This window comes from Equus caballus, chromosome 2 (genome assembly GCF_041296265.1).
Source record: "Equus caballus isolate H_3958 breed thoroughbred chromosome 2, TB-T2T, whole genome shotgun sequence".
Taxonomy (NCBI): domain Eukaryota; kingdom Metazoa; phylum Chordata; class Mammalia; order Perissodactyla; family Equidae; genus Equus; species Equus caballus.
Window position 1 is genome coordinate 36,487,496 of NC_091685.1, and position 121,896 is coordinate 36,609,391.

At 51.3% G+C, this 121,896-nt stretch overlaps 2 protein-coding genes and 3 long non-coding RNA genes across 5 annotated transcripts; 4 read left to right on the top strand and 1 right to left on the bottom strand.

The window, feature by feature from the left end:
- The first annotated feature begins 33,702 nt into the window (after window positions 1–33,702).
- Window positions 33,703–74,610, top strand: PADI2 (peptidyl arginine deiminase 2). Its single transcript, NM_001163822.2, has 16 exons — window positions 33,703–33,794; window positions 46,068–46,251; window positions 47,215–47,287; window positions 53,652–53,713; window positions 55,901–56,018; window positions 56,440–56,565; window positions 61,622–61,800; window positions 62,683–62,786; window positions 63,553–63,664; window positions 64,214–64,321; window positions 67,068–67,219; window positions 69,073–69,217; window positions 69,971–70,064; window positions 71,786–71,871; window positions 73,599–73,727; window positions 74,377–74,610. Exons 1-16 carry the CDS (start codon window positions 33,703–33,705, stop codon window positions 74,608–74,610), a joined length of 1,998 nt encoding a protein of 665 aa, NP_001157294.2.
- LOC138920953 (uncharacterized) lies at window positions 40,470–41,712 on the top strand. The gene is made up of 2 exons (XR_011433046.1): window positions 40,470–40,630; window positions 41,163–41,712. It is a non-coding gene; the product is annotated as an uncharacterized lncRNA (long non-coding RNA).
- A 14,234-nt stretch (window positions 74,611–88,844) lies between the features above and the next one.
- On the top strand, window positions 88,845–121,619 carry SDHB (succinate dehydrogenase complex iron sulfur subunit B). Its single transcript, NM_001163823.2, has 8 exons — window positions 88,845–88,923; window positions 99,809–99,936; window positions 111,433–111,518; window positions 113,454–113,590; window positions 114,184–114,300; window positions 117,080–117,181; window positions 118,448–118,570; window positions 121,390–121,619. The coding sequence occupies exons 1-8, from the start codon at window positions 88,852–88,854 to the stop codon at window positions 121,465–121,467; spliced, it is 843 nt and encodes a 280-aa protein (NP_001157295.1). The 5' UTR covers window positions 88,845–88,851; the 3' UTR covers window positions 121,468–121,619.
- On the top strand, window positions 89,795–96,903 carry LOC138920954 (uncharacterized). The gene is made up of 2 exons (XR_011433051.1): window positions 89,795–89,918; window positions 94,867–96,903. It is a non-coding gene; the product is annotated as an uncharacterized lncRNA (long non-coding RNA).
- On the bottom strand, window positions 101,437–101,757 carry LOC138920955 (uncharacterized). Its single transcript, XR_011433058.1, has 2 exons — window positions 101,572–101,757; window positions 101,437–101,474 (listed from the first exon to the last, which is right to left on the bottom strand). It is a non-coding gene; the product is annotated as an uncharacterized lncRNA (long non-coding RNA).
- Window positions 121,620–121,896: the final 277 nt, after the last annotated feature.

Here is a 121,896-nt window from a genome sequence, read left to right on the forward strand (position 1 = left end):
ATGACGTCATGTGTGTCAAGGGCATAGCAGAGTCTGGCAGGCAGCGCTATCTAAGTGTCAGATGTATCATTATTGACCAACATCGACTACATGCTGGGTGTTTCACTTAAAACATCACATTTCATCCTCATCACAACATTGTAGCAAGGTTACCATTGGAGGGACTGACTTGGAGTGCGTTTTAGGTTCCCTGGGAAGCAGACTCTGAGAGGGAGATTTGCACGAAGGGGTTAATTGGGAGCCGCTCTCAGGATCATCACCTGTAGGGCGAGGGGGTAGGGAGGCTGGCTGGGTGGAGGGAGAAGCTGGGCTGCAACAGAGGCTTCAGGCGACCCCTCCTGTTGGAATGTCCTGGAGCTGCCCTGTCCTTCAGAGATGTCCTACAGCGAGGCGGGGGTGGGACTTCGCACCCCACATTGGCAAGTCACTGGATATGGGCTGCCCGGGGAAAAGGGCACAGCCTTGGGGGAGGAAGCCCCCTTTGGCTAAGGGTCATCCCCGGAGAGGGCTTCATCTGAGAGCGGTCAGCCGCCAACAGTCCCCAAAGCTGGCGCACATGCGCTTTGGGGATTTTTTTTTTTTACGATGGGGAAGCATCTGAACAGCACCCAGCAGCATCCACCACAGAGAGTTTAACTGACTTGCTCTAAGTTTCCCAGTTCAAAAGTGGCAAATTCAGAATTTAAACTCAGGTCAGAGGCTCATTCTTCGTTCTCTATCACACTGCCTCCCATCAGACAGGGAAGGGAAAAAACACACAAAGATGGAACAGCAGTACAGGGCAAGACGATTTCACTGACTGTGAAAGTAGAAAAAGGAACACTGAAAACCACTCACTCAACTGCTAGACACCCCTCCCTCAGATCCATTCTCTCAGTAGACGCATGGCTGCCCATCTAAAGACTCCATTTCCCAGCATCCCTTGCAGATTCTGTGACCATGTGACCAGAAGATGTCCAAGTCACGTGAGAGGAAGTGATGAGCACAACTTTGGATTGTGCCCTTAAAAAAAAGAAAAAAAGAAACCGGCCCGCCCTTTCCCCCTTCTCCTTTCTCACTAGATAGAATTCAGATGTGAGGGAGGGACCTAGGGCAGCCAGATTAGATTGTGAGGCGGGAGCCAAGTACTGAGAAGGATGGAGCAACAAGATGGAAGGAGCCTGGAACCCAACATGTCCGTCAGCTCCTACATCACTCCTAGACTGCACACGTTCTGCCCATTCTTCTCCTCTCTTGTGAAAGCCACTGCTTTTCTGGCCTTTGTCACAGCAGCCAAGCCTGTGTGCCCACTGATACAAACCATAGTAGCCGCATCAAGAGGGAGCCTATGTTAACGTTTGATGTCTCTCCTTTGACTCTTTTTTCTGTGTGTATCAATATAGTCATGAATACTCATCTATTTATGTAGGTATGTGTATTTGAATATGCAGGGGGTGTGGATTCCCAGGTCACAAACTCAGGTATATAAGAAATACAACTTTATTTTCTGCAACTAAATGGAGTTTCTGTCTCCAGCTCCTTGTTCCCTGCAGGTAGAAACCCAAACTGACCAATGGATGACCTTAGTCATTTCAAATTAATTTCAGCCAATTAGGATTTGTTTGCCTTGAGCAAATCAGGGTGAGTTCCATCAATTTAGGGTTCTTCCTCCCCATCCCTCACCCCATCTTCCTTCCTCAGTAGCATTTAAGTCCCAGTTAATGACCTAAATACAGCATCACAGTATCGCTGACCGGAGCTGGGGCCACGTGGCATTTGGGTAGAATCAGAGGTAGACGTCATGCCGCGTGGCTCGTGACCATCCTGAGCCATCTGCACTCCTGTCTGGTTTCCATCTGTGCTGTCTCGGCTGCCTTGGCCCACTGTCACCTTGTCATGAACCCACAGCAGCACTGCACACCTTCCTTGGAAGTCTCGGCTGCAACCCATCTGAGGTCGGAGAACTTGGGGCGCTGCCTGGCAACCCTCCGTCAACGCTGTTTCCCGAGTTCCAGATTCACGTCCTCTCTGTTCTGGGATCCCCAAACTTCCATGGCCTCATCCCCTGCCTTCTGAGCGCCTCTCAAAGGATCTGTCAGTTTTTCCCTGAGTCTCTCTGCCTTGTTTGGTGGCCCCAGGTCTGCTGCCTTTGGGGCAACGGAGGCCTCGAGTCCAGGCTTGAATGAAGGAGAGTCAGGGGTTGACAGGAAGTGTGTAGGACAAGCTCTCTTTTAAGAGATGCTGCCTACTCCTTGACCCCAACTCCTGCTGGCACTGAGGACACAATCGTGGAAAACATGGTCCCCAGCAAGCGTGAGTTGAAAAGTGATGAGAAAAGCCGAACTCTGAATGTGAAGATGTTTGAGGGATATCTTAACCAATTCATTTATCTTCCACTTAACACTTTACTTATATTTTCCTTTTAATATATGCATGACTGACATGATAAACAAGGTTGCCTAAAAGACTTCTTTCAATAAGAATAAAATAAAAATCCTAAGTGATGAGGAAGCATTGCGACCTACTTTAATTGGTGGCCTCTTTTCTTTATTTAGAGTAAATAAAATATTGGTGTCAGACAATTGACAGAAATCTTAGCTTTTATGTATTTTGGTCACTTCTCATATTCTCCCCATTTTGAAGATGAGGAAACTGAGGCCCAGAGGGGATGCCAATGGCATGTGGCTAGTAAACGGGGGAGCTGGGACTTGAACAGGGGCAGTGTGCCCCCTAACCATGCGGCCATTCTGCCTCTATGGGGCGTCCTTCTCTTTCCTTTGTCCAGTTTCGTCCGCACGGTCTCATTGTTGTTCACAAACATCTCACAAAGAAGACAAGGACGGAGACAAGGATTGCCCCTATTTTACAGTAAAGGAAACTGAGGCCAATTGGAGAAAGGCGACTTGGCCTAGAGACCCAGCTAGGGAACAGTGGAGCCAGGTCTCGACCCAGTCTTCTCTGGGGAGGGCCCCGACCCTGCCAGCAATACTCCCAACACTCGCAGACTGTCCCCGACACAGACACACACACACATCACAGATGCCCAAATGTGCCTATGCACCCAGACATGCGTGCACGCAGAGCAGAATTGGCCTGACCTCTTTCCCGTGGCTTCATCCCAGAACCCAAAAACCATCACCCAGCTCCCGTGTTCTGCCACCCTTTCCGGGCAGGAGTGCGAGGCTGCCGGCAGGGAAAGTGGAACCGCAAAGCCGTGATTAATTCTCCACCCTAATTACCAGCGGTAATTTGGGGAAGGCCTGTCCGCTCCTGGAGCCAGGAAGAGCAACATCAAACGCGGCTCCTAGGTGTTCCAGAAGGAAGTCTGGCTCCTTAACCAGGAGGCGGCTACTGTGCAGGGAGGCGAGAGGCGTGGGTCACAGCAGAGAGAGCTGGAGGCTCCGGGTTCAAGTTCCTGCTCCACCATGTGTGGCCTGGGAACGTCACTACCCACCCCTGAGTGGGTGGAAAGGCCCCTCTGGTGTTCGCATCTTCTAATAATAATAACAACAACTTCTATACCTGGAAAACTCTGGGCCCTTTGTGTCAGGTATCGAGCCTGTCTTGCCCGTCATTAGATCCCCAGCCCAAGGCCCAGCACACAGTAGGTGCTTCAGAAGTGATTGCTGAATTGATGGCATCCCTCTTTCTACTTACACAAAATTTACAAACTTCCTCTCATTTCATTTCTGGATGCTCACGGCAGTATCTGCCTTTTATAGATGAGGAAACGAGCTCAGAGAGGCTGAGACAAAGCACGGGCTTGTGACATTAACCTCTACGTGCTACTTCTCCCTGGCTTTGTCCTTTTTGACTGTCATTTTCTCTTCTCCCTCACTTCTTCTTCATTTGAACCGCCCCCCGACACACACACACATAGAAGTCATGGTGTCCGTAGGTACAAACGTGCCCGTTGCTCAGATTGTCACACGTTGCAAAGCTGTGTGTCCTTACAAAGGGGACATGACGATGACTAGAAGGGTGATGCCACAGACTCCTCAGTACCCATTCTCCCTTCCCAAGAGGACCCTGAATTTGCCAACCTGGCGCTTTGGGAGGAACTCACCCCACCCTCAGCTTCAGAGGCAGGTGCCAATTGACTTAAGCCAATTAGCATGGCCTACCCTCTGGCCAAGGTTATTGATTGGAAGATGGACAGATGACTCAAGGCAGGTTAATTGGGACCCCATTTCAGAACTTTTTTTGAGCCAACAGGAAACTTTCTCTTTTCTACTGCATTTGAATCTAGAAACACAGAGTCCCCCCAAATTTTTGAGCTATCTTAGAAGCAAAAGGGAAGAGTCTGACTGAGAATGGAGCTAAGGTTGAGGCCACAGAATTGGGCATATATGAGCTGCTGGATCAAGCCTTACCTGAAAGTTAGCCTACCTCTGGCTTTTCAGTACAGTGAGCCAAAAAAAATCTCCTTTATTAGCTGAGTTGGGTTTTGTACAACTTGTAGCTGCTGAAAAGTATCCTAACAAATATAAACAGTTTCAACAATAAACACAGCGACTTTTACAGGCTCTCAAGACCCCACTTGTTATTAAGGTACATTGTAGGAGGGCAGGAAGGGGGCACAGCTACTCATCCATCAGCTCCAACCAAATGCAAATCTAGGTGAGGCTCCAGAGGCTGCCGGATAAGCCTGGAAGCTGAGCTAACACGCCCACAGCAGAGGACGCAGGCCGGGGCCAGCCCGTCCTCCCCAATTCCATCAGAGAGGAGCCACTTCTCTCCCAAATAAGTTCTTGTCTCTCGGCCAGCCTTGGTGGAAAGACCCACTTTCCGTGGGCAGCAGTGACACTCGGGCGAACCAACTCCTCCATCCCATCTGCGGCATCTCTGTCGCCAGCTAATCGTATCTGCAGACCACGTTCATACCGGGACATCCTAGTGTATAAATTACTTATCAACTCAGGAGGCTCCTGAAACCTCCGAGTACACCTCCCCCGTCAACAGAAGGCAGAACCAGAGCAACAGGGCGCAGTGAGAGAGGTCCCTGGGATTTGGGTTCAAGTGCCGGCTCTCTGTGACTTTGAGCAGATCACTTAACCCCTCTGTGCTAGGCAAAAGAATGGCCCCCCCAAATACATCCATGCCCTAATCCCCGCACCTGTGAACACAGCAAAAGCTGGTCTGCAGGTATGATTAAAGCTAAGAGATTATCCCGGATTAGCTGGGTGGGCCCAATCTAATCAGGTGATCCCTTAAGCATGGAGAGCCTTTCCCAGCTGTGGTCAGAGAGATGCAGCCTCCCCGGCTTTGAAGTCGGAGGAGGGAAGCTGTGAGCCATCGAACATGGCCGGCCTCTAGAAGGTGGAAAAGGCAAGAAAAGGGATTCTCCCTAAGAGCCGCCTGTAAGGAATGCAGCCCTGTGGAGCCCTGGGAGGCTCGCGTGGGAATTCCGAACTCCAGAACTCCACTGTTTGGCCACTAATTCTGTGGTCATTTGTTACGGTAGTCACGGGAAAGGAATGCAGACACCGAGCCTCAGTTTCCTCATTTGGAAATAAGTGACACAGCACCGCTCTCCGTGGAATCCTATGAGAACTAGAGGTTGAGGGCTCAGCCCCAAAACCCCGAAGTCCAGGGTTCCGATCCAGACTTACATGGGGGCCTCGCTCCTCTCCAGCCAGGCGGGGAAGGGGCTCAGCCTGTCCCCCACCTCGGCGAGGCATCTTGGCCTGGCGCCACCCACACCCTTTTAGGCATTTGATCTTGAGCCACCTCACCTGGCCGGGTCAAATCTGTGAGGATTAACGGAGAGTGTCGGGAGGGGCCGGAAGAGACAGGGGCAAGGCCCAGGCGCTGGCCCAGGTGCCAGGTGCAGCTCGAGTGCTGGCGGAGAGAGACGAGCGCTCAGAGGCTCAGCTCAGGGGGCGCCCTAGGCTTCTGACTGTGGGATTCCCAGAAAGGCAGCGAACGGCTCTGAGCTTCAGTCACCCCATCCGGAAAATGGGGAAGCAGAGTTGCAGAATCAGCCAGTTGCTAGCCAGCTCCGGTTCCCGAGCAGCCTCCTTTTCTCTCTCCCTCCCTCCGTCTTCCTCCTTTCCCCTCCTATCCTACCCCATGGCTGATACTTTCTCCAGGGAGCAAGCGAAGGAGAACCTTTGACCCCACCTCAACCCAGATCCAGGTTAGAGTCCCTTTTTCCCAGTTCCCTCACTGACCCTTCTCCCCGGAGACTTAATGAAGAGGAGAGAGTGTCACACAGTGGAGCAGAAAGACAAAGCCAAACCCCAGGTCGGCCCCCAGCAGTTGTGGGAACTTGAACCAATGACTTCATCTCTCTGAGCCGCCACTTCCTCCTGCCCTCCTCACTCACAGAGCTGTTCCCAGAGCGCTAAATGAATAACCGTGTAAAATGTTTAGCAAGGACTACAAACATAGTAAGTACTTAATAAAAGGTATTAAATTCCCTTTAAACGCCCCACGCACACACACACACACACACACACACACACACACACAGACACACACAGCAAGGGCAGGTCAGCCCGATCAGATTGCACGAATGCTTAGTAATGACCTATTATGTGTGAGGGAAATTGGAGGACACACGCGCTTTCCCTGTTGGGGGACCTGGCCCCAGGCAGGAAGGAGGGAGGGGATTCACAGCCCAGAGGCGCGGGGGGCTAGTGCCAGAGCCGTCTTCTGGGGGCCTGAAGAGGCGACAAAGGCTCCTTCTCTTACTCCGAACCAGGCACAGTTCAGTTTTTTATTTTTAAGCTGTTTAATCCTTGTTAACAGCTCTCCATACAGTACGCTATTACTATCCCCACTTTGTAGAGGAGGAAAGCGCATCCCGGAGGAACCTGCCCGAACTCAGCAGCGGGGGAGGCAGAGCGGGGTCCGCGGCAGGTCCCGGTGCTCCTCGGGCCGGCGCGCGCGAGCCTCCTGGGATCTTGTTAAAACGCAGTCTGGCTCAGCAGGTCCGGTTGGGGCTGCAGCGGCTGCGTTTCTAACAAGCTCCCTGGAGACGCCGGTGCTGCTGGTCCGCGGACCGCACTTGGAGCTTCAGGCTGTATATGGCCTCTTAATATGTGCTCTCTATTGTTATGATTAAGAATGTGCTTTGCCACGGTCCGGGAAGGAAACTGGAGCTTGGAGAGCCGAACTTGTCAAGGTCACGGAGCAGGCAAGCAGCAAATGTGGGATTTGAACCCAGGGCCCATGATCGCGCCAGGACTCCAAGCTGCCAGGAAACGGAAGGGAGCCTGGGACCACCCGCAAACAGGGGCTTCCCTTGGGGCCGCAAGATTCGCTTTGGGAAGCACAGACGCGCGCGTGGCGCAAGGCTGTGCCCGGGGGCTGCGCGGAGGGGCCGCCGCACGCCCCCAGCCGGTTCTTGCAGGGCCGGGGCACATCCGGGCGCCAACTTGCAGACGCGGGGATGCGGCGCCATCGGCCAGTGGGCTCCGGCGTTTCTTCCGCGCCCCGGCGGCGAGGCGGGGTGAGACCCGGCCTGTGATTGGAGGAGGGCGCCGTCCTGGGAGCTCGGGCGCCCGGGGCGGTGGCTCGGGCTGCGAACGAGCCGCTTAGTCACTGACGCGCTCGCTGTCCGCCCTAATCCCGGGCTAATTCCTCGCTAAACCCTTGCTGTGAAGTCCCTCCCGGGCCATCGCGGGTCAGGGCCCGGCCGGGCGCGGCTCTCTCGCCCCGCTCACGCCACGCAGTGCACCATTTCCCACCCCAAACCCAGCAACAGCCAACCCCTCTCCGCAGGCCGGGGCGGGAAGGGCCCCCGCAGTTCTTCCGGTCCAGGCCGACATCCCCGAGTCACAGATGGGAAAACGGAGGCCCGGCAGGAAGGAACTTGCCCAGGGCCGGCAGGGCTGGACTTGCCCGTGGAAGCCCTGATCACCGATTGTTATCGACCTTCCCATCTAGACTAAACTGGTGCCCTGGCGCCTAGGCCAAGCCCTGGCACACGGTAGGTGTGGAGTGACCCTAGGCCTTTGGGGTCATCCCAGATCCCCACGTTGAACTGTTGATAAGACAAGACTGCAGCCTGAAGACCTAGTGGGAGAAGTAAGGGGATGGAATATTCCGGAAGGTGCAGAATAGACCAGTAAAATGTGCCTATTTGCTAGAAATGTGGGCACCACTACAATTTGCCTGTTTTTCTTTTTTTTAAATGGAAAACTTTTCAGTGTCAAGCACTGGGGGTGGCAGTTTGCTTGCATATTTCATTTAATCCTTTTAGCTAGAGATTATGTTACCCTTGCTTTACAGATGACTTAACTAAATGGAATCAGAGAGGTTAGGTCACTTGCCCAAGATCACACAGCTAGAAAGAGGTAGAGCTGAGATTTGAACCCTGGTCTGTGCTTTTTTTTCCAGCTGAACGGAACTAAAAGTCTGTCGGGAGATTTCAGACTTGTAGCTCCGCTGTGATATGCAATATTTTTGGATGGATCTTTCTGAAAAGGGCAAAGTCAGCTCTCCTGCAGCCTGGTGCCTTCGTCTGTTCCCAGCCCCTCTGCCCAGGTGGGCCCGCAGCTGCCAGGAGGAGGCAGCACTCTGAGCCCCCAGCCTCCTCTGGGGGCTGTTCCTTTGCAGAAAATCTCCCAGGAAACGTGCAAGAGTTCCTGCACCAAACAGCCACTTGTCAAATTTTAGTAGAAAGAACACAGGGGGCCGGCCAGTGGCGTAGTGGTTAAGTTGGCGCACTCCACTTGGGTGGCCCGAGGTTTACCAGTTTGGATCCTGGGTGTGGACCTAGCACCTCTGGTCAAGCCACACTGTGGCAGCATCCCACACAGAAGAACTAGAAGGACGTACAACTAGGATGTACAAATATGTGCTGGGGCTTTGGGGAGGAAAACAAAGAGAGAAAGATGGGCAACAGATGTTAGCTCAGGGCCAATCTTCCTCACCAAAAACCCTTAAGAAAAACAGATATTTAGGGGCCCGCCCCATGGCCGAGTGGTTAAGTTCGCACACTCCGCTTTGGCAGCCCAGGATTCGGATCCTGGCCATGGACATGGCACCGCTCATTAGGCCATGCCGAGGTGGTGTCCCACATGCTACAACTAGAAGGACTTACAACTAAAATATACAACTATGTACTGGGGGGATTTGGGGAGAAAAAAGCAGGAAAAATATATTGAAAAAGAAAGAACACGAAACTGAGACTCCAGAAAACTGGGCTATTAGTCTCACGAGAGCCAGTTCCACAGACTTTTCCTGACACTGACAGATACCGTCCTATGACTGGGGCTAGAACAACGAATGAGACACTTCTGTTCTCTGCTCCTCCATCTCCCCATCTGTAAAATGAGAGCATTTGACTAGGTCAGAGATGGCAAAATACGCAGCACGCAGGCCCCTTCTCTCCCTTCCAGCACTTGTGGCAGACATTGCTAATGGATCACAGCACACTTTCCTGCTGGAACACATCTCAGCCTCGCATGCATGACTCTGAGCACCGAGGACAGAGGTGCCAGGGCAGGTGGCACATTCGGCCCTCCCTGGACTGAGGTACTCGGGCTCCACCCAGCTCTGCCATTCAGCTCAGTGTCTTCCAGTTCCCAAGAGTCTGAAGCCCTGTGGTTTCTCTGCTCCGGGAAGGGGTCCTCCCCCGTGATGGGTGAAACCGCAGAGAGCCACAGGGCAGGGCCGCCTTCTGCCTCTGCGGTGAGAGGAAGGAGACTTGGCAAGCCCCCAAAGCCCCCCTCCCCCAGGCAGCGCCTCTCAAAGGGCTGCCCACCAGCTGTCCGCATGGAGGCTCAGCACTCGCGCAGCCGTGCATCAGCCTCCTCCCCACCATGACCACATTGGCTCAGGCCAGAGTTGGGAAAGGAAAGAAATGATGGAAGAGTTGGAGTCAGCCCGAGAAGAATCCCACAGAATTGTGGTTTTCCCATAGCCATCGTGTTTTCGCATACCTCCAAGCCTTTGCACACACAGTTCCCTCTCCTGTGACTGCCCTGCCCCCTTGTCTATCTGACGAACTCCTATTCATTCCTTCAAACCCTATTCAGATGTCACCTCCTTTGGGAAGCGTTCCTTACCATCCCTCTAGGCAGTCACTCACTTCTTCTTGGGTACAATGTCTGTGTTTTGTGCACACATTTATTTCTCATAGGCACTATACTGGTTTGCATACTCTCTCTCCCTGGACTGTAAACTCCTCGAAGGCAGAACAGTGTCTTATTCCATTATGGCCTTGGCACAGAGAGGGAACTCACTAAATGTTTGTGGACCTATTGATCCAACCCCAAACCGTACCACTGGAAACGTTTGAAACAGCCCAAGCTGATGAGCCAGGGACAAACATCATTATCCCCAATTTGCAAGTGACTCAGCTTAGACAGAAAGACATGCCAGAAAGTCACCTGTTTGTGCCACCAGCTAAGTCAGGGCCAGGATCTGGGTGTCCAAGCTCCCCAGCATTCCGAGGAAAGGAAGTGGTCCCTCCCTTTGATGCTGCATATGACTTGACCAACCCTGAGTGTCCATTAGTGGTTTTTCACTGTTTATATTGTGAAGCTGGAGCAGTTAATCCAAGTGGTCAGAGCTAGGTTCTCATGCTACTACAGTCAAAAGTTGGCACCATTTTTTTCAGCGTTTCAAGAAATCAAAAAACGAAATGCTAATATCCTTAATAAACAAAGAGCTCTTGCAAATAAATAAGAGTAATAACTCAGTAGAAAAACAGGTAAAAGTCATCAAGAGGCAAACCATATAATTTAAAGTCAATTCAACAATTATTCATTGAGCAACTAGGGCATGCCAGGTACTGTTCTGGACATGGGAGGTGCATGGTGAGCAAGACAAGGTCCCTGCTCTCATGAAATGACTTAACGAAGGGAGGCAGGCGATAACGAACAAACAGGCAAACAAACATACACATCTCATATGGCAGGCAGTGATGAGTACTACTCAGCGAAGTGAAACTAGGGTGCTAGGATAGAGGTGACAGAACAACTCTAGGGGGGGTGGTCACGGAAAGTGTCTCGAGAAGGTACTGATATTTGAATGAGAAGAACAGGCCAGCCATGCGGTGGTCCGGGCAAAAGGCGCTCCAGTGGGAATGAGCTCGAATGTTCAAGAAGCCAAAAGAAAGCCAGTGAGGCTTGAGAGAAGTGGGCAAGGAGAAACTGCAGAGGACGCGCCGGAACATTCAGGGCTTTGTAAGCCAGGAGAGAGCTGAGATGCGAGTGCAGCGGGAAGCCATTGGAAACTTTTAAGCAGGAGAGTGACATTTTCCGGCTGCATTCTTAAAAGATCATTTTGGCTGCTGTGTGGAGAGTGGACAAAAGTGGGGCCAGAGCAGAAGCAGAGTCGGGTTAGGAGGCACCTGCGTTGGTCCAGGGAGAATCGACGAGGACTTGGAATGAGGCACGAGGAGGGGGCGGGGTGAGGACTCCAGACGTTCTGGGAGCAATTGACAGATTTGCTCATAACAGACTGGGTTTGGGGAGGAGGGAAAAAGGAGTCAAAGACACTGGCCGTATTTTGCCTTGAACTCTGGTAAACGGTGGTTCTTTCTCTTGGCTGGGACAACGGCAGAAGGAAGATGGGGTAGGAGCTGCTCTGGACAGAAGCTTTGAAATAACAGTAACAGCTCACGTTTGCTGAGCTTCTGCTCTGCGCTGTGTGCTTTACAGCAGGGGCTCGGTCTCGGCGCTATTGACACGTGGGCGTGTGCACAGGGAAGGATGTTTAGCAGCATCCCTGGCATCTACCCGCAAGCTGGACAATTGAAAACGCCTGCAGACATGCCAAATGGTCCCTGTGGAAAATCGCTCCTGGTTGAGAACACTGCTCTATGTGGATTCTCTCCTCTGATCCACACCAGCACCCTGCGAGTTGGTCCTGTTATCATCCCCATTTTACAGATGAGGAAACTGAGGCCCAGAGTAGTTAAGTCACTTACCCAAAGTCCTGAGTTCTTTTTTGGCCAAGTTGGGCCTGAGTGCCCATTGACCCGCCCTGGAGAGATACCGAGCAGACGGGTGCAGGGATGTGGCTGGGGTTCAGGGGGGCAGTTAGGGTGAAGAGAGAGCCTGCGATTGGCGGCCGTTGGTGTCTTGATGGGATTCACGCCGCGGGACTGGAGGTCACCTAAGGAGAAGGTAACGCCCGTCACTTCTTTTGGAGGACTTCCTTCCTCCTACTACGGCTGCTCTCTCTTGCATCACCAGTTTCTCTCCCTTTTCTGAATTAACCCAGAAGCCAACACAAGAAGTGTCGCCCTCCCTTGGTCCCACCTTGCCCTCCAGCTCCTGCCCCATTTCTCGGTACCCTTTCATAACAACATTCCTGAAAGAGTTAGTATGGTCTGTCTCCTCAGAAAGTCACCTCCCGTTCTCCCCTCCACCCACTGTAATTAGGCCTCCAGCCAAACACACCCCTAAGACGGTGGCCTCCATGCCACCAAACCCAGGGCTTACTCCCCTGTCCTCATCCCACTAGCCCTCTCCGCAGCATTGGACACGATTGGCCTCCTTGCTCAAAGCACTTCCTTTCCTCGGCATCCTCAGCTGCTCGGCTCCTCCTCCGAATGCTGCAGGGAACAGCTTCTTGTTCCGGGCCCCCTGCGCTTCCCTGTTTACACAGAAGAAACGATATAGCTCCCAGTCCACAAAGAAAAATGTGCTCGGCCCCATTTACAACAAAAGAAATGCAAAAAAAAACCCAAATGAGATATATTTTTAATGTATCACAATGTCAAAGATTCAAAGGATCAATAACACTCAGCGTTAGTGCAGAGATGGAGAAAGGCATTTTCATTCACTGTTGGCGAGAAGGATAAACGGTACCGTCTTTTTTGGAAGGCAGTTTCTCAACATCTATTGCTACATAAAATAGAATAGAATGATCATTCCTATACTTTGTCCTAAACGTTTTTTACTGACATAATTTCAGACTTACAGAAAAGTTGCAAGAAGAAAACAAAGAACCCCCAGATGCCCTCCGTCTGGATTCCTCAAATAGCAAAATTTTACTACATTAGTGCTCTCTCTCTACATATATTTATATATATTTATTTATACTTTATATATATTTATATATTATATATTTTATATATATTTTTTCCCCAAACCACTTAGTAGTAAGTTGCAGGCATGATGTCCTTTTACCATCAACACTTAAGTCTGTATTTCCTAAAAGTGTGGAATTCTCTTAAATAACCACCGTGTAATTATCAAAATCAAGACATTAACACGGACACAATGCTATGATCTAATCCACAGGTCTTTGGGATTTCACCAGCTGTCAAAGTAATGTCTGTTTCAGCAAAAGAGAATTCAAGATCACGGGTTGCATCTAGTCATCGTGTCTGTGTCGTTTCCTTTAATCCGGAACAGTTCCTCAGACTTGCTTTGTGTTTCCTGCCACTCCCATTTTTGACGTTTTTTTCATAGAACGTCCTTGGTTCGGGTCTGTCTGATGCTCCCTTAGGTTTAGACTCGGGCGCCGTGTTTTGGCATCAGCACTTTCTGCTTCTTTTCCCTCTGCCTGGGAGGCTGGTTTCCTGGCTTTCCAGCTGCTTCCTTCTCCTCCGACTTTGAGGTTTCATTTCAAACATCGCCTCCCCCGAGGAGCCTTCCGGGGCCACCCTATGTCAATAGATCTCTTCTATTTTCTGTATGACGGCATCCTGATTATTTCCTTCCCAGCACTTCTAGGAGCCTGTAATTATTTTATTTATACATTCGTTTGCTTGTTTATCATCTCTCTCTGTATAAAGCAAGTGCCATCTGAACAATGACCTCGCTGACCTGCTCTTTGCTTTCATCCCACAGCCTAACACGGCCTGGCATACAGTAGGTGCTCAGTAAATGTTTGCTGACCAAATAAATAGTGATAGTGAATAAAAGCAAGTTGCAGAATAAAATATATCAGTGTGGTCCCATTTTTTTTGGAAAAATCCATATGATTATACATATATTAGGGACGCCCTAGAAAGATTCACATAAAACGGCTAAAAGTGGTTATTTCTAGGGGGAAGGATTTTGGGGGAGAGTGAGCTTTCATTTTTTTAATTTATGTAGTTCTGTATAAATTGTTTGATTTTTTTTTTTTTACAACAAATGTATTATCTTTGTAATAATAATCTTTCAAATGTCCAATGTAATCAGTTTTTGTTTCTTAGGCTAAAAGGACTCACCCCCTCTGGGAAGCATTCCCCAACCAGTCCTCCCTCCTCCGGCCCCTCCCTGGGAGCAGGCGGTGCCGTGCTGGGCACAAGCTGTGCATCCTCAAGGCCAGGGGCTCCGACCCCCGCTCCTGGGCTCTTTTCTGCTCCACTCTCCGCAGACACTGTGGCTGAATGAGCAGGACTCTGGATCTGGGGCCAACGTGTCAGACCCCCTCCTCGGAACATTTTGGAGCTCCAGACTGCACGCACCATCCCTCTGCCAGCGGCACCCTTCTCTATCATCTGCCCAGCAAACTCCTACTTGCCCTTCAGGACGCAGTTCAAACACGACCCCCTCTGGGAAGCCATCCCGAGCTCCCAACTGTTGCTCCTTCCTTGGCACCCCTTCCCTGCTCGAGCAGACACTGAGTTGAAACCTGTGTCAGTGTCCCCTGCGGGAGCTCCTTGAAGCCAGAACCGGCCCCTATTTACCTCTGAATCCCAGGGTCCAGCACAATGGGGGGGTCTTCTGCCGGGGGCCGTGAAACTGTAACAGGTGGTAGATGAGCTTAAAGGAGGGGAAGATCTCTGGTCCTTCACGGGGTCCACACAACAGCCAGCATGGTCCCCAGCACACAGTAGGTGCTTCCCCAGGGCTCAGCCTGGCGCCCAGCAGATAGCAGGTCCTCAGTAAGTGTTATCAACTGAAGGAACAAGTGCGTTTTGATAAGGATAAATACCTGTATCTTCAAAGGGAGAGGAAGTCAGCTGAGAAAGCAGGCTTGAAATCCTCCACAACTCAAGAGCAGGCGAAGTTCCCTTGGGAGGAAGCCTGTCCCCTCCTCCCTTCCCAGGGAGGTCTGCCCCCGTTTCATCCGTGTCTCTCTTAGAAAGGCAGTTTGCCATGGGCCCTAAGCATCTCCATGCCTTCTTGCTGGATGTGCCCAAAGTGCGAGTCCTGACAGCTCTCCGCCCAGGCCCTTTCTCAGGGTTGCAGCTGCAGCAAGCAACTGGGAGGGATGAGGTCACGTCCACCCTTGGGACAAAGAGCAGCTCGCTTCTGCCTGCTATGAAAGCAGGGGACCCTTCAAATTCAGTGTTTCTCCACTGACAGGTGTGCCTCTCACACTTCCTCTTGGGCCCCTTCTTGCAGCCCTCCCGCCCAGTGCGTCTCCACCTGAACTGCTCGTCCCACGACCCATCTCTCCCCTCCCTTCATCCACCAGCTCTCATTGGGAAGGATCCAAGAAAATCATTCACTCTTAGGTATCCAGCTCTGATAACACTTTCAGAGTAACCTAGCCCTGGAGTTGTTGACACAGCAAAGGCAAGCCAACCCACTTAATCCACTGTCCCCCGAGCTGTCAAAAATGCCACTAGTGGCACCCCGGATGCTTTTAGGTAGTACAGCATGAAATAGCGTTGAATCCCCCTGGAGCAAATTATTCCTTTTAGAGTTCTCTGTCATTCCTTGTGACGACCTCAAAGAGGAAGCCTCAGGTTGGTGTTAGTCTGGTCTTCAACACACGCAGATCTATCTCCCTCTCTGACGAAGACAGATCAGGCCTTGGCTCTCGGAGCCCCTGTTGGGCTAATGTCCCTGGCTTGACTTTCCTAAAAATGATTCCACTTTCCTTGTATGTATTTTACAGGAATCCACTGAGGGCAGGTGGCGTGGTTTCCATTTATAGCAGTGATATAAACTTTCCTTCTTAAATAACCTGAAGTCTAAGAAGTGAGTTCACTTAAAGACAAATTATGAAGCAAATAACAATTCAAGGAAATGCGGACATGGCAAAAGTCGGACCGCTGGCAAGCGTGGCGGAATTTCAGGTCCACGGCGATGTGGAAGGAGCTCTTTGGGCAGTGGCCCCTCCGGCCCCCTCCAGTCTGTCCCACCCCAGCCCTTAAGCGTATTCAGACCCACCTGGCACCTGCTGGTCTCTGAGTGTCCATCTTCACCTCCACGAATGAGGTTCTCGGCTTGAACAATGAAGACCGGGCCGCCACGGTGAACGTCCTCTCGGACCCTGTTTCACCGTGAGGCAACTGGCCTTGGAAGTGACTGGCTCCGATGAGGGGCGTCTGTGAGCCTCTGGCCCCCACAGCCGAGAGTGTCAGTGGTGGCGGGGCTCCTCTTTGGGACACAGCCCTGAAACCCTGTCCTGCCCCTGAGTTCCTCCCCCAGGGAGCCGACCTGGGCCACAGCCATCCAGCCAGCTGTTTAGAGCGCCAGGAGGTCCTCTCCTCCAGGAGAGATGTCAGACAACGTGGCATCCAAGGGCCTGAATTCTCCCCTGCTCACGTGGACGCAGACAACGCACCTAGAACAGACAGACTGAAAACCAACTCACCAAACGATCAATTCTCCAAGGGAGCCATTAACCAAATCATGGAGAAATTTGATATTTTAGACCAGGGGTGGGCAAACTACAGCTCACCACCAAATCCAGCCCACCGCTTCTTTTTCTACAGCTCACAGGCTGCAAATAGTTGTAACATTTTTAAATGGCTGGGGGAGAATTGGAAGAAGAATATTCCAGGACCCGTGAAAATTCAATGAAATTGAGTTTCCCTGTCAATAAAGTTCCACTGGAACAGAACCACACGCACTTTCGAGGTGCGGTCCATGGCACTTTCGCGCTACACGGCAGGGTCGCGTAGTTACAACAGAGCCTCACTGCTCGCATCACTTCGCGTGGCTGCTCAGCGCACGACAAGTCATGGTGGCACAGCTGTAAGGTGACCGCATGCATATCACCATAGTGTGGTCTTTTTTTTATTATTATTCGTGCGTATCCATCATGTTGAAACCAGAAAAGTGGCCTCCAAATGCTGCACTTTTTTCTATTGTGGTAAAATACACAAAACATAAGATTTACCATCTTAACCATTTTTTCTTTTGAAATAGCTCTGACATTCTTTTCTTCTTCTTTTTTTTTTAATGCTTTTTGGTGAGGAAGATTGGCCCTGAGCGAACATCTGGTACCAATCTTCCTCTTTTTTTTTTCTTTTTTCTCCCCAAAGCCCCAGCAAAGACTTGTGTATCCTAGTTGTAAGTCATTCCAGTTCTTGTCTGTGGGACACCACCACAGCATGGCTTGATGAGCGGTGCATAGGTCTGCACCCAGGATCCGAACCAGTGAACCCTGGGCCACTGAAGCAGAGCGTGCTAACTTAACCACTTGGCCGCAGGGCTGGCCCCTTAACCGTTTTTAAAGTGAACGTTTAGTGGCATTAAACACATTCACATTTTTGTGCAACAATCACCCCTGTCGTCTCCAGAACTCTTCATTTTGCAAAACTGAAACTCTGCCCCCGTTAAACAACTCCCCATTCCCCTTGCCCAGCCCCTGGCCACACCATTCCACTTTCTGTCTCTTTGAATTTGACTGGTCTACGTACCTCATATAGGTGGAAACATACAATATTTGTTTTTTTGTGACTGGCTTATTTCACTTAATATCCTTGAGGTTCACCCTTGTTGTAGCATGTGTCAGAATTTCCCTCCTTTTCAACCTGAATAATATTCCATTGTATGTATATACCACATTTTGTTTATCCATTCATTCGTTGATGGTCAAATGTCACACTTTTAAGGTACAGTGGAGTGTGTATTATTTTGTTATCAAATTAGATGGTAAAGCATTGTGCTTATTATGCAATGACACTATATCCACGCTATATAATACAGTATACATCCTGGTCCACAGTATCTAAAATATTTACTATCTGGCCATCTATGGAAAAGGTTGGCTGACCCCCACTTTTCGTTTATCCTGGCTTCGCAGCAGCTGTGGGCTGGATTGCAAGTCTGACTTCATTGCATGCCAATGTTGGCATGGTTCCCGTTCCAAATATGAGCTCAAATGTTCCACTTTTTATTGGCAGCTTTGTGCAGGCTTCCCACACATGCACTTGATCCTTTCCTCTGAACTGTGCCAACTCCAGCCCTGCACCTGGCCAGGACCACCCTCAGCCAGCCCTGTCCTTTCTTGCCCAAACATTCAGTCATTCTGCAAATATTTCCTGATTCCTCTTGCTACCCAGCCCTAGGAAGGGGACACTGGAGGAGAGGGCCATGTATCCACCAGACCCACCCCTGCCTTCCCCGCCCACATGCTTAGCGTCTTCTTGAAATTAATCATAGAATCTGAAAATTACAAAGGCTCCTCAGCACCTGTGAACTTAGCACCTCCTCCAAGCTTTTAAGCTCTTGGGCTACCAGAAGTTTCGAATGACAGAAATGTAAGAGCTTAGATCATTAAAATGTTAAGATTAGGGAAAATTAGGGTGCTAAACTGTTAAAAATAAAAACATTAAAATGAGAAAATGGTGGACTCGTGTAACCTGGGTACGTTAAAACCTCAGATTCTTAGGACAATGGAATATCAGAGTGTTCTGGGTGGAAGGGACCTTCCAGACGGTCAGGAATCCACTTCTTACCCGGGACGTGAATCCTTCTGGACCCCCAGCAGCCTTCCTCTCCCTGCCTGACTTCAGTCCCACGGTCTCATTGCCCGGTCACGCTGTGCACTTCCACCCACCCCTCCCCGGCTCCCTGAAGACCCCCAGAGCTGTTCGTGTCTTCAAGCCGCGATCACATGGTCTCCTCTGCCCTGTTCATCCTTCCCGTCTCTTCTCACCTCCTCACCTCTCCCTGTTGACAGGCTAACCACGCGTCAAGGGTCTCCCCAAATGCCACCTCCTCCAGGATGTACCCCTTCAATTCCCTGGGCAGAGGTCACAGCCCCACTCTCTCCTCAGGTTCCCCTCAAGCCTAGAAGTCACTAATTCTCAGAGCCTCAGTCTCAACATCTGCAAAATGGGAAGAATAAAAGCAGCCCCTCTGGAAGGGTTGTTGTGGGAATGAAACGAGAGAAGCCGGAAAACATTAGCCCAGTGCCCGTCATAAGACACGACCTGCAGATCCTGGTTGGAGGGTTGGTTCTCTGGCTCCAGGGCCTTGGCTGAGTTCACTGCGCACATGGCCTCCGAGGGCAAACCCAGGACCAACTGAACACGGGGCTGAACCTGAGCCCAGGGAGAAGGGGAGTGTGCGCCTGGCAGGGAGGTGCCATCCCGGAAGACTCCCTGAAAGAAGATGGATTGCCCGTGCCAGGAACCACTTAGATGATGGTGGAAGATGAGGGTCACGTGTTGGGTGAGGCTGGCACCAATTCCACCCCAGCCGCGAAGTGAATGACGGGTTAGAGGGAGGGGCTGGGGTAGGAATGAGGGAGTCAGTCATCTCACTGGGGAGAGGTTAAGATTTTGGCTCCGAGAGAAGCCACCCCAGCAGACAGGGAAAGGAATGGTGCATTTATTGGGCACTGAGTGTGTACCTGGTGCTGTGCCAGACACTTGACTTGGGCTGGTTGGGTGCTCACCAAGGCCCAGCATTGAGACTGAAAGTATAACAGAAAGCCAGGTGTACCTGGGTCCACATCCCATCTCTGCTACTCCATGGCTGTGTGACATTGGGTCACGTCCCCTCTCTGAGCCCCATCTCCTCATCTCTAACACAGGGACAATAGTATTAGGCTAAGCCACATAAATTTGTCAACATTGGACTATTTTAGACCTATAAAGATGACGGTTTCACGCGGTACCACCTAAAATCTAACCTGGAAGGTTACTGGGAGAATTAAATAAATTAATCCACCTGATTTTCTTGGCCCAGTGTCTGGCATATAGTAAGTGCTCAACAAACAGTGGCTCGTCTTATTTGATTGTCCTCCTTGTCCTCATGTAACAGATGAAAACACTGAGGCGCAGAGAGGTTAAGTAAGTTGTCCAAGCCCACCCAGCTGGCAGGCAGCAGAGCAAAGACTCAAACACGCTCCCTCTGGAGTGGGTGGGACAGGGAGCAATGCCCAAGTCTGTGCAGCTCAGACCTTCTTTCTACATCTGCCAGCTGGCTCCTGGGGGCCAGGACCGATGCTACTATGTTCCACTAACCATCTATTGGATTCTCCAACCTCTCGGGTCCCTCCCTGCAGAGGCCTGAATCACCATCAGACCGCAGCCCGGCAGATGCCCTGGGAGAGCATGGGACATGGTGTGTGTGGGTGGGGGGGCGGGGGGGTGGGAGGCACAGGAGATCCTGGCAGGCAGTGAAGGGATGACGGGAGAGTGGGGTCACAGTCAGAGCTGGCTACAAGCTTTTCCATGCTCAGCTTCCTTTCCCGACGCAAAGAACATGAACCTGCTGTGCATGGGATACTGGGGGAGCGAGGGTGTGCACGTGGGTGGGTGGTGGTGGGTGTGTCCACTCGTGTGTGCAAATGAGTGTAGCCCTCATACGTGAGCCCATGTGCATGAGAACGGTGAGAGAGATGCATGTTTCCTGTGTGTGTCTGCATGTGGCTGTCGGGTAGGTAGGGAGCACGGGGCTACAACGGGCACATGCGCAGAGCATCTGGAGCGCAGCTTCTGGAGCAGAAGGCCTGGGTCTGAGCCCGGAGCCTGCCACTTGCTAGTTCTGTGCCCTTGGGCAAGGCACCGTCCAACAAAACCCAGCAAATCCAGACTTCATAAGGAGAGACTTTAATCAAAAGGATTATGGGGGGAAGGGACTATCAAAATGGGGGTGGGAGCCATGAACTGGGGGAACGCTCTGACCGCACATTCTGCAAGTATCTCGGGAGTTGGGCACAAAGGGGTTGTCTTTTCCAGAGAGGGGTCAACACCAGGAGAACGGCTGTGGGAATGTGACCGGCTCTTAGTTTTAGTATCAGCCCTGACATCGGTTCCCCTACAGTGACCCCAACACGTATGAGGTTAAAACTAAAAGCACACACTCCCGGTTTTCTGGGTCTTTAGTAAATATTTGTTTCTTTAGCCTCTGACTCCCTGAGCTTCACAACCTAATAGAAGTTACAGATTGTTCAAGTCCAGGTGGGCTCAGGCTGGGCTGCCACTAAAGTCATGGCTGATCCCACACCTTGAGGTCCCTTTACAGACAAACTAACATCCAGAGAATATCAGGAAACCGAAGCTTCTCAGGCCCAACTCCTCGGCTTCCTGACATCAGAGTCCACCTTCCTCCGTGGAGACACACAGCCAAGGATGCTCATCTGAGAAAGCCTTTGTCTCCTCTGCTGGAAGCAGCCCCAGACACAGGCCGAGGGGAAAATGCTGACCAAGAAGGCCACGGCCCCCCTCCCCTGCCTAAAACCCTAAATGAAAACCCCTACCTGTTTCTTAACAGAGAGCTGGCAGTTCTTGAGGCACCAGCCCTTGCTGTGCTCCCTCCGCCTGGCAAAGTAAAGCCTTTCCTTTTCCACTCAAGGCTCTGTCCTCGATATTTGGATTGACATCAGGATCAGAGATCGAACTTTTGGTCACAGGAAGAGGGGATGAAGGGTGAGGATGTAGGGCAGATGAGAGGAGCTCTGGCCGAGGCAGCCTGTTTCGGGGGTCTGTCTGCTGGCGCGGGCTGAGGGGTCTGAAGCCCAGGGACCAGGAGGGAGGAGAGAGGCTGCCCATTGGTTAACAAGCATTTTGTTCTGAGTGATCAGTGGGGACCAGCAGTTCAGGGAAGGGAAGTCTGGAGGGTCTGCGTCTGGCCTCATCACGGGGGCCCAGAGGACATGCTCGGGTCTCACTGAGTCACGTGGGTGGGGGAGGGGCTGTGCAGTCAGCCGTTTTCCGAACCCACAGATGGGGGCTCCACATTCACCACACTCATCACTGAACCTCTCCGTGCCTCAGTTTCCTCTTCAGTAATGTGAGGGGAATAGTGATACCCACACCGTATGCTGGTTAGAGCGTTCCCTGAGTTCACACCTGTAAAGAGCCTGAGCGGTGCCTGGATGAAGCGGGTGCCCGATAGTCACTCTTGCTGTCGTGTGGGGACAGGCCTCTGACCTTACCCTCCTTAAACGGTTGTTAGTGCTTCTAAGCCCTGAGCCAGGCACTGGGGACACAGATGAATTGAGGTCCCTGAACGCCAGGGGCTCACTGCCAGGGAGGGGGCCAACTCCCCAGCCCCTCGCTGCCATTCAGGGTGCGGCACGGCCTCCGAGGGGGTGCTGGGTCCCGGGGGGCACAGGGAGGCTCCGGGGGAGCTGACCCAGGCGGGTTCAAAGGCTTGAGGCAGGATGGGTTGTTGTGACAACTCTGTGTGGGAGTGAAAGAGTGACAGGGATTATGTGTGTGTGCGTGTGTGAGTGAGGGCAGCTCCACACAGCCAGCCCCACCGGGGACCCCAGGGCCCCATCTCAGAGCCCACGACGGCCTGTGAGGGTCCCCCGCCTGGCCCAGGAGACAGCGCACCCTGCAGGCCACGTGTGTGACCCCTGTTTTCCTCTCAGGCACCCAGAGTGGGCACTGGGAAGGTTACAAGCAGGACTGGAGGGTGGCTCAGCTGCTCCTCGGGTCTGGGGCTGCGCCCGGCTCTGTTCGGGGTGGCCATGTCACGGCCTCACGATGGTGGAGCAGATGGAGTGTCAGGACTCACAGGGACCTCAGGGGCTCCTGGGCCAGAGTCCCCCACAGGTCCCAGCCATGAGGAACAGCAGGAAACCCCGATGCCCCCAGCCCCAAATTCCACCACAAGATGCTGGAACAACCCAGCTCAAGAAATTCGTCCAGGATGCCTCTCTGTGGGGTCAAACCCAGCCATGGCCCAGGCGGCCCCGAGAAGAAAACTTGGGGTTGAACTCAGCCTGGGGGGCTCATTCAGATTTCTTAAGAGATCACTAGGGGCAATCCCTTAGAAAAGGGAGGTCCAGCCGGAGCCAGAAATGCCCCAGAGCTGTGGGCACAGTCACCAGAGGTAGCCAGCTCCTCAGTCACGCCCCCGAGGTGGAGAACCCTTCTTGGGAAAAGCCAGGACCTGCAGCCCTCACTCACCGGTTGGTCCTGGCTCTGCCCAGCAGCCAACCTGAACAGATGCCTCTCTCAGTTCCTTCCTTCCTTCCTTCCTCCCACACCTACCGTGAGCTGGGCCCTGTGCTGGGCACCAGGAACACAGCAGGGAACAGAACAGGGGACTGAACCCTCACAGGCTCGTGGGGGTGGGGTGCAGGACAGGCAATTAGCAACATAAAGAAGTAGGGCTGCCAGGTAAACTACAGGACACCCAGTTAAAATTTGAATTTTAGATAAACAACAAATAATTTTCTATGTCTCAAGCAATATTCGCAACCTGAGATCATTATTCATTGTTCATCTGAAATTCAAATGTGACCAGATGCCCTGTATTTCTATTTGCCTCCATAAGACGTTTCCAGCCAGTGACAAATAATCTGGGGAAAATAAACTGGGGGTGATTTGTGTGATAGAGAATGCTGGCGCCGGGGGCAGGGCATCCTACTTTAGCCAGGGTGGTCCGAGAAGCCGGGACCTGAATGAGGGGGAGACCCCAGCCCAGGCTCAACGCCCACCCCTACCCTCCACCGCCACCGCCAACCCCACCCCACCCTGATTTCTTCAGCTGCATCCTAGTTTCTTAATCTGCAACGCATTGTTGCTATAAAAACCTTAGACTTGCCCCCAGGAGCCAGACAAAAGCAAAGATTCAGTCGGGTGTCATTTAAATGTCTATGACAGGGTGGGCCCCACAAGAAGTCTTTGAACAGAGTTCAGAATAGGGTCAAGCAGTAAATCCATCAGTTAAACCCAAACCCAAACCCTTAGTCTGAAACCTGACTTGAGAAATAGGGAACACACAGGGTGAGCCCACCAGAGCCGGGCTCCGTGACCACGCCCCTTTTGGGGGCTGGGAAGTCAAGTGATTATAAACAGGACTCGTATCCCATCAAGGTCATGGGCAGAGACGTTGCCTGAGCGAGCCCACATCTCTTTAGCTTGATGAGAATTGAGTAAATAAAGACCTCAGAGAATGAAACATAGAGTAGTTCCACATTTGTGTTGAGAAGTAATGGGTGCATGTTTGGGACGGGAGGTATTGGTATTAAGAGAATATGCTCTATGGGGATAACAGACCAGCCTGAAGGCTCTAATTTAAAATGCACAAAAAAATCATTGATTAATTTAGACTCGTGATTTTTAAGTTGAAATCTTACTAAGTTTATCAACGGTGATGGAATAAAGGAAAAGCAACAAGGAAAGTTAATATATATTGAGGTATATTAGGAAGACATTTTGGTTTAAAACTGATATGGCCTGACTTTGTTTTTCCGGAAAGGACTGACATGGCCCGTTGAGCATGCATGCATTGTATGTCTGCCTTAAACATGTACAGTATCCCCAAGCAGAGGGATGAGCGCCCTCCCACCACACCAGCATTTCCTTAAAGATAAGCATTCCTTCCCAGAAACCGGGCTCAGACTGACCTGCTGTGTACATGTCGTGACTACGTACCTGCTGCGCACAGCAAAACACCTTGTGATTGTAGTAAAAAGAAAAAAAGTATTCCTGGCATGTTTGATGTATGTTCCTTGTCCCAAAGCGATATATAACCACGCCGTACAGCTCGCTTCTCCGGAGCGCTTCCTACCTTGGTGGGGGTGCACTCCAGGGCTACTAAGTCCTCAGAATTGGCTCATATGACACACACACCCCATTTTTTATCTGTAGATTGATTATTGGTTACTTGCATTCACAACAGTATTAGAATAGTTGTGAAATTTAAATTCACCATATTTATAAACATACATTATTGGATTTCTAAGAACTATTTAAGTGTTTGAGAAAGTTTTCTTTGTCATTACAGCAAGTGAATTATTTACAAAAGAAGCAATGTATTAAATTTATAAATGCAGTTTAAAATGTTTAAATATGTTGAATGAACCAAGATTGTAAACAAACATTTATCTAACATCACTTAAAAATTATTTGAAAGGTGTTATATTCATAAAGGAAGATTTTTACACTGAGCCCAAAAGCTGAAGTAGGGTTGTAGAATTTATAACTATAATAAATTGACTCAATTTTTGAAAATTGAAGGAGACTGAATCATCTCTTCTAGGCAGAAAAGCCACCCTCAAGAGCACTAAACTCACATTGACTCTCATAGCTGTGGAAATTAAAATTGGGTCACCCATGCCCACTTTCCCAGTGACTTGAGGTCCCCCTGGGTCGCTGGACTATCCAGAGGGACTGGGCATCCTCGGGCAAGGCCCTGGGTCTCTGGACAGTCATGTGACCTTCTCCAGACAGACCAGCCTGTTGGGCAGCCTCTTGACTTTGACCCTCATGGGTTCTGCCTGTCTCAGGATCCTGCCCGCCAGTAACAACCACCACCATTTTCTGAGCACCTACTATGTGCCAGGGCCTCTACGTGCTTTATCGCACTTCATTCTTACAACAATCATGTGAAGAATGTACTTTCATCGCCTGCATTTTACAGGTGGGATAAACAGAAAGTAAAGACACAGAGGGGGTAATCCATACTAGGATTCAAATCCAAGCCCACCCAGCTACTGGGCTCTCCTGCTGTGTCATCTCAACTCCTCCCTAAAAAATGGGACCCAGCTAGTTAGCAGAGCCAGCCCCTTCTTTCTTCCTTCTTTGAGCTCGAAGCAGCTGAGCATTCCTTGTGTCAGTGGCACCTCCTGCTGGAAGCTGGGCATGTGGCACAGCCGTGCGCAGCCACTCAGAAAGGAGCCCACCTGAGGTTTCTGCCTCAGGGGAGGGAGAGAAAGGGCTCCAAGCTCCAGGATTCCTGGGACCCGCCCCCAGAAAGTTCTTTAACCTCCACTTTGCCTCTCTCCAAGTTCAGCCTCACTGCCCCATCGGGGCCCTCACCACCTGTCACCTAGAGCACAGCCTCCCACCTGCTCTCAGGAACACCCTCACTGGCAACCAGGATTCTAACTTCCATATGGCTTCCTACCACCCAAAGAATCCAGCCAGAAGGCTCTCTGGCCTGGCACTCAAGGCCTCCACGGCTTAGCCCCTGACTGTTTGCTTTGCCCAGTCCCAGAAATATCCCCCCACCATTTACCCCAAGCACTCCGTGAGCCTCCACATTCCCCTCCCTTGGCTGAGCTCTGCCTCTTGCCAGGAATTCTCCTCCCCGACCTCTGCTCAGCCAACTCCTACCTGTTCTTCAAAGGGGAGCCCAAAGTCCACCTCTTCCATGAAGCCTTCCCTTCTTTCCTTAGCTTGAATTAACTTTTCCCTCCTCTGTTGAAGCAGAGGCTGTGCATACCAGTCAGACTTCCAACAGCATCTGTGTCTCTTCGTGAAGGCTCTCTGCCACATGCCACGGACCAGGAGTGCTGGAGACTTACCCCAGCCCCCACCCAGGTGCAGCCCTCCCCCATGATTCAGCTGGAGGGTGGAGGACGAATGCCCCAGCTCCCTCGCCCCTTGCTGGGATAACTGAGTGCATGCTCATGCTCCACACTGCCTCCCAGAGACCCCTGGGGTCAAGCTGCAGTAAATAACTTGATACCACTCTTCTCACTGACTCCCTAAGCTTTGTTGGCTCCATTCCTCAGTCCCCTACTGGTGTTTCCTGGGACAGCCTCTCGCTGAATTCTTGTTGCAGGAGCTGCTCCCAGGGGAGCCCACATAAGCCTGTGCGTTCCCTCCACGGTACTCCGGTGGTGCGCTGGTCAGCAGAGGCCTTGGGGGATGACCATTAAAACCCCAGGTAAGATGAACGGAGCGCCTTCTACATGCCCGGTCCTTTTTATGTATTATCTCTTTAAACTGCATGACAATGTGGGAAGTCGGTGCTGTGGTTACCCCATTTCCCAGATGAGAAAACCAACGCTCAAGTCAAATGACTTGTCCAAGGTCTCATAAGCCTGCAAGTGTCAGGGCTAGGGTTTAGATCCAATGGGACTGATTCTAGAGACAGAGGATATCACCACCTCGCGGGATGTAGCAGGACTAATCATAGCACCTGCCTCCCGGGTACTGTAAACGACTCAGAAGTGTTCTTACAAAAGGCTGTGTGTGTGTGTGTGTGTGTGCACACCTGCACATGCGTGTCACCCACCTAGATCGCTCGTAAGGATGGACTGTGTCTGATGGACCTGCGCCCCTCCTCCTGCCCAGCCCAACGCCTGGCACACGCTCGGTGATTATTTATTAAGCACTCGTTAGGATGAAGCAACAACCCAGCCTCCCAGGACCAAGGCACTAAGGCAACAGGACAGCACAGAGGATGAGGCCCAAAGGACCTGGCTCTGCTACCTGCAGGCTGTGTGTCCTTGGGCAGGCACAGCCCCTCTCTGGGCCTCACTCCCCCTTCTTGGGGCCTCAGTGACCTCTCAGTCCAGAGAGAGGGTCCCACTCTAAGGGACCTGACCTCATGCAAATGGAGTCCCTGAACCCTGACCTCTACCATCTTGGGGAGAAGAGGTCCCAAAAGCTAAAGGAAGGTGCTGAGTGAGGTTGGACGAGACGGGAGGCATCCTTGCTCTCTCAGGATCTGCCCGCCAGTACCTCTCCAGCGAGAAAACCCTTTCTCTGCTTCTAAAATGGGGATCTGGCGCCACCTTGTGGTCACCACCTCTTCCATCGTCCACCACGTTGTCTCCTCCTCGTTTATCTTCTGGCCCTTGACCCCACCGATGCCCTCCGGGAACTCCAGAGCAATTCCACTCTCTGCACCAAATATTTACCTGCTATGCCCAGGCACCGAGGCTCAACCCAGGGGAGACAGCCACGCACAAGGCGGCCACAGTCCCTACCTAACAGCTGAGAACACTCTGGACCAGCACTTCCAAAAGAAATATAAGGCAAGCCGCAAAGGCACTCCTCATACGCAATTTTAAATTTTCAAGTAGCCACATTTTTTTTAATTAAAATAGACAGGTGAAGCTAATTTTAATAATATATTTTAATTGAACCCAATGTATCCAAAATATTATCGTTTCAACCTTTAGTCAATTTTTTTGGTGAGGAAGATTTGCCCTGAGCTAATATCCATGCCAGTCTTCCTCTATTTTGTATGTGGGTCACCGCCACAGCGTGGCTTGACAAGTGGTGTAGGTCCACCCCTGGGATCCGAACCCCCAAACCCTGGGCCGCCAAAGCAGAGCATGTGAACTTAACCACTCAGCCATGGGGTTGGCCCTGCAATTTTTAAAATTACCTTCTTTTTTGCATACTCAGTCTTCAAAATCTGTGTGTGCATCTTAATTTAGACGAGCAAGTGCTCAGTGGCTCCTGTGACCCTGGCTGCCTAGCCTGTTGGACGGCAGGACAGACAGACGGTCAGCTCGCTCTGACCCCCTGGCAGCCCTTCGGAGGCGCATTGGGCCCGTTACATCTCCAGGATTCACTTTGTTGCTTTGCCTTAGGGGCATGGATGGGCTAAGAATCGAAGTTGTGCCCTCCTGCAGAGCTGGGTTTGAATCTCAGTGACCAGGGGTAGGACACCCCAGGCAACTCATTTTACCCTTTGACGTGTAAAAGGAGGGTAATAAAAGCACTTACCTCTGGGGTTGTGGCAAGGAGGCCTCGCAGGAAGTAAAGGCTCCGTAGATAGTGACTTAATGAATCGAAGGCTTAGTCCACTTTTTGGCACTGTGATGGTTAATTTTATGTGTCAACTTGTCCAGGCTATGGCACCCGGTTGTTTAGTCAAACACCAGACTAGTGTTGCCATGAACATCTTTTTTAGATGTGACTAACATTTAAATTAGCAAACTTTGAGTAAAGCGGATAGCCCTCCAGACTGTGGGTGGGCCTCATCCAATCAGTTGAAGGCCTTAAGAGCAAAGATTGAGGTTTCCTGAAGAAGAAGCAATTTGGCTTCAAGATTACAACATGGAAACTCTGCCTGAGCTTCCATCCTGCAGATTTCAGACTCAAGATTGCAACGTCAACTCTTTCCGACTTTCTAGTTGGCCCACACAATCACATGAAGCAATTCCTTGAAATCTCCCTCTCTCTCTCTATCCATTTCCAGAGGTGATGGAAGCCCTGGAGGGCTTTGGAAGGTGAGCAGACAGCAGGACACAGCATCCTCGTTCTGAATACCTGTGGTTAAAGGTTGGATAACTTTGCTCAAGCCACCACATGAATGCAACATCCCACACTTTCCCGCCATGAAGTGAAACGTCTTGCGGGACTGAGGGCTGAGGTGGAGGTGGAATTAATGCCCCAGCCCCAGAGCCCCTCCATCACCAGCTGACCAGAGACCCCTCTGTGGGGGTGGGATCAGAGGGCGGGCTTGGCTGGAGGAAAGGGAATGTGAGGGAGCAAGGAAAGGCCAGGGTGTAGGCAGCTGCTCTCGAGGGCGGCTGCTGGGGTGCCGGGGTTGCAGAGTCAGAGGGTGGGGAGGTCCCGGCACAGAGGAGCTGCCTTGGGAACGGATGGCCTGGGCCCCCATCACCTCCGCACCCTGGCCTCCTGTCAGAATACCCATTGAATTCGGCTCCCCATGGCAGCCGTGTGATTTTCCTAAAGCACGCCTCGGTCATTGCCACCTTTCGAGGTCCTTCCGAGGCTTTCCTGTGACCTTAGGATAAAGCCAAAAGTCCTTCGCACGACTTACAAGGCCCTATGTGACATGGCCATGGCTGGGCCAGCTCCTCCCACTTCTCTTCATCCCTGGCCGGATGGACTCACCAGGCCCCCACATATGCACTTCCCTCTGCCAGAACACCCTTCTCCCATCCCCTTCCCCATGTCCAGCTCACCCTCGGGTCACACCTCAGACACCCGACTCCCTTCCTTCCTTCTACATGGCAGCCCTGCTCCCCTCCTCTGAGCCCCCAGGCCCTGGCTCAGCGGCCCCTCTAGAACTTCTGTGCAGGAGGTCCTCAGACACAGCCATCTGCTTGGGTGGCTCTAGGGGACCTCATGGTGCTCCTGCCCTCCCCCTCCCAAGAATGGCCACAATTGTGCTGTGGCTGCTTGTTTCCACGGCTCAGACCGCCTGGTGTGTGGTACAGCCTGGCACACAGTGGCGCTCACTAAAGACCGGCCACTCGCCGCCCTGGGTTCTTCCCTTTGCTGTCTGACTGGGTCACCTTGTACCAACCACTTCCCCTCTCTGAGCCTCCTTGGCTAATTGGAACCTTATTTTGATTTGCAAGCTCTGAAGTTCTGGACAATGAAGGGGATGATTATGCCCCCTAGGAAGGCACACTTACGACACATCGTAGAGGGTTTTCAAAGTGTGTTATGAAATAGCAGGTACAGTCAGAAACTTGTTTTTACAAAAACTCAAAATAACTACAGTCATGCACCTCTTCACAATATGGATATGTTCTGAGACGTGCGTCATTCGGTGATTTTTGTCGCGAACATCACAGAGTGTTCTTACACAATTCTAGATGCTCTCGCCAACTACACACCTGGGATTTGTGGTACTGATCTCATGGGACCACCATTGTATTTGCGGTCCCTTGTTGACTGAAACGTCATTATGCAGCGCATGACTGTGTACCTGTGTAGGAAATAACTACCGTCTACCGGGACTGGCATCTGTGCCGGGCCCTGGTATGCCAAGCATTTTACTGTGCGTCATTGCATTCCTCCTTACAACCCCATGGGCTGGGTACCCCTGGATCCCCCATACAGAGGAAGAGGCTGAGGCCCAGAGAGGCACCCAGCTAGTGAGGGGCAGAGCGGGACTCCACCCCAGGTTTGCCAAGTCCAAAGGCCATGCGGGCTTCCCCACCAGGCCGGTTGGTGCCTCTGTCTAGTGGAGGATAATAATAGCTCCCATCTCATGGGGTTGTTGGGAGGATTACATGAGCTAAGAGCTGCGAAGCCCTTAAAACGTCTCCTGGCACAGCCTCCGGGCCCAGTAAGCACTGTCACCCACAGCTGCAGGGGACAGCCTCTGGGCAGGCCCTGCGAGAGCATGCTCAGAAATGTTAACAGTGGTCTTCTCTGGTCCCAGGCTCACGGGGTGATCATGTTTTTTTAATCTTTTTTACAATGATCAGGTATTACTTATGCATTTCTTTCCTTTTAAATTCTTGCCTGTATGATGCCCTCAGCAAGCTGTCAGTCTCCTCAAGGCAGGCCCATGAGATGTCTGAGTCACTCACTGGGCTCCCCCAAGGCCTAGCACAGAGACCCCCAGTAAATGATCATCGTGGGGAACAGCTCCGAGGAGTCCCTCCCAGCCCAGGTTCTCTGGCCACATGCCTAGCAGGAGCCAGAGTTGGGCTGTGAGGTGCCATCAGTGCCTGGAACTGGCCTGAGCTGATCCTGCCCTTGGCTGGCATTCCCTAAAAGACACAATGAGATGGCTCTTCCGGGCCCCAGGGGAGCCGTGGGAGCAGCCGTGGTGCATGAGACCTCCGGCCCGGAATCCACCAACAGCTGTGACCACTTCAGCTATTTTAAACCCTCGGGCACCCGGAGGCCCTGTCACACCAACCTGGCGCTGTGGCCCAGCATCACAGGCCCCGATCCAGGGGCAGGAGCCCCGAGCGTGGGTCAGCGGGTCTGGGTGGGATTTTTTAAGGAGACGAGTTTCAATTTCTTGAGCGCTCGCCTTGTGCCAGACACTCGTGCTAGTGCTTTGCACACATGGTCTCACTTAATGTCATCCTCCCATCTATGCTGAGAGGTCAGCGCGTTGACGGACAAGGACGGTGAGGCTCCGAATGGCAGGGTGAATTGTCCAAGGCTCCACGAAGTCAGGTTTCCTGGTCTCCCAGTTAAGAGACCACATTCCTCCTCTGCTCTTACGCACTTGACCGTGTCACCCCATGACCGTACCAGTTTCTATCCTGGCTCTGCCACTCTTGGGAGCTATGAGACGGGGGGCAAATTCTTCAACCTTTCTGCAGCTCACTTTCGTCATCTGTGAAATGGTGGGGTTACTGGGAGGGTGTAGTGACCTCATTCTAATACATGAAAGGGCCGCTGGAGCAGCACCTGGCACGCAGAGAGAAGGCAGGAAGGGCCTGCGGTTAGTCCTTCTGTCCTGACAATCACTGCCTTCTGCCTGACGTCACCCCTGCCCTGCTCCTGCTGTGACCTGCCCCGGCCGGCCGCAGTGGGGGTGCAGGCTTCCTCCCCCCACTCTGGGCCCCAGTTTCCCCGGGGGTGAAATGAGGGTGTCGTGCTCTCGGATCCCCAGGAAAGTGGGAACCGTGGCATATGCCCGGTATCTGCCACATAGTAGGGGCTCAAAATTCACTCCAGTAGGGGCCACCCAGAGCCCACCACGGGGGTCTCACAGTCAGCTCCAAGCTGGACAAGTTTTTTTCTTCTTTGGCAGGTGGCCAGCCTCAAGCTGTCTCCCGATTGCATGATGCACTCAGCGGCCACCAGGGGCCCATCACAAGTTACCAGCATCTCCCTGGGTCGGTGCACCCCTGGGGGCAGATGACCCCTGCGCAACTCAGGCCTTTCCCCTTCCACCCTACATTCCTCGAAGATCCCGGCTACCCAGGGGCGGCTGGGTTCTTCACTCTCTCCTAATTTGGGCCCCTCGAGGAGGCCACTGGGGCCAGCGGGCGGGGTGTGTCTCAGCTCTGGGCACTTGTCAACCTTGACCCTCTTATTCAGGTGCAACCCCTGCCAGGGCTCCCATCCCCCAGAAGCCCTATCCCCTCTCAAACATGCACCCCTCCAGCCTGCCCTGGCCTTCCTATAACCTCCACCCACTCACCCGCCACTTCCTGTCCTGTCTACCAAGGACCACTTACTCCTACAAGGCTGGATTATCTGAACAGGCCCTGCCTTGGTTTCAGAGCTGGCGGGGTCTGGGGTGGGGTGGGGGCTGGTGCGGGCCCTCACTGGATGTCGTCCTACACCTCAGCCTCCACACACACAAGCTGACCTCTGCAGTGACAGCCTCCTTTGCCCAGCCGCCCAGGCCAGAACTGGGGCCCCTCCTTGTCTCTCCACTGGAACATCAATATTTGAGTCCACAAACACTGGTCAGACCAATCCTCTCCTCTCCAGCTCTCTCAGGCAGCCCCAGCTGGGTCTTCATCAACCCTCCCCAGGGACACCTCCATCTGGGGCAGCCAGAAGGGCCCATTTTGCTTCCACACCTGACCACTCCTCGCTGAGGAAGCTATGCCAAGGCTCCCATCACCCATCCACCCATGCCTCGGCTTAGCATTCTGGCCCTGTAGGCTGCTGGGCTCCCCCTGCCACCCCTCTCCCCATTTTCCCTCTAGTGATACTGATCTGATTGTTGGCGGGCGGAGGGGGATGTCAGGCTGTGTCTGGCTTCCTGGCTTTGCTCAAGCGGCTCCCTCTCCTCCCTTCCCCTAAGTTTGCAAAAACCTCCTTTAAGAAGGCTCAGGTCCCGGACCCCAGGCTGGGTTAGGGCACCCACTTCCTCTGGGCTCCAACCACCTCCGGTCGTCGGCCCTATGGCAGCTCCACGTGTGCATTATTTGCCCCGCAAGACTGGGGGCGCCTGGAGGGGAGACTGGCCCTGTGTCCTGGCGCCTGGCAGCTAGGAGCCCACTGAAAGTATGTTGAATGAATGGAGCAAACCAAGCTTGCAAGGGAGAAATTGGCAACTGCCGACCTCACCCGGACCACAGTGGGGCGGGGAAGAGTGTGGAGGGCGTGGCCACGCTTGACGGACGGGCCCGCAGCCCACTGCGAGAGGAGATGGGCGGGCAGTCCCCGCCCACCGATTGCAGGATAAGTCAGAGCGCCGGCCCCGGCGGTCAGGGGCTGCTGGAGCAGACTCACCTGCGACAGGTGCTCCCGGCGGACCTCGACGAGCGCGGACGGGCGCGGGGCCGGGCGCTGCGGGGAAGATGCTGCACGAGCGGACGGTGCGGCTGCAGTACGGAAGCCGCGTGGAGGCCGTGTACGTGCTGGGCACCTACCTCTGGACCGATGTCTACAGGTGAGCGGGGCCACCGCGCCGGGCCGAGTCCCCCCTCTCACCCCTGCTCAGCCCGAGATCTCGGCCCCAGAAATCCCGAGACCCTCTCGGGACTCGGGAACGCGGACAGCCTTCCTCCAGCTCGGGTTGCCCCTCATCCCGAGCCCGCCGCGCCCAGAAGTCTTAAGAACCTCACCCAGAAACCTGACAGCCCCCAGAGCTTGTGCCAGCCTCCCCGAAATCCTGACGCTCTCCCACACACCCTGACACAGCCCCGGCTCCATCACTACCCCTTTCCAGCTTCCCTCCCCTGCGCCTCCCTCTTCCCACCGCCTGAGCCTCGCCAGCCCCTCTCCCAGGGCGCCTCAGCACCGCCCCAGCTTCCCCGCTATCCGCTCCGCTTTCACTTCTCCGCTTTCCCCTCAGCACCTCCCTTCTCCTCCCTCTTGCCCTCCCCTCAAAGCCTCCTGGCTCAGCACCCACCTCAGCCCAGCCCCTTGCCCCACTCCCAGATCAGCTGAGCTTCCTCCAGGATGTGCTGGGGGCTGGGGCAGGGCCAGAGGGGAGCTGGCCCGAGCAGAACCTGGCCCTAGGGGTTGCTCAGGCTCGGATTTCACCCTGTGGGGGCTGCTGGTGGTTGCCTGTCCCCAGGCACTGGCCATGAGCTCCACGTCCCCAAATGCTTTCCCCTGACTTCACCCTGGCGTCAGGAAGGGACCTTGTTCCAGCCAGCTGAGTGTGCGGGGGTGGGGTCTTTGTCAGAAGGGTGCCCCAGATCCAGGACCCTGTCCCCTCCTCCTCTTCTCCAGTCCACAAACTTTGGTGGGGTGCAGGATTTCTATGACAGCAGGATGTGGCGTGGGGAAATTGAGGTGAGGGCCCCACCACTACTCCCAGCCCCCAGGAAGCAGCCGAGTCTGGTGACCCATCTCCCTGTGGTGTGTGTGGCGGCCACGTGAAGGTGCAGCTGGTGTGAATGAAGGCATGGAGGGTGCAGGGCAGGATGAGCGCCCTCTCTTCCCAGCATTCGAAATGTCCCCGTGGCTGGGGTGGGAGGGTCAGTGCTGAGAGGAGGGAGCATGCAGAACTCTTAGGTGGGACCCTGTGCTGATAACCTCCAGTGGGTCCCCTAACCTCTCTGTGCCTTGAGCTGAGCTGGAGGTGCCAATGTGGCTTAGTGCTCCCAAATCATTCTGTCATCTGAAGGGCCCTGCCTCCCCCAGGACCCCACCAAATCCCATCCCTCTGTCTTCCTACACACCCTCCCCAGCCCACCTTTCTACACACAGTCCCCAGCCTAGTCTCTCTGCCACCTCCAGTGGCCCTGGCAATCCCGTCCAGCCAGTCTCCTGCCACATCCTCAGCAGGCCCTGGCTGTGCTGATGCCATCAAGCCCCAGCCTCCTTCCCCCAAGGGCAAAGGGCCCGTGCAGACCAGGGCCCCTCTCCCCTCATCTGCCCCTGGCCTCAGTTGTCCACATGGAAACCCCAGGGGTGATTTCTGAGGATCATAACACAGCAGTGGAGTGTGGTCCAGGCCTCAGTGACCTGGGAGGGTGCCCCTCCCTTCCCCACCCCCAGTCCTAAACTGGGCCAAGAAGTGGGCTGGGAGCCAGGGCACTCAGGTCTCCAGGCTTCAGCTGTCACCATAGCCGCCTGTTTGTTCACATGGGCACAGCCTGAAAGGCTGGCACGGTGGCTCCAGCTGGTGGGGGGGAGTAAGGAAGGGGGCCATGCTCAGGCCCCCTGCCCTCCCTCTGTCCCGGCAGAGAGAGGCCCTGCGAGAGCGGGGGCAGGGAGTGGGGACTCTTCCTCCCTCTGGCAGGGACCGGAGATGTGACAGTCCCCTTGGTCCTCTCTCAAGAAACCAGCCACAGCCACAACGACCCACAGCCACCACCTGCACTTCACTTAAGACTCTCCCCCAACAAGAGAGGCAGCCCGGTCTAGACCAGCACCGTGCAACAGAGGGAGAATGCAAGCCGCAGAGAGAGCCTCACGTGGAACCTTTCATTTCCTAGTAGCCACATTTTTTTTTAAGTTAAACAGGTGAAATTAATTTTAATGATATATTTCATTTAACCCAATCTATCCAAAATATTATTTCAATATGTAATCAATCTAAAAATTACTTTTTTTTAAAGATTGGCACCTGAGCTAACATCTGTTGCCAGTCTTCTTTTTTTTTCCTTCTTCTTCTTCTCCCCAAAACCCCCCGGGACATAGTTGTATATTCTAGTTGTAGGTCCTTCTGGTTGTGCTATGTGGGACCCCACCTCAGTGTGGCCTGATGAGCAGTGCTAGGTCCGTGCCTGGGATCCGAACCGGCGAAACCCTGGGCCACCAAAGCCGAGCATGCGAACTTAACCACTCAGCCGTGGGGCCAGCCCCAGTATAAAAGTTATTAATGAGACAATTTATGTTTTCTTGTTCATTCTCCTTGAAATTCAATGTGTATTTTATGCTTACGGCACATCTCAGTGTGGCCAAGTGCATTTCAGGTGCTCAATAGCCACAGGTAGCTGCTGGCCACTGTCCTGAACAGCACAGGTCTAGAGCAGAGGTTCTTAACCTGGCACTGTCGCATTTGGGGCCAGATAATTGTTATAGGAGCTGTCCCGTACATTGTAGGGTATTGAGCAGCATCTGTGGCTTCTAACCCCTGGATGCCAGTAGCAACCCCCCAATTGTGACAACCAGAAATATCTCTGGACAATGCCAGCAGTCCCCTGGCAGGAAGACAAAATCACCTCCAGTTGAGAACCGCTGCTCTAGTGGAAGAAAGCCTCTTCTGGAACTAAGGAGGCTGGGCTGTTGCTGCTCTTGTCACTCCTGATATCTGTAGTGGTGAGAGCTGCTGTCAGTATGAACAACAGCCGGAGATATTGGTGAGCTCTTATGGACCAAATGCGTTATCTCCTCTCTCCTCCCCACAGACCTTGGAGGTCATGCTGGGGTCATCCTGTTTTGTCGATGAGAGAAGTGAGGCTCAGAGAGGTAAAGCCATTTGCCCGATGTCACACAGGACTCAGGTGCAGGTCTGTCTGACTCAGAACTCATGCTCTTAACCTTCACTCCATCCTGTGTGACCCTAAAATGATGAGGTTCAAATGGATGACCCTCTCAGCCTGTGTCCCTTCCACCCTCCATCCGGGCCACGAGCCCACTGCCCCTGGAGACTTCACTCACCCACATTCGACCTTCCACTTCCCACTGAGTCCTTCCAAACCCCAACACGGGTCCTGACTCAAGCCCCTCGAGCTCCTCCTTGAGGAGACCCCAAGGGACAAGGCCTGGTGGACTCTGTGCCCAGTCAGTTAGGGAAGGGTGTCTTGACCCCTCATTCCTAAGCCATGAGGTGAGGTGAGTGAACAGGCCTCAACACCCGGCCAGCCCCCTTCCCAAGGGCTCTGGGCCCCCTTTCCTGAGATACACACACACAGCTTCCTTCTCCTCCAGACACACAGCGGGGGTCTTGCCTGCCCCGTTCCTCAGCAGACCCTGTGGTCCACCCCCCCTCGCAGCACAACCGGCCCTGTGGGGATGGATGGCCTGGCCCAGCCGTGTTCTGAGTGCTCATCTCCAGCAGGCTGAGTAGATGCACAGGAGGAAGGAAGTAGGATTTTTTTTCTGGAGATTTATTTTCTAGTAGTTGGTCAAGATACTCGCTGTTTCCTTCAACGACTCCCAAATGCACTTGTCTTAGGTGTGGCACACGTCTGCCTTGTCCACACAATCTCCCCCATGGTCCCTTTAGCTGGCAGCCACTTCTTCGCTGGGGCTGGCTTGGGGCCCCATCCGATTGTGGCTTGAAGTTGGAGAGAGGGCTGGAGTGAGTGGCATGCCCAGGTCACTCTCACGCTCCCCACCCACCTGTGGTGAGGGATGTTCTCCCTGCACTGGAGCCAGGGACGCCCCTGAGTCTGGAGGGGGTGGAGAAGGAGCCTTGGAGTAAAGTAGTAGAGGGGTCGTACGCCCAGCTCTCCCACTGACCCATAAACCAGGCCCTGGAGTCAGCTTCTCCCGTCCCTCCTCACTTTACGCCTCTGTCCAGAGAGCTGGGAGTTCTCGACTGGGCAGGTGTCTGCTTCTCCCTGGTGGAGAGAGGTGAGGATCCGTATCCTGAGGTCTGCAGGAGCTTCGGGGCACAGGTGATGTTAACAGTTGTCTCTTGCCTCTGCTGAGCAGTCTCCTGGTTACATCCGACCTCATGATGAACCACGAGGCGGGAGGTGGGGGTGATCCCCTGCCCCCTTCCCCGGGGTACACCAAGGCAGAAGCTGACCAGCCATTTTCCCGGCAGGCCCTTGCCCATCACCCTCTGGCAGAAGATGGCGGGGGGGGGGCGACCAGTGCAGGGGTTCCTAGACGTCAGCACAGTGAAATGCTAGGAAAACAGAGAAGACTGCAGATGTGCATCCTGCCCTGGGAAGAGCCTGGAGAATCTGAATTCATCCCCATCTCACGCCCTCCATTCTCTTCTCTTGGTTGGTGTGAGGGTTTTAGAAAGTATCCTTAGCACAAAGGCCAGGGAGGATCTGTGATCCAGTTTGAAGTGATGGGGACTTGGGGCGCCGTGATCTCCCCTTCTCATAGAGTGCCGGGCGCCGCCTCCCACGTCCCATCTCCTGCCGACTCCCCCACACGCACTCCCCCTGGTGCATTGGCTTTGTGGATGCTGTTAGCCCCTGAAGGCACCTAGCTCATTCCCACTGCAGGCCTCTGCAAGCCTGACATTTCATCCCTTAGGTCTCAGCTCAAATGTCACCTCCTCCAGGCAGCTTTCTTGACCACGCTCATTTCGTGGTGCCCTGCCCTGAGCCCCAAGCCCTCTCTACCTCGTTACTGTTTTTCGTTCTTTGCAAATCTTGTTATTTACCGAACATTACTGTCTACCATTTACTGAACACTTTTCCGTACCAAACAGGCTTCTTAGCCCCTTGCATGCTCATCTCACTTGTATTTAATAGTTTACATGTGTCTAAACTTGATAACAATTTTATGAGTTGGGTACTGTTATTGACCCCCTTTTACTGTTGGGGAAACTGAGGTAAGGGATGTTTGTCCAGGATGACACAGCTGGGAAATGGCGAGGGGCAGAGCGCAGGCCCCTACCCGCGCTCTCCTTCTGCGATCTTGTTTTCGGTGTGTCCTGCTCCACGCTCCCGGCTTTCCTTGTTCCCATGCCCTCCCACCCTCCAGTCACTGAAGGGCTCCTTGGTTGAGTGAGTGAATGAATGGAGTGGCCAGTGATGCATGTGGACTGGCGTATCGTTGGGCTGAGCTCTCCACCCCAGCCTCAAGGAGCAGGCACTGTTGGATGGGCTGGTGGAAGGTCAAGGGCTTGTGGCCGAGCTTGGCCAGAGCAGCATTTGCTCCTGAGAGAATGAAGGGAGGAGGAATTCAGGCTGCGTCAGGTGGACCCATAAACCAGAACAGCATCCAATGCCCTCAACCCTACATGGGAGACCCTGCCAGGAGCTGCTCCAGAGCTCTGGTTTCAAGCTGGTTCCTGGGGGATGGGAGGGTTCTGGAAGGGACCTGGCCCCCGTGTGTCGAGCCCACTGCCCCCTGCACAGCTGGGGTCCGTGGGGCCTCCCCTTCCTGCTCTCTGGCCATGAGTCGGGAGGGGAGCACAGTAGCAGGCTCGCCCCGGTGCCCGGCCCACAGGATAGGCACACCTACTCAGCTCTAGAGGAGGCGGTTTTCGGAGGCAGCTCTGTCCTACCCAGCTGTGCCCGACCCCGTGCCCAGGTGCTTTGATAGCTTAAGCCTGCTTATCTCGGTCTCTCACCCAGGAGTCCAGGGCAGGAAGCCAGCCTTTGCGTCTCCTCTCTGGGCCTCTGACCCCAACCTGAAAAATAAGTAGGGGGCTCAAAAGGTTCCTAAGGGCTTCTCATGTGGTGCTCTCCTGAGCTGGGCCTGACACTGCCCCGCCCCCACCAGCCGTCCCAACCTGGAGGACCTTCATGGGGGACTATGACTTACGGATCCTCTCCCAGGAAGGGAGCAGCCAGGCCCAGAGCCCGGAGGGCTTAGCTCGCACTCTGCCATCACCGTCCCTGAGACAGAGCAAGTGCTCCCTCCATGGGCCTCAGCGTGCTTGTCTGTAAAATGGGATGACATTAATACAGGCTTCCTGGGGCTGTCGAAAGGATGGACTGAGATCATGTGGGCCAAGGGCTTGGAACAAGGCCCGGCATATAATAAATACTCAGTTCGTAGTTATCGTGAATAGGTATTGGGTTTACTATAATATTGTTAAAACAAATAATAAGGAGACACAGCCTCAGAGAGATGATAATGCTCATGGGAGAGAAACGTTGAACAACATTCATTAAGTGTTGTTTGAGGCACCAGCAAAGGGAGGGAGAGATGAGTCCTGGCTGATGAGATTAGGGAGGACTTCCTGGAGGAGGTGGCAACCAAGCTGGATCCTGAAGGGTGGATAAGAGTTCACAGTGTGACCAAGACATGCCACACAGGGGCAAAGGTACATGGCAGGAAAGTTGGGACACACGGGGGGCAGAAAGGGCGTAGTTTCCGTGGCCTGATGTGTAAGGCTAGAGAGTTGATGAGCTCAAATGAGGGCTTTGAATGCCAGGCTCAGATGATGCACTTGCTTCTGTAGGCAGTGGGGAGTCTCTGAGGGTGTCTGGGGAGGGAGCGACGATAGATTAGGTTGTTTTTTCCCTAGGGAGAGGCCCTGGGGCAGCTGGAGGCACCAGTGCCTAGTGAGAGAGACTGCTGAGGTACCAGGTGGAGGAGTCTGGCTGAAGACAGACGTCACGATTTGCCTTCGCTCGATCCCTGTCCAGGGCAGCTACCCGCTCGGGGCTCCAGCCACCACCATGCCAGGTGTGAGGCCTTGCCTGCCTGCCCTGGTCCCTCTCCTTGTGGGTGCTCGCCATGGGGTGCATGCCAGGCTGGCACCCACGTCCCCCCCCCACCTCAGACTTCTGCAAAGACCCGAGGGCAGGATGTCGCGCCCAGTCTGCCAGGAGCCGGGGTCACTGTGGGAGTGAGCCCCGGCTGGTGTTAACAAGGCTCAGGGCTGGTGGATTAGTTCAGAGAGCCAGGTGCCAGCTGGGAGCAGGCACACCACGCCCTTGAGTCTGGGGCTGAGTGAGTCGCCCCAGCCCTGAGAGGCCAAGCTGGTGACACTGCCCACCGAATGAGTGAAGACCAGAAATGCCGAGTGGCTCCCCAGAGGCCATCCAGCATTTGTGGGGCTGGGCACAATTTTGTGATGTTAAGTGGCAAAACGCAGAATTCCCTTGGGTTGGGCTCAGTAAACATCCGTCTTCTGTATCTGACACTGCTTTCCAGTCTTGCTCTAAGTTCCTTTGTGTGGCACCCACCGACCAGCCATTTCTCTCCGTTTCCACAGCCAGCACCTGGTCCCAGACCGCCGTCATCCTGGACAGCTGCAGTCACCTTCTTGCAGGTCCCCACTCCCATTATTGCTGTCCTGAAATCTGTTCCCCACCCTGCACCCTGGGTGATATGTCACAGCGCAAAAATGACCATGCCATCCCCTGCTTGGAAGCCTCCACTGCTCTCAGGAGAAAGGCCAGCCCCTCACCGTCGTCTAGATCCTCTCCTCCCGACACTCTCCCTCCCCCTTGCTCGCAAACTGCAGCCGCACTGACCTCCTCCAGTTTCTTGAGCATGCTGGGCTAACGTCCACCTCGGGCCACCACGCAAACCGTCCTGGCTGCTTGGAAACGCCTGCTCCTCCTCCCCTCCTCGCTCTGCCCAATTCAGTGCTTCCCAAACTGTGGCCCCTGGACCGGCAGCAGCTGCACTGCCTGGGAGCCTGTTAGCAACACAGATTTTCATTCCACGATGTGTATCAAATCCTCATGCTGTGCACTTTGAATGTATGCAATTATTTTTGTCAATTTTTCCTCAATAAAGTTGGAGGGAAAAGAAAGAAATTCAGTTTCTCAGGCCCGGGCCCAGCTGAATGAGAAGCTCGGGGGTGGACCAACCACCTGAGTTTTGATGGGTCCTCCAGGGGATGCTGGTGCACACTCAAATTTAAGAACCACGGTCAGATTAATTCACATCTGTCCTTTAGAGTGTAAAGTTTAGACCTTAGCTCAAATGCCACTTCCTCCAGGAAGCCTTCCTTGACTCCCAGATCAGGGCCCCATGGCACCTCATACCTCTTCTTTCTAGCAATGATCACAGCTGTAGTCTCACGATTGACTGTGCAATCCAACTGTGCAATCTCTTCCACTGGAATACATCTCCAGGGGCCTAGGGAACATGGTGTCTTTTTTGCCAATCTACCCCATACCCTAGAACTGTGCCTGGCTCGTAGAGAGTGCTCCATAAATACGTGTTGAGTGCATGAATAAGCCCATAAGCAAGCCCTCCTCTTCCAGCCCTTCCTGCAGCAAACATTTATATTTACCATGTGCCTATACAGGCCAGGTGCCGAAACGAAGAGAGGACAGTCCCTACCTTCAAGGAGACAACTGCCCCAAGGGAAAGTCAGCACAGGGACAAATCGACTGAGTTGGGTCTTAGTAGGGATGGACAGTTGCCAGGCAGAGAAGTCAGGGAAAAGTATGAGAGGTAGAAGGAACAGCATGTGCAAAATGCATGGTGAGATGGAACGATGCAGGAGTTGAGAGGCTAGAAAGTCAAGTTGAGATGCAGTGGCTAAGTGCCTCTGGGTGGACTCCAGGCTAAGGCGTTTGGGTTTCACCATATGGATAGCCACTGAGGAGCCCCTGAAGGTTTTCAAGCAGACAAGTGATCTGACTTCTTTAAAAAAAAGAAAAAATCACTCTGGTAATACAGTTTGGGAAACCAAGAAGGGTGGGTTCCCTCATTCATTTATTCCCCAAGTGTGTATTGAGTATGGCCATGTCCTGAGTGCTGGGATACAGTGGTGGGCAGAGCAGACGTGGTCCCGGGAACTGGCAGCCCGTCCTTCCGCCCACTCTATCTCTGGCCTCTTTCTCATAAGCAGGAGCTCATGACCACCACCAACACCCCCACTCTCTTTCCCTCAATACCGTCCTGGGCCCCTCCCCACAGCCTCCGGGGATGACAGAGGTACTAGCAGAGGCTCTCGGGTTTCTTAGGGAGATTCTGAGAGCTTCGTCCTGGGGAGGGAGGCAGCCAGCAGGATCTGCAGGGGACAATGGACGCCTTTGTTGCTTCTGCCAGGGCCGCTCCAAGAATAGCTGTTTGCTCAGCTCAGAGCAGGGCTGATGGGAGGGTGGTGGGAGGGTGCGGGGCTCTGTAGCTCTGATGTCGGCTGAATGTTAGCCACCCACCCCGCCCCAGCCTCTGGGCTCTGGGGCCTCCTCCAGTGTCTCACTGGTCCAGAGGAATGAAGGTGGCGGGAAGCATCGCTTACAGCATCGATTGTCAGAGTCGGGTCCTAAACCCGACGCACCCTTTGAAAATTGTAAAGCATTTTTTTCTAAATAGAATTGTGTGCAGAAACCCAATATATGAAATCAGATGAAATGACAGTTTCATCTGATTTCTGGCTACAAAGGGGAGCAGGGACCCAGCAGAGAGATCCCCAGCTTTTCAGTGCCTCCTCTCCACCCCTCGGCCCGGGGTCTGCCCCCTCTGCACTCTCTGAACTCCACTCTGACGTGGTCCCATCCTCTCATTTGTCACTTGATGAAGCTGGGAGAGAAGCACCTTGCTCAAGGTCACCCAGCAGGTTGATGGTCAAAGCTGAGACTTTCACTAGCAGGATGTTTCCCAGACCTGAGCCCACGATTGCCCAGACTCATGTGATTTTTACCAAAACCGTATTCGACCTGTAATACTATTAACGTTTTTCTTTAAATCAACTCACATTTTTCTTATAACTTTATTTTAACTGGAGATCTTATATCATTACCATAAACGGCAAGCCCTTATCAATTGCCATAAAAAGAGAACACATGAATAAATACGTAAATCATCCACGTGCCACCTAAAAGCATCTTACGCGCGTACCCACACCTCCCTTTGGGAAATGCTGCCTGGCGCTTCTAAAAGGCTCCCTTTTGTCCTGCTCAGCTCCACCCTCGAGGCTGGGAGTGCCCAGCCCTGTGCTTGGCTCTGCGGGAGGAGGGGTGGAAGAGGCAAGAACCTGCCCTCCGGGGCTTAAGGTACAGAGGAGTCTGGGCACCCCAAGCAGCACCACGAGACAAAATGAGCCCCTGCCCCATGAGGGATGAGAGAGGGGGTCTGTGGGACAGGAGCGGTGGGCGGTCATCCTGTGTCTTTGTAGGTCAGCACATGGGCACTCAGAAGGTACAGGGTGCACACTTAAGACCCCCTCAGCGAGTCAGTGGCAAAATTGGGGTGGAATCCCCATCTTTTGCACATGTACCCCCAATCCTGGGGTTTTTTTAGATGCACTTCTAATGATGGATGTGGACAGTGGCAGCAGGCTGTGACCAACAAGTGTCCAGGCACAGATCAGCCCCGTGTCCCCATGATAGGCTGAGGACTTTAGAAGGCAACAGACAGATAAGAAACACAGTGGCCCTGGAGTTCTTTTTCAAGCTCCTTTCCAAGCACCAGGCATGGGCTGCCAGACCTGTGTCCACTCTCTCCCGCCAGTGCCCGAGACCAGTGTTGTTTGCCAGCAGCCCCCGCAGTCTGTGGCCTGGGTCAGAGAGAGCATGCCTGGCGGCCTCTACAGACTCGCACTCATGGCCTTGGCCACCCCAGGGCTCTGACTCCCAGACTGCACTGCTGAACATCTTAGACTGGTGCTTCCCAAAATGTAGCCCCTGGACCGGCAGCAGCAACAGCTCCTGGAACCGTGGTAGAAATGCACATTCTCAGGCCCCACTCCAGCCCTCCTGAATCTGAACTCCGAGGAGGGGCCCGGCCATCTGTGTAGATGAGCCTTCCAGGTGTTGCTGCTGCTGCTGCTGACCTTTGGGAGCCGCTGCTCTCCTTCAACCCTGGCCACTGTTTGCATCTCCAGCTGCCCCCACTGCGCCTCAGTCCTGCCAGCCTCTCCAGGGATGCGAATCACAAATCTGTACCCTTAAAAAAAAAATCTGAAGATTTAAACACACTCCCTGATGATTCTGATACCCACTGTAGTGGAGAAGCTTCTGGAACCCAGGAGCACCCGACACTTGTAGCTATGTCTTAGTCTCAAATCCCATGAGAGTCCAACCTAGATCCTCTGAGCTGTCTTTGGCCTTTGGGAACCTTCAGACCGGGGGCTGGACTTGTAAAAGCTGTCAGGCCTGGGCTCCTTGCCCCCCGTCTCTCTGTCCTTCCTGTTACCCGCCTGAAGCCGGTGTCTTAGGCAGCTCCAGCTGCTGTAACAGAATACCATAGGCTGGGTGGTTTAAAAGCAGACATTTCTTTCTCTCACTTCTGGAGGCTGGAAGTCTGAGGTCAGGGAGCCGGATGCTTGGGTTCTGGGGAGAGTCTCTTCCCGGCCTGCAGCCAGCCGCCCTGTCGCCGTGTGCGCACGTGGCCTCCCTCCCTGCATGGAGAGAGATTTCCCTCTCTCTTCCTCTCCTTGGAAGGCGACCATTCCTATCAGATTAGGACCTCGCTCTCATGACTTCCTTACTTATCTCCTCAAAGCCTCATCTTCAAATACCGTCCCAGCGGACGTTAGGGCTCCAATAGGTGAATTTGGGGGACACAGACACTCAATCCAGAGCAACGAGATCAAACCAGTTCATTTCCTGCCCTGAGATCTTGGTGGTTTCTCAAGAATTCCAAAAGTATTTCCCTTTCAATAGAAAACCACTCCGGAACCCCAGGAATGACCCTCAGAGGGAGGAATTCCAAGCCCTGAATGTTGTGGCAGGAAGGAGGTGTCTTTACGACAAAGCCAGCCCACCCCTTCTCCTTGAGGACCCAGGTTCCAGCCTCCATCCCTGTGACACCCAGCGCTTGGGCCCTGCCGCTGGCCTCCAGCTCTGATATGGACGGGCCTGAGAGACAGGGTTCCAGGCCCAGTGCCACCTTCAGAGCAAATTCATTGCTCCATCTGGGCCTCAGATCCCCACAGACAGACAGACAGACAGGAAGACAGGCAGGCAGGTACCAAAAAAAAAAAAGAATTCAGATCCCCAGGCCCCACCCTTGAACATTCTAACTCAGTTGGTACACGATTGCCCAAGCAAACTGTATTTTTAACAAGTACCTCTGTGCTACGAGGCGATTGCAGTATAGCTGGGTCCTTCAGGGTCCCCCAGACGACCTGGGAGGGCCCTGGCAGCCTTGCCCTTCCAGGATCTCCTCACCCGCCCCAGGGACCCCCGTGACCGACTCTCCTCTCTCCCTACAGCGCAGCCCCAGCCGGGGCCCAGACCTTCAGCCTGAAGCACTCGGCGCGCGTGCGGGTGGAGGTGGTGCGTGACGGGCAGGCCGAGGAAGTGGTCACCAACGGTAAACAGCGCTGGCCTCTCTCACCCACCACCACGCTGCGGCTCACCATGAGCCAGGCGAGCACCGAGGCCAGCAGCGACAAGGTACCATGGCCGGGGACGTCCGCCTCCGAGGGCTGCGGGAACCGGGGTCACGCTGGAATCCAGCCAGGCTAGAGCAGCGCTGTCTGATAGAAACAGAATGTGGGCCACGCGTGTCATCGTCAGTTGTGTAGGAGTCACATTAAAAGAGCAAAAAGAAGCAGGTGGATTTAATTTCAATAATTTATTATCATTTCGACATATCAATATAAAAAAATGTTAACAAGATAGCGTACGTTCTTATTTCATACCGAGTCTAAATCTGGTGTCCGTTTCACAGTTACAGTGCATCTCAGTTTGGACTTGCCACATTTCAAGTGCTCAAAAGCCACCTGTGGCTGGTGGCTACCATATGAGTCAGCTCAGCATTAGCCCATGAAATAATGGCTTCATGGAAGCTTAAAACTGTGGGCTGCTGAATGATGGAGTATTCAAATGATCGAAGTTACAGCCACAAATGTCCTTGGTCTCACTGTGTATAGATGGGGTGCTGGGCACCCAAGCAACACAGTGATTTGCCCGAGTGGGGCGGCCGAGACCAGACTTACTTCTCTGGGTTCTCTGACTAGGAATTTCCCCATGTGCCCCATGGCAGTGACGGCACTGAGCATTATCCAAAGAAAACTACTTCAGACCTGCCCCCTGGCTCCTTAGCGGGTCTCGGCATACACCATGGCAGATGTGAGGGCCCCCCGCAGGCAGCAGAATGCACGGGGTGGGGCACACGTAGGTGGTCGGCACCCTGGATGCAGTCTGAGAAGAGGGGAGTCCCCTATCTAGTTGAATAATCTGGGAGAAGCAGCCTGCCAACCCAGGAGTGCTTCCTGGAGGAGAGGGTTTGGATGTTTGGAGAGAGTTGGCTTACAGCCTGAGGTATGAGGCAGGGAGGGTGGTCCCCTCAGATTTCCCTGCTCGTGATCTGTGTTCTCTGCTCTTCTCTCCCTCCCAATGCGCCTCACCACCAAGGTCACCGTCAACTACTATGACGAGGAGGAGAATACCCCCGTCGACCAGGCCGGGCTCTTCCTCACGGCCATTGGTGAGTTGGCGTGCCAGTGGCCTGGGTGCCTCTGTTCCCCAGGGCCTGGCATTGCTGCCCTTCTCGGTGGCACTTGGGCTGTTTTCAATGCTGCAGCCCTGGCACTCGAGCTACCTCTAAATAATGCAGGCCTGGGGAGGGAGGCCACACGTGCCCAGGCCCTTCTGTCCTGGGGAGGGATGTCCTGCAGGAGGAGACGTGCCCCGTTCTTCCAGCAACCCAGCCCAGCATCAGCATCCCCATCCTAGGCTCTGTGGGCCACAGACAAGAAAGGGCAAAGTCTGCTTCTCCCCTGCAGCCTGGAGAAGAGTCTGCCTCTCCTAGTGAGAGAAAGGGCCTGTCTACAAAGCCTGCTTGCCCTCCCTAGACCCAGCCGTGGGGGCACAGAGATGCAGCCTGGATCCTTAATGTGCCTGGTCCAAGCTCTTCATTTGACTCATGAGGACAGTGAAGCCCAGAGAGGTTAGGGAACTCATTCAGAGTCACACAGCCACTCCGTGGCAGTGAGTTCAGAACTCAGGAAAGAACCCCTCCCAGGTTCTTTCCATCTGCACCACATTCCCCTGTCCTGGGTACCAGGGCACGTGGGATGCAGTGTTTTGAACCTTCCGTGACTCCACTCTTCTGCAATTGAGGTATTACTTTTACACGTTTTTTAAATCTTTAATCATATACTATTTAAGCGAGGAGGACATGTCAGAGGGCCCTTTTGTCCATCCAGCCTTAATTTCGCGTTGGCAGAGTTGCCACATGGCGGGGGAGAGAAGTACCAGTTATTGAGGGTCAATGATGGGCTGATGCTTTAGGAACGACAGCGGCGTCTCCCACGTGTTCAGCACCTCGTCCGTGTCCAGGACTGTGCTGCGTGCTTCGAGGAGGAGGAACACCTGACAATTATTGAGCACCTACGGTGTACCTGGCTCCAATACTGGATGTTTACTGTCGTGACCTCAATCTGCTCCTGCAAACTACGCTGAGGATGGATACTATGAATGGCTCCATTTTACAGATGAGAAAACCAAAGCTCATAAAAAGTAAAACAAATGAAAACTTGAGACCACACTCCCGGAAGTGGTCTGTGGGACCCCAAGTCACTTCAGTTATCTCATTCTCCAGGGGTCTCAGATCTCCCCCCAAAAAACAGCCAGTTCCCAAGTCAGCACCTCCTTCTCCAGCTCTGTGCTTTTAGCCCCAAAATAGGCTCGACAGCAGCGCTCTTTGCCTCATAGCTGTCTCCCCAGTGGGCTCGGTTGCTGGTCACCCTGTCCGTCTCTCTGCGCTGAGGGGAGGCCCAGCCTGGGGTGGGGTCCTCAGACAACCTCGGGGGGCCTTGGGAGATGGAAACCAAAGCCCCAGAGTTGCAGCTGGGAGCTGGCACGTGTGTGACCCTCACATGCGCACAGAGTCTCCAAGTTGTCTCAGATGACCATCCCTGAGGAAACCTAATCCCACAGGGACAGGGACACCTGAGGACATAAGCAGGAAGGGCAGTGCCAGCGGCCTGTCAGATGAGGGTGATCTCAGAGGGCTGACCACACCGTTGCTGAGGCGTCCACCAAGGCTAGGCGGACTTAAGATAGACAGCAAAATAGTGCACACGAGGAGGCAGGACCGGACCGCTCCTCTCCGCCACAAGACCGTAAAGCTGGGCTCAGCGGAAGCCTCAGAGGAGCTGCAGGGCCGAGACCCCAGAAGTACCCCGTACGCCCATCGTGAAGGACCAGGCTCATCCTTCGGAGGTTCTGAGGCTGTGCTTTCGCTGAACGATTATTTATTTAACTGCCAAGAGGCCCAGCCGTTTAGGTTCCGTGGGCCAGCAAAATGTCCCCTGCCGAAAAAAAAAAAATAATAAGCCTGACAATTCTGATGCTTGGTCAAAAAGAAAAGACATTAATAAAATAATTTGCCATCAATTATCACCATCATTTTAACATCTGAAAAGTAGGCAGGGCATAATCTCAATAAAAGACAGTCAACTACACTGCAGAAGTAAAGCTTTATAAAAACTCACCCCACTGAACTTATGTTTCCTGTTCCATCAGGGACCCTGGTGAAAATCTGGTTTCCCTCGGGACCCATGGGTCCGTCTGACCCCTCCAGGTCTTACCTTCCCTTAGGCATCTAACCTAGGAGGCCTGGAGCCCCAAGTCCTGAGGGATCAGTGAGGGGCAGCACCTCTGAGGCAGGCAGACCGTCAACATCCCGACACGGCAGGGCTACCCCCAAGGACGTGTCCGAGTCCATCTGGCCCTGGTTCTGTCCTGAGCCCCCGCCGAGCAGAAAGAGCCCTGGCTTCAGAGCAAACAGAAATAAGGCGAAGTTCTGGCTCTGTCCCCTCCAGCCACATTGTGACCATTGACCTTCTGAGCCTCAGTTTCCTCATCTGCAAAATGGAGTTCACAGTGCAGTCTTGCACGTGCTGACATGGATTTCACAGGACGGGGCATGCAAAGAGCCTGGTGTGGGGTGGGTGCTCTCTTTTCTTTCCTCCCTTCCTCTTGGACAGTCTCATTTTCTCTCTGCCTGGGTGAAGTTGAAGAACCTTATTGTCTTCCTCCTGGGATTTGGGAACACATCCACGGTGCCCTTGCCCAGATCAGGCCCTGGATCTTCATCCCAGTCCTGCCAAGGACTTGCCATGTGACCTTGACAAGTAGCCCACCCTGTCTAGACCTTGCTTTCTTTTTTGAGGGAGATTAGCCCTGAGCTAACATCTGCGGCCAATCTTCCTCTTTTTGCTGAGGAAGACTGGCCCTGAGCTAACATCTGTATCCATCTTCCTCTACTGTATATGTGGGATGCCTGTCACAGCGTGGCTTGCCAAGTGGTATGTAGGTCCACACCTGGGATCCGAACCAGCAAGCCCCGGGCCACCGAAGCGGAACGTGCGAACTTAACAACTGCGCCACGAGGCCAGCCTCTAGACCTCACTTTTTCCCAGCTATAAAATGAGAGTTTTGAGCTCATGGATCCCTGGGGCCTTCAAGACGCTAATTAGGGCTGATTTGCAAAGCCCTCCCGTTAAGGGGGAAAGTGGGAGGAAGGAATAGTTTCACCCTCTGCTGTGGATCTGGCAACGGGAGCGGTACACACACAGAGCTTTGAGAATTTCTTGAATCAACCTAAGGACCTCATTCCTTGAACCCCCTCCCCAGAGCCTAGGATAATTGCCCTAGTTGGCTGTCGGGGGAGAGTCCTTCCTCCCCACCGCACCCTAAGCTGCCCGGTTGGGCAAGAAGGCCAGGCCCCCTGCCCTTGTCCATAGCCAGCCAAACTCCTTGTGCCTCTGTGTCAAAGCTGAGCCTTCAGTGTCTAGAGTCTCAGGCAGACTGCTTTGAACCCAATCCCAGTGACATTTCCCGTTAACCTGCCCCACACCCAAGGCGCCACCTGACACCTTGGGGCTATTCCGGGAGCTAAGTAAGAGCAGAGCCTCTGGGAAAATGTCGTCTGGAGCCCAGAGGCCCTGAAACAGATGTCCTCCTGCTCCTCCCCAGGAAGGCAGGGCCTCCCAGGAGGGCGAAGCTTGGGGCAGGTCACGCCAGCCCTGTTCTCCATCCCTACAGGATCATCCTGTTGGGATCTAGTCAGATGAGACGCTGGGGGAAGCTTTGAAGGGGAGAAGTCCTCCAGGGATGGCTTGGAGCTTGAGGGGGTTTCCGAGGGAGGGTGGCGAGGAGAGGAGGTCGTTTGAGTTGACTGTGACGATGAGTGATGGTCATAAGAGAGGAGCGTGAAACGCATGGAAGGTTGGGAGGTGGGTGATCAGGGAGCCCAGTTAAGTAAGGCCCAATTGCATGACGGGAGGTCAGTGAAACTTACCTGAATTTTACACATCAAGAAAGAGCAATAGGCATGTTATTTAGGATTAGGGAGATTGCTTCTGGCAGGTGAGGGCAAGGGCTTGAAGGGGAGGCGTGTTTTTCCTTAAAAACTGTTTTTGATCCTATTTGATTTTTTGTGCATGCTATGTGCAAATATCACATTGATAAAATTTTTAAATTTAAGAAATTCGTAACGAAGTAAAGCACAATAAAGTGCTTCCTAATCCCTCTCCTGTGACCCCCTGCTTCCCTGGACATGCCACAGGAGCCGTGACGTGGTGCCACCTTGCAGCCTAGAGACAAAGGCCACAGGGCTGCCAGGATGGGCATGTGGCCAGCTCCTCCGAGAATGACTTTCAGGGTAGCAAGTGTGGGTCTTGGAAGGCGGGTTTGGCTTTTGGAAACAGCCCAAGAGGGAGGTCAGCCTGGGTCAGTCAAGGGCAGGGGTCTGGAGTCAGAGGGAGGGTGATGCCCACGCCCAGCTCTGCACTCTCTGGGGACTTCATGGTCACTTCCCTGCTAAGCGCCTTGGTTTCCCCATCTGTCGGTGGGGCCGGCTGGGTGGGTGGTGACTCCTCCCTCCTGGCATGATTGAAGGGAGAACATGCATGCTCTGCAGCTGGCAAAGTGGACCAGAACCAGGAGAGATTGTTATCTTGAAAAGCAAAGAGAGTGGCTCCTAAGGAGGCTGGGTCTGCAGCTGGTTCCCAGGGAGGAGCTTCAGGAAGCTGGAAACTTCGTGGAGGTCTGGAGGCCAAAACCAATATTGTTCCTCCGTCTGAGCCTTCAGCCTCTTTAACAGCAGCTGGTGGTTCCGCCTTCGCCACTTTTCCCTAGAATCCTTATCCTGCACCAGCCTCCCAGATTTTCAGCCCAATTTCCTGACAGGTGGCATCTCTGAGTCTGGGTTTGCTTACCTATAAAATGGGAACAACAATGTTGATCTCATAGGACTGGGTACTCCTTGCAAGCAGGCACTGTCCCCAGTGGCCCGCCACGAGGTCCCTGTGCCCAGCACGGTGCCTAGAACCCAGTAAATGCTCGACAGAGATTGGCTGGGTGAATGGGATCAGTGGGAGGCGTTTCCATCATTACGCGCTACAGCACCTAGCTGACAGCAGGGCTGCAGGGGCTGGGACGCTGGAGTGCTGCCTCTCCCAAGGCCAGGCGCCCTTACAGCTTCTTCCTCCTGCCTCCTTCCAGACCCAGAAAAACCTCATTCAGGGTTGGGAGGGAATTGGGCTGTGGGCAGAGGGAAGACTTGAATGTAATCCCCAGTCTCAGAGTGAGCTGCCCAGGGAAGGGTGACACCAGGGCCCTTCCTGTGCCAGGACCCTCCTCCCTACCTGGTCCAGGGAGAGCCGTGCCTACCCAGGGGACTGACCAGGAATGCCTTCATTCCCACCCAGCTCCCACCTTGGTCCAAGTCATGCTCAGCATGAGGCGGAGCCCACCCGGCCGTTCAGGGGCCTGGGCCCAGCTCACCTCATTCTATGGGACATTCCCATCACCTTCCCAACAATTCCCCTGCCCCACCCTGTTAGTTTCTAACTCAGGGGCAGTTTTGCTCTCAGGGATGTTACTGGCATCCAGGGGGTTGAGACCAGGGATGCTGCTAAATATCCTACAGTGCACAGGACGGCCTCACAACAAACAAGTATCCGGCTCAAATGTCAGTAGTGCCTATTTGTGCAATTAGTACAACTCCTCTAACTGGAAAGGGCCCCAGTTTGCAGGTAAAGAAACTGGGGCTCAGAGAGGCTGTCTAACCTGCCCAAAGTCACACAGCTTGTAAGCAGAGAACCAAAACTGGCTGATGCTAAATCTTGGCTTCGTTTCACTGCCCCACACAGTTGCCATGAAGGCTGTCCCCACAGCAGGCCTAGGGGTACTGAAGGTCCCTTCCCCAAGAGGATAAGCAGGGACCCTGCCCTGGATCCTCTGTGTGGTGTCCTGGCCCCTCAGTACCCTTGGATCGAGAAGGTTTGGAGACTCAGTTTCCTGCCCTAAGTAAACCCTCAGTCCTTGGAGGTGGGATCTGGACCGCTAGGAGTTCTGGAAGAGAGATACACACAAATGCACCCGGCACGCACGCCCAGCACAGACTGGGAAAGGCGCTTAGGGAATCCTATGAAAGTTTTCCCACTATGGACTTCGAATCAGACCCTGGGCAGTGTGCGCCCCAGTTCTGCTGACACCAGCTGTGTGGCCCTGGGCACGTGACTTGGCCTCTCTGAACTGAGGCTCCCGGATCGGTATAGTGAGCCTCATCCCGCCCAGAATTGACTGAGGAACAGTGAGGAGGCAGGAGACCCCTGACCTCCCTGACAGCTCCTCTCCCATCTGCACCTGCCTGCTCGTGTCCTCCACTGGGGTGCTGAGGCGGGGGGCTGGACAAGATGACCTCAGCAAGGCCCTCTGCCTCGAGGGACCAAGCGAATGGGTGAGCTGCACCCGAATCGCACAGGTCAGGTCGTCCTCCTGTCCCTGCCCCACCCTAGCCGGCAGGTTCAGCGACTCACCCGTGTGTCTGTCCCCAGAGATCTCCCTGGATGTGGATGCGGACCGGGACGGTGTGGTGGAGAAGAACAACCCGAATAAGGTACCTAGCTACCAGGGCAGACAGCCCCGAGCAGGGGGCTTCGGGGGCAGAGCCCCAGGCTGGATCTGCAAGCAGCCATGGTGCTCCCAGCAAGCAGAGACCACTCTCATCTACAGATAGGAGGCTGAGGCCGGAGACAGGCCCCCAGACACACAGCACACCGAGGACAGAGCAGAGGAGCCACGCTCCTTGCGGGAACAGCCGTGGCGCAGCCTGCCGGGTCTCCCCATCCACCCCCGTTTGTAGAGTTCTTGGGAAGAACAAACATCCTGCCACGGAGGAAGTGCTGCCAAAGCATTTGCTCTTATTATTTTGCCCTTTTTTTTTTTAAATTTTAAAACCGAGTCAGGGAGACCATCAGAAGTAGAAGGTTGCAGTAACCCTCTCGGTTCAAGGCGTGTTATCTTTAATGGTGCGTGCATGGTTCATTCATTCATTCATTCACTTTTATCCTGCATTCCCTACTCCGGTTCTGCTCCCCCACAATGGACCATTCAAATGGTTTAATGTGTCTCTTTCTGGTCTTGCGATTCTTGCCAAACACGCGGTGTGGCCGGTACGCATGGCTTTTTCACTGTGCAGAGAGCATTGCGTTCTCCCTCTCATTCTGTTTCATACTTTTCCCTCGACCTGGTTTTTAAGCTCCATTGGTTTTGCTCTGTGTACGTCCAGGCTGTTGCTTCTATTTTCCATTTCCTGCCCTTCTATATCACTTCAATCTTTGCTGTGGGCATATGTTACTTTTATAATAACAATCTAAAGCCTGGTTTAAATTACATGTTGATGGATACTTTAAAAAGTTAAACACAGCCCAGTGAGAAGCCTGGAGCCTAGCAGCCGGCCCCAGCCTCTCTCCGCGTCACCGGGGGGGCCTCAGGCCTATTGGGGAGCCCCTTCTCAGGCTCCTCAGTGGGGCTCTGCCCCAGCCCTGCTTCCCCTAGGCAGCTGGCTGCAAGCAGAAGCTGAGTCAGCCCCGCACATATGTTCTCTGTGTTCCTGGCCAAGCCACGTAACAATAGCCTCCATGGAGGCCTCTGAGACGTCCGCCCTCCCCTGAGGAGCTCTGCAGCCTTGGCAAAGTCACACAGTCCCTGTGGGCCTGAACTTGCCCAGACTTTCTCCCTCTGGGCCAGTGAAGTTGCATATTCTCTTCCTTCATCCCATAAATATTTGTTGAGCATCTCCTGGGGATACAGGCCCTGGGGATGCAGAAAGAACCAGAAAAATGCAGCTCCTGCCCTCAGGGAGCCCACAGTCCTGTGGGGGGACCCATGTTACATAAAGAATGACATGGGTGGCTGTTTCATTACAATTATCCTAAGTCTGCCCCAAAAAGAACGTGCACAGTGCTGTAAGTGTAAGCCTAGGGAAGCTGCTCTGGTCTGGAGAATCAGAGAGGCCTCGGGGAAGAAGGGGCCGGAAGGAGGAGGGGAGTCGGCCAGGTAAAGGGAGGCAGGAAGCCTTCAGGCAGTGGGACCAGCACAGGCGAGGGCCTGAGAGCTCGGAGTCTCTGGGGAGCAGAAAGTTGGCCAGTGTGGGGGGAGCAGAGTGAGCGAGGGGGATGGGAGGGGCAGGTGGAGAGGTGGGCAGGTCGCATGGGGCCTTGCAGGCCACAGTGAGGACTTGGGCTTTATCCTAAGTCAACTGGAGCCCCTGACGGGGCTTAAAACAGGAAAGCAACGTGATCTGGTTGGAGTCGTTCTAACGTTGCTCTGGCTGCAATGTAGAAAACGGATCCCTTGCAGATCCATTTGGAGCACTCAGAGCATGTCTGATAACAGCTGGGTGTCTGTCCATCGGGCGTCCCACCCCGCACCCCTCTGGAGACTTGAGAGCCTGTCGGAGAATGACTGCCTGCTCGTGGCTCTGGCCACCCTCCATCCCCCTGCCCCCACCCGCCTCCAGGCGCAGGCACGCCGGGCAAGAGAATGCCCGGTCAGCCTTCCTGTCTGTCTCTCTGCCACCGTCCCCCTCCTGAGCTTGCCTTGGGTGCTTCCACTGACCCTCTGCAGGCATCAGACGTGGGACTCATGTTTGCCAGGTCACAGCTGCCACTATGGCTGGTGGCTGCTCTTTATTCTCGTCCTGGGGCTGTCTCTCTGGTGGCCTGTGGCATCTGCACTGGGGCTGGGAGTAACTGCCAAAAGGTGGGGAAGAGGGCTTTGACCTCTCTCCTTGCCAACGCAGGCATCCTGGACCTGGGGCCCTGAGGGCCAGGGGGCCATCCTGCTGGTGAACTGTGACCGCGACACGCCCTGGTTGCCCAAGGAGGACTGCCACGACCAGAAGGCCTACAGCAAGGAAGGTGCCAGCAGGACCGCACCGGGGCTGGGGGCGGGGAGCAGCAATGGAAACACTCCGGCTAAGTCCTGGGCCGGGCTGAGGGGGCGGCAGGAGTGACCCTGGGTCTCCTGGGAATGGTGGACTCAAATATCCACTCTTGCTAAAAACAGAAGACGAAACTATTAATATGGTTCAGTTGGAGCCATGTTTTTTCAGAAGTGACACGTACATGGAAAAAGGACTGGAAGGAAATTCCCAAAAGGTTATAGGAAGTCAGTTTTGGTGTCGGAGTTGACAACCGGTTTTTATGCTTTTCTAAGGTTTCCATAATACAGGTGTGTGGGGTTTTCTTTGCCTTGATTATAAAAGTCACAGGCATTTGTAAGCCCACATGCCAGCCACGAGTCTCTTAATTCTAACCTCCTCGTGCCTCCGCCCCGCAGACCTCAAGGACATGTCCCAGATGATCCTGAGGACCAAAGGCCCGGAGCACCTCCCCGCCGGATACGAGATAGTTCTCTACATTTCCATGTCGGACTCGGACAAAGTGGGCGTGTTCTACGTGGAGAGTGAGTGAGCCCAGCCCAGCCCTTCCTTCTCGCGGCTCTGACCCAACCAGCACTCACTGGGCTCCCCCGCTGGGCCCGGCTCTCCCGCTAATGCTCCCTTGGCAGGTGCAGGCGTAGGTGCCTGCACGGGGCCAGGACTGGCCTCTTAGTAACCGGACCGCCGTTGTCCTGGGACGTCAAGAGGCCCCAGCATAGATCTCTCCTCCCTCAAAGGAGTGGGTAGTGATGTGGGTTTCTGCAGAACCCGGAGGCCCTTCTTCCCCATGAACCAGGGCAGGAGAGCTTTTGAGGTCCGTCTTTCTGGAGTCATGTCGCCTTCCTGATCCCTGAGGCAGGTAGCCCCCGCCCCAGGTGTTTTCTGCCCGTCTCAGACATTCTGGAGCTGAGAGCTGCGCCCTGGCGGTGCTGTGGGCATCCTCGAGGAGGTGACGCCTTGCTCCTCTCGATGTGACGGGGCATCCTGGCCCCACTGCATGAAAAGTGCTTCCACCAGGGCGCTAGTCCTCGCAGCCACCTGCTCTGTCTCATTCTTCCTGTCAATGCATGCTGAGCCCCCAGTGCCCCGTGCTGTCCCCAGCACTGGGGTCCCCACAGTGAGCTCTCACACCCTGCCCCCCAGGGGGGCGACGGTCTCGGAGGGAGACCTAGTAAGAAGCAAATTAGAGGAAATGACACAGGCCGAGTACTGGACAATGGCAGGGGTAGAGGCGACACACCACTGCCTGGCTGTCCCCAAAGGCCTCTCTGAGCAGGTGACGTCTGAGCTGAGACCCAAACCAACAATGAGAAGGAACCAGGCATGCATGAGCTCAGGGAAGAGAGTTCTAGGCAGAGGGAACAGCACGTACAAAGCACGGAGGAGGGACCCAGCTTGGAGTATTGGAGGAGCAGAAGGAAGACAAGAGCAGGGAGACGAGTTGGAGTCAAGGTCAGCGAACGGGGCCGGGGCCAGGGCGTGCAGAGACGGCTTGGATTTTATTCCCAGTACGGTGGAAAGCCACTAGAGGGTTTTAAGCAAGGGACTGTCAAGGTCTGATTTATGTATTAGGAGTAACAGCTCTCTCAGCAGAACTGTTAGCTTTGCAATTTGCTGTGGAGCAGGGTGGGGCTCCCCCAGATGCCCAGCTGTCTGGGGGGCCCATCTCTGGCCGAGCTCCAGGGCCACCTCTGGACAGCCCATGAAAACCAGGCCAGTCGCCCTGAGGAGCCAGCCACAGGGGCCCCAGACCCTCACCTAGGGAGCTGTTTAGCCAGGACAGCAGTGAACCGCTGCCACTCGAAGCCTGTCCTCCTTCTGATCCACCCTGGACTTGGGCGGTGACCTCAGGCAGGTTGGAATGTCCCCAGAGTTGGGCTGGTTCCGCTGCCCCAGGGGGCCAGAGGTGTGATATTTACCCCAGCCAGGCCAGGGGTGCCCCAGAGGGCAGGGCTGCTAGGCAGGCCCTCCACCTGAGCTTCCCGACCATGGCTGCAAATTGTGACACACAATGTGTGGCCAATAGTGATGCCTGGACATTATCTAGAGGGTTCTTTGGTTGCTGGGAGTGGATTGAGATCTGGCCCCGTAATCGCATCCCTCCCCATCACTTGCTGTGGGTCCTGAGCAGATAAGAAACAGAGGAACCACACTGCAAGCGCTTTGAAAGCGGTCCGCAGGCTGGCTTATCTGGGCAGCATCCTGCCGGGTCGGGGGAGGGTGGCATGTCACTGACACAGCGATGACCCCAGAGTAGCCAGTTTCCCAGCAAATATGGCATCCTGGGTGAACGTTCTGCACAACACGACAGAACAGCATGAAAAATAATCGACCTGGGGCACAGTTTCCTTTTCTTCCTTTTCTTCTATGCAAATATTTTGAGGTTTTGTCAAAATCCAAGTACACCTGTGGATAAGAATGTGTCATGTTACACGAATGTCATATGTCACCTGTGTCCCCCAAGGGCAGGGGACTGGGCTGGGGGCCAAGGGACCCCGAGAAGGAGCTCTGGAGCCCAGGAGGTTCAAATCCTGGATCTGGACAGGTCCACCCACCAGCCCGTTCCTTGGGTTCCTCACCTGTGATGAGACGTGGGGACAACGGGATGCCTGACTGTCCCCTCGGTGATGGGGATTAAATGAGGAACACGTGCCGGGCACTCAGCACAGTAGCCAGCCTGTGGAACGCTCACCATGGATGGCACTTGTTGCTTTTGTTGGGATGATTATGATGATTCTTAATTATAATCATTGAAGTGACGGAAGTCCCCAGTGCTATTAGGAAGATCCAGGTGTCTGTGCTCCAGCCTCAGATTCTGCCTCAGGACCACAAAGTTGAGGCCTGATCTCTTCCTACAAGGATACAGTGACCAGCTTGTCCCAGTTTTCCCATGGCTTTCCCGGCTTTAGCACTGAAAATCCCTCATCCCAGGAAACCCCTCGGTCCCCAGCAAAACAGGACGGTTGGTCACCCTTTCGTGGAGTCTCCTTGGGAGATGGAATGGCAACACAGTGACCAGAAGGGTTATGCCAAACCAGACCACGTGCCGGCCGTCAGGGCCAATGCCTGGGTCTAAGGAGAGGGCAGGGTGGCTGCCGGGCCCAGCCTGAGGCACGTGAGCCACCCAATAGAGGGGCATTGTTGGTTCCCACGAGGAGAGCCGGCACGCCTGCACCGAACTGGGGACGGGGACAGAGGGAGGAGGCTCCTCCGGACAGTGGCTGGATTGTTCCCACCAAGGAATCAATCTGCCTGGAGCTGGCTCAAGCCCCTAGAAAGAGAGACACATGTAAACTGCGGGCCACAAGAGGGAGGAAACTGCAGGCAGGTGGATAAGAACGTGTCCTTCTACCTGATCAGCTCCCCTGGCCAGAGCCCTCTCCTCCCCAGGCCCTGGTGGGCCCTCCCGGCTGCCCGGAGCCCTGGGAAAGCTTTGGAGCGTTCTGCAAAGACAGGTGGGCGTCTAGGTCCTGAGCATCAGTTCAAGTGCAGCCTGGGGCGTGTGGGCGTGGGAGGCCCTGAGCGCCTGGGGGAGAATTTTTAATTACACAGATCCATTTGGAGGTACTCAGTGATGGGGACACAGGGAGCACGCTGTCGTTTCTGAGTGAGAAGGACCTCACCTTGCTCATCGGGCTGTGATGAGTTCCTTGGGACATCCAGCGTCTGAGTCTGTGCGCCCCATTTCTTGGGCCCACCCCAGGGAAGGCGGGGTGAGGTGTTATTTCTTTGCCTTCTGTTCATAAGCCATTCAATGAAAAGGTCATGCGTTTTCCAGTAAGGGGTCCTGACTCATTCAAGGGCTCTCGTAAGAGTAATACCAACAGGTCCCAGCTGTTCCTGATGGTTACCCATGGTTACCGAGTTTATACTAAGTTATGGATGCTGCCGTTTTATCTCGCAATGACACTGTGACATAATATTATTATCCCCCATTTAACAGATGAGTAAACTGAGGCTCAGGGAGGTTAAGTGAATTTCCTGACATTTCATAGTTTATAAAGCCAGAGCAGTGTTTGAACCCAGGTCTCTCTGACTCTGGAAGTCGTAACGACAAAGGTAACCCCCCTCACTGAGATATATAACCAGAGTCTAGTTGAGTTCATTGTCCTACATGAGGAGCCATCCTGAGCCTGGGCTTCCGTGGTTCCTCCATTCATTTTGCAAGTTTTAATCAAGCCCCCTATTTGTGCCAGGACTGTTCTGGTCGTATGTTCTAACCCTGAGCAACTGGTCACTAACCATCACTGTTGTTGTAGACAATAGTTCTGCGCTGAGCCTGACTCTGCCCTTCCCACTCGGCAGGGCGTAAAGCAACTCCTTCTGGACTGCATAGGGTCCTACCTCGATCGATGGCTTTGCCAATGCAAGCATCTTGCTGCTCACTGCAGCCCGCCTCCCTGCCCAGGGGCCTCTCCATGGCCACCCTCCTCCGCTCAAACGCTTCCCGCCCTGCAGCCTCTCCCTCACCCCAGTAAGCTCACCTTGTGGCTCTGTTATGACACTTCCCACATCTGCGCTGTCTTACCATCGGCGGAGCACTGCTCCCGGACAGACAGAGATGCTGCCTCTTGACCATCTCTGTCTCCCCCAAAGGTCTTCGCCCCTGCTGGCCACAGAGTAGTAATTCAATACGTGTGCTCTGAATTGGCCTGAAAATTCTCTTACAGGGAGTGGCGTGGGAGCCATTGGTCCATCCGGTAGATTCATTAAACACGACCACGTGCCGGGCCAGCACTGGGCCCATCTGGGCCTGTCTCTGCCCCCACGAAGGTGACAGGCTCTTGGGGCCAACAGCTAAACACTGAGATCACACCGTTTACAAAGGCTGTGATGGTGGAGAACGGGCCCCTGGCTTGGTCTCTGAGGCATCCGGGAACGATGCCCAGAAGTGACAAAACCAACGCCTGAAAGAAGAAGGGAGACGACTGTCCCCAGCAGAGGGAACAGCTCTGTGAAGAGCTGGGAGGCTTCAGTGGGGCAGGAGCGCTGGAGACCCGCCTTTCCTCCCAGCTCGAAAACGTCCAGCCAGAAATCCAAGTGTGGGTCTGACGCCAACATGGCTTCCATCAGACGGAGGGGAATTTTTGGTACAAGTGGGCATATTGATATTTTATCTATATAAAGTGGAGGGGGCTTGGGGTTCAGATTAGACACGAATTTGAGTCCCAGTTCGGTCACTTACTGGCTGTTTGACCGGGGACAAAGCATTTCTCCCTTCTGAGACTCGGTTTCCTCATGCATAAAACTGGAACAATAATATCGTCCCCCGACATCACTAGCTGCTCAGTCAGCACCACCTGTTATCATTTCATGTCTGTGGTTCCCGGGCGAGTTAGCTCCTCTTATCGATGAGGAAGCCAGAAGCCCAAGAGGTGGTCTGGTTCAGGGTCCCACGGCTAGTGCACAGCGGTACTGGGACGATGACCAAGCCACGGCCCTGCTGGGGGCATTTTCTGCTTCTGCTTTTCTGTGTCTGGAGGCCAGCTTACTCTGCTGTCTCGTCCCCATCAGTGACCCGGCCCCACTGACCTCCTCCTGGTGGGGGTGGGGCCCTCACGCTGGTCCTTCTCCCACCAGACCCGTTTTTCGGCCAGCGTTACATCCACATCCTGGGCCGGCGGAAGCTCTACCACGTGGTCAAGTACACGGGCGGCTCCGCGGAGCTGCTGTTCTTCGTGGAAGGCCTGCGATTCCCCGACGAGGGCTTCTCCGGCCTGGTCAACATCCACGTCAGCCTGCTGGAGTATATGGCCGAGGTGAGAGCCCCAGGCCTCCACCACGGGGGGCTGCCCCAGGGGCCGAGGCGGGGCTCCTTCCGGAGGGCAACTCCAGGCCCCCCCCTCACAGCACCGAGGGGGCCCCAGGCTTGGAGACCTAGATGCCCCCCACCACCCACACTGAGAAGGGTGAGGCTGGGCCTGGCTGAGATTTCCGAGAATGGGCTCTGGTGTCGGACGGCACAGGTTCAAGCACATGAGACTGGGCGAGTGGGTTTACTCCCTGTGCCCTGTTTCTCCACCTGTAAACAGAAATGACAAAGCTCCTGCTTCCCAGGGTGGCTGTGAACATCAAGACATTCACAAAGCACCTTCAGGTCCCTGGGAAGAGGACCAGGCAGGAGGGGCGGAGCTAACAGGCCAGGGTGGGGAGGGGCCTCTCCTGCTCCTGCCGGTGCCTGGAGCAGCCTGGCCATCAGGGGCTCTCAGACCGGCCCCTCCAGCGGGCACCACAGAGACTCAAAAGGCCCAGCCATCATGGGCTGATTTTAAGAAGAGAGCTTGGACGGGGCAGGACCAGACAGTGGTGAAGAGTGGGGGCTCAGAGGCCAGACCACCTGGGTTTAATCCCGGCCCTGCCAGGTGCCCTTGGATGGCTCCATAACAGCTCTGTGACTCAGAGGTCTGTGACAAAATTTCCCCATCTGTAAAACAAGGATTATAATAGCATCTACCCCCCGGGGTTGTTGTGAGGTGGAAATGAATTGACGCATGTCAAAAAAATAGTTACCTCGGGGCCTGGCATACAGTCAGTGCTCAATAAGTGTCCCGTTGTTGTCAGTTTCATGCACTTTGGGAGACAGGCGTGAAAAACACCCTGACAAGACTTTCTGATCCCCTGTCCTTCTCTCCCATGCCCAGGGGATTCCGCTGACACCCATCTTCACGGACACCGTGCTGTTCCGGATTGCTCCATGGATCATGACCCCCAACATCCTGCCTCCCGTGTCAGTGTTTGTGTGCTGGTAAGCGGTGGCCGTGGTGCAGAGGCAGTGTGGCAGAATGGCCAAGAGCTGGGGCTTCAGGGGCAAACAGACCTGAGTTCGGATCCCGGCTCTGTCACTCACCAGCTGTGTGACTTTGAGCAACTCACTTGGCCTCTCTGTGCCTCCGTTTCTCTGAAATGCTGACATCACGGAGTCACTGTGAGGACTAAATGAGATGAAACAGGCAAAGTATTAATCCAAAGTCCTGGCACCGAGTGTGGGCTCTAAAAATAATAGCTACCGTTTCTGTTCTCATTCTTGGCCCATACCGTGTAGCTGGTATGGGCCTCCTAAGCAACGCATAGTCAGCTCATCTCATTCATTCAGCAGTTTTTTATCGAGCACCTGTTATGTGCTAGACAGCCACAGCGAGACGAGAAGAAGTGCCTGCAGGTGGATGCTGGCCGCACCGGAAGGGATCCTTGAGGTCCCGGGCCCGTCCCCTGCCTCCATGCTAGGCAGGACTCCTCTTTGGAAATCTGGGGAGTCAGAGATGTAATGTTGGGGGGCAGGTGGGGGTGAGAGTTCCCCTCCTCGTTCTATTTGTTCATGACCTTGGCAAACACCACGTGGGTGGCTGAGTTTGCTTGGCCCTTGGCTCCAGTGGCCTTTGCAAAGGTGTCTGTGAGCACAGATGTGGCCTCCTCTGCCAGGCACAGCCAGCTGCTGTCACCACCTCAGTAGGCTGGCCCTCGTCCCTCCTCACCCTTCCTCCTGGCCATCCCCTCTTCCCCAAACTTCTCAGCATGAAGGACAATTACCTGTTCCTCAAAGAGGTGAAGAACCTGGTTGAGAAAACCAACTGTGAACTGAAGGTTTGCTTCCAGTACATGAACCGAGGCGACCGCTGGATCCAGGTGAGGACCCCGGGGCTGGGCAGGACGCGGCCAGGGGGCAGGCAGGAAGAGCTGGCTTGACGTCAGTATCCTGGCCGCCAGCAGCTCCGCGGATGGGAATCCTGCTGTCGCATCACCTGTGCTCTTGGGCACAGAGGCACGGCTGTAGCAAGCCGTTCCTGCAGGATTACTTCTTGTAGGACAAAAGACTGTAAAACAACCTAGCTGTCCATCCGTGGGGGACTAGGTAACCACGTTGAGGGCTCAGCCCCACCGTGGAGTACTATACAGCAGCTAAAAAGAATGAAGCCAACCTATAAATACAGAATGCGCTTCAAGTTAAGGTGTTACCTGCAGGAAATGCACACGGGATGTTACCCATTAGGTTTTTAAAAATGGGGTGGATATGAGCGCAGCTGCGCTTGGGATGTGCAGAGACTCTGTGTGGAAGGATGTGTGAGAAACCACGGCCGTTGCTTGCTCATGGGAAGGGGAATTGAGGAGGCCGGCTGGTATCCCCTGGGGTCCCTGGGCTCCTCTGATGGCTGGCTGTCCTTGGTGTCCTCACAGGATGAAATTGAGTTTGGCTACATCGAGGCCCCCCATAAAGGCTTCCCCGTGGTGCTGGACTCCCCCCGAGATGGAAACCTGAAGGACTTCCCAGTGAAGCAACTCCTGGTGAGATGCTGAGGGCCACCCTGGGGCGGGGCTGGGGGCACGATGCTGGGGACTCCCAACGTGCCAGAGTGGTCTGGAGACCTTGGGCCCCCTCGACAAATAAGTCTGCTGCCGGGGCCTCCGTCTTCTCATCTGCTCAGTGGGTCAGGTGGGATGGTGACCTCTAAGGTCCTTTTCTGCTCTGATAACGGACGTTTTTCCAAAACATGGATAGTTTTCTCGTGGGAAATGGAACTGTGGGAGACAGAGGCAGGGCGGGGGCCTGGTTCCTGCCGCTGCTCCACCTCCAACTTGCAGCAAAGTAAGTTTCAAAGAGGAAATTATAGTTAAGCAATTGTCAAAAATCTGGGTTCCAGCTTCAAGGGTCATTAAAGCTGAGTTTCAGTTCATGGGGTTTTCTTTTTCTTTTCTTTTTTGAGGAAGATTAGCCCTGAGCTAACATCGGCTGCCAATCCTCCTCTTTTTGCTGAGGAAGACTGGCCCTGAGCTAACATCCGTGCCCATCTTCCTCTACTTTATACGTGGGACACCTGCCACAGCATGGCTTGCCAAGCGGTGCCATGTCTGCACCCGGGATCCAAACCAGCGAACCCCAGGCCACTGAAGCGGAACGTGCGCACTTAACCGCTGTACCACTGGGCTGGCCTTGTGGGGTTTTCTTAACGCAATCGGAACCCCATGCCAATCCTAGAGGCCATTACCACTCCCCTTTCATGCCCTCAACAGCCGGCTGAGTGAGGGCAGAAGGGAAATTAATCTCTTGCCCTCACCTTCCACCTTGAACTGGCCAGCAAGGCTCGGACAGAGCGAGAAGCAGAGACGGGGGTAGTTTGGGCTTTCCCCAGGTCACACGCAGGGCAGCCTCTCATAAGACGTCAGGGCCGCCCGGAGGCTCCCTGCCAGGTTCAGACCTGCTTCTTGAGAACATTCAAGAACCTAGTCCCCTCATCACAGGGAGATGGCAGAGCCAGCAATGTGAGCGCAAAGCTCTGGAATGTTCCACTGACCTGGCCCTGAGTCCCGGTTCCACCCCTTAGCAGCAGTGTGACCTTGGGCAAGCAACTTACCTCCTCAAGCCTCAGTTTCCTCATCTGTAAAACGGGCATAGAAACGGTACCCACCTCCCAGGACTCTTGTGAGGATGGAGGGCCTGATATAAGGCACCTGTGCTGCACTGATGCCATGACCACCACCAGCTGTTGTTGCGGTTTTCCGTCCCCAGCCCTGGACACTACCCTCAGGGAGGACTGTCCCCTTCCTCCAACACTGTGACCGGCCACCAGCAGCGGTTGCCAGAGGCATGAGACCCGAGGCCTCCCAGACTCTGCTCGCTCTCTGCCCGGACCACCGTCCGCCTGCAGAGTTCCGGGCTGGCCTGGTTTCAAGGCACCGAGCTGCGTTGTCCCTGGAGGCCGGGGCCAAGCCCGTCTGGGTGCTGTGCCTGCTTGCCTGGGGGATGCCGTAAAGCCCTAGCTGCCCCAGCCTCCAGCAAATCGCACCTTGCCATCTGGGGTTCCCAGGCGAGAAAGCAGTAAGCTGCAGAGTCCACCCCACCGGGCACGGGTGTCCCCTGAGCCTCACAGCTAGGCCAGGACAAACCACGTCTTCCCACTCCACGGCTTTGTTAACAAGGATTTTTGTCAGGCAAGCTTAGTTCCAGCCACAAGGCAAGCTCCCACGCCAGCCCCCACTTTTTTGCCAAAAGATCGTGAAAGAAAGAATCTTAAAATTCAGGGGGTCACTGGGGTTTTATCATCTGCCAACTCCAGTCTGTTGGAGCTCTGTGCTAAGAAAGATTCTGGAGCTACATCTGGGATCAGTGAACGATACGGCTGATTGAGAATGGGTTGGGGTGGCATTTTGTCCCTATCTGCCTGTACTGGTCAGCTTCCTCTAGATAAGGCTGTGGTAACAAACAACCCCCGGATGTCAATGGCTGACAACAGCAAAGGTCTATGTCTCGCTTGCGCTCTCTGTTGACTGCTGGTTGGTTTTCTGCAGCTCTACTTTCTCATGCCTTCATTCTAGCGCCCAGGCTGCAGGGGCAACCCCGGCTGGGAAATGCCATTCTCCTCGCCCAGGGGAAGAGACAGAGAGGGGGCAGGCACACACAGTGGCTCCTGTGGCTTCTGCTCTGAACTGGCATGTGTCACTTCTGCTCACGTTTCATTGGCCAAAGCAAGTCACATGACCAAGTCTGACATGGGTGGGGGCGTATATTCCTTCCACAGGGAGATGCCAGAAGTCACACAGCAATGGCTCCGGGTGCAAAATCCTCTTACTGGGAAGGGGGGTGACAAGTCTCCGGGAACAATGATACAGTCTGCTGCTTGCCTCACGTCACCTAATCCAACACCTCTTTTACAGATGGGGAAACTGAGGGTCCGAGAAATTAAGAGATGAGCAGGGACATGGCACAAAGTGAGGACTAATCCTGAGATCACCAATATCACTCTGTGTTTGAGGCACAGGCAGAGACCCAGGGGTGCACACACACACTCATACATGCTCATATTCTCCTATTCACGCCCACCCTCCCACCAAGGTGCTCATGAACTTGGCCCCCCTGTGCCAGACCCCTGGTCTTCGGTGGGAATAAGACGACCATGGAGGACCCCTCCAGGGGCTAAGTGCCTGCAGTACCAGACCGGAGGTGGTGAAAGAGTGGGCATCAGAGGGTGGCTGGGTTGGTGCTGAGGACTCCTGGCTGCAGGAGACTAATGACGGGTGTGTGCCCCCTGCCCAGGGCCCAGATTTCGGCTATGTGACCCGGGAGCCCCTCTTTGAGACTGTCACCAGCCTTGATTCTTTTGGGAACCTGGAGGTCAGTCCCCCAGTGACCGTGAACGGCAAGAGATACCCCCTGGGCCGGATCCTCATCGGGAGCAGCTTTCCTCTGTAAGAGAAGCCCGGGTGTGGCTGGGGACGGTGGGGCAGGGAGGTTACTGTTTATCTTGAAGTGGCCTGGGTTACTCATACATGGAACGATTAGCTGGGAAAGGTAACCGCTCCCACAACTCTCTGATAAGATACAGACACTCTTGGAAAGCAAACCAAGTTAGTCTTTACATCTTAGTATGAATTAGGGTCTAATATAAAACTAAGTAAATAACTATCTTCCCAAAATGGGGGGGGGGGGTGTTATATAATGAGATTATACACCAGGTTGGGAAGGGATGAAGGAGTCCAGAGAAGAAATACTGAAAGAAGATGAGCGGGAGCACACTGACAAATCCTCACGGTGCCCATACATGAAGAGGCCTGAGAAGACATGGCCTTGCCCCAGAGGCATACGTCCCTGCTCCCTGGCCTGTCCACAACACCCTCACTCTCTCCCCAGGTGACCCACCAATCAATGGAAAGGTAGATTCTTCCTTAGTTAGGGCAGTCCTGGAGAGAGAGTGAGTACTGTGGGTCCTCACTTCACAAAAGGGCTGCCAGGAACCTGCATGTATGGGATCAGCCAGGATTTGGGCCCCAAGTCCCTGTGAGCCACATGAGATGCTCTGCCTTCTAGGAGGAGGCCATTGGCACAGGCAGTGTGACCGTTTGCTCACCCTCCCGCCTTCTCCCTCCACTCAACAGTCGCCCATCCATTCAGCAGGTACTTCCCAGGCACCAGCCAAGTGCCAAGCCCCATGTCGGGCATAGGGTTCCTGACATGAAGTCCAGCCCCTGCCTTCAAGGAGGTGGTGGAGATCACAGACATGAAACATGGGGGCATACGGCAATAGAAAGAGTGACAGGGGCCAGGGGATCCCAAGGAGGGAACCCCCTTGGGAGTTCGGGAGGGCTTCTTAGAGATGAATCTTTATGGGGGGCCTTCTCTGAGTCAGGCATTGTTCTAGGCTCTGGGGACACAAGGTCCCGGCTCTCGGGGAGTTTCCAGTTAGGGGTAGGGCGAGTACAGAAAGTAAACATGGAAGCGAGCAAGTAAATACAGTACTTCCGGGCGTCGAGTGCAATGGAGAGGATGAATAGTGTTCCCTGATGGGGAGCGAGGGGCCGGGGCACGTTCGCTTCGGTGGCTCTGAGGAAGTGACTGTGGAATTGAGGCTTGGATGACGACGAGGAGGCAGCCATGGGAAGATCAGAGGGGAAGAGCATTCCAAATAGAGGGAACAGCAAGGGCAGAGCCTTGGGGTGGTAACAGGTTTAGTCCGTGGCTGGTGCAAACAGAACAGGGAAGAAGGGAGGAGGTGAGGGAGGAAGGCCAGGCAGTGGTCAGACCAGAGAGGAATTTGTTGGCCACTGTAAGGACCTTGGGTTCTATTCTAAGGGTAATGAAATTGATGACCTCAGGGGGTCTAGAAGTTAGGAAGGGCTTCCTGGAGGAGGTGTCACTTGAACCGATTAAAGATTAGTTGAGTAGAAGTTAACACAGCAAAGAAGCACATGGCCAAGGGCAGATTTTGGAACCACGCTTGTGCCTTAGCCCCCTCCAGCCGTCCAGGCAGGACCCCTGAGCACAGAAGCTGGCCTCCTCACACCTGCTGGCACCCTTAGGGGCTGGATCTGGGCTCTGTGCCCTGCACACAGGCCGTGGCTGCAGCTAACACCTCGCTCTTTGCCCTTGGGCTCAGACGCCTTCCTGCCTGTGCCAGGGTCTCTGGGCGCTGCAGCTCTGTCTGTGACTTCTCCGCCGATGCCACCTGGGTTCAGGCTACACTGCAGAGGCCGCAGGCCCTCTGGAGAGGCGGGCATGGTGGACAGCCTTCTGAAAAGCTGCCTCCTCCCCAATCCTGCCGCAGGTCCGGCGGTCGGAGGATGACCAAGGTGGTGCGGGACTTCCTGCAGGCCCAGCAGGTGCAGGCGCCCGTGGAGCTCTACTCCGACTGGCTGACCGTGGGCCACGTGGACGAGTTCATGACCTTCGTCCCCATCCCGGAGACAAAGGTGAGCGGACCCAGACACTGGAGTGAGTAGGGTAGTGAAGAACCCAGGTACTGCCGGCTTTCCCAGCAGAAGGTAGACCTAGAGGAAGTAGACCACATCGAGGAAGAAGGAAGTAGGCTGAAGCTGGTTGGTATGTGGTCGCTGTGGCACAAAAATTTTTAACCTAATACATCCAAAATATTAGCATTTCGACATGTAATCAATATAAAAATTATTACCGAGAGATTTTACATTCTTTTTTTCATACTATGTCTTCAAAATCTGGTGTGTATTTGACTCTTACGGCACACCTCAATTCAGACTAGCCACAATTCAAGGGTCTGATGGTCACATGGGGCTGGTGGCTACTGTATTGGCCATAACACTCTGGAGAGAACTGGACGTGGGCCGAGGGCTCTGGAAAGAGGTTCTTTCGTTTTCTGAAATGAGAGGGATGGTCGCAACTTCATACCCTGGAAATTTTGTGCAAATGGCCTGGCCCCTTGGCAACTTGGAGAAGCTCTTCCGCTCTGTCCATGGGCACCTTGGCCTCGGCTTTGGGCGGCATTGCTGAGGGGGAGGAATTTCTGTAGCTGGAGGGGTGAGAAATATTCTCTGAAACAAAGAGGCCCTGCCAGGCAGCCTTTGCCACTCAGTGTGGGGAGACTTGAGACGGTTTGCAGACAGGGCGCTGGGTCCTCAGGGCAGGGGTCCCTCCTGCTCCTTGGCCAGCTCCCCTCTGCTGACATTGTCCCTCTGGATGGTCTCTTGCAGCAATTCCTGATGCTCATGGCCAGCACCTCGGCCTGCTACAAGCTCTTCCGAGAGAAGCAGAGAGAGGGCTATGGGGAGTCCATCATGTTCAAAGGTGAGTGCCCACCGGGCCTTGGCAGGAGTGGGGACCTGAGCCCCCAGAGAGACTCTCAGGAGGATGGGGCACCCAGCTCCTCTTCCCTGGGTGTCTGGCCCGCTCCGGGTGGGAAGCAGCCCTGGCCTCTCGTGACCCTCGCAATGGTCAGCTGGACCATCAAGCTGCCCACTGCTTCTTATTGTTGTCAACAGTGCCAGGTACTTTTTCAGGACCTCATGCATCCTATAAATAGCACCAGTCCCAGAGGAGAGTTAATGGTTCAAAACTGATGGGTGATCTGCCTTCAAGGAACTTGTGATTTAGAAAGGAGATAGAGGAAAATACACATAATGCCGTTTAGGGACAGGAAGAAAAGGGGGAGTCGACAGACACAATATACAGTCAGACAGCGTCACTCCCAGTCCCACCGTGAGAAATCATCTGCTAATTTAGATGCCCATGTAATCGGGGCCGATGTGGACTGGGCTGAGGTTTGCTCGTCAATTAATCATGGAAAGAGGGACAGCCAATCAGGTGGAGACAGTGAGCCCGGTTGGAGAGGCCGTGACAATTTCTTATGTTTTTCTCACATTGTTTTTTTGTCACTTTTCAGATTAGTATCTCCAGTCTAGCTCCCTCCCAAAGCCTGCGTTCCTCAGGCTGGTTGATGCATACGTTACCGCCGTCTGTCCCCAAAGGCGGCATCCTCTATAGTGACTGGTGTCTGGGACAGACAGGACCAACTGAAGACCACCGTCCTTTTTTAGTTCCCCACTGATGGGAAAATTTTTCTTGGATTGGCAGGTCTGAGTCTTGACTTCTGGAGGCTTCTTTCTATATTAAAGATACCCCCAAAGCTGCCCCTAGGATATAGGAGCCATTATCTTTGTACACATAGGTCCAAGTGGTGGTGTGGGGACAGCTCGGGTCCAGGGTGTGGCAGCCCCAATCTCTTTACCGCTGACAAGCTACAAGACTGGGAAGCACAATGGACCAGGAGCAGGCTCTTCCCAGATCAGGCAAAAAAGAGCACTTAATAGTGTAGACTCTGGAATCAGACTGTCTGGTCTGCATATAGGCTCCGCCACTAGCTGTGAGACCCTGGGCAAGTCTTGTAACTTCTCTGTGCCTCAGTTTCCTCATCTTCGGTGCTAGCAGCTGCCTCATAGAAATGTGGGGAAGATTGCTGAGGTAAGCCATGCAAGACATCTGGAAGAGTGCCTGCCACGTGGTGGGTGCTCGAGGAGCCTTAGGTCTTACTGACCAGCCCAGAAGCCACGTGGGCCGTCACGATGGACTAGGAGGCAGATGCAGACGCGGACAGGGCAGGGCCCAGCATGATGCAGGTCTGGAAAACCGGAAGGACGACACCTCTGGGCATCCTGCTTCTGCCACGCTCACACTGGTCAGCTGCTCGTCCTTAGAAGCAGGCTCCAGGTGGGAGACCCAGGTGGCTCCTTGTGCCACCCCCACCCCGCGGCCAGAGAGAGAGCAAGGCAGTTACCACCCCTTGCCTGGCCCGGGCGATGTGGCCAACTCTGGAGAAAGGAGTGTGTGCTGCCTTCCCCAGGCGGAGGGGGCCTGGTTTCCTCCGGGGTCGTCCTCCTGTGTCCCAGCCTTTCGCCAGCTCCATCTCCCTCATTCCAGCAGTTAGCCCAGAAGCTGGGGGGCCTTGGCAAAAGGGAACACCCAGGCTGGTACCTAGAGCTAGACGGTCCCCTGTCCTCTGACCCCCACAGGCTTGGGCGGGATGAGCAGCAAGCGCATCACCATCAACAAGATTTTGTCCAGTGAGAGCCTCGTGCAGGAGAACCAGTACTTCCAGGTGAGGGCGGGCAGGGCCCGCCAGTGCTGGGGGCTGGGGCAGAGGGCCCCTGGGAGGGACGAGGCTGGGCTCGACGGCACCTCTCACATCCTCTGGGCTTCCGTGGGGAATGGCCAGGGGTTCAGGGTGCATGACAGAGGGAAGGGTCTCAACGAGCATTTGGTCCAGCCTCCCCGTGTTACTCATGTGCTAACGCTGGAGGGTAGAAGAGATGACGATGGCAGGGGATGTGCAGGTCAGCAGAGGCTAGAAGCAGACAGGGGACCTGGGAAGGGAGGCGTATCAGGCAATGCTAAAGTGCCAACAGCTCTGTAAGGCTAGAGGCCATAAATTTTGGGGGAGACACACCCCTTTCAAATAAGACAAATGCTACAGACCTGTTCTCCAGAAAAACGCATATGTGAAGATATGTCCTGAATTTTTATTAGTTTTGGGGGATCAGAGATCTCTGGAGTTTTCTATCTATGGATGGATTCCCACCTTCTGAGTCTCTAAATCTCAAAGGTTGTATCCACAAGTAGAAACTAGTCAACAGGATCATATTTATTTTAATTAAATCTCTCTTTATTTGCATGGACATATATAAAAGGATCAAGTTTAAAAAAAAGAACCCAGAAAACTCAAAGCAAACCAATTGAAACAAAAAGGCATGATTGGCTCATATAAGTGGAAAGTCCAGCAGTGGTGTGGATTTCAGGCACAGGTTGATCAAGGCACTAGCTCCATTGCTCTATACTTCTTGGCCTTTGCAGGTGCCCTCAGAGTAGGAGCATAGCTGCAGCAGTTCAAGGCCTTGTATCCCCCCAGAATGCAATCCACTGAGAGAGGATTTATATGCCCCAACAATTGAACAGAAGCCTTGCATTTCACTCTGATTGGGCCAACCTAAACCAATCACTCTGGCCAGGGGAGTTCCATACACTGATTAGCCTAATCCCAGGTTGCTGCCCATCCCTGAACCAAGCACTGGGGCAAGGAGGTGGGGGCAGGAGTCCACTCATTAGCTCTCTCTGGGAGGTGGAGATGTGGGCGACCCAGCCCAACAATGCACTGCTACCTTGCAGGGGGCGGCGGGGAGTGGCTGCTGGAGGAGCGACTGCAAGGTGTCCCGAAGTCCACAGAACGTCTTAGTGGCTATTTGAACATTGACTTTATCATAACTGTCCCCCTCCATGGTCACTGGTTGGCATCAGGTAGATCTGAGGTCAAATCATGGCCCCCCACTTTCGCCAGTAGGACCTTGGGCAGCTCACTATGGACTTGTGTCTTCAGCTCCCGCATCTCTAAGGAGGGGATGATAGTGGTGTCCACCTCAAGGGGCTGACGCTCAAATAAGTAACATAGAGCAGCACACTTAGGGCCCTTGTACGTATTCGCTCTCATGATTACTATTGGGATCCTTGTCACCGTCACTCTCAGCTCACGGGGCTGCCCAGGGTTCAGGGAGATACCGTGCAGCACATGCTCAGCACAGGTTCTGGCTCACAGAACGTGCTCAGTAGGTGACGACCGCTAGTGTTATTTCTGCAGGCTTCTCTCTCGTCCTGCTACTGCTGTGACTGAGCGCTGGTGAGGGGGCCCTGGGGGGGACGAGGAGCTCGGTGAGCGCTGGAAGTCCCCCTGGAATCTGGGACCCTGGGTCTCGTGCTGCAGATGGGAGTGGGGTTGACAAAGACGGCAGGGCTGTCCCCTCACTTGCCTGCCCTCCCTCCTTCCCCCTCGCCCAGCGCTGCCTGGACTGGAACCGCGACATCCTCAAGAAGGAGCTCGGGCTGACAGAGCAGGACATCATCGATCTGCCCGCTCTGTTCAAGATGGATGAGAACCGCCAGGCCAGAGCCTTCTTCCCGAATATGGTGAGGCCTTCTGGACCCCAGGCCACATCAAGGCCAATCAGGGGGCAGCCGGATCCAGAAGGACCCCTTGGCTGAGGCTGTCCAGTCGGGAGGCCCAGGTCCCAGTCCTGGCTGAGCTGCTGTGTGGCCTCACCCACACACCCCAGGCACTTGCCCTCTCTGGGCCTCATTCCCTCCTAGGGGTGATATGCTTATCCTACTGGGGTCCTGGGGAGTCCTTTACCTTAACAGATAGGAAAGTGCTTTGTGAGTGGAAAAGGCCTTTCGGATGGGAGGGAGTCTCATTGTCACGGAGGAGAGTCTCCTGGGAAGGAAGAGGAGGTTAGAACACACACATAGACACATATATACGCACACGTACATGCATGTGCACACAAACACACATGCACATGCATACACTGATGCATACATGTATAGCCACATACACGTGCGTGTACATACCCATACAGACAGAAGCGAATTGCCTGGTTTTCCACTCCAGCTCTGCCCCCTCCGTGCCTCAGTTTGCTCACCTGTAAAGAGGGGATAATCACAATCCTGCTTCTTAGGGTTGTTGGGAGGGCTCGCTGAGCCTGGACCGGGGCCGGGCATGTGGTGGGTGCTCACTAAATGGAGCTGTTGCCCCTCCCGCCACCCCGGCCCGTCACAGGTGAACATGATCGTGCTCGACAAGGACCTGGGCATCCCCAAGCCGTTCGGGCCGCAGGTGGAGGAGGAGTGCTGCCTGGAGACGCACGTGCGCTCCCTGCTGGAGCCCCTGGGCTTCTGCTGCACCTTCGTCGACGACATTTCCGCCTACCACAAGTTCCTGGGCGAGGTCCACTGCGGCACCAACGTCCGCAGGAAGCCCTTCGCCTTCAAGTGGTGGCACATGGTGCCCTGACCCGCCGGGGCCGGCGCTTCCCTCCTCCCCTGCGTTCTCCAGAGCCCTCGTGCCCCCAGAGCTTGCCCCTGCCTGCCGTGGACTGGGTGGCCCCGCCGGGAAACCCTCAGGAGGTGGGGAGGGTCTGAGATAGCTGTGCCTTGCCTCCCTCAGAAGGACCTCGTGTCCTCTGAAGTCCCCCCCCAGCGAGCCTCAACTCTGCCCTTCCTGACGATAGCTGGGCGTTTGGCTGTGTCTGTACAGCCCTGACATGAGATATGAAACAAAACCAAGAGCCGTGTCCGCAAACCATTCTCCAGAGATCCTTAGTCTCTTGTCCAAACTGAAACGAGGGGAGAAGGGAAGGCAGCCCTGGGATCACCGGTTCTCCCGGCAGCCATGCCCCGAAGGTTAAGGTAGAGCGTGTAGAAAGGGACCCTGAGACCCCGGACGTACCTTGAAGTGCCATCACCATTTCAAATTCACCTCCCTTGGGGTATCCAGGTGGCCGCCTCCAGTTATTCATTCCTTACCAGCCTCTCTCAAATCCCTTGGCTTTCTCTCTGCCGTGTAGACCCCATTGGCTAGCCTCCCCACCCCTGAGGGTCCAATCATTTCGCCTGGAAGCAGACGTTATCAGAGCGGCCTTCTCCATTTTGGAGATGCTCCTCCTGCCTCCTCTTTCTCCTGCACGCAGCCTCTCCCACATGCTTGGGAGTTTCTCCCCAGACCAGCATCCTCGTGGCCTCAGAGTTCAGTGTGTAAAGATGCCCCAGGGTCAGCCATGTCCATCTTCTCTTGCCTGGTTCTCGTGCTCTGGCCAGTTCCTGACCTCCCGCCTCTCACGGCCTCGACTCCCTATTCCTCATGCCATCTGTCCAGGCAGCTAGATAAGGGCTTCACCACCAGCCAGGCTCAGACCTTGCCCAGGGTATATCAAAGACCCCTCTTCCCCAGACCTCAGACCCAGCATATAAGGATGCTGGCCCAGCCTCTAGCCCCAACAGCCAGTTCTGCGCCAGCTGCTGGCCTTAGAGACGGATCACTTATCCCATTGAAGTTCAGCATTTGCTGAAGACCCTCTTATTTGGACATAACCAGATTAATTCTCTGGCTCCAGCTGAAAAGACTCAGTTTCAACCAAAAAAAGTTCCTTTAGGGCCAGCTGATGTCAGGAGAATAAGTAAATCATAATTCCTCTTTGAAGTTTAAAAAAGAGCCAATTTATAACTAATGAAAATTTGTCTTCTTGGGAGAACAGGATTTCCTTCTTGGATTATTTCATTCATTCATTCAACAAACATTTGTTGTGTGCCTACTAAATGCCAGGCACAGTGTCAGGCTCTGAGGATACAATGGTTAGTAGCAAATTGGACCTGGTCGCGGCCTCATGGAGCCAGACAGTTCCCAGCATGCAGCCCCCCACTTATACGGCCAGCATCTGCCCTCTCAGTGACCTGCTCTTTAGAAACGCCAGTCCGCTAGATTCAGGAAAGGCCCGGGGCACAGACCTTCCTGCAGGTCACTGTCGCAGTGAAATCGGAGGAGGGGTCTTCTTTAAACAGGCCTCCTTCCCATCCAGCTGGGCCAGGACCACCGGACAGATCAGACCCCAGAGCCTTCAGAAGCTGTTGTCCCCACTCTGGGGACAGTGGCCCTTGCCTTTAGGGGCCAAAGCCCCAGCTCTTCTCTCCAGCCCCCGAGCTGGACACCAAGTGCCTGTCTGAGGGTGTTTATCTGGAGACTTAGAGTTTGTCATGTTTGACTTAGAGTGTGTGTTTGGTTAATGTGGGTTTGGGGTGGCTTTCAGTTTGTTCTAGTCTACCTTAAGGGGAAGTGAGCGCCTCCCGTGTAGAGACAGTGTGTGTTTATAGATTTTTCTAAGGCTCTCCCCATCATGTCGGTAATTTCTGATGCTCCCCCGGGATTCAGACGCCCGTTCCTATCTTGCTTGCCCACCCAGTGTGACTACCCTTGGTGTGGACGCGCCCCCTCCCCCCGGCCCGTGGACTCATTGCTCTCCCCACCCCTGACTTTCCATAAATATAGGCCTAGAATACACTTCTGTGTTGCAAAACTCAGCTCAGTTCCTGTTTCAATCTTTATTTTTAAATACTTTATGTAAGAGGGCAGGGGGTGTCACGAAGATGGCAAGAAGCGGGGCACAGTTGCGACTTTCTGGACAAAAGGCTGTGATGGGGATAAAAAGACGTTTGGGGAAGAGCCTGATTAAACAGCAATAAAATAAACGGTCAGAGGGGCAGTCACCAGACTGTTAGTGTGATGTTCATTGCTGCGTCCTAGACACGACCTGGAGGGAAGCAGGCCACACATGGGCCCTCTCTTGGTCCTGCAGCCCCCGCAGAGAGTGAGAGACACACTCTCAGCAAGGGTGTCTCAAGGGTTTGGAACCCCCCACACTCAATGGATGTGTATTACATGGCACCACCCAAGGTCAAAACCAACACCCACAATAAAGTCTATGTTTTACTGGGGTGGGGGGGGGAGTGTCCCAGAAGCAGACCTGCAATGAGCATTTGAGAACAAGTGATCTATTAAGGAAGTGCCTCCAGGAGAAACCAGGAAGGGAGTGGAAGGAGCAGGACGGGGAAGGGGAAAAAGCCACAGGGGAATTTGACTCAGGGGTAGCCTCAGCCTGGCCCTGGAGCTCTGGAGCCGAAGTGGCAGCTCCGAGTTGTCTCATCTGGAGGCGGAGTCGCTGGCACTGGGGGCCTTGGCTCTCCAAATGGGCGAGGGGGCACCAGTAGCCCACAGGCAATCGCCTAAAGAGGGTCACAGCTGCCCTTATTAGCAGCAAAGGAGCTGGGGCATGAGCTCACAGGACCAGAAGAGCTTCCGGCAGGGTGCCAACAGGGCCACTGTTCCGGGTAACACCATGTTCTTATAATATGGAATTGTTACATGAGGGTACTTGTGATTTGACCTAAAACTCCTTACACTATAGCCATGGTCTGACAGCATCTTTGTGAACACACTCTTGAGGCCCTAAAATGGAGCCACCTGGTTGACGGCTGAGCCAAGAAGCCACTTCAGAGCTCTTTGAGATGCACCTAGGGCTTCTCAGCCCTCAACCCCATCTTGGGCTTCTGGACTCATGTTTTGGTGAAACCATTTTAAGGGGCCACTGCAAAACGAAAATCGCTAGTTCTCTTACTCTGAGACCTAATCCAGGGGTCCACGCTAAGTCACGCTTCCCTTTTATACCCAACTAACGTGGCCAGAGCCACAGCAAAGCCAGTCTTCAATGGGGCTTCCTGACCCCCCTGTTTCTGAGCCTTCCCAAGGGATGCCGGTGTGTTAAATCCATCCTGGTGGTGGTTTCGCATCTTGGCCACACACCCACCCCGGGATTGCTGAAGGTCACCCTGAGACATCTAGAACGGCACTATCCATCGGAAATATAATGCAAGCCACAAAAGTAATTTTAAATTTCCTGGAAGCCACCTTTTAAAAAGTGAAAAAACAGGTGAAGTTAATTTTTAATGATATGTTTTCTTTAACCCAATATATCCAAATTGTCATCATTTCAACATGAAATCAAATTTTTTAAATATTAATGAAATATTTTACATTCTCTTTTTTTTATAGTAAGTCTTTGGAAGCTGATGTCTATTTTATACTTATATCACCTCTCTATTCAGACTGGCCACATTTTAAGTGTTCAGTAGCCACAAGTGGCTGCCATATTGGAAGGCATATGTCTAGAATCTTCTTTGCCAGGCTGAGCCCCAGTTATAGAAATAGGCATATTACTTAAATCCCTAGCTGGTCTGACTGCAGTGGCTAACAGAAGTTTATCATAAGGGCCAGCCCCGGTGGCCTAGTGGTTAAGTTCAGCGCCCTCTGCTTCAGCAGCCCGGGTTCAGTTCCCTGGTATGGACCTACACCACTCATCTCTCAGTGGCCATGCTGTGACAGCAACCCACATACAAAAAATAGAGGAAGATTGGCAACAGATGTTAGCTCAGGGCAAATCTTCGTTAGCCAAAAAAAAAAAAAAAAAAAGTTTATTATTATAATACCAAAAAGAGAAGCATAAAATAGACACCAGCCATCCCTGGCCCTAGGACGCAGAGTCTTGCCCCTCCAGAATCTCCTCTTGCCTGAGTGTGGCTGCTGCCATGGTACGGGGACTGGCCTCTCTCTCAGCAAGGGGGGTGCCTTTGGCCAGGTCCCCTCTGCTGACTGTCAAGATGGGAACCCCCACCAGCCCCTCGGAAAGGGAAAACATAACCCCCTCCCCTCCGGTCTCCTCCCCTTCACTGTTCCTGGGAGACACCTCGATTCTGAATTTTAATGTAAGATGTTGTCTTGGGGTCCCAGGGGAGGGGAGCTGAGGTCCCTCAGTATCCCAGCCCCTTCATTCCAGATGGGATCTTTATGGCACAGCCAAAAGCCTGTGGAAGGGGGGTCCTCCCCCCAAACACAGGGGCAGGCCGGGATGAATTCTGCCTACCCGGCAGGACTTCTCCAGGATCCTCACCCACGTGGCATCAGGTCCAGGGGGCTGACGACAATGTTATTGGTAACTAAATATAGTGAGTGACACCAAATGAGAGCATGTGAAATCTCTTCTCCAGCTGGACAACCCAGAAAAAGGACATGCCTGGGCGGAAAGCTCAGCTCTGCAGCCTGCTCTCAAGTCTGACCGACTAAGAAACCTGCTGCTTCATTCGTGCTTTTCACCTCCCTATCCCTCACCGGCCCCCCGCCCCCCACCCCGGCCCTCCTACCAGCCGGGCTCCTGTCCAGCCCTGACCACTGAGAAAGCAAAAGGCTGATCTCGGGCTAGTCTCGAAGCAAACTTCCAGTTTCAGCCCCTCACGCTCCGCAGGCCAACTTTATCACAGTCGTGCGTTTACCCAAGATGACTCTTTAAGAACAGTCTCTCACCGGCATTCCAGGGCCCTATTCACATGCTACTGTCGATGCAAATAATCTATAATCCATCTAAAAATCAAAAGCGGCATGAGTTTACTATGCGACCCAGCTTTGAGAACTATAGCCCGGAAGTGACCCTCACCAAGGAAGGATGTTCTCTGAAGAAATGGGCTGTCCAGACTGGTTCTATACCGTCTCGGAACCAGGAACACATGTCACATATGACAGGAATATCTCTTTACTGCAGTCACGAGATGCTTTGCTGGCGCAGTAGGTCAGTGGTCACAAGGGGAACACAGCAGTTGGGTAATTAATCCTTAGTTTCTGGGAAGACACACTTATTCTTAAAGAAATGCCGAAATGGGAGGAGACGGCATCCCTATCTTTAAGGACATCATTCTTTGCTTTGGGATGTTGTAAATGTTTAAAGCAGGTGTACAATGCATGCCCAACAGGCCACGTCAGAACTTTCTAGAAAAACGAGTTCAGTCTGAATTAGTTTTAAACCAAATGGCTTCCTCATATATTCTGATATATCCTATTACTTCTTATTTGCTCATCACTACTGATGTGTTGAAGAGATATGTTCAACCTTTGACAGGAATGTTTCGTCTTCCTCCTGATGGCAGCTCCCAGCACATAGTCAGTGCTCGGCAAATATGTTTTGAATGAAAGAATGATTCTTCTGTTCAGCTAGGCAGTGGAGGCAGAAATATTAGCCCCACCAGATGTGAGGGAAGAATAGCCACCTTTTCTTAAACACTGATTATATGCCAGGCATCTGCCAGGTTGAACTATACGAGATGCCATTCTGAAGATCAAAATGGTCAGATAGAGACGATTTTGTATGGTTCGACCTGATATTTTACATTCATCCTCTTATTCTCTCAACGAAGCTGCGAGGTTATTATCCCCACTTTATAGACGAGGAAACTGAGGTTCAGAGAGGAAGTAACTTGCTCAAGGTCACACAGCAGGAAGTAGCAGAACCAGGATTCACAGCCGGGTGGTCTGACTCCAGAGCCCACCAGCTGAAGCCCTGCTCTTGACTACTTCATCTAGAAACTACTTCCCAACCCAAGTTCAATGAGTCATCATTCTTTTATTCATAAATGTTGCCATTGCGCCAGTCATTTTTTAGCATACTAGATGTCCTGTTAGACTCTTACAAGAAAACCCCTCTGGCCCTGTGGCATAGTGGTTGACTTTGGTGCTCTCCGCTTCTGCGGCCTGAGTTCATGGGTTCGGATCCCGAGAGCTGACCTACACCACTGGTCAGCCACGCTGTGGCAGCGACCCACATGCCAAGTGGAGGAAGTTGGTACAGATGTGAGCTCAGGGCAAATCTTCCTCAGCAAAAAAGAAAAGAAAAAAGAAAGCCCCACTACCTGCAAGCAAGATGTCTGGAGATTCTAGGATTCCTATATAAGCCCTTCAAAGGCAGCACAGCCCAGAATGAAATGACCTCTACATAACACAGCATGTGCTCTCTAGACTTCAGCTCAGAGTTAGAGGGCATCTCTAAATCATGAAAAGCACATTATATTCATTCATCCACCCCTTCATTCTTTTTTTCCATTAACATTTATGATTGGCTTCTACTGTGTGTAAAACTAGAGTGATCAGATAATTTTTCATCTAAACCAGAGTGAAAGAGGGCATTACCGATAATTCCACCAGGATAACGAGTGAAAATTGGAACCATGCTGGACAAACCAGGATGTCTGTCCTCCCTGGAAAACCCTACGCCTGAGACCCAGCCTCATCCTTCAAGGAGCTGACACTGAGACAGGGGGACAGACAGGCGAGCACAGGGGCAGACTGAGGCAGGAGGCACTGGATAAATATCTGCTGAACGGGGGAAGGAATAAGGTACAAAAAGCTGTGGAATCGTGCATGCATACAGACACACACACACAGTTATTTCCAGCCGGGAGGGTGACCAAGGGGGGCCTTGGTGTGCATTTGGGCTGGGAGGAGTAAGCGTTGAATGACTGTAGGATCGAAAGACTGAGCAGAGAAGGGCTGCCAGGCTGAATGGAGATGCGAAGGGATGTAAGTGTGTGTGGCGTGTTTGAGAGGTGGTGATCAGAGAAAGAGGCCAAGATAGAGACTGAAACACCAAGCCTTGAGCGAAACACCAGGGCTTGAGCGATGGGAGCGCCCTGAAGGTTGGGGGCAGCTGCAGTCACCTCCTGCATCTTAGAAAGAGGACAGGAACTTCTATTTCTTTCTTGCTATTAAGCTAATAGGAAAAACATTTTTAAGAAACTGCCTGAGTAATAATCAGACCACGGTACATCCCTACATTTAAATATTTTCCAGTATATAAGATGAAATAGATCTACGTGTCCTGACATGGAAAGAGCGCCAAGATACAGCACTTGATGTTGGTATTTAAAAAACGAAAAGAGCGTCAAGTGAAGTCACGGATTTCCGAAGTAACACACATATGTAAATACATGCAAAGAAAAAGACCTGGAAGCCATCCCGTGAAACCAACAATAGTAATCACTTCTGGGAAAGAAAGTGTGACCAAGGGGATTTAATCTTTGTCTATGTTGCTCGAAATTTTTACATAGTGAGAATTTAATTACACATACATTTTTAAATAGTTTTTTTAAGCTGCCTAAAACTCTTGGCATCTTATGCTGAAGTCTTCCCATTCTGGTTAGCATAATCTCTTCCCCTTTATAATTCACAGCTCTCTTTTACCTCGTTTCTTCCCCGAGCTGGGCTTCCTGCCACCAGTTTGAGGTTTATAGCTCCTCACAGATACTAAGACATTTTCTCGTCCTCTCTGCAGGTGCCTATGATTCTCTCTCTCCATTTTACATAATAGGAAATTAACGCACAGAGAAGTTAAGTAACCTGTTCAAGGTCACACAGTAAATGGCTGATATAACAGGATTTGAATGCCCGAAGGCCTGCACACTTAACCACTCCACCTCCATGCCTCTCTAGGTCGACTCGCTTTTAACTTTCTGCATCCCTCTGACTAGTTTCGTTTCCAGTGAGCTGATACTTAGCCACGACAAAGGAAAATTTACCACTATCCCTTTTTTACATTTCATGGACATGGCTGTCTCTGATAGAAAGGGGTGCTCAAAATTCAGATTCAGCTGGAAAGGGAGTTTTATCACGTACGTGTTTACAAAGCACACACCCACACACAGCCAGAGGGCCAAAGTAACTGCTAATTTGAGGGTATGCTGGTGATGTGGCAGGCAGATGGGAGTGAGAGAGCAGTTAGCAGGGTGGGTGAGTTCTAATTTTGTGTGCGTGTGTGTGGTGCTATAGAGCCCAGCAACGTGACAGTCCCCAGAGGGCCTTGGGGCCCTTGCTAAGTCCCAGCAGCTGAGCTGACTTCAGCTGTGTGAAATGCACCCCGTCTGGAGTGTGGGTGGCTCGTGACTTTTGCTCCGGGAGTTCCATAGGGGCTGCTCATGAAACTGGAGAAGCCTGTAGCATATGATTGTCTCCATCCCACTCAGAGAGAGTATTTTGAGAAGTCTAATTATATGGTGGGGTTTGGGGGGAAGAGGGTGTAGATAAGCCCTGTCTAAGAGCTGGCTGAAAAGGGCTGTTGGGAGCCCTGGGCAGTTCCGTGAGGCAGGAGCACCCTCTGCAGGTAGACCAGAGTGGCTGCAAGCGCTGCCTTCCCGTGAGCCTTGGGGGCATGCCCACAGCCCAGCCATCTCCCTAAGACGCTGACCTCCTAGCTGTGCGACTTAGGGTGAGTTGTTGACCCTCTCTGAGGCTCAGTTGCCTCAACTATAAATGAAACACAAAAATCCCTGCCTTGTGGATTGCTGTAATCGTTAGATAGAGAGAACGTACCCACAATGCCCTGCGGAGGGCCTGGTCTGCAGGAAGTCCTCCAGAGGTGGCAGCTGCAATCAGCAGCAGCAGCAACAGCCCCGTCATCACTGTCATCAGCATCTTGAACAATAGTGAAGATGACCACCCACCGAGTGCCCTAGCAGAGGGAGGAGGGCTTCTCTGAGAGCAAGCACACGCAGGGTCGGATGGGGCAGGGGCCAGAGGACATCTGGGCCAGGTGGCTGGACAGCAATGTGATTTGCCAACCATGTCTGTTCCAATTCTGAGAAACTGTTTTCACCTCCTCTTCTCCCGAGAGCCCCGAAGTGCCGAATTGCGCTGCTCCCTGGAGGAAAACGCCCCCAGCCAGAGAGCCGGGATATACTTGGAGGAGCCCAGCTATTTGCAAATCTCGCAGTGGCGGCGGGTGGCGGGCCTGCTTGCATCCATCCACAGAAGGGACTCCTTCTGCAGCTGAAGGGAGGGAAGGCGGCTTTGTCTCCTGCCCCGACTCAGCCCCAGCCTCAGGAGGGTCCCCTGCTTTCCCCCTCCTGCCACCCGCTCTCTGTAGGTCGGAGAGCTGGACCACGTGGAGCTCTGCACTGTGATCACCACCAGCCCTTCCTCCTCCATTCCTGCCCATCCAGGCTCCCTCCTTCCTTCACTCTGCTCCCTGAAAAAGCGGCCAACCCCCTGGGTGTATCCCAAAAGTTATTTAATGCTAATAACGCTGGGGAAACAAACAGGGGTTGGCAAGATGAAGATAAGATGGAGAATCAAAAAATAAACAAGGAAGCATAGTTTCTGGTCTTCGCCAGGACAAAAAGGAACCAGGGGACTCGCTTTCAGTTCCCTTGACTGACTCAGTCCTCTGGTTTTTCTTGGAGAATACTGTCTTTACTTAAAATTTTGATATTTGATTCATCATGGATTGCCGGGGGCCGAGGCAGCATTTGATCGGCTGTTTGACAGGGTCCAGCCAATCAAGAAGAGCCGAGGGGTGCAGGGCGCCCCTCCGCAAGAAAATGAAAAGCCGGCCTTCTCCCAAGCTATGCTGAACTTTAAAAACTTGTTTTTCTTCCCTTTGTCTTATACCCCATTTTCCTACTCAGGCTGTAATTTTTCCAGATGGCCACTTTAGAGAAAAGAGCGTGCTCCCCCCGCGGGGTTGGTACTGAGAAAAATATATGGACCACTTGCACGTAGCCTTCAGGATATCGCAAGGGGCTAGTTCCCCCTGACGCACATAGACAGTGGGAGAACTTTCCTCCCTAATGAGGGGTTCGTACTAAAGAGAATATCTGGATCAAAGCAGCTGCCTCCTTCTGGTTGATGTTTTGCTTTTCCTCCAGTTTCCCTGATAAGCATAGACATACTTCTTCCTCTGTAGTTAATTAGAATTTTCCCCCATATATTAGTTATTGAAAAATATATTATTCCCCTGCACGTGTTTGGCAAAACATTATAGAAGTCTTTTCTTAATTGCTGAAGTCGCTTTTGTGCAGGAAAAGATAGTTAACCTCTGCCCCCCTAAAAGTTAACTCTGTTCCCTGTAAGATTATACTTATCAATGAATGCTTTGTGGTTTACTCTGCAAGAACATCTGTACTGCCGTATTTATCCCCTGCTAAAAAAGATATAAAAACGCTGTAAAAACCAGTAAAGACAGACTTGCTTTGTACTTCCTTATCTCTCTGAGAATATTTGTAGAGCTATTTCTGTACTAATCCTGAAAAATATAAAAACGACACTTGTGCACAGTAAAGACAGACTTGATTGCGCCGACTCAAGTCTCACGCCCCCTCCCTCATTGCGCCGACTCCGTCTCTCCCTCAGGAACCTGGACTCTGCTGGAGCTGGACTCCGGCAATGGATTTTTTTGCTTTTTTAAAAAATATAGCATTAAAATATTCTTTCTCTTAATGACTGAGTTTTTTGCCCCTCTTCAGTTCTGTGCACTCACCTTGCCCTGGTCATGACCTGGACATGGAAGCTGCCTGCGTCTGCACTGGGCTCCCTCCTGCCCTAACCCACCCCCACACCCGGTCTCTCTTTTCACCTTCTACAAGGAACAGGGACGGCTCATCCTTCATTTTTAACTACATTAACAACAGTGACTACATCTCTACTATGTGCTGGGTGCCAAGCCATGCACCTTGGAAACAAAAATAAATGTGTTCATTCTTTAAGCATGTGTTGGCCACCTACTGTGTGCTGGTCACTGTGCCAGGCTCTGGGGCACACAACAGCAAGCAAGACAGACATAGTTCTTGACCTCTGGTGTGGGAGGTTCAGAAAATAAACATATTTGTAAAGAATTTAAAAAGAAACTCGCAGGTAGCAATAATTTCGACAAAGAAAATAAAATGAATGGGCCATACCCTGAAAATGCCCACAGTCTGGAAAGACAGACATATAAATGGGTTATTGTTAAGCCAGGTGTTGTGTGCATTGAGGGCAGACGCAGAGCATGTTTTGATGGGGGTGGTCAAGGGGTGACCTCCTAAGGGAGGAGAAAGGAGGAGCTGAATCTTAAATGCTGAGGAATTGGCCATGTGAGAAAGGAGGAAAGGATACTCCGGATCCAAGACATGGAAGAGAGTGAAGGCAGAGAGGCGAGGGACAGAGCAGGTTTTCTCACAGACAGAGGTGAGACGGGAGGGGCCGGTGGGGGGGCCGGCCCTGGAGGCCTTGGAGGCTGTGCTGGGAGCTGGTGGATGACTGGCTGTGGTGCAGGAGGAAAGTCAAGGAGTATGCCAGGTTTCTGGCTGGGAGATTGGGTAGACGGTGGCGCCTAAAAGAGGAGAGCTGTAAACTCCTCCCGTGAGATGTACAATCGGGGCAGGATGAGTTTTAGAGGCCACTGGGACGCCCAGATGGAGATGTTCTGGAGACAGCTGGACTAGGAGAGAGTCAGCCAGAGAGATGAAGAGAGCAACGGCCCACTGGACAAAGGCAAATGAACTTCTGAATTTGGGATAAGAAGGCCCCTGAGTCCCACTGCAGGGATCAATTGGGGTGAGGCAGGGGTTTTCTCAGAGGCAAATAAATTTCCCAGGCAATAAAATCATCTGATATTTCCCCCTAACTCCAACCCCCCTTAGCTCTCTGGCTGGTGGGGGTGGGGGATGCCAGGGGGGAGGGGGGCGGGCACCAGGCACAAGATACCAGTAATATAGTTGATTGTACAAATGATGGTTGGTACAATACAGTGCTTTTTGGATTTAATTTTTAATTCTAGGCTTGATTTCCAACCCTTGGGGAAGAAAGAGCAAGATTCTAGAGCAAGATTCTCATTCAGGATTGCTCAGCTTTCTCATTATCCAAAGACTAAGAAAGTCCATAAAATGGGAATCATTATTGCAACTCAAAAGAGTCATTACGAAGACCAAACAAGGTGTTTACATAAACACATTTGTAAGTGACGAGACTCAGCACAAATATAAAGCGTCCAGCAGACCGTCTGGTGGAAAGCAACACTTCGCACTAGACAAATGGAAACAAACAAAAAACCTCGGGCCTTATCACGAGGACCCCTTGGGAAGATACGTCAGGAGCAGGACCCGAAAATCTCCGAGTCCTTCTGCAGCTGTGCCTTTCTGGAATCCCAAAGTTCACGGCGGAGGTGCAGCCGCCCAGGAATTTATTCCTCCATAACTTTGAGCTCCTCAAATCCCCATGAAGCTCAGGAATGATGTGACTGCAGGGCACGTGGCCCCATTGGCACCGAGAGCCCTTCATAAATCAAGGTCTCACTTCTGCTGGCCTCAGACTGCTTTTTCCAAGGTGACCAGGGTGCAGTAAAAGGGGAGTCACTGATCCAGGAGGGGCACCTGCCTTGGAGATGAAAGAACCCTGAAAACGCCAAGAGGACCGGTTCTCTTGAAACATGTCGTTTGTGGGGAGAGCACAGTCTTCCTTATGTCAGAAGACAATTCGGCCAGGAGGAGTGAGAGGGGAGCAATTGTCTTCCCATGATTTCATCCAATTTGGCCCAGGAGGCCCTTGGAGCAGACTCGGAGGAGCCCTCTTGCAGTGCTGGCTCAGCTCCAGTGGAAAGTCAAGGTGACCTCAGCCCTGTCACCAGTTACCCCCAAAACAGACCCCCCCAAGGCAGCCACTTGAATCACAGGATCAAATCAGCTGGCCCAATGCCCTATGATACAGGCCAGGAAACTATAGGCCGGAGATGGGGGAGGACCTGTCCGAGGTCGCACAGCCTGGAGGAGAAGATTCAAGGTCAGACCCAGGGGTCCAGGTTGTTTCCCGCGGCCTGGCTGCGCCTCCTTTAATGCGGCCACACAGCAGTGCAGCCGGGTTCCAGCCCAGGACTCCAGCAACTTAGCCCCATCCAACCAACTCATCTGGCCACCTTAATTTCCCCAGTAGCATCTAAACGAGCTGTGAGTGTGGAAACCAAAGACTATGAAAAAGGGCCCTTCCCATCTCAAAAACAAGTGGGCAGAGAAGCAGATGCATCGTTCCTGAGAAACACAGGTACCTGCAAAGTTAACCACCTTCCTAAACGCCTGAGGTGGTTGAAGACACCAAGGGACGTGGAGGATGGGGGCCATGGCCTGCCCAAGATAATCCAGCCTCCCCCACCCACCAAGGGAGCCAGGCTCTGAGATGACCCGAGGAGGGGTCTGAAAAAAGCAGCTGAGATGAGTAAAATGGAAGCTTAAACACACACACACACACACACACACAATTCTCTCTCGCAAGACTGTCCTGGGGATTAAGTAAGATGATGGATCATAATGTTTGGCACATAGTAGGTGTTCAGGAAATGATTTTGAGGTTAACTGGCTCACTAAGGCCCCTAGGGCTGGGTTCCCTTGTTACCCCCACTTACAGGACAGAGCCTACCATCCTGCTACTGTCCCGTTACTGCCCACTAGAGGAAGTCCAGTGAGGGCGGTAACCGCGCCCCGTTCGCTTGCTGTAGCCTCCCCGCGCCGGGCACATAGTGGGTGCTCCATACATATTTTGAATGAATGAATGGATGAATGGATGAATGACACATTTGCTTTCAAATCCCCTCCGATTTGCCCGGGACTGAGGGGTTTCTCGGGACGCGGGGCTCTCAGTGCTTGAACCTGAACTGTCTCGAGCAAATCTCGCTGTGACTGACAGAAATGTCTGATTAAAGCCATAAGCGACAGAGTTCAAGGATATGATTGACAAATTTTCAGGAAGAAAGGGGTTAAAATTGGCCCGGGATTCAAACAGGGTGGCTCCGCCCCCCGTGTACTTAGTCCCACCCCCTTTCCTCTCGGACTCCGCCCCCTTCTGGGAAGGTCACCTTAGGACCGCGGGTGGCCAACTGGGCATGCGCCGATCCCTCGCAACTGCGCACGCTCGTGTTGGCTCGCTCCGCCTTCCCTCCGCCCACTCGGGAAGCCGGAAGACACTCGGTGGCTCCTGCGCGGCTAGCGCGGCCGCGGTGGACGCGGGCTCGCCGCCGCGGTGCTCGGTGGGACGCCGGCGGAGAGCGACCTCGGGGTTAAGGGGTGGGGCTCGACGTCAAGAGCCAAGATGGCGGCGGCGGTCGGAGTCTCCTTGAGGCGCAGGTTCCCGGCCACAGCCCTTGGCGGAGCGTGCCTGCAGGTGAGCTCCGGGGCCGGAGGGAGAGGGCAGGCGTGGAAGTCACGGAGACGGCCCGGAGCCGAGGGGGCCGTGGAGGGGGCTGAGGGAACCCGAGGCAAGGCCTCGGCGAGGGGAGCGCCCGCTCCCGCCTGCGCAGTGCTCTGGATTGGTCTGGAGCGTCCCTGTCCGTTATCCTTCTGCGCCTTTCCGCAGCCTGGGAATTGGTCAGGGTGGAGGCGATATTTTAGAGATAAGAAAAAAAAACAGAGGGGACTTGAATTGCCCAAGGTCACGTGGCAAGCGAGTGCCTGACAGGTGGAAGCAGAACTCGAATCCAAACGTCTGGACTGCAAGCCCTTTTTCTGCCACCACTAAACTGTCACTTCTGTGGAAAAGACAGGCGTGCAGGAGTCTGAAGGGTGGGAACTGGGAAGCGGGGTCCCTCCTCCGGGGTGCAAGGGTGAGACTCCGTAAGAGGGGCTGGACCGAGATCGGTAAGGAAAGCGCAGGTGAATTGTTGGGGACAGGGCAGGGGACGGGAGGGATGGAGGGAAATCCTCTCGGCCCCGAAGGATCGGGACCCTTCCCCTGCTCGGGGGCTGCGGGAAAGCCTGGACTCCTTAAAGCAGCGTCGTCCCCTCAGTGTCCCCGTCTGTAAAGGGCGTGTACTGATACCGACCCCACAGAGTGTTGGCATGAATCACAGAGGGCCAGAGCCCGGCGCCGCGCTTGTTTGCATTATTCAGGGTGCACTGCTGGGTTTCCGCACACGCCCTGTGTTGTCAGGAGAGTACACACTTCTGATCTGCATTCTAAGGGGGAACGTCTAAAAGGGGAAGGGAAATTGCCATTGCATACGTAAGGGACTAAGGATTTACAAATCTCTTTCCAGTGTTTCCTCGGGACTCCTCACCAACCCCTGCAAGGTGGGCGAACAGGAATTCTTATCTCCTTTTCAGAGATTTGAAAACTGAGGCCCCAGAAAGAAAATTTTTTACTTGCTCAAGATGTCGTAGGTGAGAACTGGTAGATCCAGGACCTAAACCCTTTTTAACATAATGTGTGAAATCTTCCTAGCGCAGGTCTGGGCCCATGGTAGGTGGAGAAGAAATATTAGTTCCTCTCCCCTTCTTGCACTTAGGTGAGAATCTCTCTCCTTTTCAGTACCTGCTCTGGCTGCGTAACACAGTACACATGGCCTGTTCTCTATAGTCTTTCTGAAAGGGGAATGGGGGGAAGACTGCCTCGGGCTGGCGGCCTCTGAGCATTCCATCGACGATCGTTAATGACCTCGTTTGCCACTTCCTTTTATAGTTGCTGAGCAGGCAGTGAAGTTGTGAGAGCCTCAGCAGTGAGAGTGAGTTCCAAAGCTCGGTCCAGGAGTGAATTGTAGAGGAGGCTGGTTTCATAGGTCAGTGTTGTAAGTCCACGTGAGGCCACTGCACGGCCTCCTGAGGGCAGAGACATTGGAGAGGCCCTCCCACCCACCCCCCTTGTAGAGTCACACCCACAAAAGCTGCCTCCAGAGAGTCAGGGCACAAGCTTGGGGAAGTACCTGTGGGTGACATTCAGGAGCCAAGGACTCTGGGACACGGTGCCATGTCTCTTCTGAATTCCTTTTGTGCATTAGTTTGCACCACTGAACCACAGTTCCGCCTCTAAGTATTTAATATAAGATATTAACTGTTGTTTGTGTTGCCTTATTTCTTCATCTAGACTATGACCTCCTTTAGGGCAAGTTCCGCCTACTTTCAATTGTGTATCTGATTGCAGGAGCCAATCAGAATAATACAAGAACTGATAATGTTGCCAGTATTGAAAAGCAGAAATTATTTTCTGGGCTGTTCTAGAAACTTGACCCTCCAGGTAATCTTATGAGGTAGTTTTTAATACTCCCTACCACTTTACAAAAGAAGAAATAGAATCAGAGAAGTTAAGTAATTTGCCTAAGAACACACAGCCACTAAGAGGTAGTGCTTAGATTTGAAACAGTGCCGCTCACATTTCAGAAACAAGCCTTCACCTTCCATTTTACTCAGGTTTCTACAGACCTCCTTGTCTTCCTTCTCTCCGTTTCGACACCTTTCTCTCCTGCCTCCAGATCTATATCTGCTCTATCTAGCTGCAAGCCTCTTTAAGGAAGCTTTCCTAGAAGAATAACAAGCAGCCTTTAGCATGATCCAGAATTCTCCCTTCTCATCCTCCTCAGTCCAGTTCAGTCCAGTTGTCGATTATCTGGCTCCTTTCCTTAAATTACAAACTATGAAGGTAATCTTTTCCAAGATTTCCTAGAAAGGTACACCCAGCCTTGACTCTTGGAGGCAGAAATGCTTTTGAAGGACCCTCTTCCATCCTGGGTTTGTAGTATAGATTGATGGACAGGCAACAAGAAAAAACCTCAAGTTTTTGCCCACCTGCCTGCTTCTGCCTGTATATTCTCCTTTTCTTCCTGTTTCTGAGGGGAAATTGGTGACACTCCTGCGGCTGCCCCTTCATTCATGCCCTACATCCATCCCATCGCTTATTCAGAGAGAGCTCTCCAGTAGTTCTCTCCTGTCCCCTGAGGTATCAGTTTTTCCTTCTCTATTACACCAGCAGCAGCGGCAGCACACAAGCAGGCTATAATTTCTCCCATCTTAAAAAAAAAGCCATGCCCCGCTACCACTCCGTTTTGCTGCTCATCTTTATGGAAAAACTTCTCAAGAGATGTCTAAACTCACTGTCCAAAATTCATCTCCTGCCATTTTCTCTTGAACCTCCTACAGTCAGGCTTTTCTCCCTCACCACTTCACTGAAATTGCTCGAGGTCACGGTGACCTTGGCTTTGTTAAACCCAGCAGTCATTTCTCAGTTCTCATGATATGTGCTTTTCTCTCTGAAGCATTTGTCACTGTTGTTCACTCCCCCCTCAAGATACGTTTTGCATCTGGCTTCCAGGACATCCAGTCTTCGGATCTTCCTCCTCACACGTTGGGTGTTCTTTCTGTCTCCTCTGCTGACTTCACCTCTTTGCCCCAAGCTCTAAACACTGGGGCTCAGTCCTTAGGCCTCTTTTTTATAGACACTCCCTTGGGCTTTAGACACCACTTACCGGTATATGCTGATAACTCCTAAATTTATGTCTCCAGCCTCGACCTTGCTCCAGATCTCCAGGTTCAGATGGCCACCCAGTTACAGTCTCAAAATCTCCACGTGGGTGTCTAATAATATGTCATAAACTTTGCTTCCCCAGAACCAAAATCCTGACACTCCTCCCGCCACACACTCAACTCCTCCCGTGTCAGTTGATGGCAACTCCATCCTTTATGTGGCTTGGGCCAAAAACTTTGGAGTTATCCTTGTTCTTTGGCTTACTCTCACATCCAGTTTGTGAGCACATCCTGTCAGTTCCCGCTGAAAATATATTCGGAAACCAACCACTTCTCCAGCCACCAGCCAGTTCAGGCCATCATCTCTTAGCTGATCATTGCAGTTACTTCTTAGCTGGTTTTCTTGCGTTCATCTTTGCACCTCGACAGGTGATTCTCACAACAGGAGCCAAAATGATCCTTGCAAAACTTGTCTGACTGACACTCCTCTGCTCAAGACCTTCTGATAGTTTCCCATCATGCTCAGGGTAAAAGCAAAAATCCTTGCAAGGCCCTATGTGATCTGGTCTCCCGTTAACTTCCTGATTTCCTCTCTGTTCCTGTCCTCGTTTACTCCATTCTCAACTGCACTGGCCACCTCATTGTTCCCCACACACGTTCCCACCTCGGGATCTTTGTGCTCAGTGTCGCCTCTGCTCATTTGCTCTTCCCCTAGATATTGTATGGCTTCCTCACTCACCTCCTTCAGGTCTTTGCTCAGCTGTCAGCTTTTCAGTGAAGTCTTCCCTGGCCAACCCAGTTAGAATTGTAGAATTGTGGCCAGGACCCGCCCACCCCCGGACTTATCACCACCTGACATACCATAGATTTTATTTCATTTACTTATTTATTTATTTTGAGGAAGATTAGCCCTGAGCTAACATCTGCCGCCAATCCTCCTGTTTTTGCTGAGGAAGATGGGCCCTGAGCTGACACCCATGCCCATCTTCCTATACTTCATATGTGGTACACCTGCCACAGCATGGCTTGACAAGCCGTGCCTGGGTCTGCACCTGGGATCTGAACCTGCAAACCCCGGGCTGCCAAAGCAGAACGTGTGAACTTAACCACTGCGCCATTGGGCCAGCCCTGTAGATTTTATTTAGGTGTGTCCCCTCCAGTCACTGTGTAAGCTCCATGAGGACTGGAACGTATGTCTGTTTGGCCTTGATCCCCAAGGCCTAGAACAGTCCCTGGAACATAGTAAGGCACTCCATAGTTATTTATTGAACAGACGAGTGAATGAGCACATCTGGGCCAACTACCACCTAAGATCGTGCTGATTGGATGAGTAGAGGAATAACTCCTGTTTTTCCTTGGATCTGTTTGGGAAAAGAAATTATTCTTGTGTGCTGTTCCATTTTGGATTTGCAATTTCACCACTGGTATAGTGGCTGAAAGGTTGGGCTTTGGAGTCAAATGACCTGTGTTTGAATCCCGGCTTTTTTGTTATATGATCTTATTCTTATTTTTTAACTGAGAATAATAAAACTTTCTTTACGAGAATCTTTACGAGAGATCTTGTAAAGGTTAACGGTAATTTAGCGCAACATCTGGCACGCGTAAGGGCTCAGTGAATGTGTTACCAGTATGTTGTGTTCTTATTGTCCCCTAGGATAGCAATCAAGAGAGACAACAAATGACAGTAGAAAATTAAAAGTTTGTTCACTTGTGCACAGGAGAGGCACAAGGGAGTCGGTGTGGAAAGGAAAGGGGCAGGTGACCAGCTCCTTAGGGAGCAGGATTGTGGGGCTTTTATTAGGCAAAGGCTGGGGAGGAGGGCCTTCTCAGGGCATGTAGAGGTGGGGTGGTGCTTGCGCCTGCGCTGTCGTGTAGCATGCTACTACATGCAGTGCATGGATCATTAGCGTGCTAGCTCTCCACCCCGGGTGTGATTTTTACTATGCTAATGGGGCTAGGGTCACCTTCAGTGGACTCCTAGGTGCTATGGTGCATGCGTGAGCCCAGGAGAGTCCACAGGCTGTGGAGTGTGGAACTTGTTGGGCTCTATCTGATTCTCCTAGGTTGCCGATTGGTTAGGGGCCCCATCTGGTTAGGCCAGGGGCCTTGCAGATGGCCCTGTCTCCTTAGGCTAGTTCCTGTCTCCATGAAAGCTGTTATGTTATTACTTCTATGAACACCTACATGACACCTTTTTAGATTTCTCTATTCAGGGGATTTTTTTTTATATCACAGCTACCATAATCCTATGGGTCAACTCTAAACAGTCCTCAAGATGAGCAAATCTCCATCACTTTTAGAGCCACACCCTCTGCTTGTTTTGATCTCACTATCTTCTCTCTTCATTCCTGTTAGCTCCCATTACCCCACCAAGTGTTACATAAAATATATTTTTAGCTCAAAATGAATTTAAATTAGCTGTTTTGAAAAAAAAATTCGATGACACTTTGGGGTACCCCAAAACTAATGTTGGGGTGTTCTTGCCTTATGGTACTCTTGTGGTGCGTCCTTGCCTTGCATTTGCCTCACGTCTCTCATATCAGACTCGCCTAATGATTTCTAGATAAACCTAACGCCTTTGGGAAGATCCGCGTGGTCAGGTCTAGACCTTTGTATCTTGGTAGAGTGGCTGTGAAGCAGATGTTAAGCATGAGGAAGAGGCGTTGAAGGGAGGACCGCTGCGGGTGACCGTGGTCATCCTCGACAGGCCTTTGCAGGAGCGAGACCGAGCGTGATCGAGCTGGATGCCTGTTGCCCACTGACAGTGTCATTAAATGAAGCTTTAGAACCATGGAGTTATAGCTGACAGCCCCAAAGTCCCGGGTTCTGTTTAAAGTCCAAGTGTTACTAATGTTTTGATTTTTTAAATTGGCAGGAGTTACCTTTTTTAAAAGGCGTTTTGCCCCTCTCCCCTTACCGCCTGCTTCAGGCATGGTGACCGCCTGCTCTGGAAACAGTTTGACAACTTCTTAAAGAAACTAAACATGCATCTGCCATACAGCCCAACAGTACACTCCTGGGCCTTTATACCGGAACATGGAGACTTGCGTTCGCACAGAAACCTGCCCACACGTGTTCATTACAACTTTATACAACCCAGACATCCTTTGGTGGGTGATGGCTGACCAAACTGGTGCATCGTACCGTGGACCGCTCCTCAGTGACGAAAGAGACGACTGTTGAGGCTCACGGCACCTTGGCTGAATCTCCAGAGCAGCGTGCCGCGTGAGAAAGGCCAACCCCAAAAGTTACACACAAGACGATTACACTTATGTAACATTCTTGAAATGACAAAATCCTACAAATAGACTAGTGGTTGCTTGGGGTTAAGGGGTGGGGGAGGGGGCGTGAGGGATGTGGGTGTGGCTCTACAAGAGCAACTCGGGATCTGGTGGTGGTGGAAATGCTCTGTACCCTGACTGACGTCAGCTTTAGTGCTCTGGTTGTGATGTCGCACTATGGTTTTGTGTGATGGTACCATTGGAGGAAACTGAGTAAACGGTACATGGAATCTCAGTACTGTTTCTAAAAATGCATGGGATTCTACAATTATTTCAAAATGAAAAGTTAATTTTTTTTAAAAAGCAACAATTCTGGATATGCGCAAGAACATGAATGAATCTCAGAAGCATGATATTGAATGAAAGAAGCTAGACACAGGATGTACTATCTGGTTGCATTTATATGAAATTCTATAAAAGGCAAATCCGTGTGATAGATCAGGTGCAAGGGATAGGGAGAGGGCACTGGTTGTAAAGGAACACTAGAGAACTTTCTGGATGGATGTCTCCTGTCATAATTGTGGCAGTAGTTATACCACTTCATCAAAACTCATCAAATTATACACTTAACATTGGTGGATTTTATTGTAATGAATTACACCTCATTAAATCTGACAGAAACAAAAAAAGGTGAGTGGGGGCACTAAGCCAGCAAAAGCTGCCGGAGCTGGTGTCTTCAGGGACCGTTTCTTTTCACTTCCTCTCGGTTACCACAAGGTGGCTGGCGTTAGCCAAATGTTCCTGTCGTTTTACAAAATGGAGCCCCTAGTGGAAAATGTTCACTTGCAGAAGTGACCTTCCTTTTATTGATGATCTTAGCCAGCCTGGTGATAAGAAAATACAGCTTTCATCTTCACCTTCACTTTCTTTTTTTTTTTTTTTTTTTTAAGATCAGCTCCTGAGCTAACATCTGTTGCCAATCTTCTTTTTTTCCTTCTTCTTCTTCCTCCCAAAGCCCCCAGGACATAGTTGTATATTCTAGCTGTGAGTCCCTCTAGGTGTGCCATGTGGGACGCCGCCTCAGCGTGGCCTGATGAGCAGTGCTAGGGCCGTGCCCGGGATCCAAACCAGCGAAACCCTAGGCCGCCGAAGTGCAGCGCGCTGACTTAACCACTCGGCCTCACGGCCAGCCCCTCATTTTCTTCATATATTTTCTTCTTTAATACTGAGAGCTGATATTTATATTTCCAGCTTCACTCTGTTTTGGGCATTTTTTGCTGCAAGTAGCAAACACCATTGCATTTCTTGTAATTACTCGACTAATCTTCAGAGTTTTTACTTTCCTTACCAGTTTAATTAGCTGGCCCGGAATATAGTCTGAATTTTTCTATATACAAATTGAGGGTTCAACTTAGAATTGCTGTTTGGACTGACAAGGCCCTCCCCTCCCCATCACCGTCGTAGAAGCTCAGCAGGACTTGCTGTGGTCTCCACCTTGTTTCATCCGCCCAGTGGAAAAGGGCCTCAAGGTCTATGGAACGGAGACACTTAGCTATTGACTTAACATTATAAGTACATGTCATATACGGAGGGGTGTTGTTGTTTTATTTGTTAATGGCTTGACGTAGATCGTACTATTCAGCCTTTTAAGGTACATTTAAAATAAAGCACATTTTTACATTCGTCTGCTACTCAGTTTTTGCTCTTGTCTTCAATCTTTCCTAACCCTGGATTAAACTGCTGTGTGCAGAGGCCTGGACCAGGTATGCTGGGAGATGTAAAATAAACCTCTTCTACACCATGATGGTTAATTTTCTGTGTCAACTTGACTGGTCCACAGGTTGCCCAGATAGTTAGTCAAAAATTATTCTGGGTGTTTCTGTGAGGGTGTTTTTGGATGAGTTTAACATTTAAATTAATAGACTGAGTAATGCAGATAGCCCTCCCTGATGTGGGTGAGCCTTATCCAATCAGTTAAAGGCCTGAATAGAAGCAAAGGCTGGGGCCGGGCCGGTGGCACAGTGGTTAAGTGCACACGTTCTGCTTCGGCAGCCCAGGGTTCGCTGGTTCGGATCCTGGGTGCGGACATGGCACTGCTTGGCAAGCCATGCTGTGGTAGGCATCCCACATATAAAGTAGAGGAAGATGGGCGCAGATGTCAGCTCAGAGCCAGTCTTCCTCAGCAAAAAGAGGAGGATTGGCAGCAGATGTTAGCTCAGGGCTAATCTTCCTCAAAAAAAGAAAGAAGAAGAAAAGGCTAACCCTCTTCCAGATGAGGCATTTCCTTCTGCCTGATTGCATTCGAACTGGGACATTGGTTTTTTCCTCCCTTTGGACTTGATCTGAAACATCAGCTCTTCTTGGGTCTTGAGCCTGTTGGCCTTTGGACTGGAACGACGTTATTGGCTCTCCTGGTTCACAGGCCTCTGGGCTTGGGCTTGATTTACATCATTGGCTCTCCTGGGGCTCCAGCTTGCTGACTACAGGTCCTGGGATTTGTTATCTTCCATAATCACATAATAAGTCTCTTTTTATATCTATGTATATGCATATACGTATATGTTTGTGTATGTATGTATATGTGTATATGTATGTACACAGTTGGCTCTGTTCTCTGTGAACCCTGACTAGTAATACACACATCCTCAAGGAGTTTAGACATGAAGAGAAGACAGCACCAAGAAGAGACATGAGAGTATTCACAAGTAAATGGGAATGTACAGTGTTTAGGAACATGGGTCTGGAGTCAGACAGCCAGCCCTGGGTTCCGAGCCTGGCTCCACTCATCAGCCCTGTGCTGGTGAGCCCATCACTTGATCTCTGAGCCTTGTTTTTCTCATCTTTAAAATGAAGATTCAGTGGGGTAATTAATATAAAGCATTTAATACAGTGCCCAGCAACAATAAACAGTGGCTTTACAATGAGTATGAATTTTAATATAAAACTTTTTTTTTTTGACAACAGCACCCTTTTTGCAAATACACATACTTTTGGGGAAGCTGTTCTGGTTGAAGGAGGGAGGGAAATCAGAGGCCCAGCCCCTTAACTTGACCCTCTCCCAGCAGCTCTTGAGGCAGCACTCCGGGGTCCCTAGGCTGACTGTGAAACCCACTGGCAGAGACTGTAAGTGCCCAAGAGATGTAATAGGATCGTGGAGAGCAGGACTCAGCTGTTTGTTAGTTCCCCAAACTGGTTTGTTTTAAGACAGAGCGTTCTTTGTCATGTGTCCTGCTGTAGTGGACTGAATGTTCGTGTCCCCCGAATTCATAGGTGGAGGCTCTGATCCCCAGTGGGGTGGTCTTTGAAGCTGGGACCTTAGAGAGGAGATCAGGGTTAGATGAGGTGTGAGAGCAGGGCCCTTGTGGTGGGATCAATGCCCTCACCAAAAGGAAGAGGCCTGAGATCTCTCAGCCACGTGAGGACACAGCAAGAAGGCAGCCGTCTGAAACCAGGAAGAGGGTCCTCACCAGACGCCGAATCTGCCGCCACCTTCATCTTGGACTTCCCAGCCTCCAGAACTGTGAGGAATAGGTGTTTGTTCAAACTGCCCAGTCTTTGGTATTTTGTTATAGAGGCCCAAACTGACTAAGACGCCTCATCTGAAAACAACAGCGTCTCGTTTTGACAACTGCGCTGGCTTTCTCCCCGGTGTCCCCAGAGGTCATCTGACAATTTTCCTGGCATAACCAGTGATACACTTCTCAGGAATAAAAATGATTGTCATCCACACGATAAAAAAATTTGTTAGCTTCTCATTGATCTTGGGGTAAAATCAAACTTAGAAATCTTTCTCAACTTCCTCACATCTGCCACTCCTCCTTCCTTACTCAGGCCACCCCGCCTCATCCTGGACCCTCTCAGGTCCTCACACACGCACCTTCCCCATCCAGGCCTCTACACATGTGCTCTCAGCTTATAACACCCCTACTCGTTCTCCTTAGTCCCTGTTCATCAAGCCTCGGCTTAAATATCATCAATGGGGCCTTCCCTGAGCTCTGACGCTAGTGTAGGCCTCTGTTGTGTTCTTCCCGTGAGTATCACTCTTTATACTTGATTGTGAATATTTAACTTCTCTCTTGCTCACTACAAAGTAGGTTCTATGAGGGCAAAGGCTCTATTTTGTTTTGTTTTTTTAAAGATTGGCACCTGAGGTAACATCTGTTGTCAGTCTTCTTTTTTTCTTCTTCTTCCCTCAAAGCCCCCCAGTACATAGCTGAATATTCTAGTTGAGTGCCTCTGGTTGTGCTATGTGGGACGCCACCTCAGCATGGCCTGATGAGCAGTGCCATGTCTGCACCCAGGATCTGAACCCGTGAAACCCTGGGCCGCCAAAGTAGAGCACATGAACTTAACCACTCGGCCACGGGGCCGGCCCACTCTGTCTGTTTTAAGTGGCCTTTCTCCAGCCCCCAGCACCATGTCTGGCATAAGTGCTTGGTGTTTGTTGGATAGCGGATGGCTGCCTTTCCCAAGAAGACTGTGTGTCAGTAATGCGTGGGTTTCTATCCAGTACTGTAGTTCATAGTGCCAGCTAAATGCAAGGATTTATCTTGCATTTTTAATAATGTTTTTCCTTCTTGTGAACTTACATTTCAGGCCTGCCGAGGGGCCCAGACAGCTGCGGCCACAGCTCCCCGAATCAAGAAATTCGCCATCTACCGATGGGATCCAGACAAGACTGGAGATAAACCTCATATGCAAACTTATGAAATTGATTTGAATAAGTGAGTATCTCTGTGAAAGCTGGGTATTTGGTAAGTGAAGGTGAGCTCTTAATAGGATCCAGGGACATGCTTTTCACGTCCTTGGAAGGTTTAAAACCTGAGATCATCCAATGGCTCTGGAATTTATCATCTCTTTTTAACACAAGAAACAAGAATGAGACAGGTACCTGGTTCAAAAAGATAATACCAAGAAAAATAGCTTTTGTTAAATTCCTTTCCTTCCCCCAAATCAAAGTATAACAAATTCCTAGGAACACTGGTAGAGTTGGCTTTATGCATGGTATTTGAAGTTATTTATCATTTAGCACATTACCAGTTTAAAAGTACTGGGTTGTTTTTATGTTCATTTTATGTATCTGGACCTACATGGTCTATAATAATGGTAAATCCCATAAACTGGGCTGGAATGGTGGTAGTACAACATAGGGATATAGTTAAAATATTGAAAATAATCTGTACAGATGTGTTAGTTTTCTATTTCTGTCATAAAAAATTGCCACAAACTTAGTGGCTTAAAACAACATAGATTTGTCATCTTATAGTTCTGTAGGTTAGAAGTCTGGTAAAGGTCTTACCAGACTAAAATCAAGGTATCAGCAGGCCGGGTTCCTTTCTGGAGACTAAGAGAGAATCCATTTTCTCTTCCTTTGGGCTGATAGCAGAATTCTGTTCCTTGTGGTTCTAAGACTGAGGTCCCGATTTGCTTGCCGACTATAACCTGAGAGCCATTCCCAGCCCCTAGAGGCTGCTGCATTCCTTGCTTTCTAGTCCCCATCTTCAAAGCCAGCCACCGGCAGGTTGAGTGCCTCCCATCACAGCTCTGAACCGCTCTTCTTTCGTCAGCTTCCACTCTCAGGGCTCCCCATGCGTGGTCGGGGGAAAGAAGAACCTAGTCAGCTCGGCTCTGCCTTCTCACTGCTCCACACCTGCCCTCCTCAGTGTGAGCAGAACTGTTCTGTTGTCCAATTTGTATTATTTGTAAATGAATGAGTATTTTATTTCTTTTGAACAAAAACTTCCATGGCACCAAAAAAAAAGTTTGAAAACTATTAATACTCTAAATTTTTTTTGACTCTATCAACACATAAAGTCTATTAATGGAATAAACTTAGTTAATATATTACCTTGTTCTCAAATAGACAAAACTGTCAAATACTCAGCAACCAAAAATTATTAATAAAATTCAAAGAAAAGGAAATTGTACAGGCTACATTTTCTGACCATAACAATAAAACTAAACATTCATATTAAAAACAAAAAACCCTAACTACTTGGAAATTTAAAAACACTCTTTTAAATAACTATTTGAGGGGCTGGCCCTGTGGCACAGCAGTTAAGTGTGCACGTTCTGCTTTGGCGGCCCAGAGTTCACCGGTTTGGATCCTGGGTGCAGACATGGCACTGCTTGGCAAGCCATCCTGTGGCAGGCGTCTCAGATGTAAAGTAGAGGAAGGTGGGCATGGATCTTAGCTCAGGGCCAGTCTTCCTCAGCAAAAAGAGGAGGATTGGCAGCAGATGTTAGCACAGGGCTAATCTTCCTTGAAAAAAAAAAAGATAAATAACTATTTGATCAAGGAGTAAATAAAAATATTGTCAGGTACTTAGAAAATAAAAACATTGCAAATCAAAACTTACAGAATGCAGGGCTGGCCCCGTAGCCGAGTGGTTCAGGCACTTCGCTTTGGCAGCCCAGGGTTTCGCTGGTTCAGATCCTGGACGTGGACATGGCACGGCTCATCAGGCCATGCTGAGGCAGCGTCCCACACGGCACAACCAGAAGGACTTGTGACTGGAATGTACAACTATGCACTGGGCGGCTTTGGGGAGAAGAAGAAGAAGAAGGACAAAAAAAAAAAAGATTGGCAACACGTTAGCTCAGTGCCAATCTAAAAAACGAAAAAGGAAGTAAAGCTTGATGTTCCTCTGACGGAACGTGGACTGGACTTAAAAAAAAAACTTACAGAATATGACTAAAACTGGAAAAGTTAAATTCATCTATTTTTTAATGATAAAAAAATATTAAACAGTGATTGCATTCACTTCCAGTACTGGCAGAGTGACTTTCATCAGACTAAATGTCCCACAAATAACAGCTATAAAACCGGACAAAACATGAGAAGGAAAGACCTGAAGGCACAGGAGAGTGACCAAACCAGGCAGACCCTGGAAGGGAGCCGGCACTTGGAAGAATGCAATGTTACTGGGTGAATGAACTGTTTTTGCAAGTTTTTGCCTGAGAGCAGGCCTCAATTGATTTCGGAGTATAGTGGCTAAAACTTGATAAAAAACTGTAGTTGTATTAGCTTGAGTAACAAGAGGATGCATTTGAGGGCTACCACAGAAACCAGAAAATAAGGGGGAAATCCTGGAAACAAGTACAGAGGGAGAGCCCCAAATTCTGTTAATGAACCCTACCCATGTTTTGAGTTTAGCCATACTAGTTGTTGCTTTAAAAAAAAACGAAAGTCAACACTCTTCAGAGAAACATCATACAATCCAAAACTTCTACAACATGTTAATTCCTGTGGTCCAGCATGCAATCCGAAATCACTAATCATACAAAGAAACAACGACGCGTGGCCCCTGCTCAAGTGAAAAGACCATCAGTGGAGGCTGGCCTTGAAGCAAACCAGTTGTTGGAATTAGCAGACGAGCATTTTAAACAGTTGGTATAACTCTGCTCGTAGAAAAAGAAAAATATGCTCATAATGAGATAGGATGTCTGAGCAAAAAGAATTTGTTAGCTTCTCATTGATCTTGGGGTAAAATCAAACTTAGAAATCTTTCTCAACTTCCTCACATCTGCCACTCCTCCCTCCTTACTCAGGCCACCCCGCCTCATCCTGGACCCTCTCAGGTCCTCACACACGCACCTCCCCCATCCAGGCCTCTACACATGTGCTCTTAGCTTATAACACCCCTACTCGTTCTCCTTAGTCCCTGTTCATCAAGCCTCGGCTTAAATATCATTTATGGGGCCTTCCCTGACCTCTGATGCAAGTGTAGGCCTCTGCTGTATGTGTTCTTCCCGGGAGTATCGCTCTACACTTGATTGTGAGTATTTAACTTCTCTCTTGCTCACTACAAAGTAGATTCTGTAAATTTAAGATGTACAGCATAGTGGTTTGACTTAGGTATATTGTGAAATGATTACTGAAATCAGTTTAGTTAAGCATCCATCATCTCATATAGACACAATAAAAAGAAAAACAAAAGAAGAAACAATTTTTTTTCCTTGTGATGAGGACTCTTAGGATTTGCTCTCTTAACAGCTTTCATGTGTACCATACAGCAGTGTTAACAGTAGCCATCATGCCATGTGTTACATCCCTAGTACTTATTGATCTTATTTAGCTTATAACTGGAAGTTCATCCCTTTGACTACCTTCCTCCAATTCCCTCTTCCCCCACCTGCTGCCTCTGGTAACCACAAATCTGATCTCTTTTTCTATGACTTTGGTTTTTTTAGAATCCACATATAAGTGAGATCATACAGTATTTGTCTTTCTCTGTCTGACATTTCTCTTAGCATAATGCCCTCAAGGTCCATCCGTGTTGTCATAAATGGCAGGATTTCCTCATTTTTTAATGGCTGAATAATATTCCATTGTATGTATATATCACATCTATGTACCACAATTTCATTATCCATTTATCCACTGACGGGCGCTCAGGTTGTTTCCGTGTCTTGGCTATTGTGAATTATGCTGCGATGAACGTGGGGATGCAGATATCTTTTCCAGATAGTGTTTTCATTTCCTTTGGCTACATTCCCAGAAGTGAAATTGCTGGATCATATGTTCTATTTTCAATTTTTTGAGGATCCTCCGTACTATTTTCCATAGTGGCTGTACCAGCTTACTATCCCACCAGCAATGCTTAAGGGTTGCCTCTTCTCCACATCCTTGCTGGCTTTTGTTCTCTCTTGTCATTTTGGTGATGGCCATTCTAACAAGCGTAAGCTGATGTTGTGGTTTTGATTTACATTTCCCTGATGATTAGTGATGTTGAGCATCTTTTCATGTACCTATTGGCCATTCGTAACAAAATGTCTCTTCAGGTCTTTTGCCCATTTTTTAATTGGATTATTTGTTTTTTTGCTGTTGAGTTGTACAAGTTCTTTATATATTTTGGATATTAACCCCTTATCAGATATATGGTCTACAAATATTTTTTCCCATTCCCTAGGTTGTCTTTTCACTTTATTGATGTTTCTTTTGCTGTGCAGAATCTTTTTAATTTGACACAGCCCCGCTTGTTTATTTTTTATTTTGTTGCTTGTGCTTTAGGTGTCATATCCAAAGAATCATTGCCAAGACCTGTGTCAAGGAGCTTTTTTCCTATTTTTCCTTCTAGGAGTTTCGTTTCAGGTCTTATGTTTAAGTCTTTAATCCATTTTGAGTTAATTTCTGTGAGTGGTGTAAGATATGAGTCTATTTCATTCTTTTACATGTGAATATCTAGTTTTCCCAGCACTGTTTATTAAAGAGACTGTCTTTTCTCCATTGAATATTCTGGTCAAATATTAGTTGACTGTATGTGCTTGGTTTTGTTTCTGGGTTCTCAATTCTGTTCCATTATCTACTTGTCTGTTTTTGTGCCACTGCCATACTGTTTTGATGACTACAGCTTTATAGTATAGCTTGTATAGAGCCATACTATGTAGTATGTAGTGTGTAGGATGGCTATATAGCATAGCTTGTGTAGTATAGTATAGTATAGCTTGAAATCAGGAAATGTGATGCCTCTCAGTTTGGTCTTCTTTCTCAGGATTCCTTTGGCTGTTCAGGATCATTTATAGTTCCATATAAATTTTAGGATTGTTTTTTCTACTTCTGTAAAAATGCCTTTGGAATCTTGATAGGGATTACATTGAATCTATAGATGACTTTGGGTAGTATTGACATTTTAACAATATTAATTCTTCTAATCCATGAACAAGGGATATATTTCCATTTATTTGTGTCTTCTTCATTTTCTTTTATCAGTGTCTTAGTTGTCAGACTAGAGATCTTTTGCCTCCTTGCTTAAGTTTATTCCTAAGTATTTTATTATTTTTGATGCTGTTGTACATGAAATCATTTTCTTTATTTCTTTTTCAGGTAATTTGTTGTTAGTGTATAGAAACACTACTGATTTTTGCATATTAATTTTGTATCTTGCAGCTGTACAATTTAATTAAATCTAACAGTTTTTTGGTGGAGTCTTGAGGATTTTCTATGTATAAAATCATATCATCTGCAAATAAAGACCATTTTACTTCCTTTCTAATTCTGATGCCTTTTGTTTCTTTTTCTTGCCTGATTACTCTGGCTAGGACTTGCAGTATTATGTTGATTAGGAGTGGTGAGAGTGGACACCCTTGTCTTATTCCTAATCTTAAGGAGAAGCTTTCAGCCTTTCACCATTGAGTGTAATGTTAGCTGTGCACTTGTCATATATGGCTTTTATTTTGTTGAGGTACGTTCCTTCTATACCTAATTTGTTAAGAATTTTTATCAAGGGGCTGGCCTGGTGGCGCAGCGGTTAAATTCTCATGTTCCGCTTCTCAGCAGCCCAGGGTTTGCCGGTTCAGAGCCCGGGTGCAGACATGGCAGCACATGGCAAGCCACGCTGTGGTAGGCGTCCCACATATAAAGTGGAGGAAGATGGGCATGGATGTTAGCTCAGGGCCAGTCTTCCTCAGCAAAAAGAGGAGGATTGGCAAAAGATGTTAGCTCAGGGCTAATCTTCCTCAAAAAAAAAAAAATAGAATTTTTATCATGAACAGATGTTGAATTTTCTCAGATGCTTTTTCTCTATTGAGATGATCATATGATTTTTCTTCCATTCTGTTAATGTGATGTATCACGTTGATTGGTTTGCATATATTGAAACTTCCTGGCATCCCAGGTATAAATCCCACTTGATCATGGTGAATGATCCTTTTAATGTGCTGCTGAATTTGGTTTACTTAGCATTTTATTGAGAATTTTTACGTCTGTATTCATCAGGGATATTGGTATATGGTTTTCTTTTCTGCTAGTGTCCTTTTCTGGCTTTGTTATCAGGGTAATGCTGCCTCGTAAAATGAGTTTGGGAATGTCTCGTCCTCTTTGATTTTTTGGAAGAGTTTGAGAAGGATTGGCATTAATTTTTTTTTAAATGTTGGATAATATTCATCAGTTTAGCCCTCTTGTCCTGGGCTTTTCTTTGTTGGCAGATTTTTTGATTGCTGATTTAATCTCCTTAATAGTAATTGTTCTATTCAGACTTTCTTTTTCTTCCTGTTTCAGTTTTGGTAGTTTGTATCTTTCTAAGAATTTTTCCCTTTTTTTTTTTTACGTTGTACAGTTTGTTGGCGTATAGTTGTTCCTAGTACTCTCTTATGATCCTTTGTATTTGTGTGGCATCAGTTGTAATGTCTCCTTTTTCATTTATAATTTTGTTGATTTTGGTCCTCTCTTTTTTTCTTGGTTGGTCCAGCTAAAGATTTGTCAATTTTGTTTATCTTTTCAAAGAACCAACTCTTAGTTTGGTTAATCTTTTCTGTTGTTTTCCTGGTCTCTATTTCATTTATTTCTCCTCTAATGGTTATTATTTCCTTCCATCTGCTAACTTTGGACTCAATTTGTTCATCTTTTTCTAGTTCCTTAAGGCATGGGGGTAGATTGTTTATTTGGGATCTTTCTTTCTTCTTGATGTGTTTATTGCTATGAACTTCCCTTTTAGAACTGCTTTGGCTGCATCCCATAAGTTTTAGTATATTGCTTTTTTTTTTAATTTTTTAAAATTTATACCAAACTCTTAATAGTACTACCTATTATGAAATTTAGCATGAGAGTTAAAAGGGAGGGCTTTGGCTTTTTAACTTTATGTTTGAAATTTTGATAAGATGCAAATATTAGCTTTTGTAACTTGAAAAATGAATAAAGAGAATTGTAATTTAAAACATACCAGGACAAGAATGGACAGATCATTAGAATAAAAAAATAGTTCTAAAATAGACTTCATTCTGTATAAAATTCTAGTATCATAAATAGTAGAAGGGGAAGGGGAGGGAAGTATCATAAAAAAGAAGCAAAAGAAGGTTTAGTCAGTCAGTGATTTGGGGCAATTGATTAGCAATTTTTGCAAATTGGGGGGAATTGAAAATGTAACAACTAGGAGAAAATTTAAATTGTTCATCAAACCTCAGGAAGGGCAATGGTCCTTTTAGACTTAAAAGTGATAGCATCATAAGGAAATAGGGGTCAGCTGTAATAATGTAAACACTTCAATTTTACATGTGTCTTAAAATATGTGACTTCAGAATTAGAGGTCACATAGCCAACTGCTGGTTGAGCACGGGAGGTGGGGGCCAGAGCAGGATTAGCAACAGATATGATAGATGTGTGATACTGTTGTCAACTGAAGTAAAGAATCTTGATAAAAGTTAACTGAAAGAGTTTATTCAAGAACCACCAGTGGGGCTGGCCCAGTGGTGCAGCGGTTAAGTGCACACGTTCCGCTTCAGCAGCCCAGGTCCACCGGTTTGGATCCCAGGTGTGGACATGGCACTGCTCATGAAGCCATGCTGTGGCAGGCATCCCACGTATAAAGTAGAGGAAGATGGGCACGGATGTTAGCTCAGGGCCAGTCTTCCTCAGCAAAAAGAGGAGGATTGGCAGCAGATGTTAGCTCAGGGCTAATCTTCCTCAAAAAAAACAGAATCAAGAGTGAGGACTCGAGCCTCAGAAACAGTTCACCAGAGTGTCCTGAAGGAACTGCTCTGACGTCTGCAGATCTGAGTACAGTTTATTGACCTTCTTTACAAAGCAGTGTGCATGCTGGAAGGGGCTTACTCATCAGCAGTTGTATACGACAAAGGGGTTCTGTTCGTCTGTGACAGGGGACATCTGGTTTTTCTCTCGATTGTACAATAAGAATTTCTTGGTTATATCTCCTGGAATGTCAGTGTTATCTGTGGGTGGAGGGAGGCAAGTACCAGGGTTGCTAACTATCCCTTCAGCCTAAAAATGTAGCTAGAGGATATGAGAGCCAGGGCCCCTTTATCTCGTCTTGTTGCAGATCCTTTCCCGCCGGCATCTTTGGTGCCGAGGTGAGGGGTTGCAGGGTCGTTCTGACACGGGCTTGAGATGCCCTGCAAGGCTGCTTCACAGTACAGCGTGGGTTTTGTACAGACTCAGCCTTTGCAGCCGGCTTGCTAGTTTCGCCTGCTGGACCGGGGAGATGGGTCCCAATTATTTGTTCACACTGTGATAAATATTTTGGTCTTGTCCAGGGTTTCTGGCTCTCTGAAACCCCTGTAATCCTAAATTATAAGAGCTATTGGGTCATCTTTTGTTACAATATTTTGATTTTGTTCCCAGTTCCTGAAATAGCTCGGGATAAATAATAAAGGTGAAATGATTGTCTTTTGTGATTCATAACAAGCCCCTGTCAACCACACCTGAGTTTATGTTAATGAGGTTGTTTGGGGAACGCCCCTGGATAACCACTGGATGGGGGCTGGTTGCTAGGGGAAACTTTCAGCCCCAGCCCCGGACCCCCTGGGAGGGGAGGGGGGCTGGAGGTTGAATCACTTACCACTGGCCACAGGGTAACCAGTTGCGCCTAGGTAATGAAGCCTCCATCAAAATCCCTGAAGCACTGGATTAAGAGTTGGGTTAGTGTTGAGTCCTGTTGGTAAAGTCGTGGAGGTGCTGGGAGGGCGGCCCACCTGGAGAGGCGTGGAAGCTCTGCTCCCCTCCCACACACCTTCCCCCGTGCATCTCTTCCGTTTGGCTGTTCCAGAGTTGTCTCCTTTTATAGTAAACCAGTCATCTAGGAAGTAAACTGTTTTCTGAGTTCTGTGAGCCACAGTAGCAAATTATCGAACCCAAGAAGGGAGTCACGAGAACCTCTGATGTATAGTTAGACAGAAGCACAGGTGACAACCTGAACTTGCAGTTGCCATCGGAGGGAAGGAGGGCAGTCTTGTGGACTGAGCCCTTAACCTGTGGGATCTGGCGCTGCCTCCAGGTAGCTAATGTCAGAGTTGTTACCTTGTGGGACACCCAGCTGGTGTTGCAGAATTGCTTGGTGTGGGAAAAACCCCACACGCTTGGTGAGGAGAAGTATCAGAAATGGAGTATTAGCAGTGAGTAGTAATAGAGTAGAGAAAAGCAGTTGTTTTTCCTTTACAAGATAGAGTCAGATCTTTAAAAAAAAATTCCCAAGACTTGAGTAAAAGAGACAAAGAACATAGACAGACTGAGGCTATAGAATTGGTCCACCAGAATGAGTGCTCCAGGCAGGCAGGAGTTTTCTTCTGTTTTGTTCTCTGGTGCATCTCCAGCACCTAGAAGGGAACCTGGCAGAGAGCACACTTTCAATAAATGATTGATGGGTGAAGAAAAACCAGAGAATTTATGCCAAATACTCAATCACTGTAGTATTCAAATATCTCAAAGTAAAACACTAACAATAATAACACATCTCCATTCTCAGAACAGAAGAGATCTTTAAGGTTAAAGTTCCCAGTGTTTGCAAAGGTACAGTGAAAAGGGTGTTTGCATGTTGCTGAATGAAAATACAGGTAATGCCAGCCCCAGTGGCCTAGTGGTTAAGTTTGGCACACTCTGCTTCGATGGCCCAGGTTTGGATCCCAAGCACCGACATACTCCACTTGTCTGTTAGCAGCCATCCTGTGGCAGCCTCTCACATACAGAAAGGAAAAAAGAGGGAGCTGGCCCCGTGGCCAGGTGGTTAAAGTTCTGTGTGCTCTGCTTCGGCAGCCCAGGTTCATGGGTTCAGATCCCAGGTGCAGATCTATGCCACTCAGCCATGCTGTGGAGGCATCCCACATACAGAATAGAGGAAGATTAGCACAGATGTTAGCTCAGGGCGAATCTTCCTCACAAAAAAAAGAAAAAGAAAGAAAGAAAGAAATACAGGTAATGCAGATGTGTTAACTGACCTTATTGTGGTGATCGTTTCACAGTACATACATATATCAAAGTGTCACATCATACACCTTAAATTTACACAATGTTATTTATCAATTATATCTCAATAAAGCTGGAAACAAAAGAAATACAGATAATGCTAAAGGAAATGGTGGGGCATATTTTTTAGATCCTGTGCATAGAAAATACTGAGAGGAATGAGAGTGGGGTGGCAACCAGGAAATAGATTTGTTGAGCATTTATCTATGTCCAGGTACTATGAAAATCACAAGTTTTTGTTTAATCTCTTTTTTATCTATTTGTTTGTGGGGGGGTATTCTCCCTGAGCTAACATCTGTTGCCAGTCTTACTTTATTTTATGTGAGATGCCACCACAGCATGGCCTGACGAGCAGTGCTATGTCCACACCTGGGATCTGACCCTATGAACCCCAGATCGCCAAAGCAGAGTGCATGGACTTAACCAGTATGCCTCCAGGCTGGCCCCTTTATTTAATCTTTGTAATAATCCTGTGATATAAATATTAATTCCATTTTACAGATAAAGAAACTGAGACTCAGAGAGAGTAAGCCATTTCCTTAGCATCATGGTCTCTGCATGATGATAAAGTTAAACAAAGTGTCTTTGGCAGACGCTGCTCTGAGTTTCATTTTCCAGTCTGTTCGTTCACTGCAGCAGTCCTGTGAGATGTAGTTGTTGCTCTGTGCTTTATATATGGGTAGCTGGTTACGTGAATTGCCTATAAGCTGGTAAGTGTCCGAGCGAGGCTTCCGACCAGGCTCTCGGACGCCAGGCCTGCAGTCCAGGCTCCAAGCCCAGAGCTGCTGCCCTTCCCCCATGGGCCCAGAGCTCTCGGGGCTTTGGACTATGGGTCGTTTATTTTCTTTTATTCTCTGTACAACATTTTCTGTTATGGTTATGTTTTATTATTATTAATTATCCATTTAAAGCTACTTGTTGTGTAGATCCTAAAAATGAAACTAAAATTTGAAATAAATTATTTAGGAAAACTTTGCAGGGAGCTTTAAAAAGAAAAAAACAGACACGCCCAGTATGTGAAAGTTGTTTCCTACCCTAAGTGCTTCTCTGCTTCTTTAGCTCTCAGTTCCCTAGAAATCCGTGTGCACTATGATCATCAAAATAGCACTGTGCGCGGCTGGCCCCATGGCCGGGTGGTTAAGTTCACTTGCTCCGCTTTGGTGGCCCAGGGTTTTGCCAGTTCGGATCCTGGGCGCGGACATGGCACCACTCATCAAGCCACGCTGAGGCGGCATCCCACATGCCGCAAGGGAAAGGACCCACAACTAAAAATACACAACTGTGTACTGGGGGGCTTTGGGGAGAAAAAGGAAAAATAAAATTTAAAAAAAAAAATAGCACTGTGCGGTACTTGAAATGTGTAAGGGTGTGTGAAAATAAAAATAGGGAAGAATTCTGAATGTGGCCTGAGAAGGCCAAATGGAGGCAAGAGCGGCTGATACATGCAGACGTCTCAGATCGTGTGATGAAGTGCAGGGAGATTGAGCGTCATGTAAATACAGCTGAGTTTTGTGGTTTTTTTGGTCAGATGTGGTCCTATGGTATTGGATGCTTTAATCAAGATTAAGAATGAAATTGATTCTACCTTGACCTTCCGAAGATCATGCAGAGAAGGTAAGCATTTCCTTCCCTTTTGCGTCCTGGACACTCACGTTCCATTTCCCAGAAGAAGCCTGGTTTGGCCAAAACTGGTAGAGATACCTGGAGGACAGTGGCAGCCCTCTGCCAGGTGACCTTGCTTTGCACACACTTCCTTTTCTTGGGTAAATGTGTCAGAAATTCGAACTGTGGCACGAGTTCTGGTTTCTGAGTTTGCTTCTGTTACGTGGTTGCTGCGTCTGGTGCTGCAGCCTTCAAGGACTCGCACGGATGTGCTCGCCGGCCACCTCTGCGGATGCTGAGCTCGTTTATTAGGGAGGCACTAGAGAGTTTCTAGCTGGTGCTTGTGCACACTTAACACTTGTCCAACACGGGGGATGTGCTCCCTCCAGCTCCCAGTATTACATGTGCACAGAGGAGGCGCCCAGTAGGAAGGTTCTAGATGGGAACAGTTTCCCAGTGTGGTGCTGGTGCCACATGAGCTGATTGCAGGCAGTGTGTGTGCAGAGCAATATTTTTTGCTTTAGGGCTGGCCCGGTGACATAGTGGTTAAGTTCACATGCTCTGCTTCAGCGAGATACTGGCCCATTGCCTTTCATCTTTGTTCTGCTGTACACTTCAAGCATTTGAAGTCCTCCTTCTAAGACATCTGGTTGATTCAGCTAATCTTACAGGATTGGATTTGATGCAGCAAATGCTGACAGGTGATAGGATAGTGTGGCTGAGTCCTGCTCTTCAGGGAACGTTGTGCTGTAATTAAACACCAGCCTTCCCCACACAGGTCGTGGCCTCACAGGAAATAGGCGTGCTTTTCGGTAACCTTTCCCCGTAAAACTCTTTCAGAGCTAGGAACATAAGGTGTGGCCCATCTGGACTGAAAAAATGAAGCAGAATGATACTGACGCTCATTTTTATTCCCTTACTGTTTGATAAGAGAATTTCCAGGGGAGCCTTTTTAAGAGAAGATTCATTAGACTTATTTTTATTTTTAATTGTATACCATTTCTTATAAAAGAGTACTGCTCTGGTTGGATGCCAGGCATACATAAATATATTGATAATATTTAATCTCCTGGGGAACTTTAGGAGTATTTGCTGAAGACAGATCTTTGTGTTTTCTTAAACTCAAAGATCTACAGGAAAGGAAGAGAGCATAGTCTTATAAAAGTGATTACCCAGTGCAAGTTTCACAAGTAATCACATTTCTCTGACCTGATAATCTTCAAAAAAAAAACAGCTTCATTGGAGTGGTACCAGGGGTCTAGATTGCATAGTCATTTTTAAACTCTGAAATACCTAGGAAATTTCCATACACAGGAAGTGACTCCAGGCTAAGAAAGTTCTCGTTTCAGGTCCTTGATCAGCACCTTATTTTTGCTTGGTTTGGTTTCACAGTAGTTCGTTTTTCTCCTTGCAAAGTCAGTCCTCAGGCAGCTTCTGTGGGTTTCTTGTCCCCAGGGCAGCCACTGTGCTGCTTGTTTCCTGGAGATGGTAGAACATGATCTGTAGCCAGGCCTCAGCCTGAAGGTGACCGAGACAGTGCTGATTTGTTTTTGGGTGATGCATCTGTTAGAGTTTGAGTTCAAATAACAGTGGCTTTAAAAAAAACAGAGGCTGACTTTTCTCTCAAAATACTTGAAGTGTGGAGCTCGGACTGCTGTGGGAACCCCTGAGGCCAACAGCACCCCAGGCTCCACTGCCGTCCTTAGCATGGAGCTTCCAACCTCAGGTTGCCTCCTGGTCACACAATGGTTTTTGGAACTACAGCTGTTAGATCTGCGTTCTAGGCAGAAAGCAGGAGGAAAAGGCAAAGGGGCGACGGGCAGCTCTGCCACAGGTGTGTTCACGGCAGTGCGGCCCCTGGTGGGAGAGTGACGACAGCCCAGGAGAGGAACGTGAAGCTGGACCGCCTGCATCCGGGTGAGGAAGTGTTGCCCGTGTCTCCCTCAGGCATCTGCGGCTCCTGTGCAATGAATATCAATGGAGGCAACACTCTAGCGTGCACCCGGCGGATTGACACCAACCTCAGCAAAGTCTCAAAAATCTACCCTCTCCCGCATATGTATGTGATCAAGGACCTGGTTCCTGTGAGTTTCTGCATCTCTGTCTCCCCTTAATTTTTTTTCCCAGGGAGGGGAAGGTGTGTGCGTGTGACGCTCTGAGTTCTTTAGGGCAGGCTTTTCTCCTGTGTGAGTTTAATTAAGCAGTTTGAATGGCAGAAGATAAACACGCCTGGAAGATCCTCCAGCAGCTCATTTGGTGAAGATTGTTTGGGAATAACAGGGCACAGAGCTTCAGGGTTGGAACAGTCCCAGCAGTGAAGAATTTGGCCATAACTAGAAAGAATTCATGTGGAAAATACCAATGGCAAGGCAACAGTTAGGCGTTTTACTTTAATTTCTGTCCCGCTGTATTTGACCACCTTCACCGACAGTGTTTTCAAGGGTGAGTGGGATTGGAAAGTTAACCAAGTGAGCGGAGGAGAGATTTCCTAACCACGCTTAACATTGTGACTATTTCTCCTTTCGTAAGCTTTGCACATATCTGTGCCAAAGGAAGAGAGTCTGATGTCTGTCTGTCCCAGAGAGGCAGTGTCTAAGAGATGGAGTAAAGAAGAAAGTCAAGGGATGATGGTGGAATCTTACCCTTTTCTTCTTTTTCTTCTTCCTCTTAATCTCAGGATTTGAGCAACTTCTATGCTCAATACAAATCCATCGAGCCTTATTTGAAGAAGAAGGATGAATCCCAGGGAGGCAAGCAGCAGTATCTACAGTCCATAGAGGAGCGTGAGAAACTGGTCATTAGTTCTCATTTGTTGTCTTGATTTGAGGAATTTCGTTGCAAAGATGTTTGCTGGGAAGTGTGGCTTGGGGGGTGGGGGTGGGTAGCAGAGTGAGATCACGCAGACCGTCTAGTGTACTCTGGAAAGGAACTTGAAAAGCATCTGTCTGAGGCCCGGACACTCCTCCTCTCAGGGCCGGGTGGGCCGCATGAACTCATGAAGGGCCCAGAGTGGACGGAGGAGCTGGAGTGCCCTGCCCTGCCTGGAGGGGCAGATTGTGTGGTATTGCCAGATGTTTCTCTTTTCCAAAGGAAACCAGTATGCACATAGCCCAGTCTTTAAAAGTTGACAGCTCAGTCAGATTTGCTGTTTAATACTGTGGGCAAATAAAACCCATGCTGGCCATTTGCAATCCTGCTACCACCAGCCTCTTTTACAGATGGGGACGAAGTAGTAAAAGGCAAAGCTGGGACTAGGACCTTGATGTTTTTCCCTAGCACCGTGTGTCTGGTGATTGCTGTGGGTTGTCACGGGCCTTCTCACTGACAGAGTTGCTATTCCTGTGCACCAGCTATAAAGTCTTTTAAAGTGAAGGAGTTACCAGGTTTTAGTCTCCTTCTTTTGCACTGTTTTTACCTCTTCTAAGAAGTCTCTGATTTGCATGCTCCCTCCCTGCACACTCAGTGTCCTTGTAGAGAGGAAGAATGAGGTGGGAAGGGGACCGAATAGATATGCGGCCCAACAGCGTGCCTGCAGGAGGTCAAGGACGTGCTGTCTCATGGTCACCACCTCCTGTGTTCCTCCAGGACAGCACTTATCCTCAGAGCATCATTTACGTGCCCGTCCCTTAGCAGACCGAGCACACCTCAAGGGCAGGGGCTGCGGCTTCCTCCTTTCTGGGTCCCTAGACCCTGGCATTGTTACTTTATCCATAAATAGTAGTCATGTGAATGACTAAATGAATTCGACCTTTTAGGTCTTGGGGAATATTTAGCCTGTCTCCTCTTCCCCATGAAATGTTAAGAAAGGAGAGTCTAGTCAGAATGCCCAGCTCTGTCATCACGGAGACCATGAGGGTCAACGCAGCGACTTGTAAGTCAGAGTGAGCAGCTGACTCCTCTTTCAGGAGTTTCTCAGGACATAGCTCTGCCCCCATTTCTAACTCCCAGGGAGTCTGACGCATGCTAGGGTCCAGACTGGAATGGCCACACTGGCCCAAGCCGTCATCTCACCTTCCTCGGGCAGGAGGGGCGCTTGCAGCCAGTAGAGGTCTCCTTGATGTGAGCTTCTCAGGGAGTGAAGGGTCCCCTGAGTGTGTTTTCTAGATAATCAAAATTTGCTCATTTAAATGCCAAACATTTGGTTAGCATTTTTCACCTCCTTAAATTTTAATTTAAAACTTTTAATTTATAACTTTTTTTCATGATTTTAAGGCCATAATGCTCATTGTAGGAAATTGGAAAAGGCAGAGAACTATTTTTTAAATAATCTGTAATTCCATCACCCTAAAATAACCTCTGTTGACAACTACCTTTGTTTTTCTTTTATATGTGACAGGACGTTTTTGTGTAGCTAGGATCAAAATGTAAATATGCTTTTGTATCCTGCTTTTTTCACTTATGTTATTGTGAGCATTTTCCAATGTTCTTAAAAATTCTATATAAGTATCTTACGCTTTGCTTTCTCCTCCTGCAGGTGTTCGCACTGTGTATTATTTAACCATTCCATTATTGTTGAACAATGAGATTGTTTCCGGTTTTCTACTATTACAAATAAGGCTAGATAAACATCTTTATTGTTCAAGTTGTATCCAAAAAATTCTACTTAATTTCTTGTTACAGATTTTTCTGTAAGTGGACTAAAGAATATGACCCATTGAGGCTCTTAATCCCGTGGCCTTGTGCTTCCCAGACCAGTGGGGCCAGTTTACACTCCCACCAGCCGCCTGAACAGGATAGAGATTTTGTTGAAGACTCATGGTTTCGATCATGCCCATCAACTCTGTGTCATCTGTTATCAGCTGTCACTTCAGATGTCAGTGTGCCCCTCTGTTTTGCTTCTTTTTATGAGTTTCTGCTCCCAAAATGAGAAAGTCCCGTTTGTTAGAACTGGGTGAGCAGACTGAGTCAGTGTGGCAAGTGTTAAAGAGCAGGGATTCCAGAGTCAGGCTGGGCCCGTCCCAGCTCTGCTACTTGCAGCTCTGTGACCCTGGACAAACGACCCACACTCTCTGAGCCTCAGTTCCTTCCCTATAAAAAGGAACCTAATAGTACTCAGCCCATAGGATTGTCGATCACTCCGGTGCTCCCATGAGGTAAAGCCGGTAAAGCACGCAGTGCTCAGTGCAGGGTGGCTGTTACTTAGGATGATATCGATGTTCCTGTCGAAAACCTGAGAGCTCTGCTGAGCCAGGGCAGAAGCTGGGGTGCACGCCGAGAGGCCCAGACACCCAGGGCCTTTTTAATCTCTCCCAGGCAGCATTCTGGGTGGTAAGGTTTCCTCATGTTACTGTTTTTGTTTTGGATACGTGAGAGGCTGTTGTTTATTAAAGGATAAGTGCGTTGTACTTGAACTCAAGAACTGTGGGCTCTAATCCGGCAGATGTTTACATGTCAATTCCAAGATAGTTTTTGTGAATCTGATAAATCTCTCCAAACCACCCCTAGGATTTTGCCCAAAAAACTCACATACAAGTAGGCGCTTTGTTCACATACCGACCCCAAACATCACATTTGATCGGCTAAGGCCACGACAGTCCCTTCCATCCCGCGCCCTGACTGCCCTTTCCCCCCAGGACGGGCTCTACGAGTGCATCCTCTGTGCCTGCTGCAGCACCAGCTGCCCTAGCTACTGGTGGAACGGGGACAAGTATTTGGGCCCTGCGGTTCTGATGCAGGTAAGGGCTCTGCGGCTGCTTTAAGGGGAGCTGGAACTCGAGCCTCCAGGAATCCGAGCAGACAGTGCGTTGTCAGAAACCAGACATTCTGAGGGCGATGTTTTTCTTTGTGGGCATCCATCACTAACAGGGTAATGGGTTGTATTGTCTTCACTTGGCTTTCGATAAATCTGGGGCTTCATCTGCAGAATGCCTTCGTTTCAGTGTGGTGAGGGCATCAGGAGCGGGCCATGCTTTTTGGCAGACCAGGCCTTGCAGATGCTCCAGACTGTCCCCTGTGCAGCTGGCTCTTACCACTCACCCCTCTCCCCACGCCGCATCTGTCAGGAGGCCCTCCACAGGATTCTTCATGTGTAGGCAGGGGAGAGGGAAGTTTCGTTGAGGGGCAGCCACACAGCTGTAGGGCTGGAAGTTGTCTCCAGTCTAACGGAAGCCTGGAGGACTGGCTTTAGGAGCTGCTTAACAAGAAAGCAGCCTTGCTTTGCATCGCCTCTCACCCCGTGTCCGCTTCACGGCAAAGACCGTCTCCATCGTCGTTCCCAGGAAGCTTGCACTTCTTAGATTTGTGGTCAGTGCTTTTCACAGACTCACCAACTGAAAAAACTACTTCGCATTTCTCAGTTTCCCACAAAAAGAGAAGTTACGTGGTTGTGTGGCCATTTAGCAGTATTGATTCGTAGCTACATTCATGACTGAATAATAAGATACGTTCCTAGTTGGCTCTTGTGCCAATGATCTGAGCTGTTGGGAACCTAGAAGTCCTCTGGTAGCACTGCCAGAGCAGGCCCAGTGATGGGAGCCTCATCAGTGTGCAGCGGGCTGACCTGAGGCTTCTGGGGTGGGTGTGCTGTTACAAGAATCAGTAAGTGGAACAAATGCTCTCTCTAGACAGGTGTGTTAAGTCATCGGATTACTCACAGGCAGTGGGTAGGTGCTGTGAAGACAGATAGACAGAGTCTTATGATACAGTCCCTGCCTTCACTAATTCATAATCTGAGTAGGAAGCTGATGAGCAACTTGAAATACTTAGAAGATGGTGCCTGATGGTATATAATGAAGTCCCAGAGTACCAGGTGCGGTGTGGCTCAAAGGTTTGTGGGGATCCGAGGTGAGACTCCTCCCTCGAAAGATGGCAGGAAATAACGCGGCAGACAGGCCTCGAGGCGGAGAGCGCTCCCCTCTGCGCTCCTGGGGGCTTGACTTGAGCCGGAGCGCTGCTCGGGCGACTAAGTCGACAGCCCAGCTAATCAGTCCCTGGTCTCCCAGGCTTATCGCTGGATGATCGACTCCAGGGACGACTTCACAGAGGAGCGCCTGGCCAAGCTGCAGGACCCCTTCTCTCTCTACCGCTGCCACACCATCATGAACTGCACGAAGACCTGTCCCAAGGTACGCGGGGCTGGCGGCCTCAGCTCTGCCTCAACCTACATGTCAGAAGTGGTGTGTGCCCATAAGAGGCAGCTGGCGGAGAGCAAACCTGGTCATTCGAAATAGAGCCCAGAATGTGCCTGCCATCTCAGTGTGAGCCTCAGGGCTCGTTTGTGCTTAATTGCAATGAACAGACTCACTCACGCCCCTCAGGGGAAGTTTACTTGTAGGGTACACATGGGCATTGCGAGTCGAGGATGCCACAGGAATCCAGGAACAGGATCCTGGGTTCCGGCTGACTTCCTAGGAACCACAAGAAGAAAACCGTCATCAGAATTCTGGCAGATTCTGTCGCAGTGTCTCCATGTCACATTGTGCTGCCAGTCTGCTCTGTTCTCCAGCGCCCAGCCTCCTCTTTCTCTCTGTGCGTCTGTTGTCCGCCTCAGAGCCCCAGCCTCCCTAGCTTTCACTCCCTCTTCCCACTCGGACTGCCTGCCTCCCGGGCTCACCCTGGCCTTCGGCTTCAGCCGGCTGCCTGTCTTCTCTCCACATTTCTTTGCTCCACTTCCTCAGAGGGAATCTCACTGGCCCAGCTCAGCTTTCTTTGGCAGCCCACGTCAGAGGTGGATGGCCAGCTGCGGCTTGGCTGCCCTCTGCTCAGGCGTCACCCCTGGCCCAGTCAGCGGGCAGGGAGCAGCCGGCGCTGCGTGGTTCCGAACATGGCTGCCCTTTGAGCAGAGAACTGTGGGTAGAGCAATTTCACTTTAAAGGTGCAGTGAGTAAGCAGGCGGCAAGATGAAAACTCTAGGATACCCAGTTGGTAATCAAGAAAAAAAGAAAAGGCAGCAGATCTTAAAAACTGTGAAGCCCAGGCTGGGTAATTGCCTTATTTCTTGCCTAGAAACCTGCTGTTTCCAGGGGCCCCGCCCTCTGCCACAGTGCTTCTCATGTGGTATCAGCATCAGGATCTGCTGTCGGGCCTGGTGGGTGTCCCCACTAGGGCAGGGAGAGCACATGCTCCTGCGTCCCACTGCCCAGTTTCCCCCCAGGCTCAGCCCCAGTGACCTCTGCGACTTCTGAGCCAAGTTATGCAGCTAACAGGCTTAGAACAGTGCCTGGCACACAGTAGGCACTCAATAAATGGCACCCTCTATTAGAAATTATTAAATTCTATTATTAGAAAAGCAAACGGTGCAGGGCCTATTGGAGGCTGTCAGAGAGAGCCTCTCCAAGGCCGGGGCCTGGCTTGTGTGTTCAGAAGCTCCACAGCGCATTCTGAGCTGTGCAGAGGGCAGCACACAGCCAAGACCACCAAGAACGGAGGTTCTCTGTGACCTCTGTGTCCCGCCCTCCCCTTTGATAAAGCAGGGAGGGACGTGAGCTGTGAGGCTAGACATAGGCCAAGATCGTTTGAGCTGGAAGGGGCCTTGAAAATCATCAAGTGCCACCCGTTTTACGGATGGGGAAGCTGAGCCCGGGGTCGGGGGGGCAACTTGCCAAGGTCACTCTCAGGCGAGGGTCAGGGCTAGAGGCAGGCCACCTGCCTCCCAGTCCAGTGCTCCTCCTGCACTTCGATTAGGTTCACTCCTGCGTACAGACCATCTAAGTCTAAACCCCTTTTAATAAACCAGGGTGGGTGGGTGATCCATGGTTCCATATTCAGAAGGATGTACTGAGAAGGGTCTTCCTCCTCCCCCATCCCCAGCTGCCTCCCTGGAAGCGGTGGTGTTACCGGTTTCTTGTGTGCCCCCCAGAGATGTTTTATGCGTACGTGGGCTCTTCTACCTTTTTCTTTTACTTTTTTTTTTTTTGAGGAAGATTAGCCCTGAGCTAACTACTGCCAATCCTCCTCTTTTTGCTGAGGAAGACTGGCCCCGAGCTAACATCCATGCCCATCTTCCTCTACTTTATATGTGGGACGCCTACCACAGCATGGCTTTTGGCAAGCGGTGCCATGTCCGCACCCGGGATCCGAACCGGCGAACCCCGGGCCGCCGAGAAGCGGAACGTGCGGACTTAACCACTGCACCACTGGGCTGGCCCCATCTTCTACCTTTTTCATGCCACGTCGTCTGTCTTTTTTCACGTAATACATTGTGGAGATCGTTCCATATCAGTCTTTAAAGAGTGTCTTCTCTCTCTCTGAAGATCTCCTTTTCTTTCCACACACTTTAATTTCAGGGTTAGAGTTGTCCTGCTAAAATGGGGGGACCCTTCACTAACCTCAGATGAGTCCTTGTCTAATTTTCCCAAATACTTGCCCGTGTCCCTACTTCTGTGAGGCTGGTGTTCACTGAGTAGTTATTGTGCCTCCTGCAGAACAGATGTTACAGCTGTAGGGCCCACCTGCAGCCGCCCCCCCGTGTCAGTGGCCGGTCGGGCTCATGGTGCTTATGCAGGTTAGCAGAGAGGTCATTTCTTCCGCTTACCTCAAGGGCTTGTGTGCGTTGACGGCCGTGTGTAAAGGACGAGGGATGTCTGGCTGTTTTGACGCTGGCTGAGGTCAGAGAAGAGATGCTCTTTCCTGCCGTGTCTGTGGGCATGTAGACAGCAGGCACTCGTGCCTCTGCCCTGGGCTCGTTAGCCTGCTCCAGGGAGCCGCACCGGCAGGAAGTCAGTGCTGCAGGGCTCTTGCCAGAGAGAGCTGGCCGGTTTGAAAACGCCTAAAGTGGAGACAGAAGAGAGCTCTTAGCCCCAGCCCCTGGGATTTAAGGGATTTGATCCGCGTTCACCTTGCTTTGACACTGTACAAGCTGGGGGAGGAGTGTCACCCAAGGTCATGGGTTCTTCTCTTCAGTTTCACTTACCATTTGGAATTGCTTCTCTTCTCTTTTTTCAAGGGGCTGAATCCGGGGAAAGCTATTGCTGAAATCAAGAAAATGATGGCAACCTATAAGGAGAAGAAAGCTTCAGCTTAACTGCTTCCATGCTAAACACAACTGTAACCCGCTCAGCTGAACATAATTTATATCTAATTTGAGTTCCTTCAAAGGTCTTGATTTTCCATGAACACAGCATGTATAATAAAAATTTTAAGAAGTAAATAAATGTTATTCTACTTTATCAAAAAAGCAAGCCTGTGCCTTTTATTTGCTGCAGAGGAATGTGAAGGTGCCGAAAGGAGGAGTCCTTGTCCTTGAAGGGGGCCAGGGCTCCAGAACTGAGCCCCGGGGCGGGGGGGCAGGTACAGTGGGTACAGGCATGCAATTGGTGTCATGTGGGACCTGGCTGGGGCTTGTTCCCGGCTTTGCCATCCACCACCTTTTGGACCTCGGGCAAGCTCTTTTCCTCTTTCTGCTCCATCTGCCCATCTGTAGAGGGGGAGTCGTGATTGTGCCTACCTCACC

Coding starts and splice junctions, on each gene's coding strand:
- SDHB (NM_001163823.2), top strand. CDS start 88,852: ATGGCGGCGGCGGTCGGAGTCTCCTTGAGGCGCAGGTTCCCGGCCACA. Junction 111,519..113,453: donor CCGAAGATCATGCAGAGAAG/GTAAGCATTTCC, acceptor TGTCTCCCTCAG/GCATCTGCGGCTCCTGTGCA. Junction 113,591..114,183: donor TGATCAAGGACCTGGTTCCT/GTGAGTTTCTGC, acceptor TCTTAATCTCAG/GATTTGAGCAACTTCTATGC.
- PADI2 (NM_001163822.2), top strand. CDS start 33,703: ATGCTGCACGAGCGGACGGTGCGGCTGCAGTACGGAAGCCGCGTGGAG. Junction 47,288..53,651: donor GCTCTTCCTCACGGCCATTG/GTGAGTTGGCGT, acceptor GTCTGTCCCCAG/AGATCTCCCTGGATGTGGAT. Junction 69,218..69,970: donor TCCCCATCCCGGAGACAAAG/GTGAGCGGACCC, acceptor GGTCTCTTGCAG/CAATTCCTGATGCTCATGGC.